This window comes from Macaca fascicularis, chromosome 13 (genome assembly GCF_037993035.2).
Source record: "Macaca fascicularis isolate 582-1 chromosome 13, T2T-MFA8v1.1".
In the NCBI taxonomy this organism is placed as follows: domain Eukaryota; kingdom Metazoa; phylum Chordata; class Mammalia; order Primates; family Cercopithecidae; genus Macaca; species Macaca fascicularis.
Genome location: NC_088387.1, coordinates 107133282 through 107277460, shown reverse-complemented (window position 1 = coordinate 107277460; position 144179 = coordinate 107133282). Strand labels below are relative to the sequence as shown.

At 40.3% G+C, this 144179-nt stretch overlaps 1 long non-coding RNA gene across 1 annotated transcript; it reads right to left on the bottom strand.

Moving 5' to 3' along the window:
• Positions 1–59949: 59949 nt before the first annotated feature.
• Positions 59950–143315, bottom strand: LOC107127168 (uncharacterized). Its single transcript, XR_001484651.4, has 4 exons — positions 143121–143315; positions 121081–121261; positions 115874–115998; positions 59950–60570 (listed from the first exon to the last, which is right to left on the bottom strand). It is a non-coding gene; the product is annotated as an uncharacterized lncRNA (long non-coding RNA).
• Positions 143316–144179: the final 864 nt, after the last annotated feature.

Genomic DNA, 144179 nt, shown 5'->3' with positions numbered 1-144179 from the left:
TCCTCAATGGGCTTCATGGAAAATGCACTCGGTGAACTTTCTTGCAGACGTTTCATTGTTTGAGGATATATGTGCATTTTCCTGGCAACAACTTCTATGAAACTTTAAAATCATCCAAAAATGTCCAAATATTAAGAATAACTTTTAGAGATTATGTCAAAGGTTGCAAGCAGCCCTAAAATTCTGTAAATCAATGCAAAATGCTAACACCATCTAGTTTAAAGTTAGCTTTATCATGGGTCATAGAAATTGAAAGGAAACTTGCTGACGTCTGGCTCATTCATTTAAAATTAGAAAACTCTTTGGCCCAGATGAAATCTTACACGCCCCTAATACACACTGGAGCACGGGAGTAAGGCCTGCCTTTCAGCCATGAGTTTACCCCCTGCAGTAGCCACACAGCACCCCAGGGGCACACAGAGAACTCAACTTGGAATCTCTGATCTAGCTTCATCTTCTTAAGCACACGAGTTTCTTCTACCACATCTCCTCTCGCTGCTGCTCAAGCCTCCATGAGAAACAAACTCCTTGCCTTAGAGACCTGACTGCTGGAAAGTTCTCATTTATACTGAGGTACTGTCTTTATGATAATGAGTTCTCATGAGATCTGTTTAAAACATATGTAGCACCTCCCTACTCACGCTTTTCCTCCTGCTCCAGCCACGTGACATGTCTGTTCCCCCTTCCTCTTCTGTCATGATTATAAGTTTCCTGAGGCTTCCTCAGATCAACATCATACTTCCTGTATAGCCTGTGGTACTGTGAGCCAATTCAACTTCTTTTCATTATATATACTGAAAGGAAATTTGTTTTTCTGATGCCTCCAGCAATTGTTCCTGGTTCTGTCTACTAAAGAGAGCCACACAGGAGAATCGTAAACTCTCCTCTGCCTGACAACTCGCCAGGCTTGGTGTGGCTCTCGCTTCTACCTAAATCTCTTCTTCTCAATCTCCAACAACACAATGCCTCCCTCTACCTCCCAGAAATGGAGACCCCTTTTAGTCTCTTCCCTAAGAACTTGCTCTGCTTTGCCAGGGCTGCTCCTAATTCATGGTGCCCAGAATTCAACACAACACTCTGGGAAAGCTGGAAGAATCCAGGAAAGACTAGAATCTTCACCTCTTTTATATACATATCTCCATTCTACAACTCACCACATTGTAATAAATACCTGCCTGTAGGCTAACTCCCTTACTGTACTGCAAGCTCCTCAAGAGATGGTAAATCCTCTTTTTATCTTACTGTCTAAAGCCCCTAGCCCAGTTCTTCTAAATATAAAAGTCTACTATGTGCCAGACATACCTAAAACCACTTGATACTTATTTGTGAACAAAACTGACAAAATATTTGCTGTCCTGGAATTTACATTCTAAAAGGGATGAGAGCAGGAGAGGGAGGGGAGTAGTAAGTGTTATGTAGTAAGTGTCTGACAAAACTTCCATTCATGAATTAGGCCCATGGTCAAGTGAAAAGTAAGGAAAGGCTCATAACCACCCACTTAGTAGGTGACTACACTCTTTCCATAACAGTCCAGGCATCTATGGAGATTCCAAATGACCTAAGTTTATATGACTGCCTCTGTAGGCTCTTGGAGGAAGACAAGCCTCTTTTCCACCCAGAGCAATGCTGGGAGGGTGTATGTGTAGCTCATTTGGACAGAGCATCTACATGTGGGCCTCTGAAAGCTTCAAAAAGCATTTACTCCTACTCCCAGAAAGAACAGGGAGCTCTTTTCAGAAATCGCTGACCTCATCTAAGTGGAAAGGAATCCTGGAAGCTTCAAACGCATCCGTTCTGGCCTCCAGCCCTGGACTTTCTTGCAGATGCACTTTTCAGGAAGGAGGAAGGCAGAGCAGATGGATGGTCTGCTGACGGGCTCAAAATACTTCCCAGAGCACTGAAAACAGGGTGACTGCTGTTCATGCTGCTGCTGTATGTCACCCACTCCCACAGAGAACTACACTCAATTAGGAGATTTTTAAACCCAATTGTCATATAGCCACAATTTATCTGATTGTTGAGATTTTCTGCTGATTTTGTCTTAGGAATTGGTCTCCTATTTTCAGCTACAGATTGTTATCAGACTGCAGATTAGCATCTTCATTTCCTTCCACATCCTTGATTATTCTGGTCTCTGCTTTCTTGACTGACTTCAATATGCAAACATAATACTCACAGAGAAAGAGGGGGAGGCTCTCTATAGGTTGGAGAATGAGTTACCATGGTCATTGCCTCTTTTCTCCAATGCATACGTTTACCTTTTCTCAGGCTAGTTGGGAACATATTCAGCAGCTTCTCAGGTATTCCCAACACAAACCATTGAGTACCAAAATGAGACGCAATGGTTCCAGAACTTCTCTTCCAAACCCCCTATTTTACAATATAGAAACAGATCTAGAAAGAAGAGGTGGTTTTCCAAAAGTTTCTCAGCCAGTTGAAGCTAAAGTCAAAATAACTATGCTGCCTCATTCAGGATAACTTTTTATTGGTATTCAAGAGCTGCCAGTTATCTAGAAGGGACCCTCATATGGTTTGGGTCTGTGTCCCCACCAAACCTCATGTCAAATAGTAATTCCCAATGTTGGAGTTAGGGCCTGGTGGGAAGTGATTGGATCATGGGAGTAGATTTCTCATGAGTAGGTTAGTACTACCCCTCTTGATACTGTCCTCATGATAGTGAGCTCTCATGAGATCTGTTTAAAAATTATGCAGCACCTCCCCCCTCACTCTTTTCCTCCTGCTCCAGCCATGTGACATGTCTGTTCCCCCTTCCACCATGATTGTAAGTTTCCTGAGGCCTCCTCAGAAGCCAAGCAGATGTCAACATCATACTTCCTGTACAACCTGTGAAACTGTGAGCCAATTCAACTTCTTTTCATTATAAATTACTCAATTGCAGGTATTCCTTTATAGAAATGAGAGAATGGACTAATACAGACTCCAACTCCAAAGGTGGAGTATCACAGCTAAAGTCCAAACCCCCTACTGACACAAGGAGAAGCCAAGGACCACAGAAAGGAAAGAATTACACAGTCTAGTCAGGCCTGGCCCAAGCACATAGTAGGGGCTCAACTCATCACGGCTGAGTCTGAATCCGTAGAGAAAAATGACTTTCACTTACGCTTAAAGTATGGTTAGAAATGTAGTCCTTTTCTTTGGACTCTCAAGCCCCATAATAAAAGGTAAGACCTGGTTTCTACTGTTTCAAAAGGAGAGCCAGGGAACTCTCTGCAGATCTGCCTTCTTCTCTGAATATACCTCCCTCAGCAAAGGAACATAAAGGTGGGTCTCCTTATGGTTTCATTATGGCTAATGAACAGCATGTTCTCCCTTTCCTCATTCTCAGCATGAGGCTATTAGCATATTCCCCAGGCTTTTGCCCTCCAAATTTGGAAGCACATGCATACATTATCAAATGAACTGTTCTAATGCAAAGCTTCTAGTCATGTTCCTAATCAGAGACTCTCAATGACTCACCAAAACCTTCAGAATGAGAGGCCACCAGATACACTTGTAGCAAGTTTTACTACATCTGCATCAAAGAACCAATTTATCCCCTTAATCCCATGCATGAGCAGAACTAACAGGGCCATTAGTAATTTTATTTCTTACCAGTTTCATGTATATTTTCATGTTACAGCCTAACTTTAACCCAGAGGCTGGAAACATTCTTCTTTACTGGCAAATAAAAAAGTGTGTCTGCTGTAAAATTGCCTGCTGACTGTTAATTCCTAAAAGCTACCTAATTGCATTGCAGTGTCAACCTAGAAAATTCATAGAATCACAGAATATAATATTTGAAAAAAAGCATTCAGGGTAATTTACATTATTAATGCATCACCTTCCAGTAATTAGCACAGTTCTTTGTATATAAATGTTCAAGACTGCTTTATTATTAATTAATAATCCTTACCCTTGTTTTACATCTATGAAAACAGTCTCAGATATAAGTAGTGATTTGCCTGAGCTCACAAATGTTGGAGTCAGAATTGAAACCTAGGTGTTCAGATTATTAGAAACTTTGTTTCTTTTATTATATCTCTGATAGAATTGCTTCTATTTTTATTAATTTTTTAAACTTCACAAGAGTAACCTCAAAATAAATTATTTTCCAATAGGGTTTGAGAAAGCACCATGATTACTTTTTTGCAAGCACAGTAAACAAGCAGTAGGCACCATCTCACCAAGTCCCAAAGAAGCAACCACATTGGTCCACAAAGTTCCCCCTACTTCTCCAGGAAGCTATGAGGATGATTGGCCCATTCGTTCAACCAAACAAAAAAACTACTAATCCCCTGCTATGAATCCTGCACAGTGTAAAGTACTTCATTTCAAGTATGTCATTTATTTTTCACCCCAACTCTACAAGGTCGATACTCTTCTCCCCAACATGTCCTTGACACAACTGGTAAGAAGCATACACAGGATCACACAGCCCATCATTGATATAGCTTTGACTTGAACCTTGGTGACTTTCAGTGATATGAGTTCACTTTCCATGAAGGTATTAGAAGAAGAGTGAGACTTCTGGTTCCAAAATGGTGGCATACAAGAAAACTGACATCACGACCCCTTACAGAAAATAAAAAAAAAATGAACATATAGCACAAGATTATCACCAGCAATCTTTCAAAACTCAAATATGAAGATGAGACAGTCCTCAGGGACACAGAAAAGTGAAAGAAAAAAAAGAAAGAAAAAACTCCAAGCAGATGGTAAGAGAATCAGGTTTCCACATTCACAATGTCTCTCCCCCAATTTTTTTTTTTTTTCAGTTTAAAGTAAAAGTAAGTTTATTAAGAAAGTAATGAAAGTACAGCTACTTCATGGATAGAGTAGAGCGTTCCTGAACATAAGAGGAGAAACGCGACCACTCTAGGTACAATGCTTATATATATATATATATATATATATATATATGATTAAAAAAAGATTTTCAGGAGATGTGCTCTGCTGCAAGGGTTTGTCATAAAGCATTAATTTTCTTAATTACTATATTTTGCAAGAATTAATATTATTATTTCTTTTTTGAGACAGTCTTGCACTGTCACCCAGGCTGGAGTGCAGTTGTGCCAACTTGGCTCACTGCAAGCTCCGCCTCCTGGGTTCACGCCATTCTTCTGCCTCAGCCCCCCAAGTAGTTGGGACTACAAGCTCCCGCCACCATGCCCAGCTAATTTTTTGTATTTTTTTTAATTATTTTTTATTATTATACTTTAAGTTCTAGGGTACATGTGCATAACGTGCAGGTTTGTTACATATGTATACTTGTGCCATGTTGCTGTGCTGCACCCATCAACTCGTCGGCACCCATCAACTCGTAATTTACATCAGGTATAACTCCCCATGCAATCCCTCCCCTCTCCCCACTCCCCATGATAGGCCCCGGTGTGTGATGTTCCCCTTCCCAAGTCCAAGTGATCTCATTGTTCAGTTCCCACCTATGAGTGAGAACATGCAGTGTTTGGTTTTCTGTTCTTGTGATAGTTTGCTAAGAATGATGGTTTCCAGCTGCATCCATGTCCCTACAAAGGACACAAACTCATCCTTTTTATGGCTGCATAGTATTCCATGGTGTATATGTGCCACATTTTCTTAATCCAGTCTGTCACTGATGGACATTTGGGTTGATTCCAAGTCTTTGCTACTGTGAACAGTGCCGCAATAAACATACGTGTGCATGTGTCTTTATAGCAGTATGATTTATAATCCTTTGGGTATATACCCAGTAATGGGATGGCTGGGTCATACGGTACATCTAGTTCTAGATCCTTGAGGAATCGCCATACTGTTTTCCATAATGGTTGAACTAGTTTACAATCCCACCAACAGTGTAAAAGTGTTCCTATTTCTCCACATCCTCTCCAGCACCTGATGTTTCCTGACTTTTTAATGATTGCCATTCTAACTGGTGTGAGATGGTATCTCATTGTGGTTTTGATTTGCATTTCTCTGATGGCCAGTGATGATGAGCATTTTTTCATGTGTCTGTTGGCTGTATGAATGTCTTCTTTTGAGAAATGTCTGTTCATATCCTTTGCCCACTTTTTGATGGGGCTGTTTGTTTTTTTCTTGTAAATTTGTTTGAGTTCTTTGTAGGTTCTGCATATTAGCCCTTTGTCAGATGAGTAGATTGCAAAAATTTTCTCCCATTCTGTAGGTTGCCTGTTCACTCTGATGGTAGTTTCTTTTACAGTGCAGAAGCTCTTTAGTTTAATGAGATCCCATTTGTCAATTTTGGCTTTTGCTGCCGTTGCTTTTGGTGTTTTAGACATGAAGTCTTTGCCCATGCCTATGTCCTGAATGGTACTACCTAGATTTTCCTCTAGGGTTTTTATGGTATTAGGTCTAACATTTAAGTCTCTAATCCATCTTGAATTAATTTTCATATAAGGAGTAAGGAAAGGATCCAGTTTCAGCTTTCTACTTATGGCTAGCCAATTTTCCCAGCACCATTTATTAAATAGGGAATCCTTTCCCCATTTCTTGTTTCTCTCAGGTTTGTCAAAGATCAGATGGCTGTAGATGTGTGGTATTATTTCTGAGGACTCTGTTCTGGTCCATTGGTCTATATCTCTGTTTTGGTACCAGTACCATGCTGTTTTGGTTACTGTAGCCTTGTAGTATAGTTTGAAGTCAGGTAGCGTGATGCCTCCAGCTTTGTTCTTTTGACTTAGGATTGTCTTGCAGATGCCGGCTCTTTTTTGGTTCCATATGAACTTTAAAGCAGTTTTTTCCAATTCTGTGAAGAAACTCGTTGGTAGCTTGATGGGGATGGCATTGAATCTATAAATAACCTTGGGCAGTATGGCCATTTTCATGATATTGATTCTTCCTATCCATGAGCATGGTATGTTCTTCCATTTGTTTGTGTCCTCTTTTATTTCACTGAGCAGTGGTTTGTAGTTCTCCTTGAAGAGGTCCTTTACATCCCTTGTAAGTTGGATTCCTAGGTATTTTATTCTCTTTGAAGCAATTGTGAATGTCCCTCCCCCAATTCTGCCCAGCACCAAGTGAGCAGAAAATTTTTACCCAATTCACAGTTTCTATACTGGAAATGATGATTGTACACCTGAATCTCACTTTCCCCACTATCTTGGGTGTCCTGCCAGGACACTTGTCTCTGCCATAATACAGGAGAAGCACATGAGTGCCTGAAGGGAAAAATGTCCCTGCGAACAGGCAGAGACAAAGTGAAAAAGAAGGACGACCATCCCCATCCCTGGAAACTCTGCTGTGTAACTTAGCCAAAGGAGATGCCAAATCAGAGTGGCTGTTCAGCAGCACCAAGCTGCAAGAGGTTTATTTACAGGATCCCTGGACAGGATCCCCTAGGCAAGTTTCTAGTAATGCAAGAATATCCCCTTTGGGACTTCCCCGATTCAGGAACAGCTGCACTCCCATCCTTTACTGAAGTTGAGGCGAACCCGGGCTTATGGTGCCACCTAGAGCCAAACAGGGGGCAGCAACCTAGCAGTAAAGAACCACTAAGCAAATATATCCAGGAAAAAAAACAAGCCATGTAGAGAGGACTGGAATAAATAATCCTTCAGTGCACAGACACAGATGTACATCACAGAAAACAACAGCAAACAAAGAATCATGATCTCCCAAAGAAACAAAACAAGGAAACAGTGACTCAAATTAACAAGATGGCAATATATGAGCTCTCTGATCAAGAATTCAAAACTTTAGTTTTAAAGAAAATCAGTGATCTCCAAGACAACACAGAAAACCAATTCAGGAATTTATCATAAAAATTTAATGAGATTAAAATCATTTTTAAAAAATCAAACAAAAATATAGGAACTGAGAAATGTACATGTTGAACTATAAAAATTAATTAGAGGCTCTTAACTACAGAGTGAATCAAACAAAAAAAAGAATCAGTGAGCCTGAAGACAGGCTACTTGAAAATATACAGTCAGAGGAGAAAAAAGAAAAGGAATTAAAAGAAATAAAAGTCACCAACAAGATATAGAAAATAAGCAGGACATGGTGGCTCACACCTGTAATATTAGCACTTTGGGAGGCCAAGGTGGGCAGATCACTTGAGGCCAGGAGTTCAAGACCAGCCTGGCCAACATGGTGAAACCCCGTCTCTACTAAAAATACAAAAAATTAGCCAGGCGTGGTGACACGTGCCTGTAATCCCAGCTACTGGGGAGGCTGAGGCAGGAGAGTCATTTGAATCCAGGAGGCAGAGGTTGCAGTGAGCTGAGACCATGCCACTGCACTCCAGCCTAGGTGACAGAGCAAGACTCTATCTCAAAATATATATATTACTTCAAAAGACCAAATCTAACAATTACTGGTGTTGAAGAGAGGGTATCGAGCAAGAGCAAGGAGTAGAAAGTTTATCAAGGGGATAATAACAGAAAACTTTCAAAACCTTGAGAAAGAGATAAATATCCAGGTACAGGAAGATCTGAGAATACCAAACAGATTCAACCCAAACAAGACTATTCTAAGGCATATAAAAATCAAACTTGCAAAGACCAAGTACAAAGAGATGATCCTAAAAGCCGCAAGAGAAAAGAGGCAAAAACATATAAAAGACCTCCAATTTAGACTTCTCAAAGGAAACCATACAGGCCAGGAGTGGGATGGCTACAAATCAAAGACTGTAAAAAGAGACAAAGAAGGTCACTATATAATGATAAAAAGGTCAATTCAGAAAGAAGATATGACAATTATGAATATCTATATACCCAACACCAGAATTCCCAAGTGTATAAAGCAAATACTAATAAAATCTAAAGGGAAAAGTATACTGCAAAACAGTAAGAGCAAAGGACTTCAATACCCCACTCTCAGTAATGGACAGATCATCCAGACAGAAACAAAGAAGCATGAGCGTTAAACTATACTAGAACTAATAGACCTAACTGACATTTACAGAACATTTACCCAACTATTGTAGAATAAACCTTTTCATCGGTGCATGGAATATTCTCTAGAATAGATCATATCTTAGGCCACAAAACAAGTCTGAACAAATTCAAAAAAGTAGAAATCATATCAAGTATCTTTTCTGACTAAAGTGGAAAAAAATTAAAAATCACTAACAAGAGAAACCTCAGAAACTGCACATACACATGGAAGTTAAACATGTTCCAGACCTACCAATGAGTCAATTAAAAATTAGAAGAAAATTTTAAAATTTCTTGAAACAAATAAAAATGAAAATATAACATATCAAAATCTATGAAATACAACAAAAGAAGTATTAATAGGAATTTTATAGCAATAAATGTCTATATCAAAAAAGTAGAAAGATTTCAAATCAACAACCTAATAATACAGCCCAAGGTACCAGAAAAGCAAAAACAAAACAAACCCAAAGTTAGCAGAAGGAAACAAATACAAAGATTGGAGCAGAAATTAATGAAATTGAGACTAAAAAACAATACAGAAGATCAACAAAACAAAAAGTTGATTTTCTTAAAAAGATAAACAAAATTGACAAAGCTTAAACTAAACTAGCCAAGAAAAAAGAGGGAAGACCCAAATACATAAAAATGGAAAAGGAAAAATAACAACTGAGAACAAAAAATACAAAGAATCATCAGAGGCTATCAGGAGTAACCTTATGCCAAAAAGTGGAAAATCTAAAAGAAATGAATAAATTACTGGAAATATACAACTTACCAAGATTGAACTATGAAGAAATTTTTTTAAAAACAGACATTAAACCAATAACAAGTAAAAAGATCAGTTGTAACAGTTTTTTGGTAGAGTCTTTAGATTTTTCTAAGTATAAAAGCATGTCACCTGTACACAAGGCTGGTTTGAATTCTTCCTTTTTAATTTGGATGCCCTTTATTTCTCTTGCCTAATTGCTCTGGCTAGGGCTTCCAGTACTATGTTGAATACAAGTTGTGGAAGTTGGCATCCTTCTCTTATTCCCATTTTTAGAGAAATAAACTTCAATTTTTACCTGTTCAGGGTTTGTCAGATATGATCTTTATTATTTTGAGGTATGTTCTTTTATAACCCATTTCATGAGGTTTTATTTAATCATAAAATGATGTTTAATTTTATTAAATGCCTTTTCCATGTCTATTGAGAAGATCATATGGTTTTTGTTCTTGGTTCTGTTAATGTGATATATCATGATGATTGATTTGCATATGTTGAACCATCCTTGCATCCCTGGGATGAGTCCAGCTTGATCATGGTGAGTGTTCTTTTCAGTGTATTGTTGAATTTGGTTTGCTAGTCAAATGTGGTTTGATGGAACATATGGTTTGATAGAAGAAGTAAGACCTAGTGTTTGATAGATCAATGGGGTTAACTATAGTCTACATTTTTGCATCTATGTTCATCAGATGATGAATATCAGCTGTGATATTGGCCTGTGGTTTTCTTTTTTGTTGTGTTCTTGTCTGGGTTTGGTATCACTAATGCTGGTATCACACAACGTGTTTGGAAGTATTACCTTCTTTTCCATCTTTTTGTGGAGTTTTAGTAGAATTGGTTTTGGTTATTCTTTAAATGTTTGGTAGAAGTTAGCAGTGAACCCATCAGGTCCTGGGCATTTTTTTAATAAAATACATTTTTTTATGGCTTGATCTCTTTACTGATAAATCCAGTAAAGTTGCAAGATACAAAATCAACATACAAAAATCAGTAGCATTTATTTATGTCAACAGTGTAAAATGTGAAAAATTAATCAAGAAACCAATCCCATTTACAATAGCTACAAAGAATATAAAATACCTAGGAATCAATTTAACCAAAAAAGTAAAAGATCTATACAAGGAAAACCATGAAACAACAATGAAGAGGATACAAAAAAAAATTGAAAAGATATTCTATGCTTATGGACTGAAAGAACTAATATTTTAGGATGACAATACTACCTAAAACAATACATAGATTCAATGCAATCCTTGTCAAAATAACAATCACATTCCTCACAGAAATAGAAAAAAATCTTAAAACGTATACAGAACCACAGGACTCAGAATAGTCAAGTAATCCTTAGGAAAAAGATATATTTTTTGCGAAGGACAAAGGTGGAGGCATCACATCTTTACTGCAAAGTGGCTTCAAAATTTACTACAAAGCCAGTAACCAAATTACCATAGTATTGGCATAAAAACAGATACATAGATCAATGGAACAGAATAAAGAACCCAAATATAAATCCACACATAGCCAATTTATCTTCAACAAAAGCACCAGAAACATACAATGGTAAAAGAACAGTCTCTTCAACAAATGATACCAAGAAAACTGAATAACCATTTCAGAAGAATGAAACTAGACCTCTATAACTTGCCACACACAAAAATCAAATCAAATTGGATTAAAGACTTAAACTAAGACTTGAAACTACAAAACGACTAGAAACAACAATAGGGAAAACACTCCAAGACGCTGGTTTTGGTGAATAATTTTTGTGTAAGATCTCAAAAGCACAGGTAACCAGAGTAAAAGTAGACAAATTGGATTTAATCAAGCTAAAAAGCTTCTGCACAGCAAAGGAAACAATCAAAGTGAAAAGACAATTCACAGAATGGGAGAAAAATTTGCAAACTACCCATGTGATAAGCGATTGATAACCAGAATATATAAGAAGCCCTTTTTTTAATATATAACAAACTCAACAGCAAAAAACAAATAACATAATTTTAAAATGGGCAAAAGATCTCAATAGACATTTCTCAAAAGAAGACATACATATGGCCAACAGGTATATGAAACAATGCTCAACATCACCAATCATCAGAGAAATGAAAATCAAAACTACGGTATATTGAATAGATATCCACCCTACCATGTTTATTGCAGCACTATTCAAAATAGTCAAAATATGGAGTCAACCTAAGTGTCCATCAATGAATGAATGGGTAAATAAAATGTGATATGTATGCATATAATAGCTATATAATGGAATATTATTCATACATAAAATAGGATGAAATCCCATCATTTGCAGCCACATGGATGGAACTGGAGGTCATTATGTTAAGAGAAATAAGCCAAGTACAGAAAGACAAATATCACATGTTCTCACTCATATGTAAAGCTAAAAATGTAGACCTCATGAAGATAGAAAGCAGATTGGTGGCTACCAGAGTCTTGAAAGGGTAGGCAGGAGGTGAAAAGGAAGAGATGTTGATTATTGTGTACAAACATATGGTTTGATGGAAGAAGGAAGACCTAGTGTTTGATAGATCAATGGAGTAACTATAGTCTACAGTAATCTATTGTACATATTTTTGCATAAGTTATTGGGGTACAGATGGTATCTAGTTATATGAGTAAGTTCTTTAGTGGTGATTTGTGAGATCCTGGTGCACCCATCACCCGAGCAGTATACACTGCACCGTATATGTTGCCTTTTATCCCTCACCTCCCTTCCACTCTTCCCACCGAGTCCCCAAAGTCCATTGTATTATTCTTATGCCTTTGCATCCTCATAGCTTAGCTCCCACATATCAGTGAGAACATACAATGTTTGTTTTTTCCATTCCTGAGTTACTTCACTTAGAATAATAGTCTCCAATCTCACCCAGGTCATTGCAAATGCTATTAATTTGTTCCTTTTTGTGGCTGAGTAGTATTCCATCATATTGTTCATTTCAAAGTAGCTAGTAGAGAATAATTTGAATGTTTCTAACATAAAAATACAAATATTTAAGGTGATGGATATCTCAAGTACACTAATTTATCCTCACAAATTATATGAATGTATTATCACATGTACCCCAAAACTATGTACACGTATTATGCATCAACATAAAGAATGTTTTTTTAAAACAAGACTGAAATTGTGCACTGTATGGGAGAACTCTCACTCCAGTAGGGATGATGGCAGGTAACAGATGATGACAATACAGCATGATAGGCCCAAGATAAAGGTAAGTAGAAGCAGGTGCTATTTGGAAAACAGCCAGGGTACACCAAGCTGAGGCTGGGTGGTGGAGAGTGAGGGGCACAGGATCACAGAAGATCTTCCTAGAGAAACAACATTTGAATAAAAAAAAGAAAGCATTGCTTCTTAATTACTGTCCTGGTAAATAACCAAATATATTTCTGAAATACAGTGCCTTTCAGTTGTCATTAGCTTTATTAAGCATGGAGAATTTTAGAAGCTTTGTCTCTGTAGTTCTTGAAGAAACAGCTCCTCCTCCATCCTCCTCCATAAAGTCCCTGAGGGCTTGGGGAAAGGACATTTGTCTTTTATTAGTGTTCTGTGTAGCCAAAAGTACTCACCCTCAACCTACTCTCCATATGAGCTGAAAAAGAACACAGCATCTACCCTCCAGAGTCAGTATCTTGATTTCAATTCTATTTCAGACTTAGATTTATACCACTTTGCATCCATCAGTGAGCTTGAGTTTCACCCTCCAGTTTACCTAGTATACAGAAGAAAGGATGGGAAATAGGTTGAAAAATATTTTCTATTTAACTGTAGCATAGGGTGCAGCTATGCAAATGGGGAAGAGAGTGATCCAGAAACAGAACAAATCTGCTCGACCCCCCTCCCATCTTAAAGCTAGTACACCAGTCTTGGCATGACCAAAGTCCTGTTCTATCCCTACCCTTCCCATCAACACCAACCTCCATGGACTTTGTGGCTGGAGCAGTGCATCTGCTGGACGTCCCTTGGGAAGTCATGATAGATCAATTACCCATGTCTGGATTATACCTGGAGAGCCAACCTGAGTATGGCCTTGGCACAAGGAGACAAGTGTTACTCACTCTGCGGATCACATCAGCCAAGTGCAAGCAATCTTGGCTTTTTCGCCTACCCAGCTCACTCACCCATGCATTTAATTTTCCCCAAAGTTTGATGTTTCTGTTTCATAAAAGAACTCTGCTATCCTCATTAGAAAGGAATAAAAGCTCCCTTTTATTGAATAATGCCTCTACGTTAGACACTGTAGTTAGTGCTTGACATTATTTATTACATTTCACTTCCAAAGCACCCTGTGAGGTAGTTCTTATTCATTCCAGGTTACAGAGGAAGTTAAGTAAGTGGGTAATTGACATGGGAGCAGGCAGAAAGGTGCATGTGTGTCAGATTTCTCTTAGGGCTGCTCTTGAGTCCATACTGTCTGACCACAAAGCCCTTGCTCTTTTTCTACAACCCGGCTGTCTTCCTCCGATTTTCACATATTCTACACGTCCATGGAATCCAGCTGGCTGGAAACTGTCTTCATTTCATTGGTGGGGGAGGTGCAAAGCTGATTAAATATTTTCACTCTCTGGTACTCTAGGACTCCAGATGGTACAGCCACTTCCTTCTGCACTCTCTCTACCTCTCAGAAAGGACCCTGCCTCCCCTTGGCCATCCCCACTAAGTTCAGCTCAGGGGATCCTCTGACTTCCTGCCTGCTCCAGGAAGCTGGTGCCCCAGTAGCAGCAGCACCTTAGTAGAGCCACAGAATCCCTGCATGGAAAGTCCTATAAATGGCACTGTCATGCCCAGGTGCTTACAGAGTAGATAACACAAAGTCAGGAGAGAGGCTGTAGAAGAGCTCCAAAGGCTTTCCTCTTCCTCCTGTCTTTTTTCTTTCTGGTGGCAGATATGAAAAGGACAAAGATCATTCTTCCCCTTTACTTCTCCTCTGGCCCTTTGGAAATTTGCTCATGCAAAACACTTGTTTAACACCCACTCAGTTCCAGGCCCTATGCAAAGCAAGAAGAACCCAGGGATAACTTGAGATCTGGTCAGAGAAAGAACAGAAAACAGAAGATCAGAGGCTAATGAGGTGAAAGCTGTGAGAAAGCTGCCTGACAGGCTCCTGACGCCCAGAGGAGGGCACGTTCATTCGGCCAGCCTGTTTGGGGCATTTTTCATGTCACATTGGCCTCAATTGTGCCAGTCATGCATGCTTTTAAGCAGAGAAACGACCTGATTAATGTGTTTTAGGATAATCTTCCCAGCAAGGAGCCTTTTCAAGGTCAGAAACACCCAGCACCCAGCAGAGCGCCTGACAGGGCATTCACTGATTCCAGTAATATTTGCAGAATTCCTGTTATATCCCAGGCTCTCTGGACACATAATGTGCAGCCATGAATCCCTGGTCTAAGAGAGTAAAACAGTCAAGTAAGCAGACTGCTAAGTGCATGATATGGTCACACGCAGGAGAAGCAACTCAGGGAATCTGGAGCATGTCAGCCCTGGCTGCCCAGACATGCTGTTTAAGGTAGAGGATGAAGGTAGATGGAGAGGTAGCAGTTCACCAGAAACACGGGGCAAAAGTTGGAGGGACTGAGCAGAGAAGGATGTTCTGGGTGGAGGAAATAGCACAAACAAATGCCTGAAGGCAAGAGGGAGTGCGACTCAGTCAGTGACTGGCCCTGGTTAGAGTGGCTGGAGCTGTGAGATGGAGCTGGAGGGCTGGATGGGCCACACTTCTTCTGCTGAACTGAAATGGCTGCAGTGAGGACAAAACTGGAGAGAGAGACAGAGCGCCATTTGGACCACAGCACAGTGAACTGGATCAGGGAGGATGATGAGAGGCAGGGCCAAAGCAGTAAGACAGGGAGAAAAGGAATCAGATGAGAACAAGTGTTTGAAGATGAGGTTATCAGAAGACATCAGGAAAGGATCCACATTCATTTCCTTTAAGTAAAAGAGATAAAAATAACCTTAAGAGCATTGCACAAAGCAAACATCTCAGCAGCAGTCTTCACAATGAAGGGTGCAGTCACCCAAGGTGTCAACTGGCAACAGGACTGCCTGATCAGGTCGAGGATCCCTAGCCCCATGGAGCGGCAGATGTGGGTATGTGTGTCTGGTCATCCCCTTTCCTAGAGACCCTGGCTATCCTTCCTACCTGCCCAAGCACACAGAACCAGTAAGAGCTTCATCCAGTTTTCTAAGGGCTCCATGTCCAGACTTTCAACCAGCCTAAAATCAAATTCCACAGGGGATGAGGAAAAAAGAAGAGTAGTACTGGAGTGACTCCAAGAATGGATTGGGCTGTGAAAGGAAGAGGAGCAGGTTTTGTTAGAGTTGGTGGCACTAGGCAGGGTGAGCTACAGATAAATGGATAAAAAGTTATAAAAAGGCAGATGCCTCCGAAGACATAACCATGGGAGGTGATGCTTCATGGAAAGGGATGTGGTGCTCTGGATAGGACAGGCATGGAAGGTATCCGGGGGTCAGGGGTCAAACACAAGGACAGGATATTTTGCCTCCCTGAATCTCAGAGTCCACAGTAATAAAATGGGCCAATAAGCCCTACCCTGCTTCATTCTTAAGATTTTCAGAAGAAACCAAAATGGTCTGATGAATATAAAAAGTGTTTTGTGCATGCCAGACCCTCTGTTGATTGATATAAAGGCAGAAATTATCTCATAAATCTGTAATGACTATGGAAATGGCTACTGAAAAAGTCCAAACTGAATGTTAAGAGTGGAAGTGCCATGTTCCAGGTGTTTTCCTAGGATGTGCTAAAATGAATTAATTGAGGTCTGCTATGTGGAAAGTGTATGGGTGCATACATGAGTGTTAGGTATGGGAAAGGAAAGACGTAGGATGCATGCACAGGGGAATCAAGGCATTAATGTTTCCCATGTATCTGGAGATGAGTAAACATCCTCACCTGCCCTGGGCACAGTGGTGACCAGCGGGAAGGACATATGCTGACCACCTGTCTGCTGCAGTCTCTTAGGCTATGTTTCTTTCTCTGGAAACCCTTTGTTAGCGAGAAATGGAATCTTGATAAGTGTTATGGGTTGGATTAGTCCCTTCTCATGCTGCTCTAAGGACATACCCAAGACTGGGTGACTTATAAAGAAAAGAGGCTTAATTGACTCACAGTTCTGTATGGCCGGGAAGACCTCAGGAAATTTACAATCATGGCAAAGGGGAAGAAAATGCATCCTTCTTCACATGATGGCAGGAGAGAGAAGGAGTGTCAAGCAAAAGGGGAAGCCCCTTATAAAACCATCGGATTTCATGAGAACTCACTCACTATCACGAGAACGGCATGGGGAAAACTGCCCCCATGATTCAGTTATCTCCATCTGGTCCTACCCTTAACATGTGGGGATTATGGGAACTACAATATAAGATGAGATTTGGGTAGGGACACAGCCAAACCATATAATTGCACTCCTGACCTCTTCCAAATCTCATATCCTCACATGTCAAAACACAATCATGCTTTTCCAGCAGTCCCCAAAACTATTCCAGCATTAACCCTAAAGTTCAAAAGTCTCATCAGAGACAAGGAGAGTCCCTTCCACCTATGAACCTGTAAAATCAAAATCAAGTTAGTTACTTCCTAGATACAATGGAAGTATAGGCATTCGGTAAATACACCTATTCCAAATGGGAGAAATTGGCCAAAACAAAGGGCCCACATGCCCCATGGAAATCCAAAATCCAATAGGGCAGTCATTAAACCTTAAAGTTCCAAAATGATCTCCTTTGACTCTATGTCTCGCATCCAGATCACGTTGAGGCAAGAGGTAGGCTCCCACAGCCTTGGGCAACTCCAATCCTGTGGCTTTCCAGCATACAGCCCACCTCCCAGCTGGTTTCATGAGCTGAGGTTGACTGTCTGTGGCTTTTGCAGGCTCACGGTGCAAGCTGCCAGTGGATCTACCATTCTGGGGTCTGGAGGATGGTGACTCTCTTCTCATAGCTCCAGCAGGCAGTGTCCCAGTGGGGAATCTGTATGGATGCTCTGACTCCACATTTCCCTTCCACACTGCCCTAGTAGAGGTTCTCCACGAGGTCTCTGCCCCTGCAGGAAACTTCTGTCTGAACATTCAGGCATTTTCATACATCCTCTAAAATCTAGGCAGAGGTTCCCCAACCTCAATTCTTGACTCACATGTACCCAAAGGCCCAATGCCATGTGAAAGCTGCCAAGGCTTGGGGCTTGCACCCTCTGAAGCAACGGCCTGAGCTGTACTTTGGCCCCTTTTAGCCACAGCCTGAGCTAAAGTAGCTGGGACACAGGGAACCATGCCCCAAAGCTGCAAAGAGCAAGGGTCTCCAGGCCCCACTCACAAAACCATTTTTCCCTCCTGTGATGAGAGGGGCTGCCATGAAGGTCTCTGACATACCCTGGAGACATTTTCCCCATTGTCTTGGCGATTAACCTTTGGCTTCTTGTTACTTATGCAAATTTCTGCAGCTGGCTTGAATTTGTCCTCAGAAAATGGGTTTTCTTGTCTATTGCATTGTCAGCCTGCAAATTTTCCAAACTTTTGTGCTCTGCTTCCTCTTGAACACTTTGCTGCTTAGAAATTTCTTCCACCAGATGCACAAAATCATCTCTCTCAAGTTCAAAGTTCCACAGATCTCTAGGGCAGGGGCAAAATGCCACCAGTCTCTTTGCAAAAGAAAAGCGAGAGTCACTTTTATTCCAGTTCCCAACAAGTTTCTCATCTCCATCTGAGACCACCTCAGCCTCGACTTCATAGTCCATATCACTACCAACATTTTGGCCAAAGCCATTCATCAAGTCCCTGGGAAGTTCCAAACTTTCCCGTATCTTCCTGTCTTCTGAGCCCTCCAAGTCTCTAGGAAGTTCCAAACTTCCCCACATTTTTTTGTCTGTCTTTTTCTGAGCCCTCCAAACTGTTCCAACTTCTGCCTGTTACCCAGTTCTAAAGTTACTACCAAATTTTATGGAATCCTTATAGCACCCCACTCTCTGTGGTACCAATTTACTGTACTAGTCCCTTCTCATGATGCTATAAGGACATACCCAAGACTGGGAACTTATAAAGAAAAGAGGTGTAATTGACTCACAGTTCTGCATGGCTGAGAAGGCCTCAAGAAACTTACAATCATGGCAGAAAAGGAAGCAAACATGTCCTTCTTCACATGGTGGCCGGGGAGACAAGGAGTGTCGAGCAAAGGGGGAAGCCCCTTATAAAACCATCAGATCTCATGAGAACTCACAGTATCATGATAACAGCATAGGGAAAACCACCCCCAAGATTCTATTATCTCTACCTGGTCCTGCCCTTGACACGTGGGGATTATGGGAACTACAATTCAAGATGAGATTTGGGTATGGACACAGCCAAACCGTATCATGGGTTGAGGTATGCTCCCCCAAAATTCATATGTTGAAGTCCTAACTCCCAGTACCTCAAAATGTGATCCTATTTGCAGATAGGATCTTTATAAAGGTAATTAAGTTAAAGTGACATCATCAGGGTAGTCCCTCATCCAACATGACTGGTGGTGTCCTTATACAAAGGGGCAAATTTGGACATAGAGATGCTCCTAGAGGGAAGACAGTATGAGACACAAGGAGAAAACAGCCATCTCTATGCCAAGGAGAGGGGCCTGGAACATATTCTCCATCAGAGCCCTCAGAAAGAACGCACCCTGCTGACACTTTGATGTCAGACTTCTCTCCAGAACCGGCCAAAAGAAAAGGGAGCTATCTGGGAGGCACTAGCCCCGTTTCTCTGGATAACAGACAAAATCTTACTGGAGTTTAGTTTATACATATACGTGTGTGTGTGTGTGTGTGTGTGTGTGTGTAAAGTTCTGTGATGAAATAAGTGAAATGCAATGTTATTTTTTTCATGACAAGGTACAACAGAATTACCTTTTCAAAAGTTCTGAGGAAAGAAACTTATTTAGCTTTGTTTAACGTAGAATTTCCCAAGCACATTTGATCAAGTCATACCCACTAACGATGCATCAAATTCCAGTGTGACACAAAGATCAGTCTGAGGGTGAAGACACTAGGTTGTTTCTTGGGGTCCTCCAATTTTAACATTACATAAATTGCTGAATCTAATTTCAAACTCTTCTTGGGGAAGGTTCCTAACCACCTTTCCAGTCATTCTTCCCGACTCTGCTTCTCAAACCTCCTCTCCAGCCAGGTGGCCTCCTCCTTGGTTCCTCACTATACACACACTTCCTTGCTCCTTGACTCCAGCCCTCAGCCCTGCCTGAGTGTCCCAACTCTCTTTTCCATGTAGCTACAGTTAAGTCAGCCCCCCTGCACCTCTCTCATCCTTCCCACCAGGGAAACCTTCCCAGCTGCCATTTGCTGAGTGCCCACTCAGTCTGAGAATACCTGTTACTTCATTTCTTCACCACCTTGAGCAACCTGAAGCACAGCAACATTTGGGGACATGCTAAGTTTACTCATCTAGGAAATGGCAGATTTGGAGTGGAAACCCACAGTGGGTTGATTCTGGATGATTCTTGAGATGAGCCTCTGAACCCATCTAGCCTTCCCACCTGCATCTACTCTCTGGCCCTCTGACAGATATGTGCATATGGTAAGTTTGCCTCGTCCTTTAACTTGCCATGTGTTTTAAACTTGTCACCCAGCCAGGCTGTGAAGTCAGAAACTATACTTTTCTCTTCTTGTGATTGCTCCAGAGTCCCATTTAATTGAAATTAATATTTTGCCAGTAGAGACAGAAGGCAGAGTGAACCAGTGGGAGAAACCCAGGTAAGAGTAGCAGACCCGGGTCCTGGCCTCTCCCGCAACCAGCTGCCTTGTGTCCTTGGAGAGTCACTTTCACTCATGGAGTCTTTGTTTTCTCATCTGTGCAGGGTTGGATTTAATGATCTCTAACTTTCCCTTTGACATTCAACAACTCAATCAGCAGAACTCTGAGAGAAAATGCTAAGGGGCACTGGAGCCAAGCTGCCCACAGACGGTCTCCAAGGAACCAGCTGAGTAGCATCAAACAGGAGGGAAGAAGCCAAGGGGGCCAACTAGCAATAATGGAGCAAATGAACTACTCAGTGACTGAGATTTACATTAGAGGGATGAGAAATGAGGGGTGGGAACCTGTAAGAGGAAAGGATATGGTAAGAGCAATGGAATGTGGGCATCTGTTATAAATCTTCCACCTTTAATTTCTCTTAAAGATGGTTATTAACAAAATGCTTCATGTGGCTTTGCTTTTGAGAAAGTAAGCAACTGTGGAAACAAAAGTTGATGATATGTAAAGAGTGACTTGAAAAGTAATCAGAGCAATACACAGGCTGCCTGCCTTATCCTTAAAAGTAAAGGTGGAACCTCACATCAAGAAAAAAATGGGGATCTACCAGGTCCGTAAAAATAGGGGCTCTATAATCACAAACCAGAGGATCTGGGGCATTAGAAATCAAAAAGTAAATCCCGAGGATTATAAAAGGGATCAGGAAGGAAGACTGGGGATTGCAGCAGGAAAGGAGGAAGGGTGGACTAACACTGAAGAGGCTTGGGTGGTCCACATTTAGGATTGAAGCTCAAGTCTTTGAGGATGACGAAGGAAGGAGTTGTGAAGAACTCTCCATGGACATATGGCAACAAGCACTGGGGTGGGACTCAAGACACCTGTCTTCTTGTCCTTACTCCACTACCACCAGTTAGTTTGGTGATCTTGCACAAGTCACTTCAGCTCAATGAAACTGTTCCCTCATCTGAAAAGAGATGCAATTCCTATCTGCTCACACTGAGCTTTACCAGGTGCAGGTAATGCCCATAATGTGCCAGGTACATTGAGACATGCTATACACATGCACTACCTTAAAACAGAAGAATCATCATATTAACCCTCTGGAGGCATCAGGCCTGACAATGTACCACCAGTCTCCACGGCATCTGACTTCTCTAGGTTTCATCATCCCTTACCTCAGCCATTGCGCAACTGCTTAATATTTTGCAATTTTGATCCATTGTGGACCAGAGCGATCTTTCCAAATTGCAATTGCTATCAAGGCTCTCTCTTCCTTACAGTCCTTCCCAACATATCTAGAATACCTTTTATGCTCCTTAAGAACACACATAAGACCCTCCATTAGCTGCCCTCCATCCACCATTTCTAAACATTAGTTAACCACTTGCTGTGACAATTCTTATACAGCAATCACATTGAACTATTCGAAATTCTGTCAAGATACTTTGATCTTCCACGATTCCAGGACTTTATACATGCTTGCTCCTTCTCCTGAAGTGCCTGTTCCTATATGACATGTTCCATCTTATTCCTCAAACCCAGTTCAAATACAATCAAGACCTACTTCAAATACAATATTCCCTGAGAAGCATTCCCCATCTCCCCCAGGCAGTTAATATTTCTGTTACCTTCGATTTTTATCAAAACCCTACTTTTTCACACTGGAATTTCTATCATTTCCTTTAGGTAAAAAAATATTTCAAAAACTACTTTTTCAGTTGGATTCTCTACTCTTTCCTTGGTAGCCCTGAAAATTCTACTGTATTGACAGCTCCAAGATCAGTGTTTTGGAAATGATGTTTCTTTTACCTTACAGTACTTGCTAGAACTAAACTGCACTTGGAAAAAAAAATGGATATGATTTTTAGGTCATCATCTGCCATATGGAACATTTCTGTAAATGTGAGAGACAGGGCTGTGCAGAGACTCAATCACTTTTGTTAATTCTAGAGACTCTTAACATCTGATTGAGAATTCCCTCCTGTGCCTTCACAGTGCTCTGTGCACAGCTGTAGCACAACCTTTTGTCCATACTCCTCACTGCTATCTACTTCTCAACTTCCCATAGAAGGCCCTAAATGCTTTATGGCTTGAAACTATGTATTTATCTCCATATTCCCTAGCACCCAGCCTAGTTTATGAGACACAGTGCACTCAATTCAGAAATGTTCATTGAATAATAGCTTCATTTGTAGAGTGTGTTCTATGAGCCAGGCATTATCCTAAACACCTTCTGTACATTAAGTCTTCTAATTCTCACAATATCGCTGTGAGACAGGTTTTATAATTACCCCCACTTTGATGATGAGAAATGTAATGCCCAGAGTGTGTGTAGAAGTCTGCTTTAAAACAAAGACACTCTGGCAAGAGAGCCCAAGCCTCCACACTACATTATTCAACATGAGAGTCAAGGTAATGTTGACTCTCATGTTGAATAAATAAAGCATTTATGAGTCCAATTCTAATTGAGCTCTTTAGCCTTTTGTCAGTTTTGAGGAAAAAAATAAGGTAGATAGGTTTAAATGCTGAGTTTATTCAATATATATTCACCACATGACCACTTTGTACCAAATGTCTGTCCTATGTTCTTAGGGATCCAAGATGAGTTACCACTGTTTCTTAGTCAATGAACAAGATACGGCCTTCCTTCTAATCCATTGCCAAAAACAGCATTTCCTGCTGTATATTGTTGTGTTTGAGAGAAAAGGAAGTTACCACCTAGAGGCTAATCTCTCAAACGCAGCAAGTCATCCTGACAGCAGCAGACTTAAGGAAGGGCTCAAAGATCTCTGTGAGGCAGCCATCAATACCCAGAGCAAGATGGAGAAGATACTCGCCCAACAGCTGACCTGGAATTCCTCTTAGGGACAGTTTTCTTTGGAGGGGTTGACTCCCTGTGGTATGACTGTCAGCTGCCCCCTAGTTTCCATAAAGGAGAACTGAAGAGGAGAATAAACTTGCAGCTCTCAGGAGAGCAACCTTAGAGAAATGCGAGTGAGAAGGAAAGGTGGGAAGGGAAAACCAAAACTCAGATAATGTAGCTTGAACATTTGTCTTCTCCAACTCTCATGTTAAAATTTGACCTGCAATATTGGAGGTGGGGCCTAGTCAGAGGTGTCTGGGTCATGGCAGCAGATCCTTCATGAATGGCTTGGTGCCATCCTGGAAGTAAAGAGTGAGTTACTGCTCTATTAGTTCCTGCAAGAGCTGATTTTTTTTAAAGCTGGGCCCCCTTTCTGCCCATGTGATCAGCACACACTGGCTCCCCTTCACCTTCTGCCATGAGTGGAAGCAGCTGAGACCCTCACCAGATGCAGATGCCAATGCCGTGCCTCTTGTACAGCCTGCAGAACAATAGGAAAAACAAACTTGCTTTATTTATCAATTAGCCTCATGTCTTCCTTTATACCAACACAAATAGACTGACATGGGATAAAAATAATAATTTTGTCCTTATAGTAAACCTATTTATTCCTACTTTAAAATTTAGGAAACTGAGGCACAGAAAGGCTAAGTAGGGAAATGTGTGCGTGCCATAACCCTTCTCTGTGAATTTCTGTTTTTTAGTCTCACACTGTCATCCAGGCTGGAATGCAATGGCGCAATGTCGGCTCACTGCAACCTCCAGTTCAAGTAATTCTCTCAGGTTCAAGTAATTCTCCTGCCTCAGCCTCCTGAGAAGCTGGGATTACAGGTGCCTGCCACCAAGCCCGGCTAATGTTTTTGTATTTTTAGGGGAGATGGGGTTTCACCATGTTGGCCAGGCTGGTCTCAAACTCCTGACCTCAAGTGGTCCACCCGCCTGTCTCCCAAAGTGCTGGGATTACAGGCGTGAGCCACTGCACCCTGCTCTTCCCTGTGATTTTCTATATCTTCCCAAAACTTTACCAAAACGTATTAGAATTATGGGTGAGTTTGATACTGTGGATATTTTTCTTCAAAGTGTCAGTCCTGAGCTCCCTGTGTGAGCTGATTTAGGGCAGAAAGAGGGCTGGAGCATATGTAGGCACACGTCTGTTTGGGACATGGGAAATTTGAGATGACAGCATATGTTAAACAGCAAGAATAACCACCACCGTGGACAGCTCAGAGGGAGGGTTACGTGCATGAACTGTAATTGGTTCAATTGCTGGGAAACAGAAAGAAATTTCTTAAATTTTTCAGAAACCCAAACTAAAGTATCCCTGGAGTCCCTGGAAGAAATTTCAATGGGTAAGAGAGCTTCAAAAGCTGTAAAGAATCTACCCAGATTCTCTTTCACCTTCCACTGGGGTTCACTAAAGCAATCTGCTTGAGACCAGGGCTGTCATGGAGGGATAGATTCTTTTGTTCTTCCCCTTTTCACAGTTGTTCTCACACTTCATCAAAAAAAAAAAAAAAAAAAAAAAAAAAGTATATTTCCCATCCCTTTTCCGGATTTAAGATGGTGCATTGCTCAGGGTGTAAAAGTCTCCTGGAACAAAAGGCACTATTCAAAATACAGTGAACCATCTCTATCACAATGAAAATTGAGGTACAAGGTCATTAGCCATTGACACTCCACCTCGGCAGCAGACTTACCCCTACTTTTCATTGATGTCACAACAGGCCTGCATTTTAGGACATTGAAATTTTTGGATTTCATAAAACGTTTGTAGTAAATTAATGTCGCTTTTGCAAAAGAGGATTATTCCTAATAATTGTGTGGCATCAGGGCTGGCAAAGCACAGCGTGCAGGCAACCCCTCCCACAAAACAAAGGAGAAAAAAGACTGATTTTTAAAAAAATAAAGTTCCAGGCCAGGTGCGGTGGCTTACACCTGTAATCCCAGCTCTTTGGGAAGCTGAGGTGGGTGGATTACCTGAGGCCAGGAGTTTGAGACAAGCCTGGCCAACATGGTGAAACCCCATCTCTACTAAAAATATAAAAGTAGCCTGGCATGGTGGTATGTGCCTATAATCCCAGCTACTCAGGAGGCTGAGGCAGGAGAATTACTTGAACCTGGGAGGCGGAGGTTGCAGTGAACCAAGATTGCGCCCTTGCACTCCAGCCTGGGTGACAGAGTGAGACAGCATCTCAAAAATAAATAAATAAAAATCAAAAATAAAGTTCCTGTGGGAATACAACCACACTCAATCGTTTAAATATTATCTAGCTGTATTCACGCTGTAACAGCAGTACTGAGTGGTTAAGACACAGACCATCTAAAACATGCACATGAAGCCTATATTTACTATCAGGCCCCTTACAGAAATCGTTTGCCAACCCTTGGTATAACACAGACTTTTTCAAGTCAGCTGGTTTCAAATTATTTTCTTTCAACTAAAAGGAAAGAAAACTGCAAGGTGTGTGTTTAACATCTACTTTCCTTCTGGGAACCTGGAATTTTGGTGCATGCTAGGCACAGGATGCTCACATGACCAGCACCCATTTAAAACCTTAGGTGCTAAATGACTAAGGAGCTTCCCGAGTATATATTTCACACTTCTTGTCACAACTCCTTGCTGAGGGACTGAGTGCACCTGTGCAATTCCACTGAGACAGCACTCCTGGAAGCTTGAGCCCAATTTTCTCTGGACTTCACCACGTGTGCTTTCTCCTTGATGATTTTGCTTTGTGTACTTTCGCTATAACAAATCCTAGTTGTGAGTAGGACACTATGCTGATTCCGCAAGTTTTCCTAACCCATTCCCACCAGCCAGACTGGAACATCTCATAATTCATGAAATACTCAAAAGGGTCTTCCTCAGGAATGTGGAATAATTAGCCTAAGGCTAAACACTACTGTAGCCTAGCAAACAACTCTTAAAAGCAAAAACTAAAAAAAAAAAAAAAAAAAAAAAATCAAATTGTTTCTAAGCAACTTAGCTTATTCTAACAGAAAAAATAAAACAAGAATATTTATAAGTATACAATGTCAAACACTGAACAAGGTAAAATTTACAATGCCTGACATCCAATCAAAAGTTACCAGGCATGCAAAGAAGCAGAAAAATAGTACCCACAAGATAAGTTAAATCAATGAATAGAAACCATCCAGAACCGACGCAGATGTTGGGATTAGAAAAGACATTACAACAATTATTATTATAACTCCATTCTATGTATTTAAAAAGTTAGAGACATGAACAATACTAGTAAGATTCATATCAAATTTTTGAGTTGAAAACTATAATGTCTGGGATAAAAAAATACACCAGATGGGATGAATGGCAGATTAGACATTACAGAAGAAATTGCAATGGCATAGCAGTTACAACTATTCAAAACAAAACACAGAGCAAAAAAGATCAATTCATCCAGAGGACATAACAATCCTAAAAGTTTACACACTTAATAACAAATAATCAAGATACATGAGGGAAAATTGATTGATAGAACTAAAGGACAAATAGACAAATCCAGTTTTAGTTGGATGTTTTGATACTCTTCTGTTAATAATGGATAAAACAAGTAAGCAGGAAAGGATATAGAATATAGGAAGAATATAGATGACTTGAAAATAACACCACACAACCTGATTAATTGACATTTATGGACAATGGCACAATATGCACATTTTAAGTACACAGGACACACTGGTCAGGATAGAGCACATTTTGAACCATAAAAACATCTCAATAAAATTAAAAAGATTTAAGTCACTAAAAGTATGTTGTTTAACCAAATGAAATTAAATTAGAAATTAGCAACTGAAGAATCTCTTTCAATATTGCCACATATTTGGAAAGCTAAACAACACACTTCTGAATACCCTATAATCAAAGAATAAATCAAAAGGGAAGTGAGAAAGTATTCAGAATGAAATGAAATAACACATAATATAAAAATATGTGGTATATTGATAAAGCAGTACTTAAAAGGAAATTTTTAATACTAGATATCTGCATTAGAAAAGAATACACTCTCAAATCAATGACTTCAGCTTCTGTTTTAAGAAACTAGAAAATGATGAACAAATTAAGTGCAAAGAAAGCAGAGGAAGAGAAATAGTAAAGATCACAATGGAAATTGATAAAATAGAAAACAGAAAAATAGTAAGTAAAGCCAATCAATGTAACTAAAATCTAGTACCTTGACAGATCAATAAAATTGAGACCCCCCTACCCAGACTGGTTAGTTAGAAACAAAAACAAGGCATACATTACAAATATTAAGAATTATTATAGATTCTACAGATATTAAAAGGATAATAGGAAAATGTTAAGAACAATGTTATGCAAATAAATTATACAATTATGGGTAATGAACAAAGACCTTGAAAGACACACACTACCAAAGTTCACTCAGGAAGAAATAGATAAATTAAATGGCTCAATATCTACTACAGAAAGTGAATTTGCAGTTAAAACTCTTTGCAAGAAGATAACTTCATAGCCAAATGGCTACACTGGAGAATTCATTCAAACATTTAAGGAAGAAAATGTGACTAATTCTACACAATTTATTCCAGCAAATAGCAGAGGAGGAAATACTTCACAATTCATCCTGTGAGTCTAACATTGTCCCTAGAGCAAAACCAAAACAAGACAGTATTTTCTAAAACTAGGAAAACCATCTCTCATGAATATAAATGCAAAATTCTAAAAAAAATCTAACAAATTGATTCCAACAACGTATTTTTTAAAATAATACTTCATGATTGTAGAGGGTAGAATTGGGTCTCTCAGAAAAATATGTTAAGTTGTGACCCTTGGTACCTGTGAATGTGACCTCATTTAGAAATCAGATCTTTGCACAAATAACCAAGTTGAAATGAGGTTAAAGTGGATTAGGGGAGGTCTGGTGTCCTTACAAGAATATAGAAATTTGAACACAGAGATAAAGAGACACAAGAAAGACAGCAAGTGGCAATGGAGGCAGAGGTTGGAGCAATGTGACAACAAACCCCAGAACACCAAGGCTTGCTGGCAACCACAGCAGCTAGGAGGAGACAAGGAAGGATAAGCCCAAGAACCTTCAGGGAGAGCATGACCCTGGAAATCTTGTTGTCAGACTTGAAGCCTCCAGAACTGTGAAAGAATAAATTTCTGTTATTTCAAACCACCCAGTTTGTGGTACTTTGTAACGGCAGCCTGAGGAAACTAGTGCAATGACTAAGAGGAGCCTATCCTATGAATGCAAGTCTAGGTTAACATTTGAAAATCAATTAATGTAATCTACCATATTAACACACTTGTTAAAAGTAACATATGATCTTCTCATCTATTCATCCTTCAGTATATGCAGAGGATTGGCTCCAGGACCCCCTGAATATACCAAATCACACACGATCAAGTCCTTCAATCCCCCGGTACACCTACTGATACCAAAAGTCGCCCTCCATATACACAAGTTTCCCATCCTGCAACTACCGTATTCTCCATCTGTTTGATTGGGAAAAAATCCACATGTAAGTGAACCCACATAGTCCAAACCTGTGTTACTCAAAGGTGAACTGCACTGATAAAAACCCTGAGCAAAGTAGAAATAGAAGGGAGTATCTTCAGCCCCATCTTCAAAAATTTACAAGTAATATATAATGATGAAAGACTGTTTTCTCCCCGAGACCAGTAGCAAGACAGCGCTGTCCACTCTCGCCATTTCTATTCAGTATCACATCAGAAGTCCTCTTTAGTGCAATAACTTAAGAAAAAGAAGTCATCCATATTGAAATAAAAAAGTAAAACTCTTCGTTCACATATAACCTGATCATCTATGCAGAACATCTGATAGAATCCACAATAAATTTCCTAGACTAATAAGTGAGTTTAGCAAGGTTTTGTTATACAAGATCAATATACAAATATATATATGTATATACACTAATAAAAAAATAATGTATACTAATAAACAATTAGAAATTAAAACAAAAATACCATTTACAATAGCATAGAAATTATAAACTACTTAGTGATAAATCTGCCACAAATGAGAAAGACTTATACAATGAAAACTATAAAACACCACTGAGATATATTTAAGAAGACTTAAATAAGTGGAGAAACATATTGTGTATATGAACTGGAATACTGAATGTTACTAAGGTATCAGTTCTCTCCCAAACTGATATATAGATTCAATGCAATTTCAACCAAACTACTAGCAGAATTTTTTTTTTTTTATAGAAAGCCAGTTTCAAAATTCACATGGAAATTCTAAGGATCTAGAATAGACTAAACTTTGAAAAAGAGCAAAGTTGTAAGACTGATACGACCCGATTGCAAGACTTTTTATAAAGCTACAGTAATCACAACGAGCCTCCCCCGGTATAAAGATAGACAAATAGATCAAGAAAACAGCATAGAAAAGTTAGAAAAGGAATATACATAGATGACCAATTATTGACAAATGTACAATAGCACCTCAGCAAAAACTATCCATATGCAAAAATTAACTTAAAATGGAGCATATACCTAACAGTAAAAGTTAAAACTCTAATCTCTTAGAAGAAAGGATAGGAATCAATCTCTGTGGCCTCGGGTTAGGGAAAGGTCTCTTAGCTACAATATCAAAAGTACAAACAGCAAAGGAACAAAAGATAAATTGGACTTAATAAAACTCAAAACTTTCATGCTATAAGCAGTATCATCAAAACAGATAATCCACAGAATAGAAAAAAATCTATTTGCAAATCATGTATGGAATAAGGGACTTGTATCCAGACAGAGAGAGAGAGGAACTCCATTCTGATGTTTTCCTCTAGGCAGCTCTCAAGCCTCACCACTCTTCCTCCACATCTGGGCAAACCAATAAGAAAGGCTGTGTACTCCCTCCTTTGGCATTGGCAAGAGTTAAAACCACAAAAGCCTTGGCATGTGTGTGAGAACCACCGCCCCCCCACCCCCAGCTCCAGCCCCTAGCCACAATAAAGGACAAGCCAATCTTCTTTCCTTCTCTCGTGAGCCATTTTTGTACTTACTTGAAAGGTTGCCCTGCTCTCTGCAAAAAGCCTGATTATGTAGGTAACAAAGCTAAGCTTTTCATACCCTCTTGGTGCACGTATGGTGTTATCAGTATTGACACTCAATCCAAATTTTGGGTAGGGAGGCCCCATTCCACTTCCATGGGATGACCATGACACAGAATATATAAAGAACGCTTACAACTCAATAATCAAAAGACAAAGTACCTAATTTAAAAGTTGGCAAAGTCTCTAAATAGTCATGGTCTCCAAAGAATATATACAAATAGCAATAAGGGTATGAAGAGATGTTCAACAACTTCATATGCCCCTGAGGTTTAGAATTCTTTTTTTGTTTGGTTGGCTTTGGGTTTTGTTCCTTTTTAGAAATGTGGTTTTGCTATGTTGTCCCAGCTGGAATGTAGTAGCTACTCACAGGTGTGACCACCATGTGCTGTAACATCAAACTCCTGGCTTCAAGAAATCCTCCTGCCCTAGTCTCTTGAATAGCTGCGTTTACAGGGGTGCACTACTGTGCCTGGCCGAACATCTTTAGTCATTAGGGAAATTCAAAACAAAACCAAAATAAGATACCACTTTACACTCTCTAGGATGACTATAATCAAATAGACAAACAATAAGTCTTCCAAGAATGAGGAGAAATTGGAACTCTCACACATCACTATGAGAATGTAAAATTGTAAAGCTGCTTTGGAAACGGTTTGGCAGTTCCTCAAATTATTTAAATGTAGAGTTTTAAATAATTCCAGCAATTCCACTCCTAGGTATATATCAAAGAAAAACAAAAATGGATACCCACATAAAAATTTGTATTAAAATATTCATAGCAGTATATTTACAATAGCCAAAAAGTTGAAACTCAAATGTCTATCAGCTGACAAGTGGATCAATAAAATATCATATATTCACACAATGGAATATTATATGGCCATAAGGAACAATGAGGTACTGACAAACATGGTACAACATGGATGAACCTTGAAAACATTACGCTAAGTGATAGAAACTAGTCACACAAGCCCACAAATTACATGATTCTATTTCTATGACATGTCTAGAATAGTCCATTCTATAGAGACAGAAAGTGTACGAGGGGTTGCTTAGGGCTGGAGAAAATTGGCACTGTGAGGTGAGTGCTTGTTAGGTATGGGGTTTCTTTTTAGAGTAAGAAAAATGTTCAAAAGTTGACTGTGGTGATGGTTGCGCAAATCTGAATATTTGTGCAACTAAAACCATTGATCATATACTTTACCTAGGTGAGCTGTACTGTATGAAAATAATATCTCAAAGTTATTAATACTTTTTTCTGAGATGGAGTCTCATACCTGTCGCCCAGGCTGGAGTGGAATAGCGCAGCCTTGGCTCACTGCTACCTCCACCTCCCGGGTTCAAGCGATTCGCCTGCCTCAGCCTCCTGAGTAGCTGGGATTATAGGCACACACCACCACGCCTGGCTGATTTTTGTATTTTTAGTAGAGACAAGGTTTCATCATGTTGGCCAAGCTGGTCTCGAACTTCTGACCTCAGGTGATCCGCCTGTCTTGGCCTCCCAAAGTGCTGGGATTACAGGCGTGAGCCACCACACCCGGCCTCAAAGTTATTTTTTAAAATGCAGTGGAGAAAGGTTAGTCTTGTTAGTAAACGGTGCTGGAAAAAATGGATATCCATAAACCAAAACAAATGAAGTTCAATCCACACATCCTTATACTGTATACAAAAAATAGGTCCCAGTGATAAAGGCTTGGCATTGCGGGGGTGGGAGTCAAACTGGGGAAGGAGGCAACAGCTGCTGAGACTATGAAGACATCAGAAGGGCTCCTAATGCAATAACAACCACGGACTCCCGTCAGGAGAATATCTGAAACTTGCCCAAAGGTAAGAGTCAAACTTAAATAAACTTTTAGAAATAAACTTTTAGAAAATAAACTTTCAAATTTAAATAAACTTTTAGAAAAATACACTTTAGAAAAATCTATTATCTAAATCTAACTTCAGAAAAATCTATTAGTGTATTTTCTAATATAAACTTTTAGAAAAATCAGTACTTCAGGCCTCTATTGAATCAGATTCTCCATGGGGAAGATTTGGTAGTCTTGCAATTCCATATGCATCCCATGTGAGCTTTGTCATTGGAGAAGTTTAGGAAATACTGCATATATATTTCATATAAAACACAACTAAAACTTCTAATGATGTATCTGGATCTTTAATGATTCCAACATGCTTTATGAAACTCATTTATATATGATAAGATGACACCACTTAGTGTTTAAGAAACTAGGCTCTAGAGCTGGGCTGCTGAAATTCATACTCCATCACTGAACAAGAAAAATAATCTGTACTCATCTGCATAATGGGAATAATAACAGCACCTAACATATTTGAGGGTAGAAATGAGGGTCTCCCTGAGGGAAACAGCCTGTCTGATTTAAAACATCAAGAAAGAAACAGGAACTCTAATAGAAAACAGGAGCAGGCAGACCTCAGGCAGGCAGAGCAGAGATTCTCTCTGGATTTCGGTCTCTTGGATCTGCATTAGAGGACCCTAACACCCTCGGAACATTCTAAGCAGAAGTGGAAAGAACTGGAACTGGGCCAAAGGAAGGTACCCTAGGACCAGGTGTGAAGATCTCTGGTAGGAGGCCCCAAATCAAAGGACAAGGCAACTATACCCTTTTCTGACCAGGTACAGAGCCAGGCAGCATTCATTTCCAGTTTGGTATAATCGACCCTTTAGTAAAGCCTTGTCCAGCCTCAGTCCCACTGGCCTATAGGGTATTAAAGCAAGGATTTGTTGTTCCCTGCTTGGTATCATCACATAAGCGGAGCAGTGCCTCCTGGAAGCCAGCAGAGTGGTAACAGTAACTGGTACGGAATTCTAAGAAGTGAATCTCTGGGAAGAATTATGGCAGAAAGACCAGCGAGCCCCTCCCCCACGTGAACTTTCTCTCTTCATTGCCAAGAACGACAAGTTTAAATTTTATTCATTTTTCTCATAACTACAAATTTTAGCCCTCTTGAACCAATTTCTTGAACTGTTTTATTTCTACATAAAATGAACATTTGGTTCAACCCATTCATACAATAGGTTTAAGCTATCACCAAATTAATTACTAGATAATTTATTGATCTAAAAACTGCCGGCCGGATACAGTGGCTCATGCCTGTAATCCCAGCACTTTGGGAGGCTGAGGCAGGCAGATCACAAAGTCAGGAGTCTGAGACCAGCCTGACTAACATGGTGAAACCCTGTCTCTACCAAAAATACAAAAATTAGCTGGGTGTGGTGGCACGCACCTGTCATCACAGCTACTTAGGAGGCTGAGGCAGGAGAATCACTTGAACTCAAGAGGTGGAGGTTGCAGTGAGCCGAGATTGCGCCACTGCACTCGAGGTTGGGCGATAGAGCAAGACTCCGTCTCAAAAAAACAAAAACAAACAAACAAAAACAAAAACAAACAAACAAAAAACTGCCAATGAGCCATTATTTTCTTAAATCCCTTCATTTTCCCTTTCCTTCTACCACCACCATCAACCTGTTGGCCTTCTTTCTGGCACCATGCCACAAAGAACCTTTTTGCCCCATCACTAATTTGACTACTTACTAACAATGACTAAGAAACAGCAAGGCCACACTGAGATGTGGATGTTGGGCAGTCCGCCATGGTGACTCACCACGCTTGTGTAGTCATGAACTTCACATTTGAGTCTCAGCTAAATTTTAAATGGCTACATACAGGTCAAGGGATTTGTGTGTGCCATGAATTGTTAAAACCATAAATACTAAATTTTCAAATACCAAGACTACCAGATACAACCTCACTGCAACAAGCTGTATCCATTATTGGTGGTTCTTGTATCTCCATCAACCACAGTCACCAGTGCATAACATGATGCCAGAGATGAAGTATCTGAAGAAGCCTAAGGACCTGTCTATTTCAACTTTACATTTCTCACCATGCATAACACAGAGATATGTACAGAGAAAAAAAAATGTCAATCCTCAATAAACAAAATGTGGTACATATATACCATGGAATACTACAGAGCCATAAAAAGGAATGAGATCATGTCCTTTGCAGGGACACGAATGAAACTAGAAGCCATCATCCTCAGCAAACTAACACGGGAACAGAAAACCAAACACTGTATGTTCTTACTTGTAAGTGAGAGTTGAACATTGAGAATACACAGACACAGGGAGGGGAATAACACATATCAGGGCCTGTTGGGGGTGGAGGGTGAGGGGAGGGGACCTAGAGGATGAGACAAGAGGTGTAGCAAACCACCATGGCACACAAATACCTACGTAACAAACCTAAATGTTCTGCACATGTATCCCGGAACTTAAAGTAAAATAATAATAATAATAATAATAATGTCCATCAATGTTTGTCAAATGGTACACTCTGTTATAGCATGCAGATCATACACAAAGATTTCTAAAATTAAAATTCATTTGCCACACATATGAAATTAACCCAAACACTGTGAATATCTAATCATTTTCACATGTGACATTGAATTTATTCTCACAGGCTAGAAGAAGTTAGGTGACTTTCTAAGGTCACCCAGTCAATAAGCTGTGGAACCAGATGTAAGTCCAGATCTCTATAATTCTAAAAGCAGTGTTGACTCTCAAAGAAACCATCTGAAAATAGCCTTCAAACAAGAGAGACAGAGCGTGTAGGCTGGATGGCAGTGTGGGACCATATTTCCCGTAACCTAGTTTTATAAGAGGCCTAAGTACAAGATCACTACAACTGTCACTTAAGCCCCTGGCTGTGTTCAGGGATGGTATCTTCAGAGTCACCTAGTGTTTCCAAAACCAAGAGTAATAAATGACAAGTGACCATTTTGGAAAACACTTGGCTAGAACCATCAAACACACAATGGAGAAAGGTCACTGTGTCCTTGGAGCCCCTTCCCTGTGACACTGCCTTTTCCCACACCCTTCAATGGCGCTCACGCTACCCTGATCCTCTTTTCTAACTCTCACCACAGGTATTCTGCTAACACTGAGATGTCAGTGACTGATCGCAACATAAAGGCATTAGTTATAACGCATTTCAGCCCTGATGGGGAATTTCAGAAGCCCCAGTAACCCTGAAGTCTGCACGTGAAGATCAGGTATGGGCTAGAACCTTCCTAAGGGTCCTGAAGTGACCACCTATTGATAGACACCTAGTCCTAAAAAGTTATAAACCCTACTGTATCAAATAGACCTTTGGATGTGACCACTTTTGTGCAACTGCTTTTGAATTATGGTTTATAAAACTCTTATATAAAATAAACCTCTACAAAGGAATGACAATCCAGGAATACTTTAAGTAGTAAAATTGATTTAATTTTTTAAAAGAATTTTAAAACTGGCTTTGAATGTATGCATTCCACCTGACTCAAAATATGCTTTTGATGGACATAAGTAAATCAGCCAAGGGAAAAAAGAGAGAGAATTTTAAAGTATATCCAGGGCTTTCACAGCATTGCGCAGGCTTCACTGACACACACAAAGAAGCAGCTTCAAGCTACAGAACAGGAACAATGAAAATCAAAGGCAAAGGAAAATGAACAAACAGGATAAAGCTAGGTGTTATTTCTTCCCCAGGAATATTTTTAGTTTATTACTTTTTGTTAAAGTTTACTGTGTGCCACTATCATCCTGTATATATGTTCTTTATGATATTTGAATTGCCCTATTTCTATAAAGTTTGTCAGGAGGAGATTATTGTCATTATTATATGCATTTAGCAGAATGCTTTCTGTTGCCTACTGAATCAAGCTAAAGTCCTCAATCTCGTTCAAGGCCTGACAAAGTAACTCCAACCTATTTCTCCAGCTTTGTCTCCAAAACCCTCTCTGCCTGAAATGCCATTCCCCACCTGTACCTGCCCAAATCATTCTCATTCCTCAAGACCCAGGTCTAAGGCCAACTCTCGCCAAGAATATTTCTCAGATTCCTCCAAGAGAAAAGGACAATCTCCTCACTCCTTTTAATTCCCAGGCATGTTATCTATACACTCCCACAATTGATTTATTTAAAACACCACAACTGGTCTTATTTAACAGTTATTTACGCACATCTTGTTTCCACTACTGCGCATTAAGCTCCTTGAGGGAAGATCCCATGTCTTCCCTGTCTTTGGAAACTTTGAATTATCTAGGAAAGAAGAGGTCACATAGAAGGAGGTCAAAAATAAAAACAACCAACCCCAATGAATAAACGAAAGCTTTACTCCTAAAAACATTCTTGATGCAGAGAAAGGTGGAGAAGGTGTAGAGTGGGATCTTTGGAGCGAACATGGCATGGGGCCAGAGGAAATGACTTTGCTGGTGGGTGAGGCAAGAGAAATATATAGACCTGACATTGTAACCAAAAATATTTGCTGCTGTGCAAGTTGATCAGCCAGTGTTAGAACAGAGATGAGCTATAGGTCGACAGTTTCTGTCAACAGGTTCCTATTTGCAGTCCCTGTTTCTTGTAAATATCAGTTATAAATCCGGTTAAAATGCTCATAAAACTTCAGGACTAAAAAGGACCTTAAAGTTCATCTAGTCTAAGGGCCCACTCTATGTTTGAGAAGCCTAGGTGACATTCCTGTTGAGCGGTCATCACTTCTCCGCTGGGGTATATCCTATAGTAGGCAGTTCTAAAATTAACCAGTAGATTCATACACCCTAATCCCTGGAACCTGTGAATATGGGGAGATATCACTCCCATGATTGTGTTGTGTTATATGACACAGTTCATCCTAAAAAGGGGCAATTGTCTGGATGGATCTAACCTAATCCCCTGAGCCCTTTAAAGCAGAGAACTTTATCCAGCTAGTGGCAGAAGGAAGGGTCAGAGAGATTCAAAGCACAAGAAGAATTCAACATTCCATTTCTGGCTTTGAAGATGGAGGGGACAGAGCAAGGAATTCAGCTGGGTTGGCCCCTAGTAGCTAAGAATGACCCCTGGCCAGCAAGGAACCAGGATGTCGGTCCTCCAATCTCACAGAACTGAACCTGCCAACAACCTGAATTAATCTAGAAGCAGATTTTCCCCCCAGAGCCTCCAGATAAGAGCTTAGGCCAGCCATCATTTTGATTTCAGCCTTATGAGACGCTAAGCAGGGTAACCTGCTGAGCCTACCTGGACTTCTGACCCACATAAATGTAAGATAATAAAGGATATTGTTTTAAGCTGCTAAGTTCAAATTGTGGGTATTTGGCACCAATCAAAAGCCTGTATGCCTCCATTAATATGAAGTCACTGCCTCTTCCATCTTTGGAGAGCTTTGGTTAGTAGAAAGTTCTTGTTTCAGTTCAATGAATTATTCCTTCCTGCAACACCCATTGATACTACTTCTATCAGTTGATGTACTCAGAGCAAATACAATCCTTCTTCACATGACAGCCCATCAAGAATTAAAATCAGTTTTCTGCAGCTTTCTCTATACTGCATGGCTTTAAGAGCTTTTGCCACCCTGTTCACCAACATATGAGCATGGCCTCATTTCTTCAGGTGACTAATATAGTGAGGCACTCACAAAAACACTGTGTCAATGCACCCCTTGCATTTCTGAATATCATCGGCCAGCTCCACCAGCTTCCTGCAGCTTGAAGCCTCAGTCCCACGCACATTGATAATTTGTACTGCAAGATGGATTACATTCCAGTGTCCAGAGAGAAACTGTCTTGAAATCTCTGGGTCAGCCATTGTTTCATCATGACTGGTAGAAAAAAAAATAACCCAAAAGAAGGCTAATTTTTCAATTCCAGACACGAACTTGACATCCACCTCAACATATGTGTGGTTTATGAAGTTTATGAAGGAACATGCCCTCTCACAATGATGGAATAACTGGTACTGAACTAGCCCTCCCACTGCAAACAGATACAAAACTGGGGAAAAAAACTGAATGAAAAAACTCTTTTCAGACATTGAACAATAAACAGCACTACACTATGATCCTTAAAAGAATACAGAGTGGAGCAGTCAGGGCCCTAGGAATAAAGGGGGCAGATGTGGAGCTAAGAAGCAATGAAGTAATCACTGGAACACAGCATGAGCTTCTCAGCTGCCTCACTTTCTATCTGGAGGCACTTTTCAGCCTTTAGTGCAGGAAGATGGACTCTAAGCCGAGTATAGTCGTCTGGCTGAACCGAGGAGACTAAGGTAAGAGTTTACGGCTGACTAGCTAGCCAGCATTTGCAGGCCATGGTACCATAGTGGATGGAGCAGCACAGGGAAAGAGCTCCACAAATCTGCATAAAGGATTTCTGTGCGTCTTTGTCTGGCTATTAAGTTGTGCATGTGCACAAGGTCTACCAGAGAATAGTTCTGAGAGACATAGGAGCGCCTGCTGACCAAAGTAGATGGAGCTCACTGAAAATTCCAGGTATTCAGTTGAGATCCCAGAACGTTTATACCCTGGGAGTAGTACCACTCTATCTTTCCAAGTTAAGTGCATTCTAGGTCCACCTGTAATGAGTTGAAAAGTGGTCTTGCCAAAAATACATCCATGTTCAAATCTTCAACACTTGTGAATGTGACTTTATTCGAAAAAAGTTTTTTCTACAATGTAATCAAGTCTGGGACCTCATCATCCTGGAATAGCTGGGTGGGCCCTAAATCCAATGACAAGTATGCTTGCAAGAGACAGAAAAAGAGGACAGACACAGAGGAGAAAACTATGTGAAGATGAAGGCAGTGATTGAAGTTATGCATCCACAAGCCAACGGGTGTCTACAGCCACCAGAAAATGGAAGAGGCAAGTAAGGATTCTTCCCTAGAGTCTTCCAATGGAGTGCAGCCCTGCTAACAGCATGATTTGGCCTCCAGAATAGTAATAAAATAAATTTCTGTTGGTTCAAGTCACAAAGTTTGTGACAATTTATTAAGACAGTCCTAGGAAATGAATACATCATCCTAACAAAACTGGAAAATCAAACATCAAGAGGGTCCAGCTGACCTTCTAGTAAATATGCTACCTGCCAAAATGAAGCTCAATCTTTAACAGAAGACAGTAAAATCCAAACTCTCATACAATTAAAATATAAAATATTTTCTATTAAAAATTTTAAAATGCTTAGATATGCAAAGGAGCAAGAAAATGTGAACTGTAGCCAAAGAGAGAGAGAGATCTAGAGCTGAGACATATGTTGAACTTTACAGACAAGACTATGTTTAAGAATTTAAAGAAAATGAAACATACAGTGGATGAACAAAGAATCTTAGCACAAAAAAGGTAATAGAATGAAATGAAAATTCATGACTGAAAATTACATAATCTGAAATGAGGTCTGCAAACATCTGAAATTTACATACAATTTTCATTTAAGAAACAAGGCACATTAGAAATATCGTAAGGCTTGGCATTCAACTTTTAGTTTCACAACTCACGAGTCATGGAATTTGGGGCAAGTTATGGTGGTAGATTAATTTTTTTCTGAACTATACAGCATCATACTTCCCAAGCCATTTCTTCTGGCTTTGCTTTTTGTCCCTGCCATATCCAAGGGTTCAAATGAAAGTAGCCATCTTAGAAATCTCATATTGCATTCCAGAGTATTTGGTCCAAGGTATGGTGGCACCTGACCTAAGCTTGGACAATTAGAGTCTTTCCCTCATCATTTTTAAATAGAACTAAAAGAGAATAGGGTCAAGTTTCTTTAAGTCAGAGATTCCTCTGTGCCTAATTAAATGATGCTCTCCTCTCAGGACACCTGATTGGCCTTACTCCAATTCTTCAATAGGGATTGTTTTTTCAAGTTGACCTACTCTTTATTAAAAAAAAGAAAACCATCAAGTTGCATAGTTTGAAGAGGACTTGGTGTAAATGTTTTTATGTTACCTTTTCTTGCAGCTGAGGATAGTGAAGCACTCAAAAAACAAGTGGTTCTCTTCAACTGTCTCCTATTGCTACCTTATACTCCCACTCATTATTGCCCCAAATGTCCATATCCTGTCTTGGCTTATGCTAACTCTCCAGCTAGAACTCCTTTCCTTCTTTTCTCTTCTTATAAAAATTCCATGTATTCCTTTAATGCTTAGTCTAGAGATCATCTCCTCTGTGCAACTTTCCCTGGTTCCTCCAACAGAGTAATTCTCTTCCTCATATATCTACTGTGGAATTTTTTAAACCTCCTTCAGAGTAGGTAGTATCATATTACTTGCATTAAAGCTCATTCTGTTGATGTCTATCTTTCCCCAAAGTGTAAGTTTTGTAGGAACAAGAATTGCATCTTTATTCCTCTTTGAAGCCCTCACTGATCCTGCCTAGTGAAGCTTTGCACATATAATGATTAATCAATATTGCATTAGTAGAGACTAACTAATCTCAAAATTTTAATTTATAAACATATTAGAACTATAAAATGTATTAGAAGAACTGGAATTTCTTTCTGGGTGAAGAGAAAAATCAATAGAGGTCTGGCTTTGAGTGCAGCTAGCACATAACAGATAGACAACTAACACTTGTTACATTGAATGACATGATCAGGTACACAGCTGCTAATCAGAAGAATCCTTATAGATAAGGCAACGGAAGTCCAGAGAGGTTGGGCAAATTTCCTGAAGTCACAGAGCAAGTGGTGGCAGAACTATCTTTCTATTAGATAAACTCCCTCCCATTCATACCTTTTCCATTGCATTGCTATAAAACACAGCCTTTGCAACATTACATTTTAATGATTCTCTGTCCATCTCCCTTCTCCATTTTCCCCCCATTTCAACCCCAATAAATACCTTGTATCTTTATGGAAAGGATCCTCTTTAATCTCAACTTTTCACAAGACTCTCAAGGTGCTGAGGGGGTATCCAGATTGCAAAACTTGAATATAAGGTTCACTGGAGGTACATGGAGAGCTATTTTCTGCTGAATTTCATTAGTCATAGCCAAGGTTGGGGGAGAAAGTTTTCATTTTTGTGAGTCACTGTTTATCTGCCTATAAATTTAGTAATGAAATGCCTATGCCACAGGGATGTGAAGAAATTTCATTTTTGCTTATAAAATCCTCAGGGCATGTTTGGATACAAAATGCAATAACACTATAAAATATTGCCCTGATGTTGCTATCTCCAAGCCTGGAACTCATTTCTGCATTATGAGAAGCAAAGAAGATTTATGGGAAAGATAAGGAGATAGCTGTTCTCAAGTATTTAAATGAGGTTTTTCTTTAAATAGTCATTGTCTGCTAGTGTCCTCTTAGGAGCTGACAAAGAATATTTGTCAGTGGCTCTAGAAATGTTCTATTTATCAGTGGTCAGGGTAATACTTTAGTAATAGTAAAAACAACTACAATTTGTTAAACCTTATACAAGACCACTTTCAACCATCATTACCTTAAATCCTCACAATATCTTTGCAGAATACTTGTTAATAGTACTTTACAGATATGGAAATGGAGGTTCAGAGAAGTTGAGCAAATTTCCTCAAGTCACAGAGGAGCAGAGCTGGGATTCCCAACCAGATCTTTATGACTCCAGATGCTTTTGCTTTTTCTACTACTAGTCTACCTAAGACCAAGTAACATAGCTCCATAATCTACTATTCACAGTCAGACTCTCCATTTTTATCTTCATTGTTATGGAAACATCTGGCAACTCCTCATTATCTTTAGGAAAAAAAAAAGTTTTACAATAACTACAGATAGGGAAAGGATGCTGCCAGTACACGGAATAGATGCTGTTGGAAGCCTCTCCTGGTTAGTGCTTTAGGAAACAGTGTAGGCCTGTAATTGTAACAAAAAGAGACAAATTTAGAAGCTAAATGTGGGCCCCTTGATGGTATAAAACGCTGAAGGTAATGGAATCACCCTCTCTCTTGTCCCTCTTAAAACTCTGATAAATGTGAATAAAGGTGTGAAAAGCTAAAACTTCACAAGGTCAAGTTGAATAGGACAGAAGACATCAATATGTGAAATCTTACAAAAAATGTAAAGGCACAAAGCAGACAGAGGAGGGGCAATTGGCTTAGCAGTGAAGTAATGCTGCAGAAGAGAATGCTAACGGGAAAGAAGCCTTTGAAGAAATAACTGGAGGAAGCCAGGGAAAAGCACATGGATGTACACAGAGACCCAATGATGCCTGGTCAGGACACCAGCTGCCTCTTCTCAACCCTGAGCAGCCAGGCAAAGACTAACTCGCTCCATGCAACTCCCATGAGAAATCTTGAAGTTGGTCCTCTGAAGGAATTAAACCATAAAGCCTTTGGAAAAAACAAGCAGAGTTCAGGCAAGGCTGAAGCACAAGGGCTGAAAATATAAATATTAAGAGATAGCCATTACCCCAGACATCTTGCCCTACCATGCTCCAAAAACACCAGCAGCCTGGCAGACAAGCAAGGGGATTATGGTTGCAAGGAAACTGAATAACCTCAGGTAAAAGACTTCTAATTTCCGGCTGTGGGAGATTTCCCAACAAAAGGGGCAACTTGCTGCCAGACCACCCTATAGGGAGACTTATCAGAAGAAAAGCTGTGCCCACCCAGAGGTCCTGATTGGGCATTTAATCATTGAATTCTTATTAGTTAATGCTAAATGTGAATAGGCAGGAAAAAACATCACTAGATATGTAAAAAATGGACTCTCACATGAAATGGAGAGATCAAAATAAGACAGCAGAACTCTGGAAGACATAGAAGAACAATCAATTTAAAAATAGCTTTTTAAAAATATGATTAATATCTTCAGAAAGATAAGAGAACATATTGTGTCCATACTATGAACAAGAACAAGATGCTATGGGAAGGTAAAATCTAGAAAATAAGAAAGAATGTTTGTCGAAACTTAATAGCTATACATTTTGATTCAGTACAACTGTTGAAAGGTAAAGTTGGGGGAATCATCTAGAAAGCAGATCTAAAAGACAAAGAGGAGAGAAAGATAAAATCAGTTAACTCAAGACATACAACATCTAATAGCTCCTGTAAAAAAGAAAAAAATGAGAGAAAAAAAAACAGAAGAAAAATTTATCAAATAAATAATGCTGGAAATTTTCCCATAAATGAAGCATACGAGTTTCAAGATTGTAAGGGCCCACCAAGTGACCCAGCACAATAAATGAAAACACCATGTTAAATTATAGCAAACTGGTTTCCCAAAGCCCAGGGATTAGTGGATGATCTTCCAATCTGCAGAGAGAAAAAAGCAAGTCACGTTCAAAGAACAAGAATCAAATTGGCATCACACAGTAAAGCAAGCCTTCAAAAGTAAAAGAAAATGATTTTAACAGACAATTCTCTATCCAGTCAACCTATTAATCAAATGGAAGGCCAGACTAAGTCTATTTTTTTGACCTACAATAATCAAAATATGTTTCTCCCAACCACTTTTGTCAAGAAGCTATTGGGAGTTGTGCTCTTGCAAATAAGCATGACAGAGATAACTAGCTATTCATCAGAAATTATAATCTGCCTTCCATCCACAAAGCTGTCCTTGGGTACCTGCTACTCAGCCAGGGAATACTCTTCCTAGCCCTCTTTTTGTCTGGGTTTGGCCATATAACTTGGTGTAGCCGTATTCCACAATAGGATGGAGCAAACGTGATTTGTGTTATTTCTGGGCCAAAGTGATTAAGAAGCAGAAGTGTCTCCATATTTGCTCTTTCTCCATCCTCCAGCTAAAAGCAGAGAACTCCAATGCTCTAGGGGGGTTTGGCCATACAACTGGGTGTAGCCATATTCCACAATAGGATGGGGCAGACGTGATTTGTGTTATTTCTGGGCCAAAGTGATTAAGAAGCAGAGGTGTCTCCTATATTTGCTCTTTCTACATCCTCCAGCTAAAAGCAGAGAACTCCAATGCTCTAGTGAAAGAGCCATAAAATAGAAGGAGAGAGAAGATAAACATAAGCAGGAGTAAAATATTATTGTGTTATGTCACCTGAATGCTGGAGTTTATGACAGCAGTATTACCCTAACATGGTAGCTAGTCTCAAAGGTAGCTGCCAACTAGTTCTTCCCTCCCTCTGTCCACATACTGCTCCTCACATCAAAATATGTCTAATTTCCTCTCTGGAATCCATGCTTGCCATAGTGATTTTCTTCAACAAATATGGCAAAAGTGGTGTTATAGGTCTTCCAAAATCAGATAATAAGAAACCTTACAGATTTCCTCAGGGCATTTTAAAAAGCTCACTCTTGAGATGCTCCACCACAAAACCAAGGACTTTTCTGCGCTGTGAAAAGTCCAAGCCACATGGAGAGGCCATGCACAGTTATTCTGGTTGACTGATCAAGTTTTGCTCCCAGCCAACAACCAGCACTATCCCCCAGCTGTGGGAGGGAGCTGCCATCACTGTGCAGAACACTCAAGCCCCATGATGACTACAGACATGCCAGCACCCCAGTCACTAGCACACGGCACAGAAGAACAACACAGTTAGCCCACTGAATGGTGGAAATCAGAAATTGCTTCATGCCATCGAGTTTTAGGGTGATTTGTTATGCAGCAATAAGTAACTAGGACACTTACATAACATGGCAAGGGAATAAATTAAGAAAAAGAAGACATGGTGTCCAGGAATTTAAAAAAAAAAAAAAAATTTATGGAGAGTCCTAGGATAAGAGCCATGCAGCAGACCCAGAGAATGACTGGTCACTTCTGGAATGGAAGAGAGGGTATCTAGAGAGAAAGAGCTTTAGGAAAAACATGAGTTTCATGAGTTATCCAATATATGTGAACATTTAGAACAAAAAAATCAAGAGATATGTGACATTGGATGGAATGCCTGAGAAAAATAAGGATAGAGACAATCATGAAAATGAAAAACAAGGCAAGTATTTGTCCCAGGAAAATAAAAATTAATTTAAAAACACAATAATTATAAACGACTTGATTCATAAATAATCAAAAATAACATGGTTACAAAAAGGTAAATGCTGATGAATTAGAAAGTGTGAGACAATAAGATTAAGAGGTTGGGGCAGGAAATAAGAAGGGAAAGGATATGCCAGAGCTAAATAGAAACAGAGGTAAATATCCGGAAAAATATCAAAAAGAATGCATGATTACATCTGGAAAGAGGAACGAGGTACGGGAGGAACGGGAGGAGTAGGTCCCAGTGCTACCACTTCCATTGTAAGCAGGACAGGGACATAGAATCGTTAGGCTACACCACTTGCTTAACTGTCAGCTGCACCACTTATTAGGTCTTTGAACTCAGGCAACTAAATAAACCTCTTCATGTTCCAGTGTCCCATCTGTAAGACAGAGACAATAATAGTAAGTCGCTGTGATTAAATGAGTTCAGATGTATAAAACATTTAGCACTGTCTGACACATGTGAGTACATACCATGTGTTTTCTATTAGTACATCCAGCCTTTTAGTCCCATTTGATTCTAATCTAGGTGCAAGAACTACTTTGAGAAAGGCAAAAGTTAACTTAAAACATTAAAAATTCTAAAATTAATCCAGAAATTAGAGACTTGTTTGCAAGCCTTTCTCACCTTCTAGACTGTGAGTGTAGATTCACAGAAAAAGTTTGATGCAATTTCTTTATGTTTAAAGCGAGCATGATACCCTATCTCATAGGGCAGCAAGGAGAATTAAATCCATTAAGACATTTGCAATAACTAAAACAACTCCAGGCACGTAATAAGGGCCCAAATATAAGTCTCCAACCCACTATCCAAATTACAGAACATTGTATCAACAAAAAATACAATCAATAAAGAAAAGTTAAAGCATTAGGATTACTTGACAAGGGTAAGAAAAGTTCGAGGGAGAGAATTAATAACAGTCAAGTTATCTGCATAGAGGAGGTGTTTGACTGCTGTCCGTCTTTAGGGAAAGGGATAGAAGAAAGTACTCCAGGGTTGAGATGAAGGAAGACTCTGGTCTTGGGAAGGAACATTAAACACACAAATGAATTATGAAAGGAGGCATTAAAAACCCCTTTGTGGGAGTTTTAGAAGCAGAACTTGATTCTGTGGTTTGGGATGACTTTCCGGTGCTCCCAGGAACACAGGAGTCATGGCCAACAAGACCTCTGGTGTCAGAATCCATGATTCACTGAACATACACATTTGCCCACGTATGTAAGGCTTCTGAGAGGACGTGCCAACCCTGGTTCTTTACTGAGGCAGAACCTCATTTTAAAAATGCAATTTCAGAACATTTTGTCAACAAAACAATATATAACCAATGAAGAAAAGTTAAAAGTATTGGGATTATTTGACAAGGGTAAGAAAGCGGCTGACACCATAGTCAGCCATTCAGCGCCCTCTGCCCAAGCCCCACGATGTGCCTGGTTTTCCTTCACTCCTCATCTTCTCTCTAATTTCATCCTTTAACCCCATGCCCTGACTTTAGTCTCTGCCCCTTACCCTTCCTAGACTCAGCTCTGTTCACTAGCTCCTTATGGGCACTGAGACCTTGGCAATTCTCCATGACTCCCATGCCTTCAAGGTGAGACTTTTGCACTTTGGCTAGTAGACCAGATCATTAGAAGGTGAAACGAGGGAAATTTTCAAGTCAGCGTAAAACAAATGAATACATTAAAGGCTGTGTGTGAGCATTGACTTAGCTGGGAAATAAGTGAGCTGAAGCAGAATTTGGAAGTCCCTCTAAGTAAACTACTTTAGAGGTATAGAATGCATCTCTAGATACAGTAAATACAACTGGCTGCATGTCAGACTCCAGTTCTATTTCTAGCTCAGCACTAATTCTGTCTCTCGCCCTATACTTCCCTCCATGTTCCCCATCTCACCCCTTTCTCCACCCCCAGAAGAGTTGATCTGATCACAGAAGAGTTGATTTGAGTCTGGTCATTTTCCATCCAGAACACTGATTAGTCATGAGCATCATGTAAAACGCCATATGCCTGAACATAGGCAGGTCTTCTCCTGCCTGCTTTCAAGTGGCTGGATGTGTAGGCTGAGTGGGGACCTGAAAGCCCCAGACTGTGAGATGCCTCCGAGTGGTGGTGGGTGAGTTGTTAGACCCTATGAGCAGACAGGCAGCAGAAGAGCAACATGAGCAAGTCCCTGTACGATTAGGAGCGTGTCATCTTTTGGAACTCAGGACGGTGGCCTGAGTTCATGAAAACTTCGCGGAACTATTGTAAATAAATGCATAAGTGTGAAATATAAAAACCCATGTTTGGAATACTATTGTTCAAAGGGCAGCTGTCGGAGCAGAGGTAAATGTACAGTGATGGGCTGGGAAGGCTTCAGAATTGGTACATTTACAGAACACTATTGTTTACACAGGGAATGTCAGAAACAGAAGAAATAGATTCAGTTTTAAAAACAGGTTTGGGTCCTATAATGAAAAGAGGGATTTAAAAAAAAAAAAAAAAGGAAAGAGAAAACACTGTCATCCAGGAAACACTATCAGTCCTGCCCAGTTTAAAGGAAAAATTGGAACAACTTCAGGAACAAGTCAAAAATTTTAAACATACTTGGGCCAACCTCAAAAAAAAAAAAAAAAAAAAAGGTACCGAGAGAAAACTAGAGAGCTGGAAACATATCCCGGCAGCTGCAAATAGCAGAGGCGATAGAAAGTCAAGCTTCTAGTGACAGTAAAGTAGAATAAGATAAAGTTAGACAGCTAAATAGCTGAGAAAAGGCAAGATTTTGGACAAGAGTGTATAAGAAATATAAATTGTTGCCCCTGAGTCCCTGAGATCTCAGACAATGAAGCAACAACTGCTGTTTCAATGCAGAAATCTATTGAGGACAGGAGTTCTTTCCATACATTTGTATTAGAGGAGTTAAAATTGTAATTGTTGGTTTAAATGTCTAGAAGCTAGAGGGGTACCCAATAAAGATATTCAATGAATTTTAAAATATTACATAAATGACTTCCACTTTGAACTTCTGAATCCTTTATACTTGATTTCGAGACTGCTTTAATCTAAAAAAAATCAAATGCAGTTAAAACTGCATTATTAATTCTGAAATGGTATGTGAAAATTAGGGTGTTTATGTATCATATAGCAGGGTATACTTAGGAATCTCAAGTGTACTGATGATCTAAAACCAGTTTCTGACATTAACCACACAATCTTCCGTGACATTCTCTAGGTAGAGATCAGGAAAACTATGGCCAGAGCCACATGAGTAGTTGAAATAATTAAAGCTCCTTTTAAGTACGATGCATTAGGGTAGAATTCACATGTAAATTGTGGATGTTAATCATGTTATTAACAAGAAACTGTTTTGAGTATGTGTTCTAGCCAGGAATTATCTTACAAATATCCCAGAGCCAAATACAATTGCACATTTTCAGAGGTTTAAATCCCTTACAGATATATCTTGGGGCAGCATAAATGGAAAAAAAAAAAAACTATTTTCAACTAAAATGATATGGATTGAAATGTTCCATTATAATTCCCATACTAGTATATCCTGCCAACATACAGAATGGCCCGTTAAATTCACAACAGTTCAGATAAAGAATACACTTAACACTACCGAGTATAAGGTTGTTAGAAAATTAATCTAATACACTGAGTCCTCCTCCCCTAAGAATGGAAACTCTGGCTTGCGGTGCACCTTCAACCAATGGAGAGAAAAGGAGGTTTTCATATATAATACATTTCATTAGTCTCTTCAATTCTCCATCATTTCCTGATTTTTTAAGGAAACCTAACTGAATTATTTCATATAAAGACTCTACTTATATTTCCCAGTACCAGTTTTCATGCACACTTAAAGGAACTGATAATAACCTGCTTCATTTGCAGAATATACACCATAGCTTATAACTTCAAGTTTATTTACTTGAACTTTGCAATGAGACAACTTCAGTGTTCAGACAGTCAAGAATTCTTCCTCTAGAGCCATCTGTAAGAAAGGTGGCTATTCTAATACTTGGAAAATCAAATATGAAGTTTGCTTAATAAAGTAAGACTCTTCAAATTTACCCACAAAAAAAAAAAAATGTACTCTAGAAATGCCATCATTTGATCAATACAGGAGTCCTCAAATTTCATAGGAAAAAATTTAATAGGCAGTAGGTGAGAGATTTCTATTTTTTTACTTCTAAATTCTGAAATACCTAAAATAAGCACTGAAAAGACAAAGTCCATTAATTTATTTCCTTGATTCCTAGTGGAATTGATGTCCTAATTCTTTTTTTTATTATACTTTAAGTTCTAGGGTACATTGCACAACGTGCAGGTTTGTTACATATGTATACATGTGCCATGTTGGTGTGCTGCACCCATTAACTCATCATTTACATTAGGTATATCTCCTAATGTTATCCCTCCCCCTCCCCCTACCCCACAACAGGCCCCAGTGTGTGATGTTCCCCTTCCTGTGCCCAAGTGTTCTCATTGTTCAATTCCCACCTATGAGTGAGAACATGCGGTGTTTGATGTTCTAACTATTGTATAAATATAGATCTAAAAATGGGTATGACATGATTTCAGGTCATCAGTTATTTTTTTAGTCCTAGCCTTTAGATTTTAAAAATAATGCTATATCCTTTAAAAAAGCACATGTACTTTAAACAAAATGTTACCAAGAAGGAATATTCTGATTATTTAGAACAAATGTACCTGACAAACATCAATTTCTGGTTGTCTTATAAGTGCCTGAAATTATTAAAGCACCAGTTTCAAATAATAATAGTCATGTTCACAAAATAGTATTGCTGACTTCTCTTGGTGAGTTCTACAGGACATTAGATTTCCTTCTTTTTTAATTAAAAATAAATATTTTGCTTTGTGTGCTGAACTACTAGATTGAGTGGTGTTTGCTAAGCATTGCATTTTACCGACATAGCCTGGCTTGATACTGACAGGTATGTCTTTTTATGACACATATATACATATGTCATAAAATCACAGACTACAGGGTTGGAAGGTACCACCTTAGACATTATATCCATATCTTTTGGGAAGTATACTATGCAGAGAAACATGAATGTAGAAATTTATTGTGGTACAATGCTTTGTGAAATCATCAAACAAAAAAGGAAGCACTAGTACTCATAGCATTAACATAACATTTTTTACTTGCTATTTAAAGTAAGATGGGTTAATTATAAAAACTCAGGAAGCATGAAGGGAATAAAGCTGTACTACCCGTAATGTTACCTCACAAAGATTTTCTCTTATGCCTAGAGCAAAAAGTCCAATTCATCCAAATACTCAACAGTAGGGAAATGTTTAAATACATTTCGGCACATTTTCTTTTGCTCTATTTTCTATGTATTTTTTGCACAGTTGATATCTTACCCCAGTATTCAAATCTTGGTAAATTTTGAAGTGGTTTCCAAGTCTCTTCTCCCTTTCCCCTCCTGCCAGCTTTCTCTCCCATTCTCTATTCCCATTAGAATGTGACAGCTCAATCCATATGATAAAGTATCCACATTTGTCCAGCCTTGTCTACTATTGCTCTGAAGAAAAGTGCGAGCCAGCGGTGCTGGTGCACATCACCCTGAAAACACTGTTATGGAAACAACTGTCTCCCAGTCCTCAGCTCGTCTCCAAAATAAAGCGAAAAAACAGGGAACTTTACCCCAAATATTTTACCAATTCTTTTCTTGAATTTGTCCCTATTATACTAATTTTGGTGGTATCACTGAGGTTTATGTCCATTTGTAAGAAAAGAGTACCCTTAATTGGAGAAACTATAGCTGCTTATCCATATAATTTTATTTTAAAGTGTAAGATACAATATAAACAGACCCAGATACGATATAAACAGACCCGTCTACTAAAAGTGCCAGGACAACGTATTATAAATGGAAAACAGTTTTAAGTCAAATCTACTTTTCAAAATGGTTTAACGACATTTCTCTTAATTCAAGAAGGATCTGTGACAAAAAATAATTCAGGTTGCTTCAGTTCCCTCCCTCACGAGGGAAGTTCGTTGTGTCATAGTTCCAATGACAACCAAGAAAATTATAAGAAATACCAGGAGGATTAAGATACCAGTTAGGTAAACAAGCCAGAAATATCCAAAAACAAAACCGAAGAGCTAATTCACAAAAGAATAAATACAATTGGTAAACAGATATTTTTCTTTAATACTCAGACTAATTGGTCATAAAATAAATACAAATTTAAAACACAAAATGCAAGTTTCTGCCTATTAAGTAAAAATTCTAAACTTTTTAGCTGACAATTTCCATGACATTGCTAAAACCGATAAATTCCTAATACTTGTGAAATCTGCAAATTTGTAAGACTAGGAAAAATGTTAGGCATGTGACATAAAACATTTTGCCTACTTGATCAAGTGAGGTTAGAAGTAACCTCAGTTCTATGAGTTTAAGAAATAATCTCAAAAAAGGAATAAGGTCACATGCACCAAAACAATCAAGTAAAATCAGAATTAGTATAAATGTTCAGCAATAAAAGAATGAAGTTAAAACATTGCACATCTTCAATGGAACACTCAGCATCCCTTGAAAGAATCATTGTAAATACCACCAAATAGTATGTATTTTAGAAAAAACACAGACAATAAGATCATAGGTGTAACATGACTTTAAGTATCCAAAAGATAACTCTATAGTCATGTTTGTGTTTACTGAATTGTAATATATCATTTTCAAAAGGAAACCATTACATATATGGTTCCCGCTACATATAGTGTGTATATGTGCATATATATATTAGATATATATGTGTGTGTATATATATTTATATATATATATATATATATATATATATAAAATTATATATATCTTGAGGTCAGAAGTTCGAGACCAGCCTGGCCAATATGGTGAAACCCCATCTCTACTAAAAATACAAAAATTAGCCAGGCGGGGTGGCACGTGCCTATAATACCAGCTACTCAGGAGCTGAGGCAGGAGAATCTCCTGAACCCAGGAGGTGGAGGTTGCAGTGAACTGAGATCGCGCCACTGCACTCCAGCCTGGGTGACAGAGTGAGACTCTGTCTGAAAAAAATTAAAATTAAAAAAAAAAAAAAAAGACAATGCAATGGTCAGTCTCACACATTGCTGGTGGTAGAATGAATGGCATAAATTTTAGGGATTACTCCTCAGAAGATATTGACATTGACCCAAAGAGACAAACTTAAATTTAGAAAAAAGCCTTCAGAATAGAACATCACTGCAGCATCATTTGACATGTAGAAAAACTGAATAGCACCTAAATGTCCAACAGCTGGGTAATACATATGCAAACTGTGATGTGTATACTTACTTAGAACAGTATTACATGGCCACTAAAAAAGATGCTTACAAAAGTAATAACACAAGGGAACGAGTTAGCTATAATTGTAAATGAAAAAGAAGGGCATAAAATGGTACACAAACAGCATCATTACAATTCTTTTTTTAAAACACTGTGTGCATAAAACAAAGAAATATATCAAAATTTTACTCATTTATATTTGGGTAACAAGATTATGGTTAACTTTTCTTTTTCTCTTTTTTTAAATTTTATTCCTTATCTTCTGATGAATTTTAAATGACCCCATTTCTCACTGTAATCCTTAAATTGTTAAAACAGGCCAGGTGCAGTGGCTCACACCTGTAATCCTAGCGCTTTGGGAGGCGGAGGAGGGTGGATCACCTGAGGTCAGGAGTTTGTGACCAGCCCGGCCGACATGGTGAAACCGCGTCCCTACCAAAAATCCAAAAAAAAAAAAAAAAAAAAAAAAGCTGGGCATTGTGGCGAGCGCCTGTAGTCCCAGCTACTCGGGAGGCTGAGGCAGAAGCTTGAACCTGGGAGGCAGAGGTTGCAGGGAGCCGAGATCATGCCACTGCACTCCAGCCTGGGCAGCAGAGTGAGACTCCATTTCCAAAAAAAAAAAAAAAAAATTGTTAAAACAGCAAGAAGACTTGTTATGCCATTGAAAATTTCTGGCACAAAATGCATAAGTAGGTTTACATCTTGGTTAAAAATAATAATAACATCTTGCAGTAAGTATTATGCTTTTAACATTCCAAAGTATCTTTTTATCTTCTCATAGTCTTAAAACATCTCTCCAATGCAGATAAAGGCATTTTTGTCATACTTTTTAATTTTTATTTTTAGAGATAGGGCCTCACTATGTTGTCCAGGTTGCACTCTACCTCCTGGCTCAGGGGATCTTCCTGCCTCAGCCCCCAGAGTAGCTGGGACTGTAGGTGCACTCCACCACAGCCAGCTATTTTGTCATCTTTTTAAATTCAACATACATACTGAGGACATCTTGCAATAGATGCTGTAGTGTGTATAGAGAATACAAGATAATAAGCCATGGTCCCTGAAGCTGAATTGCTCACAGCCTAGAGAAAGCAAATGAAGAAATAGACACTGGTAACAACAACCACAGACGAGAGACATGGGAAGGACTAAAGCTGCCCCAGGGAGCAGGGACAGCGGAGCCTGGGCTTGAAGTGGGAGTGGGAGTTTGACAGCTGGAGAAGAGGAGGAAGACCGAAGATGTGGTGTCTTTATCCATCCACAATCTAGAGCTTGAGAAAGAAGAGTTAGCAGGGCAGATGGCCTGCAGGGAGGGCCAACCCTGGTGTGTACACGGGAGAAAATGGGGACATAGAAGACATGCAGGATCCAAAAATCAAATGATACCCAGCTCTAGTCAGGGCTAGGACTAGAACCCAGATCTAACCAACAACCCTTTCTCCATCAACGGCAGGAAAAAATAATTAAATTATATATATATATTTTAAAAACCCACCTGGATTAATGTCTCAGCTCTGTAAGGAGCATCTCGCTGAGCCTGCTTCTTATCTGACGGAAGCCCTCCTCCCACGTTGGAGGTAACTAAGAAATAATGGATGTAATCATAAAGTCCTTTTCAAACTCCAGAAACATAAGGTGCCATTGACACTCTTCTTCCCAGTATTACAGGGAACCACAGCCTTTTTTTGAAGGTTGTATAGCCCACGGCAAATTTCTCTGCAGTATCATGGTTCTCAAACTTTGCAGGACATTGGAAACACCAGGAGAGCTTTTACAACGCTCTGCTTCCCAGGTGCATTACCCATTAAATCAGAAACTCTGGAGGTGTGGTCCACGCAGGGAGCAATTTGAAACTTCCCCAGATGATTCCAATGTTCAACCAAGTTAAGTGCTAGTACTTGAGTACCTTCCTACCCAAAGTATGGTCCAAGGGCCATCAGCATCACCTGGGTCTTGATAGCATCTTAGGCCTCGCCCAGACCTGCTGTATGAGAATCTTCAATTTAACAAGCTTTCCAGGTGGTTGGCGTATAGATTAAAGTTTGAGGAGCACTGTTCTATACAGATTCAGCATTCCCCAAGTTCCTACTCTGAACTGTCTTTCAGGATGCAGTGGGAAATTAATCCCAGCCTCATCCTCAGTAACTCACTCTCTACTAAGCTGGGCATGCCGGTGCACAGTACTCTGGAGGTTATCGAGGAGGGACACCTTTGGCTGAGAGGGTGGAGACAATGAGTGGAGATCAGGTTTCTGAAGGTGGAGAAGTGGGAATGGAACAGAGCTCAGTGTGGGCAATGCTACATTTTAGAAGCAGCAAGCTTGCTTTGGAGGTTTCATGTTTCAGGAGGAGGTCCAGATTGGTGACATAAGATGTGTGAAAATGCTCTAAAAACTGTAAATCATTATGCAAATGAGTATTTGCATTATCCCTCACAAGTCCTAGTGAGTCTTTCTTACAACAGAGTCTTCAGGGAATTAAACTCTTAATTGTAGCTAAAGGAAGTCATCAAATCCAGATGGGTGTTCAGCTAGGTGCCCAAATCCTTGCAAATGATGAAAATAATTCCACACAGCACAATCCAATTTATACCCTCCTCTGCTCAGGGTATTTGACAAGGGGCACCACACATCCTGTTGTGCCTAAGACCATCATAGTTATGCCCATCATCTGTGCACAATTTGTAATGATGCCTCTACTCATTCTCAAAAGCTTGGATGATTAAAATATACAGTACCTTATGTTGCACACAATAGTGCTTTAAAAAATGCAAATGGCATTTCTCCATTTTCAGGAGATGGTTCAGGGCTGCCCCTAGCAAGAAGTATCCAGGCTTGTGTGGAGTCAGTCCCGAATCTGTGTATTTTCTTTGCTTTTTGGAGACACTCTTAGGAGTGTCTTTCTGCATGTTCACACCAGTGTCCTTCATCCAGATATGCTGCATGTCCCACACCAGCGTCCTTCATCACTTATCCATGCAGGCATGAGTGAGGAGCTGTAGAGGCTTCCGGGTGTGCAATTTGCAGGTAACAACAAACACTCTCCTCCACCACCACTTAAAACCACCATCTAAACTGGTCAGAGGACCTTCCCTGGCCATGAAGTTTCATGCAGTAAGGAAGGGGAAGGCACAAACCATGGTAATGCACCATTCTAGACAAGCCTCAAGCTGCCATTTGTGACCCTTCACCAGAGACCACAGCCGCCAATACCCAGCACATTACTGGCTCCACATTCATTTCTCCAAACAATTTTATAATGTTTGTGAGAATCTGTTCCTGATTTCTGAGCTCCCACTAAGCTCCCTGTAGTTATCTCAGGGAAGGGAACCTTTGAATGGAGTGGCCATTTATTGAGTGCCTACTATGAGCAAATTATCCTGCAGGGCATATTACATATAGCAACCCACTGGATTCTCACTCACAGCAGCCCTGGGAAGAACCCGCCACGCTCCCCATTTTACACATAAAAAAACAGACACTGGGAGAGATTAAATTGACAAAAGTCACCATTTACAACACTGTAGACCTATGCTTTAACTGATAACTGCCCCGTTTATTTATTATTTTTTTTCATTTCTACCACATCCAAGACAAATTGTTTCAGGTTGACATGAGGAGGGGACAGAGGAGCAAAACCTGCTGATTTGCCTTTTTTCTGTCTTATTCTCCTGCTCTCCCAAACCTCTCTTCTTTGCTGAGATGATCTCCAGCCATTCCATTCTTATTGGGCATTTGGAGACATTAATTCTTTCTTCTAGAACAACACTATACATTCATGACAATCATTCCATTCGATTTTATCGATCCTCTAATTGGTCCAAATAATTTTGAATCACAAAATTTCCTATTTCAAAGTGTTGGCAAATTCTTCTAATTTAGGGTTGTCTAAAAATGTTCAAACTATATTTTATCTTTACTCCTTGCAGCCAGCATGTTTATTAAAAACCCAGTCACTGCCAGAAATAAAACTAAATCCAACTCAAATGCTCCTAAATTTGTCTTTCCAATAGTGTGATATTATATAATGTATTCCCAATTGACTTTTAAATGAAATCAAATAATTACATTTATTAAAAACATATCATTATATAGAATTTGGCTTAAGCCAAACCAATAAATATCTGTTGAACACCAACACAGTTCTATTCACTGTTTCAGAGGGTGGGAGTACAAAAATGACAGAGACATGTCCCCAGTTATGAAGACAGAAGAGATAAAGTCAGATAGAGGAGGTAAAGCATGCACAGAAATAGCTATTACACAGGACTTTTTTAAAATTAGAATTTATCTCTATCATGTACCTAGCACACTGAAGGATGTTTGTTTACCCGCATTTTTCTTCCCCTGCACCAAGTTTCCTGAGAACTGGGAACTTGTCCTAATTTTTCTTTTACATTCCAGCACCACAGTCAGGAATTCGTTCATAATATGTACTCAGTAAGTATATGTTTAAAAGAACCGAATTGCCTTAAGCTTAAAACTGATTGCCATAAACAAATGGAAAGCCATTTCAGATGTACCTTGAAAGAAAGTAGAGGCTTCAACTATTGAGAAATGGTGAAGGGATTGTTTCAGTAGTGGGAATAGAAAGATGAGAGAGGAGGAGGTAGAATTATATTTATTGCTAGGACCCAGTCCTGCTGAATTTCTCGAAACCCTCAAAGCCCAGCAGGTGCCTACGGCCTGAAGCAGCTCAAAGATCGAGAGCCCATCCTGCGTGTTCCACGGTGGGCTATGATGATAACGGAGCCTAGGATATATGGGATTCCAGATGCACCCTCCTAGAGCAAGGGGTCTTGGATGTGGCTGATGCTCCTCAATTCTCTTCTAACAAGGTTCCTGAGAGTCATACCCTGGGAGTAGCTATTCCCCTCACTCTGAGAGGTCCACCTTCCAGGCATGCCAGAGCCTCTAGCACCTGTAGTCCTGGGGCTGATTGCTATTCCTTGTCCTATCTTCTTTTCCCAACCTTAACCCATTACCTGTCCCACGTGGATTCTGGGCTCTGCCAGGAACAAGGCTGTCTTCCTCATTTCTCTTAACCTGCCCTCAGCACAGGCTGAAGTGCCTTCAGCCCGAAAAGCCTAGCCTCACTATAGGTATCAACTCACTTCCCAACAGGGAACTGCTTTATTGCTCATTGCTCAATGGGCTACACCAGTGATGCCCAAACCCCCATCCTTGAGGCCCATGGCTGACTGCTGCACATGAATCACCTGGTGAGTATGTCAAAAATGTTTTGTTCCAGTTTCCACCTCTCAGAGATTCTGAATAAGTGGATTGGATGTGTGGCAGAAAAATCTGCATTTTAAACAGCTCACCTGGTGATTGTGAGAAGCAACCACGTGTGGAACCCTCCATTCCTGCCATGAGCTGTTGCGCCTGTTCTAAGCCCTTGGGCTGCGTCAGAAACACTCATCTTTGTGACTGCTCAGCATCCTACAACATCATATGGAATAGACTTCCCCATTCCGTCCTACCCCACCCCACCTCAGCATACTCCACCCACACTCTGTGCTTTGTTCAGCAAATGCAGACCACAGGCCTCAGCCTGACCTGACACTAGCCTGGACACGTCATTATCTGATGTTCTTCGGTTGCTCAGGGCTGAGCTGTGTCTCCCCAAAGAACTTCCCCCTTTTTTGAGACAGGATCTTGCTATGTTGCCCAGGCTGGAGTGCAGTGGCTACTCACAGGCATGATTATAGCTCATGGTAACCTCGAACTCCCAGGATCACACACTCCTTGACCTCAGCCTCCCAAGTTGCTAGGTCCACATCACCACGCCCAGCCTATTATCTTCTAATGCCCAGCCTGGCAGCCCATGTCTCCAAGGTTATAACCCATATCATGCTCACCTCCTCCCCTGCACACAAGTACAAACTCTGTCTTAGGTGTCCCCCGTGTGCCCCCCACCTCCATCATCACCAGGCCTGTTCAGAAGCCAATGAGTCGGTGACGTCCCTATTGTCCTCTGAGGTTAAAAACAGATAACATTTATAAGTCTCTGTGACAGTGCTTGGCACACAGATCTTCAATAGTGTCTTTTGGGTCTGAATCCAGAGAAGACAGAAGAGACCCCATTGGGTCTATCTGATAGCCAGATTCACTGGGACACTAATAAGGACAATAGCCACTAATACTTATGTTTGTCTTAAGTGCCAGGAGTATTTTAAGACTTTTCATATCTATTGGCTTGTTTCATCCTGATGACCCTCAGCTAACTAAGTACTATTTATGATTTCAATTTACAAATGAAGAAATGGAAGCCCAGAGGGGTGACAGAACTTATCAAGAGGCACAGTGCGAATGAGTGGTGGAGTCCCAATTTCAGTCCAGATAGTCTCCACGGCAGACAGCATGCAGCACCAGGCTGTCCTTCAAGGTCAAATCCCCCTTCCAAATCAGGGGACATCTGCTCCTGCCTTGCCCACCTGCCCATGTTTCAGCCCAGGGGGAAACACTTCCGACATAATTGCTCTGGGCTGTCGGAAGATATTGTTGTCTCTTTGCGATGACAGATGCCCTCAGATGCCAGGAACAACACTGAAAATCTTGACTTGACAGGGCTGAATTTAATATTATGGGAAGAAGCAGTCTACTGGGGACCCCAGAGCTCTTTCTGCTTTCCAAAGGGCAGAAAAGCAGATGCTGATATTGTAAGAGAATTGTTCCTTAGACAAACCAAGTACAAAATGTTTCAAGGACTCAGAAGGAAAAAAGCTGCCACCACCCCCTCAATTTTCTCTCTAGCAAAGCTGTGTGCAAAAGTTAAAATCCCTCTTCTCCATCCCAAGGAACTCAAGGGAGACACACTGAAATTTTCAGAAAGATCCTTATCCAAACAAAAGGAAAATTAACAATACAGATTCTAAGACAAACAGCAACAACAGCAACAACAAAAACAAGACTGTGCTTGAATTTAGAAAGCCCAAGTTTCTGACCCTATAATAGCAATTTTATGCTTTTCTTTTATAAAAAAAATGTGGTGCCAAATATCTTACTAAATTATGGGAGCTGCATGATGAGAACTTATGGATAAAGGAGAAAACAACAGATACTGGGATGTACTTGAGGGTGGAGGGAGAGGAGCAGAAAAGAGAGGGGCAGGAAACGAGCAGAAAAGAGAAAAGTATTGGGTACTGGGCTTAATCCCTGGGTGATGAAATAATCTGTACAACGAATCCCCAAGACATGAGTTTATCTATGTAAAAAACCTTCACACGTACCCCCGAACCTAAAATAAAAGTTAAAATAAATAAACTATACATTGCTTCCCTTTCTACTCTGGCGCATGAACTTAGTCTTCTGCAATGAACTAGTTCAGCTCAACATTTGCCCAGCACTGACCCAATGCCAGGCCCTGTGCTTTTTTGTTGTTGTTGTTGTTTGTTTGTTTAATTTTCCCCCAGCTTTACTGAGGTATAAAACTGACAAATAAAACTGTATAAATTTAAGATGTACAACATGGTGATTCGATGTATGCTTATACTGTGAAATGGTTATCACAATCAAGTTTGTTAACACAGCCATTACCTCACATAAATACCTTTTTTTTTTTTTTTTTTGGTGGAAACATTTATCACGCACACTCTTAGCAAATTTCAAGTAAACAATACAGTATTGTTAACTGTCATCACCATGCTGTATATCAGAGCCCCAGAGCTCATTCATCTTATAACTGGAGTCTGTATTCCTTGACCAACATCTCCTCATTTCCCTCAATCCCAGAGAGTAGAAACCAGCCTTTACTCTCTGCTTCCATAAGTTTGATTTTGGTCTTGGGGCTATGAGACGAGTTAGACATTGCTGGCTCCCAAGCAACCACAGAAAAGAGACATGAACAGAGGGGCAACCTCTGTTAAGGGGGATAAACAGAGGTGCAGTCCTAATTTATTTTGGACTTGCTCATCTGTTCATTTCTCCTCACTTTTTCCCATTCAGAAAGTCTCCTCTCTGGTTGATGATCTATTCTTTACACCCTACCTGTCTCAGCAAACAGTATGTCTTACCTTCCAGGTCATGGTGGCCTCCAACTGAACAGCGTAAATCCAACCAGTTGGACTTCTGACTTTCCTGCAGGACTCTGGGAAAGAAAAGAAGTCTTGAGCCTATTCCTTTTCTTCTTTCTCCCAAACATGATACTGTACTAGGTGGTTGCTTTCTTCTTCCTTTGATAGATTTTCAAAACATAAAAAAAAAGAAAACAGAGAAAATGGATTAGTTAAGAGATGTGCCCACATTTCAGAACTAGTAAGTGAAAGTTGGCCAGCCAGCTAAGCCCATCGGTCTCCTGCTCTCACAGGTTGTGTGCTCAACAATCTCTAGAGGCAAAGGCCCACACAATGGAGACCTAGGACAAGACCCTGTCTCCTAGGAGTCAGCTGCTTTGTCCTCAGGGTGTCCTTGGGCGAGGTGGCACCTTACCTATGTGAAGAGAAAAAAGAAAAAAGAAGAGAAAAGAGGGTGCAGAAAGAAAAAAGAAGAGACAAAAGGGTGCAGCTTGCTACTGCAATGGTGAGGAGAAAATGTACAAACTGGGGGAAACATTAAATCCAGTATCAGGCTACTCTGACGGATTCATATCCCATTCCTTTCCCTTCACAGTTCCACATTCTAGACTTGTATGTGAAGATAAGCTGCTTTTTCTCCTCGAATGCATACGTTAAATGTATCTCACACACACACACACACACACACACACACACACACACACACACACACACTGCAGTTGCTATGGGAACCATCCTGGAGAATTTCCTGTCTTTTATGCAATTAAAATTTTACCCTCACATCTTCTTGAAGTGGAATACACTTTCATTCACAAGAGGACAGTAAGAAAAAGGTCTCCTGATGAGCTTCATTTCCAAGGAGCAGGCTGAATTTCTCCAAATCGGATCATCTTTCAAGAGACTCCCAGCACGCTGGCAATCATCGAATTAGTTCTAATTAGTGTTCAGGCGAGCATACAATGCTCAGGCACTGACTGAGCCTCTCTCTCCTCTTGGCTCTGCAAACCACAGCTCCCCCAATTCCACTCAGAGATCCTCTAAAAGTCTCTTCCCCTTCCTGGGTCTCTACCAGCCATCTTTGGCAGACCAGGAAGAAGAGGCAGCAAATGCCCATTGATTCAAGGCTGCAGGAATTCTGCCATTGTGACAGTTCTCACAGGGCTCTAGTTCAGTAAACCTTCCCTCTCTCAGCGGAGAAGCAGGCTTGCAAACGACTCTTGTTAATACATCATTGTAAGATAGCCAACTATTCTGAAGCACCGCGGAGGAGTCCATTTATAAACCTAACCTGGGAATTGCCAAGTCCGCAAATAGCAGGACCGCTTGAGCCTATGTACGGATAAAAATCAGTTTTATCTGATATGGTTTGGCTCTGTGTCCTCACCCAAACCTCCATGTCGAATTATAATCCTAATGTGTTGGAAGAGAGGCCTGGTAGGAGGTGACTGGGTCCAGGGGGCGGATTTCCCCCTTGCTGTTCCGGTGATAGTGAACGAGTTCTCAGGAGATCTAGTTGTTTAAAAGCGTGTAGCGCTTCCTCATTCGCACGCTCTTTCCCGCTCCGCCATGGTGAGACTAGCTTGCTTCTTCTTCGCCTTCCACCATGATTATAAGTTTCCTGAGATCTCCCCAGCCATGCCTCCTGAACAGTCTGTGGAACTGAGAGTCAATTAAACCTCTTTGCTTTATAAACTACCCAGTCTTAGGTAGTTCTTCATAGCTTCAATGTGAGAATGGACTAATACATTATCTATTAATCAATTCATTGGGTTGGAAGCAGAAGACCTAGATTTATATCTCATTTCCAATATTTACTGCCTATATGCTCCACAAATGTTCAAAATTCCTTGAGCCACACATTTCTCATCTGGAAAACAGGGCTAACAATGCATAGGGTAGTGTACACCAGATGATGTGGTAAATGATAAATGACAGTGTGAACTTTGCAAATTGCAGAATGTACATGTAATTTGGTTTTATTGAAGTTATTGCCAATAAGGCCAAGTTCATATACACTTGCTTGCCAAACTGTGAGTGAAAAATCACAGCTCACTTTATTATTTTATTACTTAAAAATGTTTTTAGTGAGTGAGTAATATCAGGGCACATGTACATGTGGGCGGTGAGATTGGCATGAAAGTAGGCACCGTGGTGGCTTAATCTCACTGGGCTGGGATCATACCTTTCTTATCAATTCCTTAAAGCAGGATAACTGCCCTGTGTCTGAAAGTAAAGTGCTTAGGCTTCACTGAAAAAAAAAAAAAAAGCCAACCACTTAGAATGAGATATTCCTGAGTAACTCTGGACTAGTCAGTTTTCAATACATAAAACCACTCTCTGCTACTTAACCCAGTTTTGCAAATAGGCTTAAAAATGAGCTAATGTCTTAGAGAAGATGGGAGTCTGACTTTGCTCCTCAGAACGCAGGAACACAAGTCTGCTGAGGACAGAAAATATACATGAAAGCCCTAGTGCAGCACCCGAGAGTTTAGTCATAGATGATTGAAGTTGTTATGACCTAAACTGAAACGGATTATTTTCCAGAGTTTATGTCCTGCCTACCTCCTGTGAACTCAGCTGCTCTCAGGTAATATGACCGTAACAAATGCTTCCAAGAAATTGTGATGGAGCTGGTGACGAATATTTAATACAGAGAGGTGAAGGATGATAAACTGCATTTCTACTTTTCTGTCTGATGAGGACGTTCTACAAAGGCAAGCGATGTGCAAAGCATTTGGGGTGGCTCAAGCCCAATGACAATAGTGATCAGGTCCCTGCTTGAGAGAGCCCACTATGTGCCAGACACACCCGGGCACTTGGCAGTCATGTTCTCACAGCACCTTCAGAAGGGCCTGGCAAGCTAAGAATTCCTCTCGCCATTTTATAGACAAAGTAACTAAGGTGCAGAGAGGGTGAACGACACATCACACAGCCAGTGCATGATGGGAACAGACATGGGCACGAGCGTGTCTGAGTCCAGGACAGGACAGCACCCCTCCCACAGGCACGGCTGGGAAGAAGGTATTCCAGCAGCCATTGTCCTAACAATGTTCAAATAGCATAGGCTTGATGACATGTTATGAATTTCCAGAGCAATTTAATGTCCTTATGAGGAACACAAGGTTGATGGAAGAATCATTGAGTGATCTCTCTACTATTGAACTATCTACTTCCCAGACCTTTCCTTCACCAGGATTTTCACATATATACATACATACATATAGATAGATAGATGTTATGTACATATGTATGTCATATACATGTATATATGTTATACACACACAGCTATTCCAGTGCTACATGTGATTATATATATATAACAGCCACACATTGGCTGGCTATTCCAAAATCATTTGTTGAATATCTCCAATATATGATGTAAGATATTAGACTTACTAGGTGATAAAAATATGATTACAACTCAGTTCTTATCTTCATGGATTTCAGACACCAGCAGGAGAAAACCTACATAGTTAGATTGCAAATATAGTTATATTACAATAGTTATAATGCTATAACATATTAAATATCAAATCAAATTATAATTTGACAAATCATATATATATAATACTCTAACATAGTATCAAGTATTTTAAAATGCTTAAGACGTTCAGAGGAGGGAGAAATTAATTTCCAGAGCATAAGTCAAGGCGGGCATTTGGGGATGCATCATTTCCTCTGGGCTTTTAGGATATGAATGTTGGTAAGGGGAAGGAGATAGTGTAGGTGGAAGATGCCGATTCTGTATTCCGTGTGTTCTGAATGATCAAAGAGTGTCTGGACTGGTGAAGATGGTCTGGGAGTTGCTTATATTTTTGTATTTGTTTGCCCACTCATGCTTTTGATAAATACACAGGGAGCGCTTATCAAGTGTCAGGTGTGGTTCTAGGTACTGTGAACACAGCAACAAACCAACCCACTCATAAAACTTACATCCCAACACCAAGAAGACAGAAGAACAAATTCATTCTGCATCTCCCAGTTATCAAAGCTGTGAAGAAGAATAAACAGGCAAAGGGAAGAGAGGAAGAATTGTACTATTTTATGTAAACGGGCTGGGGGAGGTCTCTCATTCTCTCTTTAAAGGTGAGCAACTGTGTAGCTCCTTGAGAGTGAGGGAGGAAAGGGTCTCGAGCCTGCTCCTCTGAGCCTGAGCCCAGCCAAGAGATCTCTGAGCTCTTCTCACAGAACAGCTTCCCAGAAGTCATTACCACTTTGTCACTTTTTTGAATTAGGCTCTAACCAACCAGGGGCAAAATATTTATGGCAAGATGGTCTTGGCTGTTAAAAAGCAAATCACATTAAAGCACCTGATATTTCAAGTTCTCCACTGGATTAGTTCTAATTAGAATGCGCTCTCACTCCTGAAAGATAAATGCAGGACACAGTGTCAGAAAATCGGCTTTACTCTTGTGACTTGTGCAAGATAAATCAAGTTGAGAAATTCTCAGTTGTTTTCAGACATCTATTTTTTAAATGCCATAAAAAATTGGACATACTTTAAAATATTTTTAGGCCACTGGAATCTATAACATTTAAGAGCGTGTCTCAGAGCCAAGGATTCAAATGCATAATCTCGCGTTATCTTCACGAATTGGATTCCTGGCCTCTGGTCACTAATAAACTTAGTTTCCTTCGACGCAGAAAATCGTTTTATCAGTATCCAGTTAATTTAGCACAGCATCGGTGTTTGTCCCTTTTTTATTTGTATTTTCTGATTTGATGCCAAATGTTTAAAATAAATGATATGTAGACCTACAAATCTATGCAAATGATGCACAGTTTTGGGGAAATTTTAAAAATTAGCATTCAATTAGAAATAAGGAAAAGTTTCTGCATATAAATCATGTTTTCAATATTTTTATCATTACATTTTCCTGATTTTTATATTTGTTTCAACATTGTACACAAGAATCCTTGATAGTTTCCCCCAAACTGGCATGTGATGATAAATTACCTGCCAAACGGTGAGTAAGGAAACAGTTACTCTTTGTTTTTAAGACAGAGTCTCACCCTCTGTCAGACTGCGGTGCGGTGGCACAATCATGGCTCAGCGCAGCCTCAACCACCAGACTCAGGTCATCCTCCCACTTCAGCCTTCCGAATAGCTGAGACAACAGGCACGCACCACCACTCCCAGCTGATGTGTTTGTGTGTGTGCGCGCGCGCGGAGAGACAGGGTTTTGCCCGGTTGCTCAGGCTAGCCTCGAACTTCTGAACTCAAGCAATCCAACCCCCGCACACTGGCTTCCCTAAGTGCTGGGATTATAGGTGTGAGGTACCAGATCCAGCAATAGTTACTTTCAAGACTTTAAAAAGTGTTTTCAGGGATAAGTGAGTGACAGATATCATACATTGTATTACATGGCAAAGTTTACATTTTCAATAGGAAAATTATATTAATGAGGTTATCAGGATCTGGATTCCTTAGGAAAAGCTGGGAGAACTTCCTGCCAGTTAAGGAGTGAACTTGGCCAGGCGCAGTAGCTCACGCCTGTAATCCCAGCACTTTGGGAGGCCCGGGCGGGCGGATCACGAGATCAGGAGCTCGAAACCATCCTGGCTAACACGGAGAAACCCTGTCTCTAGTAAAAATAAAAATAAAAAAATTAGCCAGGCGTGGTGGCAAGCATCTGTAGTCCAGCTACTTGGGAGGCTGAGGCAGGAGAATGACGAGAACCCAGGAGGCAGAGTTTGCAGTGAGCCAAGATCAAGCCATTGCACTCCAGCCTGGGCGACAGAGCAAGGCTCCGTCTCAAAAAAAAAAAAGGAGTGAACTTAACACCCAAACTGACAACAATTAAACATTGTTTCACTCAGACATGTTGGAACCTGTATTATGAATTTTTGGAAAGTCTAAGTTACTTGTGCTTCTAAAATAAAATCCTTAGAACCAAATTTTTTAAACTGTTTATTTTATTGTGGTAAGAATACTTAACGTAAAACATACCACCTTAACAGATTTTTTAAATGCGCACTTTGGTATTGTTCTCTATAGGCACGATATTGCACAACAGATCTCCAGAATGTATTCATCTTGCATAACTGAAATTGTACACCTGTTGGTTAGCAACTCCCCTTACTCGCTCCCCAACATCCCTGGCAGACACCATTCTGTTCTGTTCCTTCTATGAGTTTGACTATTTTGCATATTCATATTTTGAAGGGGTAGGATTATTTATTTAGAAGAGCGATTCGTTTAGTTATTCATTTACACAATGCACTAGTACTTTTCATCATTTTACTTTATCCTCAGAATAACTCTGGAAGATGGGCATTATTTCAAAGGTTAAGTGACTGCCCCAGGCCAAGGCCACATGAGTGGCCAAGGCCAGACTAGAGCCCAGGAGGTTCTGACTCAAAGGCAGAGGGGGCTTGTCCCCGCACTGCTGTTCCACTGGGAATGTAAAAGCAAAGCATGGAACAGAGTTCCAGCGGCATTTCTTTCATCCAGATTATCTTATCGAAGAAAGCTTGCCTGCCTACCTGCTAGAATTTAAGAAAATGTGTGACCCTAAACAAGTCTCAACAAGAGTTGAGAGAATACTGCACAATTCTCAGGAGACTATTTACTTCCATATTGCAGCTACCCGGTACCAGGCAGTGTGATAGCTTGAACCATATTGTGGTAGCTTTTCACAGAGGGTAAGGAATTTACTATACTTCTGTAGACATGGAAATCCTTTGAAATATTTGAGTGAGCAGTAATGTGATGAGGGTATTGCTTTTAGGAGTAATTCTAGCAACATGTGAAGGATGGTTAGACCAGAGGTGAGGGAGACCAGTTTGAAGCCAATCCAAGATGAAAAGGCAAAGAACATGAAAAATACAAGTAACATCAAGAAACATATGGTAACAAACTTGGTAAAATATTTTGTTTTAATAGTGACTCAATAAGTTTACAAGAATTGAACATGGAGTTTTTAATTTAAATTAGCAGAGCTCAAAAATAAGAATACCTAGAGCTAATGAGCACGTATTATAATAGAAAAAAATCACACAGTCCTTCCAAGAAACAAATAGCCTTTATCAAGGACTTATCATATGTTTGATCCAGAAATTCTACCTTTGGAAATTAATTCAAAGGAATTCTCTGGAAGCCAGAAAAGAGGTTTTCTGCACAATGATGTTCATTATGGTATTTTTTAATGAGAGTGAAAAAATGGAAAACACCTAGGTAATAATAGGGTATGTTTACTATGTCACCTCTATTTAAGGCATTATTATAAAGCTATTACAATATATAATTATGAAGATGACTTTACTAAATAATAACTGAAAAATATTGCATACACAATATGATTACAGCTATGCTTTAAAAATGAAATCTATGCTAGCGTAAAATATGAAGGATTCCCACGAAAAGGTCAAAGGTGATTTCTGTTTGGTGATAAGATTAAAGTCAATACTTTATTCTTCTTTCTATGTTCTTATATAAAAATAAACTTTATTTAAAAGTTTATTTAAAAGTTAATACATAACTATTCATTTACAATTACAAATACGATATTTAAAATGTCTCTCCCAACTTTTCAAGCACCTGCTTTGCAAACTCAGATGTCCAAAGAAGCCAACTGGTTAGTCATGTCCAGCCATCAGCAGTACTTGGGACAGGCCAGCAGGTACTTTCAGGTTTGGACATGCTAGCTTGTCCCCCTGAGCTCTCTGAGTTTATTAATCCTCACTGCTGCAGGAAGCGGTTTGTGGTTATTGTTCTGTTTCTGACTTTCATTTGTATTTCCTCTACTCCTTGATGTTGGTCATGAGCCTGCACTTCAGATCTACTTAAAATATCATTAAACACTATTTAGTACTTCTTTGTCATCATTAAGGTAGACATTAAGCCAGTCAGGAATTCTTAACCACCCCAGGGGACCTCGGACATGATGCCAAGCAAGGACACAGGACCATCCATCATTTCACTTTGCTTTTCACCAAGGGCATTTTTAATACATGTGCTGATATTCATCTTCGTAGAATCTGAACTAATTTTAAAACTAAATTATCCAGATACACTAGGTGAGGCAATTATCTAAGGCCAGCCACTGAGTGCCACCACGGTCTTTTTTTCCCACATAATGGGTAATTCCCGTTAGAAACCAGCAGTGGCTGCTGAGACCCATTCAGTCACATGCTGTTTGATAGGTAGGAAGCCAATTCTATCAATGTTTTTGATTTTCCATCTTAAAGTTTGTTTTATTTATTCATGATTTTTAAATTCAAGCATATCTTAGAATTTTCCATCCTTTGCTGTCTTGATTTTTAAACTTATGCTGTTTATTTGAAGGAATGAAGATTTTTTTTTATTGCAGTCCTTCTTTTTGCAAAGGTTTTTTCTTTCCTTGTGAACTACATATTTTACCAGAAATCAGTATGTAGACTTAGTGTAAAGGTCCCTGTTAATAGCTTGAGCTCTATCCCAGATTGTCTGAGCTTCTAATCTCATCAGATTGTCCTCTGGGAAACTGTGATTCTTTCTTTTTAGTGGAGAGTGCATTGAACAAAAAAGATCTCCATCCAACTCCAGATATCAAGCATGGCATTCACCTGGATGATAGTAAAGGCTAAAGACCATTAAGTAACAAAATGTGTTGAAAATGAAAAGAGCTTGGATTTTGTCATTTGATCTAAGTTCAAATCCCAGCTCCACAATTTAGTCTACTGCATGATTTTAACAGTCACTTAAGCTTCCCAAAGTTCAGTCCTTAGCTCTGTAAAATGCAGACAATAATACCTAACTTATAGAGCTATCATGAAGATTTACAAAATAATGTTTTGAAAGTGACAAAAACAAAATAACATGACATAATTTGGTCCCTCCATCTCAGGAAGATGTTTGCTATGCAACAGATGTTCCAACCTGGACTCCCACTGACAATTTCCCTATTAGCCACGGCAACACCTTCCAACAGTTATGGCTCCAAAGTGTCACTCTCAACAGCAGTGACAATCCACAGAGGTGACTACACCCAGAAACAGCCTTCAGCAGTGGCAATGCCAAACAACTATTGCCATTGAAGAGTCTACATAGGGCCTCATCATCTACTCCCTGGGTTCCTTAGTCTCAGAGACCCTGCTAAGTTCTGTCTCTCTAGAGCCCAGAGTACACAACTGCTGCGTGCTACAGGATGCTACCAAGGACTCATTCCTCTTGGAGCTAATTCACTAGATTAGTCTTGATGCATCTTCAGTTCTCTCCCATGGTTCCCTGATGCCAGTCCAAGTCTGTGACATAACCTCTCACTCCAAGTGGCCTCTCCAAGGTCCATTCACTTCTGCACTTAGGTAACCAGGGCCTTGACCAGAACCTACAATCCCCTTTCTCATGTCCCTTCCACAAGGCACTATCTAATTGACATACTTGGTGCCTCAGGAATCACTCTGGATAGCCCCTCATTCCTCAAGGTATAGACGCCTCTGATGGTGTCTTACCTGTGTACCATGATTTTACTTTCTATCATGATAATTAAATGCCGCTCTCCTTAAACTTATAAAAAAAATAGGTGAAATCAGGGACACATTGTTTTATTTTCACTTCTTGCCCTGAAGAATAGCAGGAAAGCACACACAGCCAGATTGGGCATTTAAATCTTTCTAGTAGCAAAAATAAATAAATTTAAATGTTAAAAGCATTTATATGGGCCTAGGTATTTCCGCCTCATAGTTGTAAAAATATATCTCATTTATTGGTCCCTTTGATCCTCATAAAATTCCTGCTAATCAGTTCAGGCATTTTAATTTAATAAGTGAAAAAACTGAGGATTAGCAAATTAAAGTGCTTTTCCTAAGGCCATCTAACCAGTGACAATCAGAATCAGCCTCTGGTTCTCATTCAGGTTTGAGTCTGAGTCCAATGCTCTCCTCGATGCACTAATAGCTGTGAGAATGTTGAACTACCATCAAGAATGACCTCTGGTAAACGACAAATGTCATAAATTCTGATAAGTAAAAATCTTGCCTCTTTTTTCACAAAGGTTTGTGGACTGAGATGAGAAAAAGGAATAACCTCTCTCTTAACCAGTCTCCAGCAATCCCAGGCACAAATGGTAATCTATTCCCGAAGCAATTCTACAATGGCAATGTCAAGGACTCACTCACACACTGACAAATAATAAGTACACCATCATCCTCAAGTTATTCCCTTAATGTTGTAAATACCCATTAGAAAAAGATTTGTCTGTTTCCTTTTAAAGGCTGATAAAAAAAAAAAAAAGTTTTCAATTCTCAAAGATTCTTAAACTAGACCTACTAAAAATACTATTTTCAGAGCCCAAAATGAAGCTCTATGTGGTTGTTACCTCAAGTGGGCTCAGTAAATAATGCAGAAAGTAATTGTTAAGGCTAAAGCTATTAAGGATATAAGATGTTGCCACAACCACAAGCTAGCAAGGTAACCCGAAACATCATATACGCACACACACACATACACATATATATGTAGGAATGCACATATATATACATATATATGTAGGAATGCATATATATATATCTATATATAGTGCATATGTATGTGCGTGCATGCGTGTGTGTACACAGAGAAAGAGAAGAAGCAGCCTGTGTCAGTTTCCCATAGAGTGATTCCCCACAGGACCATGCAATGTGGACCTAATATCTACACACGCAGGAGTTTGCAACACACAACTAGAACCCCAAAATTATGAAACTCAGAGCTTACATAACAAACTACAGACACATCTTTCCAAATTCTCTTCTGGAGAGCGGGAGATTTTACGTTTTGCTCTGGAATACAAACAAATCCCCTCATGGGAGAAAGGGGAAATTCTTCAATCTGATACATAAGCAATGTCTCTAGAGAGATGAAAAGATGTTTTTAGACTTTCTTTATTACCCTTACAATGAGAACAAATGGCTCTGGAAGAGAGGAAACGTTCTCTTTTTATAGTGAGTCCATTTCCACTGCTCAGAAGGCCTGACCCATACAGGAACACCAAGAAAACAGGAAGAATTGTCTTCTAACACTAATTAGCCCAGCGAGGAATTATAAACCCAGGAAGCACATTTTCAGACCAGATGATATGAAAGAACATATACATATTCTACAGCCTAAAAAAATTAAAAATTAACATGAAGAATAAAAGACCCTTGATTTGGGGATGTTCTGTCCCAAAGGAGTCTCTGGGAGCAGAGGCAGCATTATGTTAGTGTGAGAGAAACACACACATCGTTGAGAGAAAAAGGAGGCAGCAGGGAACCCTCCCACCCCCCACCTTATACCCCTTAGGTGTCAGGGATATCCTTTGCCTTACCTGACGGCTGAAATGAGGTAAACCAATGTGAAAGTGAACCCAACCAAGTTCAAGTAGTTAGTCACATTGGTCCTCAAAGTGAAACCACCTTTGAGCACTCATTTCACACAGCCCAATTTCCCAGTAACCATGTCCATCCCCAGGGTCTTAACGGTAAATAAACTGTTTTACAAGAAATATTCATATCTTATATCAAATATCTTATTTGTTATTCATAAAAAATCTTATGAAATTGGTGGAGTGGGAGCTATGATTTTCCCTATTACATATATTAAAACAAAATGCGGCTCCAGAAAAGAAAACAACCAACAAGATTACACATAGTTGATTAATGGCAGAAATAAGATTCAAGCCCACTTTCCATGTGCAGATTCTGTGAATTCACACTAACATAACACTGCCTTCCCATAACTGCACTAGGCTGATACAACCAGGAGACATTCAAATCTAATAGATAATGTCAGCTTTTTTCTTGGAACTTTCAAACCATTTAAATGACAAGTATGATAATTTTCAAGCCATTGACTTGTTTTATTGTCATTGCTGTTGTTTTAAGAGTATTTTTAAAAGTCATCCAATTGTTGTGGTATTGTAGGGCCTAAGCATTAGTCTTGACGCATCTTGATGTATATCACCTTGATATATGAATGAAAGGGTTGAGTTACATTATCTCTTCCTTTCTTAATCATTAATTATTCAATTTTTAAAATTCCTGACATGGTTTAGGATAGATAGCATGGGAAAGAGACAGGAAAGGATTTGTGTTCTCTGAGCCTGTGGTCAGGTTGACGTGCTGGGGCTTTGAACTCCAAGGGAAAGTGACTCAGAACTCTTGTAACAAATGCCAGTCACTCTCCACCCCTCAGTATAAAAGAACTTCTATGGATCAATTTGCTAAGTACATGCAAAATTTGAAGAGCTAAAAAAATGTATTAAACTTGTTTTAAAAATCAGACATGGCCCCCCAAACCAGGTGAGCAGTTCTGTGCCTGTGTTCCAGACCTGAGAAACAGACCCATGGGCCATCCTGGTAGACATGTCCCTAGGCCAGCTAAGCAGCTGTGCACCTATATCCTTGGCCTGAGAACTAGCCCTGACAACTTACCCTAGCAGGCACACCTCCAGGCTGACTTAGCAACTGTGCACCCATGCCCCCAGCCAGCAAAAGAGCCCCATGTCCCCAACTTGAGCAATCCAGACCCCATATTGGCCAATCCACCAACCCACACATGCCCCTAACCTAAGAAACACTTGGAAAACCCACCCCCAGCAAAGTCATGTCACCACTACCACAATCTCAGCCTAGGTTACTGAGACACTCACAAACATCACTAGCATGGATTATTGCTGAAGCAACTACACAGAGACTACACTACTGTGTCCATCTACAACCAAAGCCAATGCACCCCATAAAACTAACACCCCAAGACCCATCTATATGAATGAGTATTTTTCTACAAAATCTACTCCATACAGTTGGAAGAGGCAACTGTTCCATCAGATTCATAGAAGTCAACAGAGGAACACATCAAATATGAAAAAGCAAGGAAACATGACACCTCCAAAGGAACATAATAATTCTCCAGTAATAGACCCCAATCATAAGGAAATATACTAAATGCCAGGAAACATTTTCAAAATAATAATCTTAAGGACTCTCAGGAAAATATTGAAGAATACAGATAGATAATTCAATGAAATAAGAAAAACAATCCATTATGTAAAAGAGAAATCCAAGAAATAAACAGACATGTTTTTAAATCAAAAATCCCAGAGTTGAAGAATTAAATAACTGAAATAAAAAATACTGTATTTTTTAGTCAACAATAGACTAGTATTTTTTACTCAACAGTAGACTGTATTTTTTAGTCAGCAATAGACTAGACCAAGCAAAATAAAAGGCCTCTTGAAATAACACAGGTAGAAAATAATAACAACAATGAAAAGAATAAAAAAGAAAAGAAAGCTTACAGGAGTTATGGGACACTATTAAGTGAAAAAATATTTGCACTACAGATGTTCCAGAAAGAGAAGAAAAGGGGAAAGCTGCAGAAAATATATTTAATGGAACGACAGCTAAAAACATTCTAAGTCTTGGGAGAGAGATGGACATCCAGATCTAGAAAGCTCAAAGAACTCAAAAAAGATTTAACCCAAACAGCTTTTCTCCAAGGCACATGATAGTCAAATTGTCAAAAATCAAAGACAAAACATTCTAAAAACAGCAAGAGAAGTGTCAAGTTACATATAAGGAAATCCATATTAGACTAACAGTGAATTTCTCAGTAGAAATCTTACAAGCCAAGAGATAATGGAATGATACGTTAAATGTGCTGAAAGAAAAAAAAAAGCCTGTCAACCAAGAATATTACCACCAAAACTACCCTTTAGAAATGAAGGAGCAGTAAAATATTTCACAGACAAGCAAAAAGTATGGGTTTTTTTGGTTTTTTTTTTTTTTTTTTTTTTTTAAGACGGAGCCTTGCTCTATCGCCCAGGCTGGAGTACAATGGTGTGATCTCAGCCCACTGCAACTTCCACCTCCCAGGTTCAAGTGATTCTCCCACCTCAGCCACCCAAGTAGCTGTGATTACTGGCACCCGCCATCATGCCCGGCTATTTTTGTGTTTTTTTGCAGAGATGGGGTTTCACCATGTTGGCCAGGTTGGTCTTGAACCCCTGACCTCAGGTGATCCACCCACCTTGGCCTCCCAAAGTGCTGGGATTACAGGCAGAGCCACCACACCTGGCCAGACTGAGGAAATTTATCACAAATAGTCTGGCCTTACAAGAAATGCTCGAAGGACTCTTACATATGGAAATGAAAAGATGATAACCACCATCAGGAAAACAAGTAAACTATAAAACTCACTGGTATGTCCAATAAACAAAAATTAAAGATAAATGAATCAAAACTTATTACTACAGAAAACCACCCAACCACAAAAATAATAATAGAAGAAATAAAGGAAAGAGAATATATAAAACAATCAGATACAATCAATACAATCACAGGAGTAAGTCCTCCCTTAATAATAATAACTTTGAATGTAAAAGATTAAAATTTGTTTAAAAGATATAGACAACTGAGGCTGGGCATGGTGGCTCATGCCTGTAATCCCAATACTTTGGAAGGCCAAGGCAGGGGATCATTTGAGGTCAGGAGTTCAAGACCAGTCTAGCCAACATGATGGACCCTGTCTCTACTAAAAAATAAAAAATAAAAAAGTTAGCTGGATGTGGTGGCGCACACCTGTAATCCCAGCTACTCAGGAGGCTGAGGCAGGAGAATTGCTTGAACCTGGAAGACAGAGGCTGCAGTGAGCCGAGATCACACCACTGTGCACCCTGCCTGGGTGACAAAGCCAGACTCTGCCTCAAAAATAAATAAATTAATTAATTAAATAAAATAAAAATAAAAGATATAGACAACTGCATGAATAAAAATTCAAAACTCAACTATATGCTGTCTATAGGAAAGTTGCTTCCCCTGTGAAGACACACATCAACTGAAAATGAAGGGATATAAAAAGATATTCTGTGCAAAAGGAAACCAAAAGCAAACAAAAGTAGCTATACTTAAATCAGACAAAACAGACTTCAAGTCAAAAAATAAAAGGAGACAAAGAATGACATCATATAGGAATAGAGGGATCAATTCAGCAAGAGAATATAATAATTGTAAATATATATCCACCCAACACTGAACCACACAGATATATAAATCAAATATTATTACATCTAAAAGGAGAGATAGACACTTGTGAAATAATATTTGGGGATTTCCCATTCTCAGGATTGAACATATTACCTGGACAGAAAATCAACAAAGAAACATCAGATTTATACTGCACCATATACCAAATGGAACTAACAGACACTTGCAGAATATTGCACCCACCAGCTGCATAATACACATTCTTTTCAGATTCTCCAGAATAAAACATATTTTAGGACACATAACAAGTCTCAAAAGGTTTTTTAAATCAAAATTGTATCAAATATCTTATCTAACCACAATGGGATAAAATTAGAAATCAATAACAAGAGGAACCTTGGAAACTACACAAACACATGGAAATTAAACATGTTCCTGACTGAGCAATGGGTAAAGGAAGAAATTTAATATGAAAACTTAAAATTCCTTGAAACAAATGAAAATAGAAACAAATGAAAATAGAAACACATCATACAAAAACCTATGGGACATAGCAAAAGCAGTCTTAAGAGGTAAGTTTATAACAATAAATGCCTATATCAAAAAAAACTATATAAAAAACCAGAAATATTTTAAATAAACAACTTAATGATACATCTGAGGGAACTAGAGAAGCGAGAACAAACCAAACTCAAAATTATTAGAAGGAAAGAGATAATAAAGGTCAGAGCAGAAATAAATAAAATCTAGACCAGAAAATATAGATCAGTGAAACAAAAAGTTGGCTTTTTGAAAAGATAAATAAAATTGACAAAACATTAGCTAAACTAAGAAAAAATAGAGAATACCCAAATAATAAAATCAGAAGCAACAAAGAGACATTACAATTGATACCACAGAAATACAAAGGACATTAGAGACTACTATGAGCCAATATATACCAATAAATTTGAAAATCTAAAACAAATGAATAAATTTCTAAATACATATATTCTACCAAGATTAAACCAAGAAGAAATAGAAAACTTGAAAAGATCAATAACAGGTAACAAGATCAAAATAGTAATAAAAAGTTTCCCAAAAACAAAAAAAAAAGTCCAGTCCTGGATGACTTCACCCCTGAATTCTACCAATGACTTTAAAGAAAAATTAATACTAATTATTCTCAAACTATTCCAAAAAATGAAGCAGAGGGACTCCTTTTCATTTACAAAGCCAGCAAAACTCTAATACCAAAACCAAAAAAGAACACACACATACACAAGAGAACTATAGCCCTATATGCCTGATGAACAAAGATGCAAAAATCCTCAACAAAATACTAGCAACCTGAATCCAACAATACATTAAAATGGTCATTCATCATGACCAAGTGGAGTTTATCCCAGGCATGCAAAGATGGTTCAACATATGCAAATCAATAAATATGATACATCGCATAATCAGAACAAAGGATAAAAACCTTATGATTATCTCAATAGATAGAGAAAAAGCATTTGATAAAATTCAACACAGCTTCATGATAAAACTCTCTCAATAAATAAGGTATAGAAGGAAAGTACCTCAACACGATAAAGGCCATACATGACAAACTCACAGCTAACATCACGCTTGACAGGGAAAAGCTGAAAGCTTTTTCTCTAAGAATTAGAACAAGACAAGGAAACCAATGCTCACCACTCTTATTCAACATAGTACTGGAAGTTCTAGCCAGAGGAATTAGACAACAAAAGAAAGAAAGGGCATCCAAATTGGAAAGGAGGAAGTCAAATTGTCCCAGTTTGCAGATGACATAGAAAAACCTAAAGACTCTACCAAAAAGCTTTTAGAACGGATAAACAAATTCAGTAAAGTTGCAGGATACAAAATCAACATACAAAACTTAGTAGCATTTCTACATACTAATAATGAATCATCCGGAAAAGAAATCAAGAAGGCAATCCCATTTACAATAGCTACAAAAAAAAAAAAAAAAAAAAAAAAAAAAACCTGTGTATTAGTTTGTTTTCACACTGCTGATAAAGACATAGCCAAGACTGGGTAATTTATAAAGAAAAAGAGGTTTAATGGACTCACAGTTCCATGTAGCTGGGGAGGCCTCATAATCATGGCAGAAGGTGAAAGTCATGTCTTACATGGCAGCAGGCAAGAAAGAATGAGAGCCAAGCAAAAGGAGAAGCCATATATCAGATCCCATGAGACTTTTTCGCTATCACAAGAACAGAATGGAAGAAACCACCCCCATGATCCAATTATCTCCCACTAGGTCCTTCCTACAACACGTGGGAATTATGGGAGCTACAGTTTAGGTGGGGACACAGCCAAACTATATCATCTTATAATAAATATAACCAAAGAAGTGGAAAACTTCTGAGGGAAAACTACAAAACACTGATGAAATAAATTACAGAGACTATAAAAGAATTGAAAGATATGCCATGCTCATGGATTGGAAGAATTAATATTGTTAAAATAACCATATTACCCAAAATAACATACAGATTCAATACAATCCTTGTCAAAATACCACCGACATTCTTCACAAAAATAGGGGAAAAAAATCTTAGAATTTATGTGGAACCACAAAAGACCCTAAATAGCCAAAGCAATCCTGAACAAAAAGAACAAAACTGGAGGCATCATACCACCAGACTCCAAAAGATACTAAAAAGTTGTAGTAACCAAGACAGCATGGTATTGGCATAAAAATAGACTCATAGACCAACAGAACAGAATAGAGAACCCAGAAATCAACCCATGTATATACAGTCAACTGATTTTTTTATTTTAATTTCTGTACATAGTAGGTGTATATACTTATGGGGTACATGAGATGGTTTGATATAAGCATGTGATGCATAATAATCACATCATGTAAAATGGAGTATCTATCCCCTCAACTATTTATCTTTTGTGTTACAAACAATCCAATTATACACTTTTAGTTATTTTTAAATGCACTGATTTTTGACAAAGGAATGAAAGATACTCACTGGGGAAAGGACAGTGTCTTCAATAAATAATGCTGGGAAAACTGAATATCCCATAGGTAGAAGAATGAAACTAGGCCCCCACCTCTCACCCTATACAAAAATCATCTCCAAATGTATCAAAGACCTACATGTAAGACCCCAAACTATAAAACCACTAGAAGAAAACAGAGGAAATAGGTCAGGACATTGATCTGGAAAAAACGATTTTATGATTAAGATCTCAAAAGCACAGGCAATGGAAGCAAAAATAAATGGGATAATATCAAATAAAAAAAGCTTCTTCACAGCAAAGAAAACAACAGAGCGAAAAGACAACCCACAGAATGGTAGAAAATATTTACAAACTATTCATCCAACAGGAAGTTAATATCCAGAATATACATGGAACTCAAATATCTCAACAACAAAAAATTTCAAATAAAAATCAGCAAATGATCTGAACAGGTGCTGCTCAAAAAAAGACATACAAATGGCCAACAAATATATTTTATAATGCTTAAGAAACATCACTAATTATCAGGGAAATGCAAATCAAAACCACAATGAAGTATATCATCTCACCCTATTTAGAATGACTAATATCAAAAAGACAAAAAAAAAAAAGTGCTGGTGAAGATATGGAGATTAGGGAATGTGAACTAGTACAGCTACTATGGAAAACAGTAGAGAGGTTCCTCAAAAAAATTACAAATAGAACTACCATACGATCTTGTAGTCCCACTACTGGGCATTTATCCAAAGGAAGTGAAATCAGTATATCAAAGAGACCCCTGCATCCCCACTTTTATGGTAGCACTATTCATAAGATATGGAATCCACCAAGGTGTCCAATAACAGATGAATGGATAAAGAAAATGTGGTATATATACACAATGAAATATTATTTAGCCATTAAAAAGAATGAAATTCTTTCGTTCATAACATAGATGGAACTGGAAGACATTATGTTAGGCAAAATAAGCCAGGAACAGAAATTTGAACATGCATGTTTTCACTCATATGTAGAAACTTTAAAAAAGTGGATCTCATAGAAGTAAAATGTAGAACAGAGGATACCAAAGACTGGGAAGGGTAGGGGGAAGAGGATGATAGGGAGATACTTGTTAAAGAATACAAAATTACAGCTAGAAAGGAGAAATAAGTTCTAGTGTTCTATACTACTATAGGATGAGTATAGTTAATAACAATATATTATATAGTTTTAAATACCTCGAAGGAGGATATTGAGCATTCACAACACAAAGAAATGATAAATGTTTAAGATGATGGATCTGCTAATTATCCTGATCTGATCACTGTACCTTATATGTGTTGAAACATCACTCTTTACCCCAAAAATACATATGATTATTATATGTCAGTGGTTAAATAAAATAATATATAATCAATTAATTAATAATGTTCATTGCTATTGAAGCATATTCCTAAACTTTACTCAAATGGGTGAAGTTTGAAACCATTTATACACATAATAATTTCTGCACACATCTAAATAAATTAACCTTAGTTTCTGAGAATCAGATAAAAACTCACTTTTTTTTTAAATAAAAAGTTGTTTTGCATAGATTCTTTTTCCTCTTTATTCAAATCCACCTGACTATTAATCATTTTGTGAAGAATTACATGCATGTAGAGGAAGGTAGTTTGAAAACCATTTCTACATGTAATAATTTGAAGTTCAAAAACCATTTATACACATAATAATTTCTACACACATCTAAATAAATTAACCTTGGTTTCTGAGAATCAGATAAAAATGGTCTTCTTTTTCTAAAATAAAGAGTTGTTTTACATAGATTCTTTTTCCTCTTTATATCCCACTGACTTTTAATCATTTTATGGAGAATTTCATGCATGTAGAGGAAGGTATTTCATGAAACAAACTGCAGCCTTTGAGTGCTATAAGTTTGTCCATCTACTGTGATTATGCACATAAGAGAATGCACTTTTTGCATTTCTCTAAGCCACAGAATAGTCCAGTTCAAAACATGCAGTTTAATGAAATGGTAATGATTTCATTAATATATCAAGCCGTCTCTAATTCCTTTCAAGGGACATGAGACAATTTACATTCACTCTGAATGCATAATAATAAGTAGTTCAATTGGCAATAGTTAAATGGGTCTCTACAATCAGAGCCTTGATATAGACATTGCGGCAAAATCATTAGAAATTGTTGTAAAGGAGCATGAATTGAGGTATAATGCTGAAAATGTAGAAATTTATTCTGGTTATAATTATACATGAGGTAAATAATTAAACCAAAATTGAAGGGCTTATTCATCAAAAGTTTGGAATTCTCAACTGCCTATCTGATTCTTGTTAAATAGTCAAAGAACTTTTTAATATCCCTTTATACATTGTTCCTTAGAGACCTCTCTGTTAGCAGGTGGAAAGAGGAAGAGAGGCTGCAGACAGAAAGAAAGAGAACCAGATTTGTGCCTAGATATGGAAGTCAGGAGGAATTTATAAGGTAATCATGTGGTTTGAGGGACTCTGTGTCAGGCAAATAATCAATATATCACCTTAGTTTCACCGCATGACTATCTGTTATGAACTAAATTTTTGTGTTCCTCCAAAATTGATATGTTAAAATCTAATCACCAATGTTGTAATATTTTGGAAACGGGAGTTTTGGGAGTTAATTCGTTCATGAGGGTGGAGCCTCATGATGCAAAGATGCAACAAGAGCTGGAGCAGGCAGAGGGTTGAAAGAAGCTTGCTTCAGGAGGGATGTGTGAAGGCTGAAGGAGGGATTCACAACGGAGGCAAAGGCAGAGATCCTGAATGGCGCAAGATCACAAAGGAAGAACAAAGGCCCCTGTGGAGAGATTGACCCGGAAGACAAAAGGGGGAGGGAAGAGGAGCAAAGTGGACCAAGACGCAGAGGAAATTTCATATGGGGTGTGGGCAGCGAGAGAACTCCACTCCTGAGAGCAAAAGTGAAAGAGGAAGATTGGAAACAAAAAGAGACTGTCCTCACAGCTAAGATATGAGAGTGGCTTTTATGGGTAAAATCTCTCCTAGGTGGTGTCTGCTTTATTTTGAGACATCCAAACCAAAACTTGTCAATGTGGGTGCAGGAGAGATCATTACAACTCTGCTAACAATGGATTCTGAAACTATGGAACTCTGAAGGAGAAACTGAGTTTAAAGTCTTTAGCAGATTAAAATTGACCACCACTTACTCAGTGCTTACTCTGCACTGGGTGCTGTACAAAAAGCTGACCTGGCCAGACATGGTGACTCACACCTATAATCCCAGCATTTTGGTAGGCCAAGGCTGGTGGATCACTTGAGGTTAGGAGTTTGAGATCAGCCTGACCAACATGGTGAAATCCTGTCTCTACTAAAAATACAAAACTTAGCCAGGCATGTTGGTGGGCGCCTGTAAACCCAGCTACTCAGGAGGCTGAGGCAGGAGAATAGCTTGAACCCGGGAGGTGGAAGTTGCAGTGAGCCAAGATCTTGCCACTGCACCCCAGCCTGGGTGACAGACTGAGACCTTGTCTGAAAAAAAAAAGAAAACAAAAATGTTGACCATGCAGAGATAAGTAAGACAGTGACTCTGAAGGAATGCAGAGTCCAGTAGAAGAAACCAAGGTATAAATAATTATAACCTGTGATAAGTGCTCTAGAAGAGGCACGCTAAAGGAGGAATGAACATGGAGGAGTATATAATCACTACTAGAACCCACCACCTAGGAGGAGGTGCATTTTCATGTGTTGTTGATTGAATTAATTAATTCTGCCTATGAGAAGGCTTTAGAGAGGAAATGACAAGTGACCTAGACCTTGAAAGATACATAGCATACATCCAGGCAAGAGGTGGAGGTGTGGGCACCAACTGTCTCCAGTCTGGTCAGGAAGGCCTTTGGGAGCTCATCCTAGAGCTAAGCATTCACCCACTTTAGCCCTGACTGACGGGGCATGACGACTTCTTGGAAAAAGCAGATCTGGGCTCACAGGCCTAGAGAGCCACATAGTGGCTCAGCTCCTGACTGTTGGCACCCACTCTAAGGCTTCTGGACAGCACATAGCAGGTTGGAAACACCAAATTCCCAAGAACCATAGGTTTGCCTTCCAACAGAGATTATCATAAAGCTCTCTTAGGTCATATAGAAAGAGAAAACATTCTTTATTCAGGGAAACAAGGCCTAAGTCCCAGTTTAGTCACTGGTTATCTCTGATCTTGAGGGTTCAGGTTCCCCAGAACATAGACTCTGAAATGGAGAATTGTAGGCAGAAGGGATATTCTTGGGAACATCGTCTGCAACTGCTCGTAGGAACTACTCTTGAAACATCCCTTGATGGAGTGAAAGAAGCAAGCCTGGGCAGGGGAAGAAGTGAGCTACCATGCAGTGGCCTCAGCTATGGGTTGTCAACAGCTAAGACATCTGGTTGTTGGCCGGGCGCGGTGGCTCACGCCTGTAATCCCAGCACTTTGGGAGGCCGAGGCGGGCGGATCACAAGGTCAGGAGATCGAGACTATCCTGGCTAACACGGTGAAACCCCGTCTCTACTAAAAATGCAAAAAATTAGCCGGGCGATGAGGCGGGCGCCTGTAGTCCCAGCTACTCAGGAGGCTGAGGCAGGAGAATGGCGTGAACCCAGGAGGCGGAGCTTGCAGTGAGCCGAGATCGCGCCATTGCACTCCAGCCTGGGCGACTAAGCGAGACTCTGTCTCAAAAAAAAAAAAAAAAAAAAAAAAAAAGACATCTGGTTGCCAGAGAAGGGGTGTCCTGGTCCTCAAGAGGCAGATAAGCGTGAGGCACCCCAACACCCACCTTAAGGGGGACAACAATAGCTTCCCCATTCAGGTGCTGTGAGGATTCGATGAACTAATTTTTGTGAATGGACTACTTTACAGTCAGTGCTCAACAAATATTAAGTTGTCTTTGTCTTCCTCTCAATGACTGACTCCTCACACTTTACTGCTATTTAAGACGTTGATGTCATGTCAACAATCTCACTACCCAAAATGTGTCAACAATCTCACTACCCAAAATGAGAGAGAGTCATTGTCAACTCATTTAGGAGTAAGAGTCTAGGTCTTTCTACTTACTTGACCTTTTCAACTAGATTTATAATAGGGATCTCAAACTTTTAACGTACCTCCCAAGGAGAACCCTTTATTTCTTCCCTCAACCAAGCCATTCATCACTCAGTCTTTTCTATCAGTAAAATGAATCCATTATCCACCCATTTTTACCTTTCAGTTCTCTCCATATCCAATCTATCAGAAAATCTGTAACTTCCAAGACGTATCTGTCTATTTCTCTCATCTCTACAATTAACCCTGAGTTGCAGCCCCCATCATCTTTTACCTGGATTATTGGATGGCCTTGTAACTGCCCGTCCTGCTTCTATTTGCATACTATATCCATTCTTCCATTCTTCTCATATTGTCTAGAGTGATCTTTTAAATATTTTTAGAATGTTTGATTTTTAAAAATCATTTTTATTATTTGTATATATATATATATAGGTATATACTTTTATATGAATGATATTACATGTATAATTTTCCCATTTAGGTTTTTTTTTATTTTTTTGTTTGGTTTCCAATCTTCCCCCTTCACCTACATCAACCTCCCCACTCCCCAAATACTGTAGCCCATCTTGATAAGCTATATTTCTCCTCATCTGCACCCATTATTATTTTTCTATGTTATTTCAATTCTATAGAGATATATATGTGCATATACATATCTATATCTGTATGCATATAAGAGGCATTTTGTCAGTTTGATTTATAAAAATGGAATCCTAATATATATATTTTATGGCATAATGCTTTTTCTCACTCAATCATAGTGATAAGACCAATCAACTAAGTAGCTAACTCATTTTTAAGGACTTTATAGTATTCTATGGTATGTGTTCAACCACAATTTTTTCATTTATTCAATTATTGATAGGTACTCACTTCGCTCACTTTGTTAGGTTTTTCTTTGCTTTCCCACCATGACTAATACCACATGAATCATCCTTACTTCTGAGTTCTTAAATCATGGGAATTTCATATTTACGTTATGTAAGAAAGATCAGCAGGAGTAGATCTGCTGGGATGAAGTATATATTTAGTTTTTATTTTAATAGATGTTGCCCGTTGCTTTATAAAAAGATTGTAACTTTTGACATTTCTCCAAGCTAAAACTGAAAGTACCATTCTCCTCTCATCCTTGCCAGCTATCAGTTTTATGTTTCTCTTTAAATTTTGCCAATCAACGGGTATAAGATTACATCTTACAGTGATTTTAATCTATTTCCTTAATTGAGAGTTAATTTAAACATCACTTAGTAAGTTTACTGGGCACTGGTATTTGCTTTTCTCTGAGTTGAAAATGTACAACTTTTGCTCATTTTCTTAATGGTTGTTTGACTTCTTGTCAACTTGTTAAGAGATCTTTGAATATTAAAAATATTCACACTGTGTTCATTTTTATCACTAATATTTTCAAAGCATTATCTTTGGTATTTAACTTATTTGTGGGATTTTTATGTGCACAAAATTTTTATTTTTACATATTCAAATATATCCTCACTTTCTTTTCTGGAAAATTATTTTATTTTATTTTAAGATTTTAACTTTTATTTTAGGTTCAAGGTTCAAGGATACATGTGCAGATTTGTTATGTAAGTAAACTTGTAACTCAGGGGTTTGGCATACAGATTATTTCATCACTCGGGTAATCATAGTACCCAAGGGTTTTGTTTTTTTTTTCTGATCCTCTCCCTCCTCCCACCCTCCTTTCTCCAGTAAGCCTCAGTACCTGTCGTTCCCCTCTTTCTATCCATGTGTCCTCATTATTTAGCTCCCACTTATAAGTGAGAACATGCAGTATATGGTTTTCTGTTTCTCCATTAGTTTGCTAAGGATAATGGCCTCCAGCTCCATCCATGTTCTTGCAAAAAAAAAAAAAAAAAAAAAAAAAGATCTTGTTCTTTTTTATGGCTGCATAGTATTCCATGGTTTATATGTACCACATTTTCTTTATCCAGTCTACTGTTGATGGGCATTTAGGTTCATTCCACGTCTTTGTGAATAGTGCTGCAAGGAACTTAGGCATGAGTGTGTCTTTATGGTAGAGTAATTTATATTCCTTTGGGTATATACCCCGTAATGGGATTGCTGGGTTGAATGGTAGTTCTGTTTTTAGTTCTTTGAGGAATCACCACATTGCTTTCCACAAAAGCTGAAGTAATTCACACTCCCTCCAACTGTGTATAAGTGTTCCCTTTTCTCTGTAACCTCACTAACAACTGTTTTTTGACTTTTTGAAAATAGTCATATTCCGACTGGTGTGAGATGGTATCTCATTGTGTTTGATTTGCATTTCTCCAGTGATTAGTGATACTAAGCATTTTTAAAATGCTTTTTGGCTGCATGTATGTCTTCTTTTGAAAAGTGTCTGTTCATATATCCTTTGCCCACTTTGTGATGAGCAATGCTTTTTGCTTGAACATTCATTTAAGTTCCTCGTAGATTCTGGATATTGGACCTTTATCAAATGTACAGTTTGCAAATATTTTTGCCCATTATGTAGATTGCCTGTTTACCCTGTTCATAGTTTCCTTTTCTGTGCAGAAGCACTTTAGTTTAATTAGGTTCCATTTGTCAATGCTTGCTTCTGTTGCAATTGCTTTTTGTGTTTTTATCATAAAATCTTTGCTACTTCCAGTGTCCAAAATGGTATTTCCTAGGTTATCTTCCAAGATTTTATAGTTTTAGGTTTTACATTTGGTATATTTTATCCATCTTGAATTGATTTTTGTATATGGTGTAATAAAGAGGTCCAGTTTCAATCTTCTGCATATAGCTAGCCAGTTATCCCAACACCATTTATTGAATGAGTCCTTTCCCCATTGCTTGTGTTTGTCAGCTTTATCAAAGATCAGATGGTTGTAGGTATGTGGCTTTATTTCTGGGCTCTCTATTCTGTTCCATTGGTCTATGTGTCTGTTTTTGTACCATTACCATTCTGTTCGGGTTACCATCGCCTTGAAGTACAGTTTGAAGTCGGGCAATGTGATTCTTTCAGCTTTGTTTATTTTGCTTAGGATTGCTTTGGCTATTTGGACTTTTCTTTGTTCCGTATGAATGTTAAAATAGCTTTTTCTAGTTCTGTGAAGAATGCCATTGGTAGTTTGATAGGAATAGCATTGAATCTGTAAATTGCTTTAGGTAGTATGACCATTTTAACTGTATTGATTCTTCCTATCCATGAGCATGGAATGTTTTTCCATTCGTTTGTGTCATCTCTGATTTTTTTGAGCAGTGGTTTGTAATTCTCCTGGTAAAGATCTTTCACCTCCCTGATTATCTATATTCCCAGGTTATTTTACTCATTTTGTGACAATTCTGAATGAGATTGCATTTCTGATTCGGCTCTCTGCTTGGGCGCTGGCCGTGTATAGGATTGCTTTTTATTTTTGCACATTGATTTTGTATCCTGAAACTTCAATAAAGTTGCTTATCAGCTCAAGTAGTTTTTGAGCAAATACTATGGGATTTTCTAGATACAGAATCATGTCATCTGCAAACAGAGATGGTTTGGCTTCCTCTCTTTCTATCTGGGTGCATTTTGTTTCCTTCTCTTGCCTGATTGCTCTGGCCAGGACTTGTAATACCACGTTGAATAGGAGTGTTAAGAGTGGACATCCCTGTCTTGTGACAGTTTTCAGTATGATGTTGGCTGTGTATTTCTCATAGAGGGCTCCTATTATTTTGAAGTATGTTCCTTTGATGCCTAGTTTATTGAGAGTTTTTAACATGAAGGGATGTTGAATTTTATCAAAAGCCTTTACTGCATCTATTGGGATAATCATGTGGTTTTTGTCTTTAGTTCCGTTTACATGATGAATCACATTTGTTGATTTGTGTACGTTGAACCAACCTTGCATCCCAGGGAGAAAACCTACTTGATCGTGTTGGGTTAGCTTTTTGATGTGCTTCTGGATTCATTTTGTTAATGTTTTGTCATATGCTCATATTCTTTTTTTTTTTTTTTTTTTTTTATTTTTTATTTTTTCCAGACATTATTTGAAGCCAATAAAGAATGTTAGCAGAAAGGATGATCAAGTCAGTTAAATGATGCTGGGAGGACATTTTCAAGGTTTGGTTTTGTGTTACTACTTAGCATATAGATAAAGCCAGCAGAGCAGAAATATAATACTTATCTAGGAACCTAAACTATAGGTCTTGAGAGAAGATGATAAAAACGTTAAAGTTCTCTAATTTTCAGTTACAAAGATTCATTCCCACGTAGGGAAATTTCCCTGCAACATTACCCGCAGCATGGCAGTTTTATTGGGATTGGAATACAGTCCATATGGTGTGCTTGCTGACACTCTGGAGTTGAGGGGAGCGGGCTCCTCCTGAACATATTTTACTTCTGTGAATAACCACTTGTCATTTCAAGTCACCACCCCCATGAGAACTGCGACCTCAGAGTCCTCTAGGGAAGCTGCATTTGTTCCCTTGCTATTATAAGCATTTGCGCAAGATGACTCCAGGACAAAGTTTAATTCCGCTGCTTGTTTTTTTTTTGTTTGTTTTTTGTTTTTTCTCTTTCCATTTGTCTTCATGTAACATAGACTCCACAACCACAACTTCCACCTGAATTACATTTTTAGGGACGTGCAAAGACCTTGGGGCAGGAGAGGCAGAAGTCAGTGAAGCAAGAGTTCACATTTTCAATCACTTAAATAATGATATTAGAAATTCAAGTACCTTTTCCCCATTACTGGGGAAAGTGTTATTCCTTGATAGGCCTTATTTCAGAATTAGATTGTATGATCCAGCTAGCTAGGCTGACTCAAATTATAGAGCAGGCTGGCAGAAAAGAAACAACTTACAGAAGCAAAGCAAGTGTAGGAAAAAAGAATTTGAGCTATCTCTGCATGATGATCTTCTGAGTTCACTCCTAAGGGATGCTCTATAGCAAGGGAATAAATAGTCATCGACACTTAACTCTTAAAACTTGCAGAGATAAATATTACCTTTAGGAATAAATATGTCACAGCTGGGCTAGAATGATGACCCATACTTGCTATGTGCACATATTTAGGGAGTCCCTGCACATCAACACAGTCATTTCCCCCCCCCCTTTTTGGCATTTGAGAATTGGGCTTCTACTTTCTGAGTTGGAACAGCTCTTCTGAAACTTTAATGTACAAACAAAACATCTGGGGATCTAGGTTAAAATAAAGACTCTGATGCGGGAGGTCTAGGAGAGGCTTGAGACTCTGCATTTCCTACCAGCGCAGACAGGATACTGATGCTGCTAGTCACTGACCACACTTCGAATAGCATGGAGGCAATATAATACTGAGGCCAGTCCTGGACTCTGAATTTTCTTGGGTTCTTCCATTACTAGTATTTCTTCTGAACCAATGCTAGGGGTTGAATTATGTTCCTCAGGAAAGATATGTTGAAGCCCTAACTCCCAGTATCTCAGAATGTGGTCATATTTGGAAATAGACTCTTTTTTTTTTTTTTTTTTTTTTTTTTTTTATACTTTAAGTTGTAGGGTACATGTGCATAACGTGCAGGTTTGTTACATATGTATACTTGTGCCATGTTGGTGTGCTGCACCCATCAACTCATCGTTTACATCAGGTATAACTCCCAATGCAATCCCACCCCCCTCCCCCCTCCCCATGATAGGCCCCGGTGTGTGATGTTCCCCTTCCTGAGTCCATGTGATCTCATTGTTCAGTTCCCACCTATGAGTGAGAACATGCAGTGTTTGGTTTTCTGTTCTTGTGATAGTTTGCTAAGAATGATGGTTTCCAGCTGCATCCATGTCCCTACAAAGGATGCAAACTCATCCTTTTTGATGGCTGCATAGTATTCCATGGTGTATATGTGCCACATTTTCTTAATCCAATCTGTCACTGATGGACATTTGGGTTGATTCCAAGTCTTTGCTATTGTGAAGAGTGCTGCAATAAACATACGTGTGCATGTGTCTTTATAGCCGCATAATTTATAATCCTTTGGGTATATACCCAGTAATGGGATGGCTGGGTCATATGGTACATCTAGTTCTAGATCCTTGAGGAATCGCCATACTGTTTTCCATAATGGTTGAACTAGTTTACAATCCCACCAACAGTGTAAAAGTGTTCCTATTTCTCCACATCCTCTCCAGCACCTGTTGTCTCCTGACTTTTTAATGATCGCCATTCTAACTGGTGTGAGATGGTATCTCATTGTGGTTTTGATTTGCATTTCTCTGATGGCCAGTGATGATGAGCATTTTTTCATGTGTCTGTTGGCTGTATGAATGTCTTCTTTTGAGAAATGTCTGTTCATATCCTTTGCCCACTTTTTGATGGGGTTGTTTGTTTTTTTCTTGTAAATTTGTTTGAGTTCCTTGTAGGTTCTGGATATTAGCCCTTTGTCAGATGAGTAGATTGCAAAAATTTTCTCCCATTCTGTAGGTTGCCTGTTCACTCTGGTGGTAGTTTCTTTTGCTGTGCAGAAGCTCTTTAATTTAATGAGATCCCATTTGTCAATTTTGGCTTTTGCTGCCGTTGCTTTTGGTGTTTTAGACATGAAGTCTTTGCCCATGCCTATGTCCTGAATGGTACTACCTAGGTTTTCCTCTAGGATTTTTATGGTATTAGGTCTAACATTTAAGTCTCTAATCCATCTTGAATTAATTTTTGTATAAGGAGTAAGGAAAGGATCCAGTTTCAGCTTTCTACTTATGGCTAGCCAATTTTCCCAGCACCATTTATTAAATAGGGAATCCTTTCCCCATTTCTTGTTTCTCTCAGGTTTGTCAAAGATCAGATGGCTGTAGATGTGTGGTATTATTTCTGAGGGCTCTGTTCTGTTCCATTGGTCTATATCTCTGTTTTGGTACCAGTACCATGCTGTTTTGGTTACTGTAGCCTTGTAGTATAGTTTGAAGTCAGGTAGCGTGATGCCTCCAGCTTTGTTCTTTTGACTTAGGATTGTCTTGGAGATGCGGGCTCTTTTTTGGTTCCATATGAACTTTAAAGCAGTTTTTTCCAATTCTGTGAAGAAACTCATTGGTAGCTTGATGGGGATGGCATTGAATCTATAAATTACCTTGGGCAATATGGCCATTTTCACGATATTGATTCTTCCTATCCATGAGCATGGTATGTTCTTCCATTTGTTTGTGTCCTCTTTGATTTCACTGAGCAGTGGTTTGTAGTTCTCCTTGAAGAGGTCCTTTACATCCCTTGTAAGTTGGATTCCTAGGTATTTGATTCTCTTTGAAGCAATTGTGAATGGAAGTTCATTCCTGATTTGGCTCTCTGTTTGTCTGTTACTGGTGTATAAGAATGCTTGTGATTTTTGCACATTAATTTTGTATCCTGAGACTTTGCTGAAGTTGCTTATCAGCTTAAGGAGATTTTGGGCTGAGACAATGGGGTTTTCTAAATATACAATCATGTCATCTGCAAACAGGGACAGTTTGACTTCTTCTTTTCCTAACTGAATACCCTTGATTTCTTTCTCTTGCCTAATTGCCCTAGCCAGAACTTCCAATACTATGTTGAATAGGAGTGGTGAGAGAGGGCATCCCTGTCTTGTGCCAGTTTTCAAAGGGAATTTTTCCAGTTTTTGCCCATTCAGTATGATATTGGCTGTGGGTTTGTCATAAATAGCTGTTATTATTTTGAGGTACGTTCCATCAATACCGAATTTATTGAGCGTTTTTAGCATGAAGGGCTGTTGAATTTTGTCAAAAGCCTTTTCTGCATCAATTGAGATAATCATGTGGTTCTTGTCTTTGGTTCTGTTTATATGCTGGATTATGTTTATTGATTTGCGAATGTTGAACCAGCCTTGCATCCCAGGGATGAAGCCCACTTGATCATGGTGGATAAGCTTTTTGATGTGTTGCTGAATCCGGTTTGCCAGTATTTTATTGAGGATTTTTGCATCGATGTTCATCAGGGATATTGGTCTAAAATTCTCTTTTTTAGTTGTGTCTCTGCCAGGCTTTGGTATCAGGATGATGTTGGCCTCATAAAATGAGTTAGGGAGGATTCCCTCTTTTTCTATTGATTGGAATAGTTTCAGAAGGAATGGTACCAACTCCTCCTTGTACCTCTGGTAGAATTCAGCTGTGAATCCATCTGGTCCTGGACTTTTTTTGGTTGGTAGGCTATTAATTATTGCCTCAATTTCAGAGCCTGCTATTGGTCTATTCAGGGATTCAACTTCTTCCTGGTTTAGTCTTGGAAGAGTGTAAGTGTCCAGGAAATTATCCATTTCTTCTAGATTTTCCAGATTATTTGCGTAGAGGTGTTTATAGTATTCTCTGATGGTAGTTTGTATTTCTGTGGGGTCGGTGGTGATATCCCCTTTATCATTTTTAATTGCGTCGATTTGATTCCTCTCTCTTTTCTTCTTTATTAGTCTTGCTAGTGGTCTGTCAATTTTGTTGATCTTTTCAAAAAACCAACTCCTGGATTCATTGATTTTTTGGAGAGTTTTTTGTGTCTCTATCTCCTTCAGTTCTGCTCTGATCTTAGTTATTTCTAGCCTTCTGCTAGCTTTCGAATGTGTTTGCTCTTGCTTCTCTAGTTCTTTTAATTGTGATGTTAGAGTGTCAATTTTAGATCTTTCCTGCTTTCTCTTGTGGGCATTTAGTGCTATAAATTTCCCTCTACACACTGCTTTAAATGTGTCCCAGAGATTCTGGTATGTTGTATCTTTGTTCTCATTGGTTTCAAAGAACATCTTTATTTCTGCCTTCATTTCGTTATGTACCCAGTAGTCATTCAGGAGCAGGTTGTTCAGTTTCCATGTAGTTGAGCGGTTTTGATTGAGTTTCTTAGTCCTGAGTTCTAGTTTGATTGCACTGTGGTCTGAGAGACAGTTTGTTATAATTTCTGTTCTTGTACATTTGCTGAGGAGTGCTTTACTTCCAATTACGTGGTCGATTTTGGAGTAAGTACGATGTGGTGCTGAGAAGAATGTATATTCTGTTGATTTGGGGTGGAGAGTTCTATAGATGTCTATTAGGTCTGCTTGCTGCAGAGATGAGTTCAATTCCTGGATATCCTTGTTAACTTTCTGTCTCGTTGATCTGTCTAATGTTGACAGTGGAGTGTTGAAGTCTCCCATTATTATTGTATGGGAGTCTAAGTCTCTTTGTAAGTCTCTAAGGACTTGCTTTATGAATCTGGGTGCTCCTGTATTGGGTGCATATATATTTAGGATAGTTAGCTCTTCCTGTTGAATTGATCCCTTTACCATTATGTAATGGCCTTCTTTGTCTCTTTTGATCTTTGATGGTTTAAAGTCTGTTTTATCAGAGACTAGTATTGCAACCCCCGCTTTTTTTTGTTCTCCATTTGCTTGGTAAATCTTCCTCCATCCCTTTATTTTGAGCCTATGTATGTCTCTGCGTGTGAGATGGGTCTCCTGAATACAGCAGACTGATGGGTCTTGACTCTTTATCCAGTTTGCCAGTCTGTGTCTTTTAATTGGAGCATTTAGTCCATTTACATTTAAGGTTAAGATTGTTATGTGTGAACTTGATCCTGCCATTATGATATTAACTGGTTATTTTGCTCGTTAGTTGATGCAGTTTCTTCCTAGCCTCGATGGTCTTTACATTTTGGCATGTTTTTGCAATGGCTGGTACCAGTTGTTCCTTTCCATGTTTAGTGCTTCCTTCAGGGTCTCTTGTAAGGCAGGCCTAGTGGTGACAAAATCTCTAAGCATTTGCTTATCTGTAAAGGATTTTATTTCTCCTTCACTTATGAAACTTAGTTTGGCTGGATATGAAATTCTGGGTTTAAAATTCTTTTCTTTAAGAATGTTGAATATTGGCCCCCACTCTCTTCTGGCTTGGAGAGTTTCTGCTGAGAGATCTGCTGTTAGTCTTATGGGCTTCCCTTTGTGGGTAACCCGACCTTTCTCTCTGGCTGCCCTTAAGATTTTTTCCTTCATTTCAACTTTGGTGAATCTGGCAATTATGTGTCTTGGAGTTGCTCTTCTCGAGGAGTATCTTTGTGGCGTTCTCTGTATTTCCTGGATTTGAATGTTGGCCTGCCCTACTAGGTTGGGGAAGTTCTCCTGGATGATATCCTGAAGAGTGTTTTCCAACTTGGTTCCATTTTCCCCCTCACTTTCAGGCACCCCAATCAGACGTAAATTTGGTCTTTTTACATAATCCCATACTTCTTGCAGGCTTTGTTCATTTCTTTTTCTTCTTTTTTCTTTTGGTTTCTCTTCTCGCTTCATTTCATTCATTTGATCCTCAATCGCAGATACTCTTTCTTCCAGTTGATCGAGTCGGTTACTGAAGCTTGTGCATTTGTCACGTATTTCTCGTGTCATGGTTTTCATCTCTTTCATTTCGTTTATGACCTTCTCTGCATTAATTACTCTAGCCATCAATTCTTCCACTTTTTTTTCAAGATTTTTAGTTTCTTTGCGCTGGGTACGTAATTCCTCCTTTAGCTCTGAGAAATTTGATGGACTGAAGCCTTCTTCTCTCATCTCGTCAAAGTCATTCTCCGTCCAGCTTTGATCCGTTGCTGGCGATGAGCTGCGCTCCTTTGCCGGGGGAGATGCACTCTTATTTTTGGAATTTCCAGCTTTTCTGCCCTGCTTTTTCCCCATCTTTGTGGTTTTATCTGCCTCTGGTCTTTGATGATGGTGATGTGCTGATGGGGTTTTGGTGTAGGTGTCCTTCCTGTTTGATAGTTTTCCTTCTAACAGTCAGGACCCTCAGCTGTAGGTCTGTTGGAGATTACTTGAGGTCCACTCCAGACCCTGTTTGCCTGGGTATCAGCAGCAGAGGCTGCAGAAGATAGAATATTTCTGAACAGCGAGTGTACCTGTCTGATTCTTGCTTTGGAAGCTTCCTCTCAGGGGTGTACTCCACCCTGTGAGGTGTGGGGTGTCAGACTGCCCCTAGTGGGGGATGTCTCCCAGTTAGGCTACTCAGGGGTCAGGGACCCACTTGAGCAGGAAGTCTGTCCCTTCTCAGATCTCAACCTCCGTGTTGGGAGATCCACTGCTCTCTTCAAAGCTGTCAGACAGAGTCGTTTGCGTCTGCAGAGGTTTCGGCTATGTTTGTTATTGCCCTGTCCCCAGAAGTGGAGTCTACAGAGACAGGCAGGTTTCCTTGAGCTGCTGTGAGCTCCACCCAGTTCGAGCTTCTCAGCAGCTTTGTTTACCTACTTAAGCCTCAGCAATGGCGGGCGCCCCTCCCCCAGCCTCGCTGCTGCCTTGCCGGTAGATCACAGACTGCTGTGCTAGCAATGAGGGAGGCTCCGTGGGTGTGGGACCCTCCCGGCCAGGTGTGGGATATGATCTCCTGGTGTGCCTGTTGGCTTAAAGCGCAGTATTGGGGTGGGAGTTACCCGATTTTCCAGGTGTTGTGTGTCTCAGTTCCCCTGGCTAGGAAAAGGGATTCCCTTCCCCCTTGCGCTTCCCAGGTGAGGCAATGCCTCGCCCTGCTTCAGCTCTCGCTGGTCGGGCTGCAGCAGCTGACCAGCACCGATCGTCCGGCACTCCCCAGTGAGATGAACCCAGTACCTCAGTTGAAAATGCAGAAATCACAGGTCTTCTGTGTCGCTCGCGCTGGGAGTTGGAGACTGGAGCTGTTCCTATTCGGCCATCTTGCTCCGCCCCCAGGAAATAGACCCTCATATTCTTATATAGCTTTTGGGTTTGCAGTTTTAGTTAAGAAGATATTCCTAACTCCCATATTGTACATGTAGTTTTCTAGATTTTGCTGTATTTAACTCTTTAATTTATCTGAAATATATTTTATATATGATGTAGAATAAAATATGGCTTAAGATGTTTGTCTACTTTTTTTTTTTTTTTTTTTTGAGACGGAGTCTCGCTCTGTCACCCAGGCTGGAGTGCAGTGGCCGGATCTCAGCTCACTGCAAGCTCTGCCTCCCGGGTTCACGCCATTCTCCTGCCTCAGCCTCCCGAGTAGCTGGGACTACAGGCGCCTGCCACCTCACCCGGCTAAGTTTTTGTATTTTTAGTAGAGACGGGGTTTCACTGTGTTACCCAGGATGGTCTCGATCTCCTGACCTCGTGATCCGCCCGTCTCGGCCTCCCAAAGTGCTGGGATTACAGGCTTGAGCCACCGCGCCCGGCCAGATGTTTGTCTACTTTTATCTTCTTTCAGATGAATAGCTGGTTGTGCCAGCTTCGTTTCTTAAATATTAGTCTCACATGTATTAGGACATATTTATGAGTTTTCTATTTTGTGTCTTATTAACTTATTTGTCCATTCATAAACTAATTCCATATTCACTTGATTACAGTGACTTTAGGATATAATAATACCTGGTCTCTACTCCCTGCTCATTATCATACTTCTCATAAATATTTTCTCTCAGGCTTTTATTATTTCATATAAACTTTAGGATCATTGTCTAAATTCCCTCTCCCCAGAAAAAGGGGGATTCTATTTGGCATGGCATTAACTTTTAATATTAATTTAGAGTGACAGATAAGTGTGTAACAAAAGTTCTTTCACTTGTGGAGATTCTTGTTCCACACATCCAAGAACAATGCATATTTTTGGCTCAGGCTGATTTTATGTCTTTAAATGAGATTGTCATAGTTTTTTTGTGTACATAGTTTTCTTTGTGCCTTTATTATTTTATTTACTCTTAAGTACTTTATATTTTTCTTTTTCTTGTTGTTATCTGTCACTGTGTATACTTTAGACTTCAATATTGTAAATAAATTTTTTCCATATCAAATTAGAGAAAAGTCATTAATTTTTGTAGATAGCTCCTATATCTAGTCGCTTCACCATATTCTCTTAATAATTATAGTAGTTTTAGTAGACTCTCTTGGGTTTTTTTAGTGTAAAATCTATTATAAGCTAAAAAATATAGTTTTACTTCTTCTTTCCAAATGTTTTCAGCAGTTATTTTATTTTATTTTGCTGTGTTCTTGCATTCACTAAAAACTTCCTAACCATATTAAATAATGAAGGGAATAGGAGGCTTCCTCTACAGATCCTAATTTTAATTAATATTTTTCCATTCAGAATAACATTTACCACTGATTTTTAGTTGTTCATATTCCTGTCATTGCTGTATTTAGTCTTTATCATATTTATGTAGTTTTATTTGATCCCTGTTTTTTTGAGTTGGCATAGGGACTGGTGCTGAATTTTATCACATGCCTTAGCATTTGTTACTATGGCCATGCAGGTTTTCTCCTTCAGTTTGTTAATATAATAGATATATCTACATGTTTCATTGATGTTGAAACTTCGTTTCCTGGAAAGCAACTCTGCCTCATGATCACACTTTATTCTTTTGATACATTGCTGGTACTTATTGACTAATATTTAGAAATTTTTGCATTTATATTCATATAGGCAGTTGTTTTATAGTTTTCTTAAATAGATAAATTGCCACAGAAAAAACCTGAAAGATAATTAAAGGTCTAGCATTGAAAAAGTCACTAGGAACTGATGTGCTTATAGCTGCATTTTAACTGACTTTTAAACAACAGATAATTGCATTGCTTTCTAACCCAGCGGTTTTTGAACACTGGTATGAGTAAGAATTATCTAGGTAAGTTAGTGGAAAAACCCGAAGGGCTAGCGTCTGCTAAACTTCAACAAGTTTGGGTCTCTGTATTCTTTATTAGCGTTCCAGGTGATTCTGACACATAACAAAATTGGAGAACTATTATCTAATGTGTTTAGAAAGTGCCCAATTCATTTTTGAAGCAAAAACAACTTTAATTGCAAAATCAGATAAAGCTAGGGCATTATTATCTTTTTTAAACATAAATCAGATTGTGTCATTTCCCTGCTTAAAACTTTTGAATAATTTTATTTCATTGTACTGGAATAAAATCCAAATTCCATCCCTTGGCCTATAAGGCCCTGCATAATTGAGCAAGCTGTGTTTCTCTGATGTCATCTTGCTCTCTAGGCTACAGTGTCTCTGTCCTCAAACCCAAAAAGCTCCAGCTACTTTGAATCTTTGAGATTTTCCTCTCCTGGAACACCCTGCCTCCAGATGTTGACATTCTCCTGCCTTCCTGACATTGCAGTATCAGACTAAGGACCAGTAAGTCCCCAACCTCAGTTTTAAAGAAGGTCCCAGCCTCTATCACATTATTCAGTTTTATTTTTTCAAAGCATTATCACTACATAATGTTTTCTTTTTTATGTGCTTCCCCATTTGTTAATTCTCTCTCTCTCCCCAGTCTAGAATGTGACTGGCATAACAGCAAGGAACTCATTGATCTCATTCAGCACGAAATTCTCAACACCTGGAATCACACCTGGAACATAGAGTGAATGAGTTTATTCCCTTATTAGTTTGTAGGCTTCTAAAAGATACAACTTAGTCTGGTTCATATCTGTAGCCCCAGAACCTGATGTACAGTGTATGTTCAGGGCACATTTGCTGAATGAAGAAATGAATGCTTGTCGATTTTTACTCAGCTCCAAAAGGATTCATAATAAAAAATTGTTGATTTTAAAATATAGCTTTTAAAGCTCATAGAGAACTCTCTAAAAAATAGAAGGTAAGACTGACATCAGGAAGAAGGTCCCACTAGGAGGATCCAGCTACAAATTCTAATCAAAGCACCTTCTCTCAAAGGTGAGACTATTCTCAGAACCATAATTGCATTATAAATCTTATCCTGAAATGAGCTGGTACAGACTCGCTGCCTTCAGGCTGGTTCACCACCGTTACACTGACTTTATAGATGAAGCTTGTTAGTAACAAAAAAAAGAAAAGAGGAACTTTGAGATCAGAAAGGGGGGAAAAATGAAGTAAAATACAGAAGTCAAACTAGAGTAATTTCAGCAAACTCTTGGGAGAGATAAAGGAATCAGAAGAAACCCATTACGGGGCCTCAGAAGAACACGCCTGCGTATATCACAGTGAGAAGTATATGAGCAGGGCTGATGGTGACTGATCAAAACATTCCGATAGGTTTTCACGTTCTCGTGTGTTCTAGTAAGGTATAATCAGGTGATGTACCAGATGAGGAAGCCCAGAGAGGGCAAATGACCCCATCAAAGTCACAGAGCTAAGGACAGAGAGGAGGTGGCAGAGTGTAGGCCTGTCTTCCATTCCAACTTTGCCACTGACTGCCTGGGAGGCATTGTCTGGTGCCCTTCCCAATGTTACCTGTTAAATACAGGCAAGGTCAGGAGGCAGGGGACGGGGAGAAGGAGATTCTAGGTGCTTTCAACACAGACTCTCAAATCTAATATTTGCAGTGTTTTCTCAAATAAGAGTTGAGACTTTAAGAAAGAGCCAAAAGGATTCATTTTTCAAAAAAGGTTAGTAATTTTGTTTTCTGAAAGGCAAACTTTTTAGCACGAAAAAAAAAAATTCAGTCTCACAGCCTCCACAGCTCACCAGGGAGGAAACTCTTCATCGTGTTGTTTCTGCTCTTAATTAATTTAAGCAGCTGTCTGTTGTCTTCAGAAAATCATCTTCTGGGAAAGTGGGGAAGGTGATATTTTTAAGCACAATTTTTCCCACACAAAAAATACACAGGAGGTCCTAGCAATGAAAAAGCAGGACACATTCTGGAACAGATAGAAGCTCAGGGTGCTGGAGTATGTGCTAGTCAGAGGAGAGTGCAAGGAAAGGAAAGGTAGAGGTGGGTTGAAGCTTGATTCTGTAGATCACAGCAATGTACGGTTAAATTATTGGAGCTTTGTTAGCAGGAGAATGACTGGTACAGGTCTGAGCAGGGTAAATTCAACAATGTAACATGCTGTTCATACTGATGAGTTTCCCAGGCACAAGAGTTTCTTTACCCAACCTGGCCTTGATGGTAGACTCCACTCCCGATGCCAATGCAAAGGAGGAAGGATAGAGCAGGTGTGGGCACCTCTCTCTTCCCAGGATGGCAGGGAAGGGGAGAGTGGCAGTGCTGTGTGTGTGAGGCTTGTAGATCTTGCTCTAGTCCATGCCCCAAATTGCTCCACCTCTGAATTGCTGATGTGCAATCATTAATACAGCTTTTGGCAGTTCATGCTCTACAGCTGGGTTTCTCAGCACTATTGACATTGAAGTCAGACATTCTTTGTTGTGGGGACTATCTTGTGCATGGTAGGATATTGAGCAGCATCCCTGGCCTCTGCCCACTAGATACCAATATCACTAGTTATGACAACCAAAAATGTCTCCAGACATTGCTGATGTCCTCTCATTGAGAACCACTGCAAGAGATTGTGTGTGGCCAACTGGCCTCTCCATGTGCGATGCCAGGGCCCTAGGAACCTCAGGATGTTCTCCTCTGTCCCCAGCACTGCCTCAGAAGCCTAGTTATGAATTGCAGATCTGGTGCTATGCCCCACTCCATCATTCGATTATAAATATAAAAAGAGAAAGTATAATCTAAATGTTTTCATAGAATGTATAGATCTTATAACAATATGCCAATCATTGGCTGTCAAATATAAAGCATCTCATGGTCATAAAGCAATTTACGATAATTGACATAGAGTTGGGAGCTACAAGGGTTATCAGCAACCAACAGTCTCATGTTAAGTGCCAGCTCTATCACTAAATAACTGTGTGAGCTTGGACAAGTGGTTTAGCATATCTAGACCTCAGTAGTCTCATTTTTAAAGTAAAGGACTTCAGAACCATAATCTCAGCATGTCCACAGTCTTGATCCAAGTCCCGGTCAAACTTCACTACATTCTTTGTGGCAGTTACACAGAGCTCTTTCAAATTTTGTTTGGTTGAGGTCTCAAGACAATGAATGGCAACTAATCCCATGGTCCACAGTGAGGCAGAGGACCCCTAGCAAACTACCCACCTCTGGTCTATAGCTAAGGTTGGATAAAAGACAAGAGAGAGAAAAAGCTGGAGAAAGGATATGGGGAGGCAGTTGGAATGCAATCTCACCTCCTCCCTCAACTCCAGCCTAGTAAGAGGGACTTCAGGACCACGGAGAGAGCTTTTTCCCACATTCCCAAAGCTGGGAAAACCCAACTTTTTCATGCCTGTGCAATCTGAAAGGCCTGTGGCTGACTAGCTGCGCAGGCAACACTGTTATATGAAGCCAGGCTGCTGCACCAGACCAGCATGTGTATGCTGAAATCCTCATGGCAAATGATGTGGGGTCAGATGGGGCCCTGTGAGAGAGAACTGGCTAGAGATTGTCCTAGATCCTGTCAGGGAGGGCCTCCTGAAAGCCCAAGAGACCTCAGCTGGAAGAATGTAAAAGTGTAGAAATGTACCTCTGGGTGGCCAGAGGTGCCAGCACAAGTCTTGAGTAACCAGCCAGAGAAGGAAGAGAGGGCAGGGCTGGCTAGTGCCACAGTGCAGATCTGAACCAGCTGCAGAGGAATGGAGTTGAGTTGTTTCCTGACCACACTCTAAAATCCCCAGGGGTTAAACTAATACTGTGTGCTCAGTCATTACGCCTCTCCTGAACTCCAGCCTTGCTATGGACTAGATGTTTGTGACTGAGACAGAAATTGGTACCAAGAAGTGGGGTGCCACTGTAACGGTGCCTAAAAATGTGTAAGTGACTTTGAAATGAGGTAATCTATTGAGAATGGAAAAGTTTTGAGGTGCATGCTAGAAGAGGCTGAGACTGTTATGAAGAAACGTTTAAAGGCCGTTCTGATAAGGTCTCTAATGGAAATCAGGATTATATAACTCAACAATAGAGAACAGGAAATTATTGTTGTAACATGGCAAATAACTTTGCCAAATTGCATTTATGTTCCAGTGCCTTGTGAAAAGTAGAACTTGTGAGTGATGAAATTAGATAGTTAGTTGAGTAGGTTTCTAAACTAGGTGTTGAAGGAGTAACTTAATTCCTCCTGATAGCTTGTAGTAAAATGCAAAGAGAGGGAAATAACGTGAAGACAGAGTTATTAAGCAACAAGGAACTAGAACTTAAATATTTAGAAAATTCTCAGCCTATCTATATTGCAAAAAATGAGAAAACATGTTCAAAGAGAGCATCAAGGATATGGTGAAGAAATCATTTAATAAGGAGATTCGTATGGGTGTGAATCATGGACTTAACCAGCTCCCCAGTAGGAAAATTGCCAGTTTGAACTGAAGCACAAGGATCTGGGAAGGAATGAAGGAAGGTTATCATATGGGGCAGCACAGATGCGACAACAGAGCTATTTGGCTGAAAACATGCTCTATTTTTCAGGACAAGGGGAAAATGACCCTAAAGGCAATTCAGAGATCATCATGGCTATCTATTTGATTTCAAAGGGGAAGGAGGTCACCCAGCTTTCCACAGACCAGCCAACCTCTGCCCAAAGCCATGAGCTACCCAAAGTCTTAAGAACTTGACTACCATCCAGCAGAACCCTGGGGGCAGGATCCCTGCCTGGCAGAGCTCTGAGGAAAGGGCCACCACCACAGTGGGTCTGGAAAGTGGAACGGCCACTCCAGTGAGCATAGAGGGCAGAGCATCAGGCCAAAGAAGACTATTCTGAAGATGTCAGGTTTAATGCTGCTTGCCTTGTTAGGTTTCAGACTTACTTGGGACCCTTTACTCCTTTCTTTTTCCTATTTCTCCCTTTTGAACTGGGAATAACTATCCTATGCCTGTTCTACCACTGTATTTTGGAAGCAAATTACTTGTTTTGTTTCACACATTCACAGCCAGAGAGAAATTTTGTCTCCAGGTTAACCACACCTTGAGTCTCGCCTATAACTTACTTGGATGATATTTAAATAAGGTTTCAAAGTTTAGACTTAGAATTGATGCCAGAATAAGTTAAGACTTTTAGCATTGTTGGGATGGAATAATTATATTTTGGATGTGAGAAGGACATAAATTTGGGGGCCAGGGGTGGAATATTACGAACTCATTGTCATTTCCCAAAAGAATGCATATGTTGAACTCTAATTCCCAGTGTGATGGTATTCGGGGGTGGGGCCTTTGAGAGCTAACTAGTTCATAAGGGTGAATTCCTCATGAATGTGATTAAGTCCCTTATAAGAAGAGGAGGCCAGGCACAGTAGCTCACATCTGTAATCCTAGCACTTTGGGAGTTGGGAAGATTGCTTGAGCCAGGACCAGAATGGGCAACATGGCAAAACCCCATCTTCCAAAAAAATAACAAAAATTAGCCAGGCATGGTGGCTTGCTCCTGTAGTTCCAGCTACTCGGGAGGCTGAGGTGGGAGGATGGCTTGAACCTGGGGGGCAGATGTTGCAGTAAACTGAGATCACACCACACACCACCACTGTTGTCCACCTTGGACAACAGTGCAAAACCTTGTCAAAAAATGAAGAAGAAGAAGAGGAGGAAGAGGAAGAGGAGGAGGAGGGGAGAGGAGGAGGAGGAGGGAGAGGAGGAAGAGGAGGAGAAGGAGAAGGAGGAGAGGGAGAAGGAGAGGGAGAGGGAGGAGGAGGGAGGAGGAAGAAGAAGAAAGAAAAAAGAAAGAGAAAGAAAGAAAGAAAGAGAGAGAGAAAGAAAGAAAGAAAGAAAGAGAAAGAAAGAAAGAAAGAAAGAAAAGAAAAGAAAAGAAAAGAAAAGAAAAGAAAAGAAAAGAGGAGAAGGAAGGAAGGAGGGAGGCAGGGAGGGAGGGAAGATGGAGGGAAGAGGGAGGGAGGGAGGGAAAGAAAGAAAGAAAGAAAGAAAGAAAGAAAGAAAGAAAGAAAGAAAGAAAGAAAGAAAGAAAGAAAGAAAGAAAGAAAGAAAGGAAAGAAAGAAAGAAAGAAAGAAAGAGAAAAAGAAAGAAAGAAAGAAAGAAAGAAAGAAAGAAAGAAAGAAAGAAAGAAAGAAAGGAAGGAGAAGAGAAGAGAAGAGAAGAGAAGAGAAGAGAAGAGAAAGGAGGGAGGGAGGGAGGGAGGGAGGGAGGGAGGGAGGGAGGGAAGGAAGGAAGGAAGGAAGGCAAGCAAGCAAGCGAGCAGAAAGCTTCCTGCCATGTGAGGATACAAAAAGATGTCAACACTCTGCAACTGGAAGAGGGCCCTCACCAAAACTGAAACATGCTGGCACCCTGATCTTGGACTTCCAGCTTTCAGAACTGTGAAAAATAAATTTCTGTTGTTTATAAGCAAACCAGCCTGTGGTGCTTTGTTGTAGAAGCCTGGACTAAGACAAGCCTTGACAAAAATCAAAGAAAAATATCCAACTATGGAGGATGTCCTGTACACTTAAAAATAACTTCCAGATTTGAACCTATACCCTGCTCATCTCAATAATCAGAGTATGAATTCTTAAGTGCCGGTGGACTACTCCCTAGTATTTTTTTTTCTTTTAATTCATGTAAAGCATGAATGCATATACTTTTTAATAGTTGAGACAGTATTCATTAAGCAGAATACTATGGGACCTTTTCAACCACCTCTGTAACACCAGCCCTTCCTCAGGGGAAAATGCTATCAGTAATTTTTGACTATTCCAATCCAGTTTTCTCCCTGTATGTGTCATAGACACATACAAACACTTTGTTGGGCGGTAGAGGAGAGGGTTGTTAGCATAAATGATACATTGTTCTATACTTTACTTTTTCACTTAATAACATTACACCAAGATATTTCCATGTCAGTATGTATAGACTTCATTCATTCTCTTTTTTAAAATTGATATACGGTATTTCATAGTATGTTGCACCATAGATTGCAATCCTCTGCTGATGAGTATTTAAGGGAGTGTGGGGTTTTTTTTTCCAGTTTTCACTCTTACAAACAATGCTGCTGCAGTAAAAACCTTTGTAAATGTTTCATAATTTACACATGTAAATGTTTCACTAGAGTAAATACTGAGAAGTGGGATTGTTGGGTTAAAAGTGTGTGCATATAAATCAAAACCACAATGAGATACCATCTCATGCCAGTCAGAATGGCGATTATTAAAAAGTCAAGAAACAACAGATGCTGGCGAGGCTGCAGAGAGATAGAAATGCTTTTACATTTTTCTTCTTACTGTTGGTGGGAACGTAAGTTAGTTCAACCATTGTGGAAGACAGTGTGGCGATTCCTCAGAGGCTTAGAACCAGAAATGCCATTTGACCCAGCAATCCCATTACTGGGCATATACCCAAAAGAATATGTCATTCTGTTATAAAGATACATGCACGCGTATGTTGATTGCAGCACTATTCACAATAGTAAAGACATAGACCCAATCCAAATGCCTATCAATGAGAGACTGGATAAAGAAAATGTAGTACATATATACCATGGAATACTATGCAGCCATAAAAAGGAACAAGATCATGTCCTTTGCAGGGACATGGATGGAGTTGGAAGCCATCACCCTCAGCAAACTAACAGGAACAGAAAATCAAACACCACATGTTCTCACTCATAAGTGGGAGAGGAACAATGAGAACACATGGACATAGGGAGGGAAACATCACACAATGGGGCCTGTCAGGGGTGGGAATGCATCAAGAAAAATAGCTAATACATGCTGAGTATTAGGTGCAGCAAATCACCATGGCACACGTTTACCTATGTAACAAACCTGCACATCCTGCACAGGTACCCCAGAACTTAAAATAAAATAAAGTATTTTAAATGTAAGTGAAAATTGTGAAATTGCCCTTTAAAAATCCAATTTATTCTCGCACCAACAGAAAGAAGAATTGCCCTTTCGTACCCCTTCTAATACTTGATAGTATCAATAATTTAGATTTTTCTAATATGTTGTATTTTTAAAACGGTATCTCATCTTCATTTGCATTTTCCTCATTATTAGTGACCTTGAATCCTATTCATGCTCGCATCCCTAGTGCCTAGCAGAGTCACTGGTATAAAACAAATACTAGTAAGTATTTTTATAATGTCTACCAAACACAGTTGCAAGGTGCTGTGCTAGAAGGTGTACTAGACATTTTATATGCATGACCTCATTAATTCCTTCAACTGGTCTTTTAAGTATTTCTTTTTCCTTCCCATTTTACAGTAGAAAGACAAAAGCCCTGAAAGGTTAAGTAAAGTCTTCATGATCGCATCAGTAATACAACAATATAAAATTACAGCCCAGGTCTGACTCCAGAAACAGTCACTTTCCACCTTAGCACTCCCAACTTCTGATTGAGCATGTTCTTTGTACAAGGAGCTATAGAAGGCCTCAAGATCATGAATGCTGTACCCTCATTCCAGCTATAACTTGGGGGATCTGACATAAGTACAGAGAATCAGCAGAGTGACTTTACTACTGGAGCTTGTAACTTACAGCTCGGTAAATGCTTTCTCCCCCAGTGCACATCTGGAACTCACACAGCTCCTCCAGTAGACAGGGCAAGTTGCTTAAACATGACTCACTCCCAGCTTGCAGTTGCAGACCCTGCCTCTCAGAGAGGTTATTGGCTGCCCAAGAGCACACAACTGGCAGATGTAGAGGACACAAAGTATCCAAGGAGGGGCCTGGGCAGGATGGAAATTAGACTCCCTAGAGGATACCCTGCAGCCTAGGCAGGCCAGAAAGGTTCTAGAAAAGGCAGGACTTGACTGGGACTTTGGATATGGGCAGGCAATGGGTGGAGGCGTGGGACAGAAACAGTGTTTTTTAGAGCTTAGATTCACACGGTAAAGGCTAATCTGATGACCCACAGCAGAACTTTGTACTTTGTCTTCTCTGTGGCAAGCATAGTGATCCTGCTCCTTCCTTTAGGACGCCTAAAGTTTCTGGGGCCCTGCTGTGATCTTTCACTCAGGACCCTGCATTCTAAAAGGTTGGCCTGGGAATGCAAGGCCAAAGTGGGGCAGGCCACTAGGAGACACCCCGACTTCTCACTTCCATGGGAGTTTCCAGGAACCTCCCCAACACATCCTCGCCCTGTCCCCACCTGCAAGGCAGGGGCACTACCACTGCGACATGCTCAGAGCACGCCACAGTTTACAGAATTGCTCTCTGCTCAGCGGTGGGTGTATTTTATCGAAACCTGAAACTTTTACAATTCCAGGGACCCATGATTAGAAAAAGAATACAAAATAACAAAATTAAAATTACGTTAAATGAATAATTATTTGGAATTAGAAATAAAATGTTTGTAAATAACAAAATGTCAAAAGCAGACCAATACAGTACCATGAAATCTAGAAAACAAGCCTTTTTATTTCTAATTATCTGCCTGATAACACCTTTACAATCTTCCTTTCTACAGTTTGTGTCTGCACACTCTGTGATCCTCTTTTCATATGATTTCAATGATTTGCTACACTTATTTACATAGAAACAGTAAAACATTAATTCAGTCTTTCTTCTAGCATGATGGATTAAAACTCAGGTTTCAGTCACAGTATTTGGGATGCATAAAGCATGACTTTGCACACAGACATACTTGCTAATTGTGGTTCTGTGGTACCAATAGCCCCCTCCGTCTGACTGTGGCCTGATCCCAGCCTCAAATTGGATACACTTCACAAAATACAAGTATTTTCAGAAATTCCATTTCACGTGACTCCCATCAAACAACCAAAAAAATGTGGTTTTATAATTATATATATGTGTATATGTGTGTGTATATATATGTTACTGACTATATTCTTTTCTCTTTTTTTTTTCTTTTTTTTTTTTTTTTTTTTTTTTTTTTGAGACAGAGTCTTGTTCTGTTGCCCAAGCTAGAGTGCAGTGGTACAATCTTGGCTCACTGCAACTCCCGCCTGCTGGGTTCAAGCAATTCTCCTGCCTCAGCCTCCTGAGTAGCTGGGACTACGGCACGCACCACAATGCCCAGCTAATTTTTTGTATTTTTAGTTCCACCATGGGGTTTCACCATGTTGGCCAGGCTGGTCTTGAACTCCTGACCTTGTGATCCACCCACCTCAGCCTCCCAAAATGCTGGAATTACAGGCATGAGCCTCCATGCCTGGCCAACTGACTATATTCTTAACAAGAAAGAACTTCCATTTGATTATTAGATAAGAACTAAACATCTCACTTCAGTCTGCACGTCTCATGATGAGGAGCTCCCGCAGACTAGCTCTGGCTGTGTACTTTTCACACTTCGTTTCTCCTGAACCAGCCACAGACATCTGCTGCCTGGTGCCCTCAGACATGTCATATTGTTTTACAACCTCTGACCTTACACTTCTGTGTGTGATGCCAGGTGGGTCTGCACAGTGAACAGTAAGAGGATTTCTGGAAGCCCTTCCTCCCCTAGGACAAACAGCAGTAACCTATTTCCAAAAGTGACTGTGACCATGTGAATATCTCCCACTGAATTCATGGGAACATGTTCCCAAAGCGAATTTGGCCCGCAGCCACTCCATGCCCCCCTGCCGGAGGGGAAGTGGGATGGGAAAGAAGTCAGAACAGAAAGAGACAATTACTTTAACCAATTACAGATACAATATCTTCTGTAAATTTTACCGAAAGATGTAATCACGGGAATTTAGACCCTGAGGCATCATCTTTGTTGGCCTAGTTGTAAATTCATCTCTGCTCTGGCTCCTGACATGGTCTTAGTTCCATCAAAACCCTATGAATAATATTTGTAATGGTGACTCTCCGCCTGTGAACATAGACGTAATGGACATAAATTTGAATACACACTCTGACTCTGACTAGCCCCCTGTCTTTGGGCAAGTGGCTTATCTGCCATTGAAACTTAGTTTCCTAATCTGTAAAATGGAAACAATGACGCCCATTGCCTGAGGCTGCACTGAGGATTAAACAAGATGTCATAAGTGAAAGCCAAGTACAAAGCTATTGGTGCTGCTGCGGCTGCACACTGAATGAACAAGTGGAAAATTGGGATGTCTGGAAGCCAGCCCCCAGCTTCCTGTGCTAACAACTTCTAAGGCGCCTTCAGCTCAGAAACACCCTATGATTCAAAATCCTCAAAGAAAAAAGTCAGGGAAGAATTTAAGGAAATTGTTACATATGATTTTTCACAGGCTCATCTGTGACTCTGTGTGGGTCAAAGAAGATTAAGGGCTCCTGGAAATTCAAAGGCTGATTATGTCAAATCCTATCCCAGGAGCCAAGAGAGGAGTGTGCACCACAGCTCAATATTCTGTGCACGAGCCAGGAGCTTTTAGATAAGCATTTCGGGGGGAGGTAACAGAAGGTGAGGGGTTTCCATAAAGCCACGACTTTAAAACAAATCCTCTGAAGTACAAAGAGCTGAGCTCTGCTCACAGCCTCCAAACCCAGCGATTCCCTCCCTGAGGCTATGGCCTGGCTCCGTCTCAGCTCGGACACCCCAGTCACTGATCGAATCCAATTCCTTCCTGCAGCCCCTGAGGGCCAGAAGAACTCAGACAGGACAGCCTGGGAGGCTGATCATCTCCTGACTGTTGTCTTCCTTCCTAGCACCTCCTCCAAGCTCTGCTAAAGGTGAGGGGGTGGGGATGTCTCTGCACTAAATGGGGAACAAATTAAGTGACAGCTTAAGTCTTGTAATAGGTCAGGCGGGTGGTGATGCGAGTGATGCATCTTCAAGACGGTGATCCATCTTCCCTGTCTCCAGGGAGAATGACAGCTCAGCAGAGAGAGAGGAGCACTCTGTGAGGATGGAATCGGGAAGGCTGTCCCTGCAGCCGAACCCTGCTCAAGGCCTTCAGAAGGTCCCCTGGAGCTTGAAGTACCTGCAAAGAGAAGGATCCTAGGCACCAAAGGAGGCCTCAAGAGCCTGGACTGATTTTCTCCATTGCACAGTCATAGTCATTGTGTTCCTATTGTGTGTCAGACACATACTCATTTAACCTCGCCACAGCCCAACAAGGTAAGGCTTATTACAGGTGGGAAAACTGAGGCTCCAAGAGGTTACAATGACTTTCCCAGGGTCTCATAGAGCCTGAATTCACAAACAGGTAGGGATCTCTGATTACCACAAAATTGTTGGTTTATTTGTTCTGATCAAAGAAGTTTTGGCTGAGTCTTAAGCACATGCGTATGGACCTGCCCAGGCACGACCACCTTGTGTTCCCTAAGACAGCAAACATTCAGGGCTCCAGAAGAAAAAAATCAAAGGAAAAGCTCCTCAGAAAATTGGTCAAAAACAGCAAATAACAACCAAGGGTGAACTTATACTTTCTAGACCCAGCAAACAGATGCGAGGCTCAGCAGTTGGCCTGCACCAAGCTCATGGCAACCTGCCAGTTACAAACGGGCAAGCTAAGGGTTTTGTTGAAACCCACCACCGCTCATGCCTCTGTGTCAGACTCTGGGGTTTTTGTCTTTCTAAGCCCCACCCTTGCCCTTGGTCCAGGAGGTGGCCTTCCTAGGGGCTGCTCTCTTTCACACTTTGCTACCCATAAATTCCAGTGCTCACACTTGTCCCTAAGTCGTTCCGTGACAGTTCATCCAAAGGCCCCATCGCATATTGCCTAATCCCCGATGGTTGAGGTTGTCTCTGCCCTCCTGTGCAGTAAATTCAGTTTACCTTTTTCCTCTTTCATCAGTGTGTTTGCATGGAACTACTGCCTAATTAAACTTTCCCCTCCAGCTTCATACCCTCAAACCTAACCTACACATCACTGGCAGATTAAATTCACCAAGCTCAACTTTGATCTCACCAGCCCCTAACCACAATCCTTCAGTAGGAGCTCCCCTTTGCACAAGGTTACTCCCTATTCCAATAGTCACATCACTTTTCGTTCAAGCCAGACGAAGCTACCTTGCGTCCCCTGAGGAGAAAGCACATCTCACCATCGGGACTTTTGGTCTACATTTCTGGAGGCAGGGAGAGATGAGTCCTGTAGGGGAGGCTTAAGGACCACCTCAGGAATAGAAGAAGTGAGCCAGTATCCATGAGAACATCTGAGGTCTCTCTCCCAAGGGAGTCAGTAGCCACAGACCAGGGCCAACGACTGCAAATTCTGAGATTCTGGAGCATTTTGTTCTCCCACATCTGTTCTCTACATTTGTGTCTTCTTCCAGAAAAACCACTACAACAGAAACAGCTGCAGGGTGGGAGTGCCAGAAGGATGAAGTGGCAGGATCCCATTCTGTAGCACGTGGAGGAGTCCCCAAGGGAGAGAGTGGCAAATGAAAGGGAAACAAACCAGGCCAAATGCCTGGGGTGGGCAGGCAGGAAAAATCAGCCAGGGACAGACAAATGGTCCTGTGGCTCAGATGTGGGGCAGGCTATCCAGTGCTGGGAATTATATCAGGACAGCAGTAAGCACTCTTTGCACACCAGTTGAAAAAGCAAACAGATCCTGAACAAGTGAAGAACTTTTCCACCGCCCCACCCGGCAGCTATCCAGTGCTGGTTTCCATAGCATCTGGGCCTCTACACCATCTGCACTGTGAGAAACATTGGCCACCTTGCTTCCAAGGGCTCTGGCGGCTCTGGTGTTCTATTTTTTTCTTTTCTTTTTTTCCCTTTTCTCTACTCCATGGAAATAAGGCCTGGGAGGGTGGGGCCATTTTCAGGCTTGAGAGCACACGTTCCCAACTAGGCTTTGGAGCAGACTTCATCTTAGCGAGTCAAAGTGAAGTGAGAAATGCAGGTGATACGTGTTTGCGCTTCACATGTTCCTCTATTTGCTTTCAACATAGACAATATTTAATAGCACATGCAGCTTCTAAATTCTCCTGATATTTCTAGAGCTGAGGATTGCTGGAGGCCTCATGTAAAAACAAAGCCCAAATTGGTTTCTTTTGTAAGAAAGGCAATGGCAAGGAAGGAGGCAAACCTGGGTGGCCAGTGGCCTTTTCCCTCCGTTCTTCTCTGTCTATAAATGCGTAATTGCCATCCTCAGAGCCAGAAATGCAAAGGGATGTCAAGGGTAGTTTGAATCCCAAAAGTGACAACCTCAAGTGCTGGCTTGGAGCTGAGCATTGGGCAATAATGAGCATAATTTAGTCTGGTTTCTATTTATTGTTACACAGGCTGTTAATTGAAACAGAAGAATAAAAATTGCTGGGAGAAGGAAGCAAAAACAAAATCGCTCCAGGAAATTGGAAAATTAGTGAAATGAACAACAGTCAGGCTAAAATAACTACCAGGAAAGGATAGAGAAGAAAGGGCGCACCAAGGTCTTAGGTAGGAATTCACAGGAAGCCCATTGGCGAGGTCTTCTTTGCATCTCTTCTGAGGGATGACCCAGACTGAAACTAGCATATTCCCTGTGTGTTCTCAATGAGAGAGGAGGATGGCAGGGCTGTGAAGACACTCAGCCCCCTTTCTTAGAGGAGAAATCATTCCCTGCCAGGTCCAAGGGAAGATAGACGCCCAAAAGAGTCCTGGCTGACTGCCTAACAGGACTCAAATCCATAAATGGAGAGATTCAGGAATCTTCATACACCAATTAATAACTAAATCTGGCAAAACCATAGCCCATGACTTAAACCAGAAAGCAGCAGTCTTTTGCAGTAAAAGGCCAGCTGGTAAAGATTTCAGACTTTGGTCTGATGCAATGACTTTGCATGGTTCCTGATGCAATGACTTGACTCTGCCTTGTAGTAAGAAGGCAGCCATACACAGTAACATTAACAACTGGCTGTGGCTGCCATCCAGTAAAACTTGCTTTACAAAAATAGGCAGCAGGCCACATTTGGTTCATGAGCCATAGTTCTCCAACCCCTGATTTACATAATAATAGCAAATCCTACTTAACAGCACTTTACAATTTACACAGCACCCTTCCTTGCTTAGTCACTGGGTCATCTCTGTAATCTGTGAGGAGGCAGAGTAGGAGTGACTAGACTCATTTGACAGATGAGGAATTGGAGGTTGCACAAGGTCACACAGCCTGTGGGCAGCAAAAACCGGGACACTGCCTCCCTGTGCATCTTGGACTCTGCACATTTAGCTCGGCTCCTAGTCCTGCTGCCTCCACTTTCCAAGGATCTGAAGGTGAGCTGTGCCACCTCCATTATCCCTGTCTCTGTCCTGGCCCATCTTGTCTTTTATAGGAAGCATCTTCTCCCTCCCTCTGCCTCTGTCTCTGCACTACTGACCAAACGAAATTTCTAAAAGTCAGGTTTGAGCACGTCGCGTTTCTGCTAAAAGCCCTTCCATATCCATCCATGACCTGCAACCTTAGGTCCAACCATCTTGGCCAGGACACAGGACTGTGCTGGCTCTGGCGTCTGCCTGACTCTTCACCCCTTGCTGCGATTCACTAAGCCTCAGCAATTTTAAACAGTATCACATGCCTCCAAGTGCTATGGCAAGCCTGAGCCTTTGCCTTCACTTGCTGTGCCAGAAAGCCTAATCCTGCCCTCTCCCCCTTATTCACACCAGGATTTCTTTGCTAAGGAGGCCTTGAAGGCTTAAGGGATTAAAATTTTCCCAGCAATTAGAAAACCTGGGTTCTAAGTCTAGCTCTGCCAGGAACTAGTGGGCCTCTACTGGTGAGCCTGCCCTCAGCACTCAGCTCAGCATCTCACCTTGGAGGATGCCTTCTGACTCATCCCCACACTAGGCTGCCAGGGCTCCCGGGGATTATAGAAAGCTCTGCTCTGTCTGTTACCTGCAAACTTGATGCATTTGGGCAGATATCCTCTTAGTAACCTTTCTATTCCCAAGCACATGGGCCCGTACCTGGTACAGAGCAGATGAACAATGAATGCTGATTGACTGGATGGATAAATGAATGAATCAATGAATGAAGTTCATAGAAGAGAAAACAAATTTTCACACAGACTTTTACTAATAAAGGGTTAGGCTGAACAGAGAGAAAACTTACCAACTTTTTTTTTTGCTTAAATGTACAATTTAGACAATTCCCCAGTTGTGCTTCCAATTACTTAGACTCTAAATGACAGAATTTGCATTCTGTAAGACTGCCTGCTAATATGCTGATGCTGCATGATTTGCAGGTAAGTGGGCGGGGGGGCAAGGTCTTTGCATGGCTGAGTTCTCTCACACTGATAAAGAATCGAGGGCGACAGCTGACTTGACAATGAACTCTCAGCTCAGAAACCCCCCAGTCCAATTATTTCAGCTATACTCAAGCCTATTGACATCACACATACAGAAGAACGAACAGCAAAACCTACTAATGAGGTTTTTCATAAGATAGAAAAATAAACACAATCTGCAGCAAAGCATACTGACAAGAGGCTCAGCAGAGTATAGAATTAAGATTTCACAAAACAACTAGAATGTCAGGGTTCTTTCCTAGAGCGGCCATGGAACATGGGGAGAGTCTATGAGTCGAAATTCCAAAGTCTTTGACCTGACTCAGATCTCTGCAAGTCACTTAGATAAGACTCAGTTTTCTCCTCTGCACAATGGGAGTTATAATCTGTGCTCTGCTCACCTCACAGAGTGGTTGTGAGGGTTAAAAGAGATGATAGTTGTGGCCTCATTTTCTAAACTGTAAATAACTATAAAGAGGTGAGGAGTTACCCTAGGTTTCCTGTCTCTGACCAATCTGGCCATTATTTTTCACTAAAAGGCATCAGGATGTTTCCCATAAAAAGACAGTGCTGTGAACATTTAGCCTCCTGTTTGAAGTAAAACATAAATGCATTTGCTAGTACCAAAACGTAATTGGGGTAAGGCTAGCACACAACAACGAAATGTCACATGCTAATAGAAACTCCCTAAGGAATGGTGTTTTGAAATCAGATTTCAAAGGCAAGGGCCCATGCTGACCAATTAGCAAAGACTGATCAATTTCTAAATATGATTTCTTCCCAAAATAAATATAAAAATCTCTGTCATATATTTCCCAACATTTCTGAAGCCTGCAAATTAGACACATCAATCCAGGGAGCCCTTGTTGACCACCAGTGCCATGTGAGGCTGTGTGCTGGGATCTAAAAATATAATGTGACATGATCCTGAGCTCACAGTCCAACAGGGTGACAGTGGAGAGAATAAGTATTCCAGAACAGTGGGAGAGGAGCTGACGCTGAGATATGAGCAATATGCTGAGGAAACACAGAGATAGACGCCATTCTTTGCATATGCGTGGGCAGTAATTTTCCAAACCACCAGTCACATGGCTGCCCGTGGTGCAGCTGGAGTGGCCTTGTAGTGTTTCATTCTGTTATTCGAGAGCATGCAGAAGTGCTTCCCACTTTGCCACTCAAAAATGTCTTTCCCAACTTTGTTTTGTTTTCTTTTAATTTAAAAGTGTGATGTGTATGTGTGTGTGTATCTATATGTGTGTGTGTGTATGTGTATGTGTGTGTGTGTGTGTGTGTATATGTATACACATCCAATCTTATTGTATATATACACCACGTTTTTTTAAAACATTCATCTGTCAACACACACTTAGGTTGTTTCCATACCTTGGCTATTTGTGAATAACGCTACAATGAACATAGAAGTGCAGATATCTCTATGAGGTACTGATTTCATTTCCTTCAGGTATATCCCTGGAAATGGGAGCTATATCACAAAGCAGTTCTATGCTAAATTTTTTGAGGAACCTCCATATTGATTTCCATATGGCTATACTAGTTTGCATTCCCACTAACAGTGTACAAGAGTTCCTTTTTCTCTCCCTCCTTGCCAACACTTACTGCTTTTCTTTTTGATAGCAGCCATACCAACAGGTATGAAGTTGTAACTCACCATGGCCTTTTATTTTAGGAACTGATTTTTTTAAACTTGCCTTAAATTTTTTAATTGACATATAATTATTGTACATATTTATGGAGTACATACTGATGTATAGTGATCAGTTCAGGGTAATCGCATATCTTTCATCTCACTTATTATTTCTTACTGTTGAGAACATTCAATATCCTTCTTCTAGCTATTTGAAAGTATGTAGCATTGCGGTTTTGATTTGCGTTTCCCTGATTAGTGATGGTGAGCACCTTTCATATACCTATTGGCGGTTTGTTTGTCTTCTTTTGAGAAATGTCTATTCAGGATCTTTGCCTACATTAAATCAAATTATTAGGGCTTTTGTCCACTATTAAGTTGCATGGAGTTTCTAATATATGTTGGATATTAACCCCTTATCAGATACGTGGTTTGCAAATACTTTCTCCCATTGCGTAGGTTGCTTTTTCGTTTTGTTCATTGTTTCCTTTCCTATGAATAAGTGTTTTACTTTCATGTAGGTTTTGTTGAAGAGAAAGAGAAGGAAGTCCTTAGGATTCAAGACAGCAACTTGAGCTGACAATCCCCAAGGAAGATTTTGGGTGAGGGAGGAAGAAGGGAACAAAAACAGGCTCCTTGACTGGTGTAGTGCTTCCACTGGCCTGTTACCGCAACCTCACAAGTACAAAGCTCCAGCATAGGGTGGACACTCACCCAGCAGTAGCGCTTTACTCTTTACCATCCCATAAAAGTGTTCACTCAGCTGAGTGTGTCACCAGGGCCTCCAGGGCTACCCAAATCTCCTTGATGTGATTGCCCTAAACTGTACTAGAGCTGTGCCTCCTAAGCCCCCATCTCACTGCAGGGAACCTGAGGTCAGGACAGTAATCTCAGTTACTGAGATCTAAAACCCAGAGGTCCTTGTATGTCTGGTATACTGGGAGAAAACACTGACAATTCCGGAGAATTCTGGGCTCAGCTCTGCATCCACCTTACTAAGGGACTTTGTAAATGTCTTTTAAGACCTATTCGGCCTTACCTATAAAATGGGGGTTCTCCTTGTTCAATCATTTTCCATATAAGGTAAAAATAATAAAATAACATAATTATTATGGGTATTAAAGCATATTAATCAACTAAACAATTTTTGGTACTAACCTACTGTGTGTCAGTGTTCACTCTGGGAAGGGCAACAGCTGCAGCCCTGAGTGAGGCACGCTGCAGTCAGCAGGCTCCCTTAAGAGAGGGCACGAAAGGCCGTTGAAAAGATACACAGCTTCAGCCTGGGAGATAATCACAAGACAGTTATACATGCTATATCATCTTGGCCTCTTACATTTGAATCTAACCTTTGAATCTAATCCAGCAGTTGAGTCTAATCTTACTGATAGCCCTCTGCATGTGAATTTTATTATTCTCTGAGCAAACTGAAGCTCAGAGGCATTGGGGTCACGGGCTCAGGAAAAGAAAACAGTAAAGGGTGGAGGTAAGGGGCTTGAACCCTTGTCTTCTGACTCTGAAGCGTGCACTCTGCTCCAGAAACATCCCTGGCCTGTTGCCTGTATCCTTTGTTCATAATCTCCCCTCTTTACCCCCTATAGGACTCCAATATCTGTTTTTGAAGTTTTTATTCAGAAATAGTTTTAGATCTGCCCATGATTCACAATGAGAGTCCAGAGTTGTTCATATATAGTTCATCCAGCTTCCTCTAATGTTATGAAACCTTAGTACATTTATTAAAACTAAAAAATTCATATTAATACAATACTATTAACTACAGATTTTTTTAGAATTTCTCCAGTCTTTCTGCTGATCTCCTTTTTCTTGTTCCAGAATCCAATCTAGAATAACATGTTACATTGAATCATTTTGTCTCCTTAGCTTCCCCCCATCCATGACAGCCTCACTGTTTTCTCTTGTGTTTCATAACCTTGAGATCTTTGAAAAGTAGTGATGGGGAATTTTATCCAATATCCCTCAATTTGAGCCTTTGGAATGCTGTCTCATTATTTGACTGAGGTTATAGATTTGGAATACAATGATGTAATCTGTCCCTATCACATCATATCTGGGGCACATTATATCAACATGACTTATTACTTGTGTTGTTAACCTTAGTCATTTGATCAAGGTAGTGTCTGATTTTCCTTTGCCATACTCTATTTGTTAAAATCACATCACTAAGTCCAGCCCACATTCAAGGGGAAAAGTATTAAGCTCTGTTTCCTGGGGGAAGGAATATCAAAGAATTTGTGGACATATGTTAAAAGAACTACCACAATACTCAGTAAATTTGAGAGGAGATATTTGGGACCTATGCAAATGTCCTGTTTCTCCTTAAAGTTTTACCCACTCATTTTAGAATTTGTCAATTGATCTTGACTGCAACTATTGTAATTGTGTTGTCCTAATCACAATTTTTAAATTGCTAATATTTCTTTTACATTTATTAACTAGAAGAAAGATCTGCACCTTCTCCTTTATGTATTTATTCAATCATTTTTATATCATTGTATTAGTTTCTTATTTTTTGCTTGTCCCAGACCTAGAATCAGCCATTTCTCCAAGGAGCCCTGGTTCCTTTTATTGTAGAGTGGTATTTAGAAATCAAGATCTGGGTGCTAGTTGTGCTCATTGCTGCTGGGGTGTCACTGCCTCTAGACTGTGTCAGCATACAGAACTGGGAGATACATGTATGTATAGTAGTCTATGTATACTGACACAGACTTTCTCTTTGACCAAACTTTAATCAGGCTTCTCTGAGCCCTCTTCTAGAAGAAGCCCCTGTACTGTCTTTGGCCCGCCCAGCCCAGTCTTAGGAAAGAATCCTGCTAGGTCATCTCTCCACTCATACCCTTAATATTTGATTATCCATGATATCTGATCAAGTTCCTCATCCCTCCCCTCTGATGTATAAGTCCTTGACCTTCCTTTGGTAAGAATTCTGCTGGGTCAGTTTAACAAGAATCCCCTATCCTTGATGTCTCCTATAGTGGTTTTCCATCCACTGACCCCCTCACTTTGCTTATTGACTGTAAATTCCTAGCTGTCTTTGCTGTATTCTCAGTTGAACCCAATCTCTTTTTCCTATTCCAATAGTCTTAAATAAAGTCTCCATGACCATTTTAACAAGCTTCAGACCAATTTTTCTTTAATAGTAAACACATACTATACTTGTATGTATTTTTGTATCTGTCTAACTGCACATACACATATATGCACACATCAAAATAAACATACATCCAATCGATATATCCAAATCGAACCTAGCAACACAGTGTTTATTGTAACCTCCTTCCATTTTGCTTCTTGGCATCTTCTTTCTCTGACAGTGAGAAAGAAGATTTCCCTCACAATCTACTGTTTATTACATACTTGCTAACTTTGAGGTATTTACTTGCTAAAATTGTTGAGATTCAAATTTACCAATTACAGCACAAATGAGCAGTTGTTGTTTTGTCTTTAACCTTATAATAACAGGGAAAACACTGTTTCCAAAGTTTCTTAGGTCAGCTACTTTATTTCTCACCCTCTTCATTGATGTTGTGTCATAAATACATAATACAGTTAGATCCTTTTGTTACCATCTGCATTTGATCCTGCAACCACCTGACACTTTTTATTAGGTAAAGGAAGTTTCTTTATATTCCTGAGCACTAAAGTTTATATGATGAATTGGTGTTAAATTTTGCCAAATGCTTTTTATATCTCTCTTCATTTTTCTTCTTTAGTCTGTTAAGTGAATTACATTGATCAAATGTCAAATGTTAAACCAACCTTGCATTCTTGAGATTAGCCCCCACTTGATCATGATGTATTATCCTTTTATATATTAATGAATTTGATTTACTAATATTTTCTTGAGAGTCATTGCATCTGTATTTATGAAGAATGTTGATGTGTAACTCTATTTTCTTGTAACGTCTTTGGTGTTGGTATGAGGGTGATGCTAACCTTGTAAAATGGGTTTTGAAGTGTTTCATTTTCTATTCTAGAAGAATTTACGTAGAATTGATCTTAGTTTTTCCTTAAATATTTGGCATTCACCAGTGAAACCATCTGGGTCTTTAACATATTAATCATAGTTACTTTAAATTCCATGACCGACAGTTTCTACATCTTTGTCGTATCAGTGTTGAGTTCTGATGATTGCTCTGTTTCTTGGGAGTATGTTGCTTTTTATTGCCTTTTCATATATCTTCATGATTTTTTGTTAAAGGAAGACATGATGTATAGGACAGTAGAGACTGAGATAATAGTTTTTATGTCTAGAAATGGACACAGCTTTTCTTTTGCTAGATCCCTAGTGTGGGGGCTCACATTAATCTAATCAGGTGTTGAGCTGGGTTTGAGATTTATTGTCACTGTAGTTATCCTCAGTGTATAACAGTCCTTCAAAATCCTATATAGACAGCTTGTGTCCAGGGTATACTAAAGTAATATCTGTTTGATTCTGAGCTTTGGTCTTCCCTTTTATTCTATGCCTCAGAGAGGGTTCCTTTCCACATTTTCATACTCTCCTGTCCTTCACTCAATAGTATTCTCCTATTATTTGTTAGTGAAATCTTAGGTTGGTTGTGGAGATAAAGGTGGATAAGTACCATCTCTGTGTTTCTGATAAAGGCTTCACCTCAAGCCTGGACCTTGTCCCTGGGTCCTTGGAGTATGGTCTTTTAACTTCTGCCTCCTTTCTGTCTGTAATAGCGGAATCAGCACTTGATCCTTCCCATTCCCCAGGAGTAGTGGCCAACCCCCATCCCCCCACCAACCTCCCTTCCTCCAGCAGCTGCAGGGAGTATTCAGCACTGCTAGGGACAGCAGACTAATGCCATAGCCCTGCCTATTAGGGTTATCCTTCTGCAGTGGAGATGAGAGAGAATGATGGGGCAGTTTCTGGTCACTCCCACATCGCTGCTCTTCCCTTTTCCAGCTCTGTACTCATATCTTTTATTTAAGTGCCCTCACAAAAAATATGGGGTTCATAAGGCTTGTAGACGAAGCCTGTAGGAAAGTGTGTACCCCCTAATTTCAGCAGCCCCCAGTCTTCCCTGTGTCCCATCAGTCCACGTTCAGCTTTCACCAGTTAGTGAGCTCTTCCAGGTGAACTATTCCTACTCGTGTTTCTATCTCAGGTGAATGTATGTTCACATTTTCTCTCCCATAGGAACTGTCTCTCCTTAGACTCCTCACAAATCATTACCTTCATGACCTCAGCTCTCCAATGGTTTCAAAAGCAGTCATGCATTTGAAATAAGCCCAGTTCTTTTTCATTGCAAAAGTGGTAGCAATACTCCTTCCATCTCTCTACATCCTGGGGTGGAAGCTGGATTCAGTATGCTTTCATAGCTAATTTTTATTTTAATTCTTAAGGCTTAATTTGAATGAGCTACAAATCTATTCTAACTGGAATGTCTTATTCCAATTCATATAATCTTAAACCTTTTTTAAGAATGTAAAAACTCTCATTATATATCAACCTCCAAGAAATGTTTTTAATCATTGTACACACATAATTATAGAATTTGGGAGGATTATCACTTAGACCCAACAAACACAAACTTTGAACACTACTCTTCAGGTTCCTGAAGCAATTATAATGAGAATAATTTTAAGAAGGACAGAAAACTCCCTTTCTGGAATAACAAGAAGTGGCTGTTACTGTGAGGAAGTGGGGAAGTCACTCTGTTTTTATTTTATTTATTTATTTTTTGCCACTTTAATACTGAGAGTGGTTTTAATTTTAGTTCACTTTTAATTCATTGTGCAGAAGAAGAAATATGAGTCAGTTGCAGGCAGAGGGGGAAAAGAATTATTCTAGCCAACTGCATACTAACTAGAGTCTGGAACCTGGTAAACGGACATGAATTTAACTAATGACTAAGATGGGGGCCTGGCCTTAGTAAATGTTCCCCAGGTGCATGCTATGCCTTCAAGGGTCAGTTTCAGAGAGGCAGCATGGAGAAGAGGGGCAGAGCCACAGAATCACAGCAAAAGGGCTCCAGGAAGACCTACAACTGGTCCAGTCAGCATCGTCAGGGGAGCAGCAAGACACCACAGGCCTGCTGGTGGGACTTCCGACTGCTAGGCCAGGCAGATGGGGAGTAGACACTCTAGGTTTCTGAGCAGCAGAGATGTTTCCTAAGGATGAGTCTTTCGAGCAAGATGGACTGAAGCAGGGAGCCTGAGTCATGCAGTAGAGCCTAGATTAAGTGATGAGGGTCTTGCCTAACCTGCTGGCAATAGGACTGAGAAGAGATTTGCAACACATGATGAAGGTAAAGGAGAATGAATTGCTTTATTGCTTGAATATAGTGAACAACAGAGAAGGAAGCACAGATGGCTCATGTTCTGTGCCTCAGCCTTACCTCTGCAAAGAAGTGGTGCTGACGGAGAGGCCCATTGACTGAGTCAAACCAAGTGGTAGATGAAGTCTAGGCCCATGAAGGTGAAGGCTGGACCTGTGCAGGTAAAGGCTGGACCCATGCAGATGAAGACTGGGCCTGTGTAGGTGAAGAGGCCTGTGCACCATAGGAGAGAACACGTGCTCTGCAAGAAAGCAGATCTAGGTTACCGACCCATCTCTGCTAATTACTTGCTGTGTGACATCTGGCAAGTGCCTAACTTCTCTGCCTTGGGTTCCTCACCTGTAAAATGGGGATTCTGACCTCAAAGCATTTTGTAAAGTCTAAATGCGAAAACGTCATCGGTTGCTTTGGATGGTGCCTGGCTCACAGTATGGAGCCAATAACTGAGTCATAATTCCTGAAGCTTGCATTCAGCAAGTGGCTAGTGGAATCTTCTACGTGCTGAGTACTCCTGCCCAGCAGTGGGGAAACAGCAGGGAGAAAAACAGACATTGTCCCTGCTGCCCTCCTGGAGCTATAAAGTACCAAGCACTACTGATGGCAAGAGCGGCCCTAGAGGCAGGGACAGGAATGAGCGGGCACATGGAATAAAATGATCCTGCAGTGGGGACAGCAAGGCTGGGGAGGCAAAAAAGCAAAGCAGGCCCTGCATGCAGTTCCACTTCCAGTCCATCCGTGCCAGATGCTCTCTCTCTGCTTGCGAAGTCCCTTGTGCAGGGGACACACCCAGGCCCAGGTGGGAAACAGCCGCATCTTTTCTTTCTATCCATTTCAAAGAATGCCATGCCCCCTTCTCCATCAGCCCAGCCCCCAGGCCTCCTCTCCAAGGACAGAAGTGCTCAATGGTGGCCTTGTTTCCAGTCCCAGGAAATGGGGTGGCATCAGGCTCTGCCTGGGAAGACACTGGGTCCCTCTTCTCCTTGCACTGAGAACCACCTGTGCCTCAATCCCAAGTCAAGTGCGTACTCTTGCTCCATCCAAGGCCAGACTGGCGGGGACTGGGCTCAATAACCAGAGACCACCACTGGGTCGCCAGGCTGTAGCCACTGTCCTGACCTGGGACTGGGCTCTTCCTTCTTGCTGAGACTACGCTCCCTGCAAGCAACTCCTTCAGTCCTGATTCCTGGCCCTGCATCTGTCTCTTCATTCAACACATATCTGCAAGTCCTGCACTGACCAGGTACTGTCCTGCACATGTGGGCTCAGTCAAACAAGACACTGTCCCTCCCTCAACAAGCTGGCTGTCTAGGCCAATCACTGGGAGTGAGGCACTGTGGTCAGGGCGTGGCAGAGAGAAGGGAGCACTGGTGGACCCAGGAGAGGCTCCCAGCCCAGCCCAGAGCAGAGGCCAGGGCGAGAAGCCATCTTAAAGGAAGTACCACCTACTCTGAATCTCCAAGCAAGACCAGGAGTCAGCCAGGTGAAGAGGCTTTGCAGCCAGGTGGAGAGAGGAGGCGATATTTAAGGAATTGTGAACTGTTCGTTGCTGCTGAAAAGCTTTTTCCAAATCTGGGGTGATGCCTCATACACCAGTTTGGTCCAGGACTCAAGGCCAGCAGCTGCGACCCTGCCACCTGCACCCCCGGCTCCCTGAAGCCAGTCACCCGCCTGCCAAGAGCTCCGGTGGCACCTGGTTCCCAGACTCCCTGCGCCAGGCTTTGGCCACCTGCAAGGCCACCACTGCTGGCTCCTGCCAGGCCTCCCACATGCCACCACCTGCTGGGCTGCCTCCTCTCATTTGTCACTGCCTCTCCGGGGCCTTGCCTTCTGGGCTTGTGCCCACCTCCTAGCAGCCTGGAGGTCCCTGCTGCTTGGTCACAGCTCAGTGACTCGTCACCTGTGGGGCCCGAGGCCTCCTGATGTGGCCCTTCCGAGCTCTTGACAGGGAGAGGAGGGGTTTGCTGGGCAGTGGAGGCTCCTGAGGGGCTGTTAAACAACACTCCTCCCAGGATGTCAGCGACAGGCTAGTGAATCTAAAACAGGAACCTCAAGGCCATTTTCTTTTGGAAATGGTGCTGAATTCCCAGCCCAGAGGGGCAGGGGAGCAGCCAGAAAGAGGGCCTGAGAGATCCACGTGCTCCTTCGGGGGCTGCTGTCAGACGACGGAGACAAGTGCCCACTGTGTCCCAGCATGGCGACCACGAGACCGGCCACGCACCCTGCCCTCAGCCGCTGAGCCAGGGGAGCTTCCACGGGGCCTTGTAAACAAGCTGGTGACAGGACCAGGAAGCCAGGCAAGAGCCTGGGGAGCGACCGAGGCAGACAAAAGCCGGAACACAGCTTTGTTCAGGTGCACGTGTCAAGCCAGGACACGCTATAGCCGCAGGTATCTGCTGGCTGCCCTTGGCCGTGCAGCTGGGGACTTGGGGACCTGAGAGCCCTAAAGACCTGGATTTTAGCCCAACTGTAATTTGAACAGGATATGTGGCCTCGGACAAGTTCTCTTTCCTCTCTGAACCTCAGTTGTGTCATCTGTGAGTTAGAAATCTAGCTTTCTTCGACCACTTGAGGTCTCTGACTTCCCTCCCATTTCAGCTCAGCAACGTCATCCTGAAGCCATCCCAGCACACCCAAAACCAAAAGAAGCTCCCCTCCCATGCCCCACTACATGGTATATACCCTTTTAGAAATTTTTTTCTTTCTTTTCTTTTTCTTTCTTTCTCTTTTTTTCTTTTTCTTTCCTTCTTCCTTTCCGTTTTTTTTAGTTGCCAGATCCAATCTCTGCTATGGGTTCACAGTCCTTTAACCAAAACCCTTGGGGCTTCAAAGTTAAACATTTTCCTAATTTAGAAGGGAATGGAGTGCCTATACTGTATATGAAACCACACCCAGCAAGGTCTCAGGCAGCATCCCACCATCAAGCACAGCAATTCTGCTGCGAATATTTGAATATGACACACACGCGAAATGGGATAGAGATGACTCAGCTCCGATAAAAGAACTGGGATTGCAATCAGGGGTTGTGATGCCACAGCAGACAGTGATGGTCTCAGCAGCATCTTAGGGAGCATACTCCCCTCTGGAGCCCTAGAGCTGGGCTACAGGCCAGCGTGGATGGGAAGGGTTTGTGCAAATACAGCTGACAGCAGCATGACAGACTGACAGGCCCCAGCCCTGGGTGCCTGGAACCCGGGTTCCATCTGGGCTTCCACCTCTAATCCGCACGCTTGGGCAAGTTCCGTAACCTGAGCCTGAGTTCTTGTGTCTGTAAACAGAAATCACGATGCCTACCACAGAGTTGTAGGGATGAAATGAGACCAGGTTGAAGGAAGGATGGGGAGAATGATAGAAATGCAAGGAAAGGGGACTCGGGGGTGACTGCCCAGCCCTGGTTTTCCTCCACACAGTAGTGCCAAGAGTCTGCTTGTTGGAGTTCTCCCCTACCCAGTAACTGTTCAGCATATTACTGGTCCTATTCTCTCCATTTCTCAGTACCTAGCAGAGAGTCTTGCAAATTAACGGGGTCTCAATAAACATTTGTTCAATAAGTGAATGAGAGAATCAATTGTGGGGGATGCACTCAACGATTATTTGGTGGCTGCACAACGAAGACATCCCACATCTGCCTGTTCCTGAGACGGTGGCCTCTTGTTCGGCTGTCTGTTCTCCAAGCAGCCGCCTCAACCCGTCATAACCACTGTGAATAACAGCGGCAGAGCCAGTACACCTCAATCAGCGACCTGAACAGAATTGTGTGCAGGGGAGCTGGCCAGGTGAAATGTGTGTGGAATTTATAGCTACACTGGTATTTCATGACGGTGCCAGAGAAGAGAAGGAGGCAAGCTGCAGGTGACTGGCAGAAGCACAGGATTTTAAGGTGGACACACCTGTTTGTACATTCTAGCTCTGCCATTCACCAGCTATAACCTTGGAGTAGGAGACCTAACCCTCCAAGGGCCTCAGTCTCCACTTTTCTATGGACACAATAATAAAATCTGCCTGCCAGAGTTGTTGAATTAAAATCAAGAAGTAAGCAGCCAGAAGGAAGCTGTTATTATTTTACATTGCAAACCATTCCTCTTTAGAGCAAGACACAGTATACCATCACCATAACTAGGTTAATGGCTTTAATATGTATTGCAATTAAAGCACCCATATTTGTCTCAGGCATTTTATCACATATCATTTGATTCCATCCTGACTGTCACCGTGGGACTTCCATCAAGTCAGTGATTGACAGATGGCGGGGACCAATTAAGGAACAACCCAGACTTTTGTGGCCTTTTTGCCTCTTGCTATAAATGTTCTTTCTCTACTCTCAGAATGTTCAACCCCTACCTATTTTTTTTTCAAGAGCCAGTTAAAATGAGCTCTTCCCCATGGAAACTTTCTTTCTTTTCCCCACTTGCAAGTGTTCTCTCTTCCTTCTATGCTGCCTGTAAAGCCCTGATCACTTCTTATAGTGACAATGGACTTATCTCATCTCCCTTCTTGACTATGAGTATCTTGAGGGCAGAGGCCAGACTTTACTCATCTTTGTCTCTTTAGTGTTCAACATAGACAGTGGCACTTAAACTAGCCCCAGCAACTAAGCAATCCCATGATATAAAATTACAATAAAGGGAAAACTGCTTCACAATGCATTGGGAAAAGCACACAATGAACACAGGTCGTGCGGCATCCCAACAGCAGCTCTCTTTTCAGTGGGACATTTATGTACTAAGACCATATCCATGTACTTTCCTTGACTCCAGTGGTTTTCAAACTCAGGTGTGATGCTTCTGGAAATACCAGAAGACTTTTCCAGGAATCTCCAAGCATAGAGAATGTTGATGGAATTGGCTTCTCACTCATGGATTTCTGAATACCCTTTCCTCAATTTGTACCCAAGAACACGCCACAGTATAGGCTGGCACGGTGACATGGTGGCTGTCATCTCCCACCTCCCCTTTCACAGCCATCCTTTCCCCACCCTATAAAAGAAAGACATGCCCATAACTCACCACAAATCTTTCCATGTGGCTTTGCCTCCGCAACATGCAACAAGAAACTACATGTGTCCCAAGGCCTCATCGACTCATAACACTATAAAGCACCTAATCCAGCTAAGACATCACTTCCAATGACATTTACATTTTATATTTAGTTAATAGGTATAAAAATTAGCAATATGTGTATTTTGCTCTGGTAAGTTGCATGTTAAAAATAATTGTAATAGCAATTTAACACAGAAAACAATGTTAACACTTAATAGCCTTAATAGATAAGGGAATTTAAAAATTTACATTTCAAATTATATGCATATTTTTGATGCAGGAATCCTCAAAGTATGATAGGCTGATTAACAAAAAGATTTTTAAGTGTAAAAATATATTAATTTAAAATTCTGAAGGGGAAGAGAAGTAGAAATTCAAAGTACAGGAGAACAAGGAAAAACAAATTTGTAACTGTTAAAAATAGCTTATGTATTGTATTTTTTAAAGGATGATGGTGCATATAAAATAACTGTTATATTCCTTTGTATGCATTAAAAGAAGAGATGGAGCATTTTTATTATAAAATGTCAATAGTTTACAGTAAGCCAGAAATTATGTCATTTGCAGCTCTTTATAAGCATGATTAAAATGTTTAGATATTAAAGAAGAAGACACATTGATTTTAAAATTATTTCAGAGGTATGCCATGTTCCTGTTATCTAGACAACAAACAAATGATCTGAAAAAATCTGAGACAGCAAAGATAACAAGGAAAATACTAACCATGAAATCGAAAGTCAAAGAAATTAGTATCACATGCACGCAGGGCAAGGCAGGAAGGAACTTAGGGGCCCCAGATTCTAGCCCTAGCTCTATCTCCAAGTGTGACCTTGAACCAGGTCTAAGCCTCGGTTCACCCACAAAATGAGGGAGGTGGACAGGAAGTTCTGTAAGGCTCTTGTTTGGTTCAAAATACTCCATTGCCTAATTTCGAGAAAGCAGCAACAACTCAGAGAGGTAGAATAAACCCCAAATTGGCACAGTCTGAGTTAAACTTCTCAGACAAAACTCTCTCCAGACCTGAGTCCTCTGGAGAAAGGGAGATGAAAGAAGCCTAGTGTCCTTTCCCCCACAGACCCGGGGGGATCTTGGGGTCCAGTTATCAAAAAGAAGCCTAAGGCACGTCCATGTGGAAAAAAAAACTGTTCCATGGGAAAAAGATTCAAGAAACACGACTGGTAGATGTACCATGTGACTCTGAACATCCAGTTATCAAAACAAGCCTAGGGCAGCCTGCACACTTACCTCAAACACGTTAGAGAGGGAAGGAAGGAAAAGGAACAGAAAGAGTAGACATCTCTTCTTTCTGAAATCCTGGAAGCAACAAATGAGGCAGCTATACTTCCCTCCTTGTAATAAAAAAAAAAAAAAAAGAAGAAGAGGAAGAGGGGTCTAGCCACTAGATTTTTGAAGCATTATGGTGGGGTGAGGGAGTGATGTTTCCAAAACCATTGCTTTGTCAGGGAGGTCAACAATCCCCTCCAAACAGGACTCTTCAGTTCAATGCATGCATGCTTTAGAAGCACTCCATGCTATATTTGCTAATTTCTCAACATTGTGCAGCCACTCTGTGCTAAGCTCTTCACACACTCTCTTTCCATCATTTCAGCAACTTGAGATAGGTATTATCACCCATTTCATAGGTGAGGAAAGCTATGTGCAGACAGGTTAGGTAAGAAACCAAAGGCTAATCAGCTAGTATTACAGAGTCAATGCTGAGGCCACATCTGCTAGTTTCTGAAACCTAAGAGGCGGTAGACTTGAGTTTAAGCAAAGTTCCACCACTATCTACTAGTGTGGCTTGGGAGGGCACTGAAGAAGGAGAAGGTGATCACAACTGCCAACTTTATACAGCTTTCATTCTCACAGCCGCCATTTTGTGTAGGATTTTTCTCATGTCTGCTTTCCAGTTGAGGAAACTGAGACTCTGAGCACATAAATAACTTGTATATGCAGAACAAGCGTTGTAACCTGGACTCAGATTCCATAAAGTTATGGTTTATGTGCACTGTACCCAATTGAAGGGGACAGATGTTGAGAATGTTCACCATCAGCATCTCTGTATCCTTCAGACCAACATAGAAACACACTTGCACTCCTCCTTCTAAAGAACCTCCAAATTGGGTCAACTGATCGGATGTGTCACATGCTCTCCTCTTTGGAAGGCGGCCCATGATGAGGGCCTCCTGGATATGTTTCCAGGGCATCTTTTAAGCATCATTTCCAAGCATCACTTTCCACTCTGTGCTCTACCAAACACCAGTTTTGTTGCAAGATGTTAATAGAGAGTCCAAAAAACAGAAACATTGTTTTCTGGACAAATAAATTTGGGACTGAGATTATCACCCTCCTGAAGATTCAGAATGTCCATTAATATGTTAAAAGGCATTTTGAAGTCTTGCGGCAAAGAAAGTTGTGTAACTGTTTAACTGAGATACAGCGTCTGACTTTGGGATATGTCATCTACTATGTCTAGCACTAGAAGAAAGACATTCATCCACAGCTCCCCCTGTGATGTTGAACTGGATACATTAACTCAAAGCAATGGTGTAGAATGAAAAGAGAAGGAAAGCAAAGGGAAATCACAAGCAAGCGTCAATATTTTAGGGATGGGTAAAGGAAAATAACAGTAAAAAGCCAAGGGAACAGAAGGTTTCAAGAAAAAAAGACATGATCAACTGTGTTTGCTGCTGAAGGATCTGGAAGAGGAAGACTGAGATAAGAACACCAGTGACCTCCCAGAGAGAGTACTTTGCAATACAGTGGGTGACGTGCAACCTGATTGCAAACAAAAGTAATCGTGAGCCCTTCTTCTACCTTCTCCTGCTCATACTCCCCTCCTCTTCCCTTCCTGAATAATCCAGTCCTAAAGCCATTGGGTGAGGCTGACCAAGCTGGACATCTTCTCCAGCTGGGTGAGGGGAGGGCTGGAAGAGTTGCAGTGTCCATATGAGGGGTATAGGAGTCAGAGAATGGTGAGGAAAGCATCCACACAGACAGGATAGGTGAGGATATCAAGGAACGGCCAATAACAGGAAGTAAGAGCCTGAGCCTGGAGTAGCAGAGCAGCCCAGCGTGGAGTGAGGAGGTGTGTGTATGGTCTATGGCAAGGATGGGAGGTTATTTACACATAGGAAAAGGAACAAGTTAGAAAATACAGCATGGCAATGGGAGTCAGGTTTCTCCCTTTTAGAGAGTCGCAAATATGGAAAGGGAGAGAGCTAGACTGGACTTCTTTGTGTTGGATTGGAGCTATATATATTATGAAAATTTATGGTTTTCAATATACAGCAGATCCCAAAATGCAATTGTAGTTTTAAGCTTTGATACCTCCATAATATAAATGCTGCAAACTTGTACACTATTTGAAAAATGATTTACATTCCTTTTACTTGTATTTAATTTTGTAAGTTTTGAACTACACAATTTTAAGTTTTCAGTCCCTCTGAAGATAATAAACATTGACTAAGAAAATAAAAATGGATTCAATTATATTATGTCTTTCAGAGTGTCCTGGAAATCAAAAAAAAAAAAAAAAAAAAAAAAAAACCTGAGAAACTGTTCCATGTGGGAAACGATTTAAGAAACATGACTGGTAGATGTACCATGTGACTCTGAACTGCATCTGTTTGCTCTAAAGGCTGCTACTGGACATTTGGCAAAACTTAAATGGGATAGAGGATTAGATGATAGGAAAGAATCAATGTTAATTGGATGTTTTTGCGTGTATACTGTGATTATGTGGAAGATTGGCCTTGTCCATAGGAAATACGCTCTGAAGTATTTGGGTATGATGGGGTATCAGGACAACAGCCTACTGTCAAATGCTTCAAGAAAAGTTTTTATACTGCATTTGTAACTTTTCTAAAATTTGAGACTGATTTACAATAGTTTTTAGTTAAAGAGGAAATGTGGACTCATACGAAACTCCATTTTTTCATCTGTCAAATGGGAGTGTTTGTGTCTGTGTAGGTCTACTAAGAAAATAATCATGTGCATTTTAGCTGAGAAAATGCTTTGCACACATGAGACACTCATTACAGAACTTCTGGAGAAACACTGAACTAGAGCTAAGCTATTGGCAAAGGCTGGCTGCGTCAAAGGCAGGAAGAAACTCGTTGGCTCTAAGGAAGCGTGCGCAGGGTTGAGTGAGGGGTAAGTTTTATGTCAGGTTGCTTTCTTGTGTTCTTCAAAGCAGGTTAGACATTACATTATTCAAAGGCGGGGACCAAAGGCCCAGTCCTAATTTCCCTTTCTTTCTTTTTTTTTTTTGACGGAGTCTCACTCTGTTTCCCGGGCTAGAGTGCAGTGGCATGATCTCAGCTCACTGCAACTTCCACCTCCCAGGTTCCAGTGATTCTCCCACCTCAGCCTCCAGAGTAGCTGGGATTACAGGCGCTTGCCACGCTGCCCAGCTAATTTTTTATGTTTTTAGTAGAAACGCGGTTTCACCATGTTGGCCAGGCTGGACTTGAACTCCTGACCTCAGGTGATCTGCCAGCCTCAGCCTCCCACAGTGCTGGGATTACAGGCGTAAACCACCGTGCCCAACCCTAATTTCTAATGTTTGCCAACATTTGCAAAGCCAGCCTGGAGCAGTGGCCTCAGTGGCTGTCAGGCCCCTCAGGCAGCCTCACAGAAATGGCTCACCTTTCCATATGCAAGGCCTCAGTGTTCCCAGCAATGACAAGTGTGGCTTCATTGCAAAAATACAAAACACCAAATACAGCAATTTGGGGAAAAAAAAAACAACTGTGGCAGGATAGCTGAGTGGTTTGGCAGAAGAGAGAAAGACTGCTCTTGGACCTTTGGTATCTTTTCTTTTTAAGTTCCAAGTTTACTCTAGGCAATTTTCAAAGATTTATTTTTCCATAAGTTATTAAGGAACAGGTGGTGTTTGGTTATACGAGTAAGTTCTTTAGCGGAGATCTGTGAGATCCTGGTGCACCCATCACCTGAGCAGTATGCACTGCACCATATTTGTAGTCTTTTATCCCTGGCCCCCCTCCCACTCTTCCCTTAAGTCCCCAAAGTCCATTGATCATTCTTACGCCTTTGCGTCCTCATAGCTTAGCTCCCACATATCAGTGAGAACATACAATGTTTGGTTTTCCATTCCTGAGTAACTTCACTTAGAATAATAGTCTCCAATCTCATTCAGGTCATTGCAAATGCTATTAATTATCCCTTTTTATGGCTGAGTAGTATTCTATCTCATAGATACGAGAGTTTCTTTATCCACTCATTGATTGATGGGCATTTGAATTGGTTCCACGATTTTGCTATTGTGAAATGTGCTGCTATAAACATGCGTGTGAAATATCTTGTTACTCCTGTAAGAATGGCCATAATCAAATTATCAAAAATCAGTAGATGTTGGCATGGATGCGGCGATCAGGGAACACTTCCACACTGCTGGTGGGAATGTAAACTAATATCGCCGCTATGGAAAATAGTATGGCAATTCCTTAAATAACTAAAAGTAGAGCTACTATTTGATCCAGCAGTCCCACTACTGGGTATCTTCCCGGAGGAAAAGAAGTCATTATTCGAAAAAGATACTTGCACACCTTTGGTATCTTTTGAGTTTAAATTTGTATGAACAGATCAGTGGTTCTCAATGCAGAGCACGGGAAGAAATTGTGCCCCCTAGAGGACATTTGGCAATATCTGGAGACATTTTTGGTAGTTACAACTGGGGAGAGGAGTGTTACCAGCACCTAGTGGGTAGAGACCAAGGATGCTGCTCAATATCCTACAATGCCCAGGACAGTTCCCACAACAAAGAATTGTCCAGTCCAAAGTGTCAACAGTGCAAAGGTTAAGAAACCCTATAATTTATTATCTAACAAGAAATATCCACAAATAAATCTTTGGCTGCTGCTTTGAATCAAAAAGTATATTTCTACCACAAGATTGAGCAGGCAGCTGCTGACATTTTAATGGACTGAAACATGTGTACAACATAGGGTTGAAGTTCCCAGTTCTCTAGCCCAGCGTGACAATACAGAGCACTTAACACTCACCCAGCTTATTCTAACCTGGGTTATTGTAGTTACTGGGGGAAAGATAGCGTCCTTGAGGCAGAAATGGCAGGGGGTAATAGAAAGCGGCTGGGATTAGGGGGTCAGGAGGCTAGAATTTAATTTTGGTTCTATTGCTTACAACTTTCACAACTGGCCGGGAATCTCCACTTTTCCTCCTCTGTAATGTGGTGAATGTCCTCGAATTGTTATCTGTTCCACTCTTTAGCTGATTATTTGTTGACCTGCACACCACATGCCAGGAGATAGATTAAAGCCGACCTCCAAGGCCAAATCCCTTAGATTTCCTTCTGACCTTCTTGCTCTTTAAAATCTCTTTTCCCAGAGGCCTTGCTGCAAACACCAGCTTCAGTATCCGATTCTAGCCCATCTGTTTGAGCAATGTTCTGTCTTCCCCACTGGCCTTTGAACCTCCATGTCTCAAACACTCTCTGTTCAGCCCCTGTTTGGAGATTCCCTCTATTTTTCTGATCCCTGGTCCTTGCAGAATCTGTCTCCAGACTGAGGTCAATGCAGATTTCACTTCTATATCCTGCAGAGGGACGAAGATTCTTGTGAGATGATCGGTATAGAGATAATCTGTAAACTCCAATGGTCTCCACAAATGTAGAGAAATTGTTTTTATGAGAACAGCACCTTACTGTTCATAGCCTTAGGGCCTGGCACCAAACCTTGTACATAACTGATGTGCAGTAAATGTTCCTTGTTGATGAAGCAGCTCATTATTTGTGGAATTGGTTTTTTTTTTTTTTTTTAGATAATGAATTATAAGGTTTCTTAACCTTTGCACTGTTGACACTTTGGACTGGACCATGCCCATTCTCATAGAACCAGCCCATACTGGGGAAGATAAGCAGATGCCTCCAGAAGGCACAGTGAGGCCTATCAGGAAATAAGCTCATGCCTGAGTGATGGACAGGGCCCCTTCAGAGACCACTTCGTCTAGAGCCTTGGGAGCCCAACACAGCCGGCAGAGACCGCTCTCTGCACTGACCTGATTAGATCCCATGTGGGGAGTTGAACTTTCATTTTTCATGGCATGTGCATCCAGAGAAAGGCAATCAGGATGGAGAGAGGCCTAGATTCTGTCTCTCATGAGAACAGGCTGAAGAAATCAGAGATATTGGGACAAGAGAAGACTTGAGCTGAATACTTCTTCTGTGAAGCTCTGGAGGCCTGAATTACAATGAAAGAGGCGATTTCAGCTCAGCATAAAGAAAACCTTTCCAGCAATCAGAGTCAGGCGACAGCAAAAAGGCCAAACCACAGAGAAGCATGTATTTGTGGTCATGAACTAATGATGGTCGGGAAGGATAGCAGTGCCACTAAAAAGAAACACTCCACGTAGAAGTGTCGTCATTTAACACAGCAAGCAAATGCCTTGTCAAGAGTAAGCTCACCTGGATCCTAGCTCTGCACCAGCATGCTGAGTGACGCTGAGTCACCTCATGTTGCTAGGCCTCTGCTCAGTCATCTATAAAAGGGGGATCATTGAACCCATACGCATCAAAATGGAATAAGATTTGTAAGTTACTTTGGAAAAGCATAAAATGAGACGTGGATGTGGATTTGTGTCTCAAATCTCCGTCCCCCCCTGCCATGTCCGGGGAGCACATTCCCAGCTCGGCAGCAGCTCCTCCCCACTGGCGTCCCTATGCAGCTCGAGTCTCGGGACCACCACCTGTGCATAAGTGAAAGTGTCTTTTAGTGAGAGCAGCATGGAGAAAGCTCTTGATTTAACGAACTCCGTGGACTGCATTGGGCTGTCTGCAGGAAGATCATATTTTATTGAAACAAGGCAGAACACAAACACAGGGCCTGCTGAGCCCCCGTTTATTCCTCCCTTGATCCTGGCAGGCATTGGTGACAAGCTGGGTGCACACAGGGCAAGCCTCCTGCTCAGGACCCAGGGGGTGGGGGGGTCCCAGGAGGCAGATGAGGGAGCACACACAGCCCTGCTGGGTCAGTGCAGGGAGGATGGGACTTCAAGTCAGGGAGGAGGACGAAGGGGAAACTGAGGATCCCAGATCTGCTACTTTCTCATGGGTGATTTAAAACTAATATTGTAAGCTCTTTGAGCCTCAATGTTTTCAGCCGTAAAATTGGAGTGATTATCATAATCCTCTCCTCAGAGGTTGCTGGGAGGATTAAATGAGATAATGATGGACATGGCCTTAATCACAAGAGAAATAAGGGAAGCACAGGCCTCATTCCCCCGACTTCCCAGTAAACAAAATTGGTATAGCTGTCAGACACAACACAGGTGGCTCGAAAGTATGAGAAATCAGCCACATAATTTATGACATGAAAATGGGCTCAATTATTCTGTAACACATGTAAAAAAAATTACCATGTTTTCACTTACACAGAAAAGAAAAACAAAGAGAAGCCGTAAGTACTTGCTTCTGAGAGAGGCTGGAAAGGATCATTCCGGGCTCAGGATGAGATGATAAAACCTGTGTCCCAGGGAATGTGGAACCAAAGACACAAGACTCACGCTCTCGGTGTAAACGTAAGTCTTTTCCATACATGCACGTGCTCACCTATGTGTGTGCACACACATATATTTGGACTCAACTGCATCTAAGGTATTGACTGAGATGCAGCCTGGTATGGGGAAAAGAACAAGGCTCTGGAGTTCAACCCGCACCCCAGGTTTGGGGTTTTCTTATTAGCTTCATGACTCTGGGCAAGCTGCATAATAACTAATTTTCAAAGCTATCATGAAGATTAAATTAAATCATATATGTAAATTTCCTAATCTAATGCTTGGCACATAGTGACTATCTGATAAACGGTAGTTTTAAATGGTAGCTGTTATCTGCATAAATGTATGTGATTGCATTAAAATGTTCCTGTGTGTTGGCAGAAATGAAGCCCATTTGAGCTGACGTCATCAAGGTCACTGGGCACATACATGGTGGTTGGGGTACTAATCCACAATTTCTGCATTCCAGTCCTGATCCAGAGAGAAATTCATCAAGCGGGAGTAACATTGCAGACAACTGGCTTCACCCAGGACCCCAATCAGCATACTCAGGAAGGCTGTTCTCTGGCTCCCTTCCAGCTCTGTGGATGGTGACAATCCAGAAAGAAACAATGTCAGTGTGTGTTCATGGGAACCATTTGATTGCCAAATCCCTTCTTGAATACACGGCTAAAACCCTTAGTTTACAATTCTTCACCTGTGGTTTCACAGGCGAGGATAAGCAAACCTTAAAGAAAAGCATTATATCATTGAAGCAGCAAGAGTATGTACAGGTAAGGAGGGCCGGGAAGAGGAAGAAAGCCAGAGGTCCAGCATGAAGCAAGACAGTGATCCTCAGCCCCTCCAAGATGTGCAGCCGAGACCCCAAGAAGCACCTTCCAGATTGTTAAAAGGAGAGCAGCCACAGCAAGGTGCCATCTGCTGGAATTCAGTTGGGCCATCCCCAGTACCAAGAAACACTGCGGTCATCCCACATTAGTAAGATATAGGTCCTTCTGGGATTCTCTTTCGAAAAAGGAAGCTGTGTTACTGCCGCCTGGTTTCCGGTACCCTGTAGCATTTCTCCAAGACTCGGGCTTTACAATCTCACCTGCTGCAACTTTGGATCAGAAAGCATGTCTCAGTCATTGAGCTTGAAGGTTACCTCTCTGAGCACCATCTATTATCCTGTGTTATCGCTAAACAGAAAATGTAGTCGGTCAAGCTGCACAGAGCGATGAGATGCATGCCTGAGCTGCCAATTGGGCTATTTAAACTAGAGGAAGGATATTTTAAAACCCCATGTCAGTATCTAACCCAGCATGATCCTTTTATGTGTAATTATCCCCCAGTTTGGCATGAAATCCAAATAAATGTTTAGAAATTCTCGAACCTCCAGATGAAAGCTGTAATTAATGTATCAATGATTTTCTTCTAAAGGGCATGCAATCAAAAAGAGGAACCAGCATATTAGAGCAATTAATGGAAATTATAGAGAGTGGTGAGGACAATGGTTTTGCATTCTGGTTTCAAACGTTTTTAGGATTTAGACATTGTCAGCTCAAAATTTGTTGTGGCTGACACCTAAACTCTGATTAACATTCATGGTTTACAAAGGACATCACACATGTAGACTGAACATTGCAAATAGTAAAATACAAAAGACAAGAACCTGCCACATGGAACTTGAAATGTGAACAATATGTGAGCTAAATGGCAGAGGGGAACTAAGCAGTCAATCAAAACAATGTGATAGGGAGAGGGATGCTAGTCTTAGGCAAGGAGGAGAGATTCAGGAATCCTGGGAATAAGCCCAAGGTTATAAGCCTACGCAATGCCCTCTGTAGCCAACTCTGTGCCTGAGAGATGTATCTAGGTATGGCTTGTTGGGGATTCAGCTGTTCCCCACAAGCAACTTTAAATGGCTTGTCTATGCTGCAAACTTCCCTGTCTAATCCGTTGTCAATCCTTGACTCTAAGATCATCCTTCTTGTGGAGTGTGGGAAACTCCAGTACAAATCCTTGTCTTTGTATTCTCATCCTTCAGTTCAGTGCCTGGCAGAGAATAGATGCCCAGGAAAGGCTTATGCTTATACAATTGTGTACAGTTAAGAATGGACTTCTCATATCTATTTAATTTTTAGGCAGGACCTCCCTTTTGAATTTCTAGAGATGTGTGTGCATCTTTCAAGGTTCCCTGTTCATTGGCTCACCCCAGAAGCCTTCCTTAAGCAGTGTAGCTCATGGTAGTCTGACCCACCTCTGAGCTCCAAAATCACTTATGGCCCCATCTTTCTTTAGGTATTTCTATCTAGACAGTAAGCTCCTGGAGGATGGATAGAATGTCTTTTTGATCATCACATTTTTCACAACTTATTTTTCAATATATAATGTTTTATGGACCGAATTGTTTCCCCTTTCCCAAAATCAAATGTTGAAGCCCTAACCCCAGTATACCTCAAAATGGGAGTGTATTTATAGATAGGGACTTTAAGGAGGTAAAGTTAAATGAAGTCTTAAAAGTGGGGCTGTAATCCAATAGGACTAGTGTCATTATAAGGAAAGAAAGAGGCATCAAGAAGGTGCACACACAGAGAAAAGGCCATGTGAGGACTTCTTACAACATATGCAAGAAGGTGGCCATCTGCAAGCCAAGGAGAGAGGCCTCAGGAGGAACCACATGAGCGGTACCTTGATCTCCAACTTTTACCCTCCAGAACTGTGAGAAAATAAACTTCTGTTGCTTAAGCCACTCAGTCTGTGATGTTTTGTTATGACAGCCCTAGGAAACTCCCATATAAGATATAGAGTGTGGAACCATCTTTTATTTGTTCTATCTCCCATAAGTAGTAGAAGAGGAAGCTGGGACATAGAAGAAAGAGGGTAGTAGAATGTTCTGTATATGTCTTGCTAGGCCCATTTATTTGGTCTATAATGTTGTGAAAGTTTGATGTTTCCTTACTGATTATCTGTCTTCATTGTCGAAAATGGGGTATTGAAGTCTCCTACAAACTAAGCTCAAAGTTAGCAGAAGGAAGAAAATAATAAAGATTAGAACAGAAATAAATAGAAAATAGAAAAACAATAGAAAAAATCAACAAACTGTGTTGATTTTCGAAAAGATAAACAAAATTGGCAAATCGTTAGCTAGACTAAGAAAAAAAGAGAAAAGACTCAAAAAAAAAAAATCGGAAATGAAGAGGAGATACTACAACTGATACAACTAAAATAAAGAGATCACAGGACTACTATGAACAACTAAACATCAACAAATTAGATAACCTGGGTGAAATGCATAAATTCTTAGAAACATATAATCTACCAAGACTGAATTATAAAGAAATAAACTGACCAAAGTAGTTTGGCATGCAAAAATAAATAAATAAAATAAAGAAACAGAAAAATCTGGACAGACCAATAAAAGTAAGAAGATTGAATCAGTAATCAAAAACTGACCAACAAAGAAAAGTCCAAGACCATATGGTTTCATTTATGAATTCTACCAAATATTTAAAGAATAATTAACATCAATTCTTCTTAAATTCTTCCAAAATATCAAAGAAGAGGGAACACCTCCTACACTCATTTTATAAGGTCAGCATTACCCCGATATCAAAGTCAGACAAAGATACTACCAAAAAATAAAACAGAACAAAACAAAACAAAAACTCTACAGGTAAATGTCTCTGATGAACACAGATGCAAAAACCCTTGATAAAATACTACCAAATCAAATTCAACAGCACATTAAAAGGATTGTATACCAAGATTAAGTGGGAGTTGTCCCTGGGATGCAAGGATGGCTCAACATATGCAAATCAATTAATGTAATAGAACCCATTTAGAGGATACAGCATAAATATTACATGTTCATCTCAAGAGATGCAAAAAAAAGCATTTGACAAAATTCCACACCCTTCATAATAAAAACTCTCAACAAATAGGTATAGAAAAAATTTACCTCAGCAAAAGAAAAGTTATGTAAGATATGTTAATTAGTTCAAATATGTTGATTATTTCACAATATATACATATATTAAAACATCAAGTTGTACACCTTAAATATACAAAATTTTATGTTAATGATACCTCAATAAAGTGAGATATACCAATTATATCAAACCAAAAATAAACAAAAGTCACATATGAAAATCCCAGAGTTAACATTATACTCATTGATGAAAAACAAAAACCTTTTTCTCTAAGACCAGAAACAAAACAAGGATGTCCTCTCTCAGCACTTCTACTCAACATAGTTCTAGAAGTCCTAGACAGAACGATTAGGCAAGAAAAGGAAATAAAAGGCAGCCTATTGAAGAAGTAAGATTATCTGTTTGGAGATGACATGACCTTATACGTAGAAAACCATAAAAACTCCACACACAAAATATTGTTAGAACTAATAAATTCACTAAAGCTGCAGAATACAATATCATCATAGAAAATCAGTTGTGTTTCTAACAACAAACTATCCAAAAAGGAAATTAGGAAAACAATCTTATTTATAGTAACAACAAATAGAATAAAACACTTAGAAATAAACTTAACCAAGGAGGCAAAAGCCTCCTTGTATAAGGAAAACTACAACACATTGATAAAAAAAAAAATTAAAATATACAAATAAATGAAAAGATGTTGCATGTTTATGGATTGGAAGACTTATTACTGCTACACTGCCTGTACTAAATAAAGCAATCTACAAATTCAACACTATCTCTATCAAAATCCCAATGACATTTTTTACAGACATAGAAAATCCTAAAATTCATATGGAACCACAAAGTCCCTAAATAGCCAAAGCAATCAAAGAAGAACAAAGTTGAAGGCCTCATACTTCCTGATTTCAAAATATATTACAAAGTTATAGTAAACAAAATTGTATGCTACTGACATGCAGACAGAAATAAAGACCAATGGTACAGAATAAATAGCCCAGAAATAAACACACACATGTACAGTCAATTGATCTTTGACAAGGGTGCCAAGACTACACAATGAGGAAAGGATAGTCTCTTCAACAAATAGTCTGGGAAAACTAGATACCTACATGCAAAAAAAAAAAAAAAATGAAATTGTTCCTTATCTTATACTATACATAAAAGTAAAGTCAAAATGGATTAATGACTTAGACTTAAGACCTGAAATTATTTTACTAGGAAAAACCTTCATGACATTGATCTCGGCAACTATTTCTTGGATTTGACACCAAATGTATAGTCAACAAAAACAAAACCAAGCAAGTGGGACTATATCAAACCAAAAAGGATCTACACAGCCAAGAAAAACCATCACACAGTGAAAAGGCAACCTATGAAATGGGAGAAAATATTCGCAAACCATACGTTTGTTAAGGGGTTAATATCCAAAACACGCAGGGAAATCATATGACGCAAGAGCAAGAAAACAAATAATCCAATTTAAAAATAAATAAATGATTGAACAGACATTTCTCCACAGAAGACATACATATGAACCACAAGTACATTTTTTTAAAATCGACATCACTAATCATCAGGGAAATGCAAATCAAAACCACAATAAGAACCTCACATCTATTACGATGGCTATTATTAAAAAACAAAAGGTAGGTGTTGCAAATATGTGGAGAAAAGAGAACACTTGTATACTGTTCATTTTTGGTGGGAATGTAAAATGGTGCAACCACTAGGGAAAACAATACAGAGCTTTTTCAAAAAATTAATAATAGAATTACCATATGATCCAGCAATCCCACTTATGGGTATATCATCAAAGGAAATAAAATCAGTATGTGGAAGAAGCACTCCCAAGTTCATTGCAGCAATGTTCACAATAGCCAAGATAAGGAATCAACCTAAGTCTCCATCAATAGATAAATCAATAAAGAAAATGTAATAATGCATACAACAGAATATTATTCAGCCTTAAAAAAAAAAGAAATCCTGGTCAGACATGCAGGTTTATGTCTGTAATCCCAACACTTTGGGAGGCCAACGCGGGTGGATTACTTGAGTCCAGGAGTTCGAGACCAGCCTGAGCAAAATAGTGAGACCTCATCTCTACAAAAAAAAATATATATATATATCAAAAAATTAGCCAGGTATAGTGGTGCACACGTTTAGTCTCAACTACTCAGGAGGCTGAGAGGGGAGGATCACTTGAGCCTGGGAGGTCGATGCTGCAGCAAGCTGTGATCATGCCACTGCACTCCAGCCTGGGTGACAGAGTGAAACCCTGTCTCAAGAAAAGAAAAGGAAAAAAAGAAAAAAGAGGAGAGGAGAGGAGAAGAGAGGAGAAGAGAAGAGAGGAGAAGAGAAAAGAAAGAAAGAGACAAAGAAAGGAATCCTACCATGTGAAACAACATGGATGAGCCTGAAGGACATTATATTAAGTGATATGTTAGTCGCAGAAGAACAAACACTGCATGATCCCACTTATATAAGGTATCTAAAATGGTCAGACTCAGAAACAGAGAATAGAATGGTGACTTTTAGGGGCTGTGGGGGAGGGGGAAACGTGAAGTTGTTGTTCATTAGGTATAAAGTTAAACAACATGAGTAGTTTTAGAGATCTGCTGTTCAACACTGTGCCTATAGTTAACATACTGTGTTATGCAATCACAATTTGTTAAGGGAGTTTACCTCATGTCAAGTGTTCTTACCACAATAAAAATATAAATATGTAAGTAAAAGTAAAATGGAGAAAAATAAAACATTCTTGAGACCCAAATTAATTAATTGAAATTAATTGAGAACAATACATAACTAAAAGAGTTTGAAGGTCAAAGGAAAAAGAAAAAAGAAAAAGGAAAGTGGACTTAGCCTCTAAGTTTTAGAGTTTAACAAACACTTTGATAATTTCTACAATTACTCCTGGAATTGTTCTAATTATGAATATAGATTTAGAACAAAGAATGATCTAAAGTTGAGGAACTTTGGGATTAAGTGAAACCTGGATTTGATTTATAGCTCTGCCACTTGCTGGCTATATAGCCTCAGGCAGGCCCCCTAAATCCCCTGACTTTAGTTCTCTAATGTATTTTCTCAAACTTGAAACATCTACTTACCTAGTCCTACCCTAGTCTGTTGTGAGCGTTAATGAGTTTATGTGGGGGAAACATCTGTCATGATCCATACATTCATAGATGCCGAATTCAATGGCAGCCACAATTAAGAAGGCATCCAAAGTAGGAAGGAGGATATAAATTCTGGAGACACTGAGGAAGGCAAGTGCTCAAGACATGTTTTCTTGGAAGGTTCTAGGTATGAATCTCTGCTGAGAACTTTCTCTAGACTAGGATGAGAGGCAAAAGCAATGAACCCCAAACCCCACTCTGCCGCCCACTCACTATGCAGGCTTGAAGCTAGTCTCTTTACCTGGGCAGAGACAATGTCCTAATCATCTTTTGAACTCTGATGACTATTACATTGGCAGTTTTAATAAATTATATCCATGTAGCAGCAGCAGTTAATAGGGGTGGTAGCAATGGTAGTCATAGCGACACTGATTTGCTTTTCTAAGCAACACGCTGACTTGCCCTGGCAGCCTCATCCAAAATCTATACCTGAGAAACAGTGCATTGTCCTGGCTTTTAAAATTCTAAACACAATCTCTTTATCTACCTGTACTAATCTGTTTTCTGTTGCTTATGACATAATACCTGAAATTTGGTAATTTATAAGAAAAGGAATGTATTCTTTACAGTTATGGAGGCTGAGACATCCAAAGTCAAGAGCTGCATCCAGTGAGAGCCTCCTGGTTGGTGGGAACTCTGCAGAGTCCAGAGGCAGCGCAGGGCCTCACATGGCTGGGGGCGCTTAACGTGTCCCTCTGGTCTCTCTTCCTCTTCTTATAAAGCCGCCAGTCCCACTCCCATGACAACCCACTAATCCACAAAAGGATTAATGCATTCAGGAGGCCAGGGCTCTCATGACCTAATCATCTCTTAAATGTCCCGCCTTTCCATGCTACCACATTACAGATTAAATTTTTTTTTTTTTTTTTTTTTTTTTGAGAGGGAGTCTCGCTCTGTCACCCAGGCTGGAGTACAGTGGCCGGATCTCAGCTCACTGCAAGCTCCGTCTCCCAGGTTTATGCCATTCTCCTGCCTCAGCCTCCCGAGTAGCTGGGACTACAGGCGCCCGCCACCTCGCCCGGATAGTTTTTTTGTATTTTTAGTAGAGACGGGGTTTCACCGTGTTAGCCAGGATGGTCTCGATCTCCTGACCTCGTGATCCGCCCGTCTCAGCCTCCCAAAGTGCTGGGATTACAGGCTTGAGCCACCACGCCCAGCCTTACGGATTAAATTTCAACGTGACTTTGGGAGGGGACAGATATTCAAAGCGTACCACTGCCCAGTGGGAAAAGAACGTGAGAACACACACACTTCGCCTCTTTAAGTCTGACTTGTCAAAACCCCTACAGCCAGATGTTCAGGGCTACCTAGAATAGCTCCTGATGGCGAGCCCAGCAGTGAAGCAGCTTTGGAAATTGTCATGTTGCCCAGCAAAGAGATTCCTTCAGTCATGGCAAAAGCCCAGTGTTGTTCTCAACCCTTCATCTTGAAATGATTACCTTCCAAGACTCCTGAGTCATGCTAATGAGTCCTTTCTCCGAACCATCTCCGTCCTTCAGATCACTGAGCTCTGAAGTCATGCTCGCCCTGGGAACTGCGGATCTTATCATCGTTTCAGTCATGCTCAGGAAAAAAAAAAAAAAAAAAAGAACCTGAAAAAGAGATAGCAAAAATGGTAAATGACACTATTAAAACTACTTTTCACATTTCAAAGGATGAAAAGCCAGGAGATTTTTCTCACCTCCACATCTCTGTAAAATCTTTCCTCATGTTAAGAGAAAAAAAAAAAAAAACTAATAACTTTTTCAGGATGTTTTTTCTCTGGGACAGCATCTACATAAAACATTAATAACAGCATCTACTTAAAACAACGAGCAAAGACAGACCGATGTTTGGCTTTGTCTGTGAACATGTGTTTAAAAATGTGAGTAGATCAGCATTATGATAGAGAGGCAGGAAGGCAGACACGGATTGGGAATTGGAGTTACCTGGGTCTTGACCCAGACACACCTGAGCCCATTTTATCGAGTCAGTGACGCAAAGTACTCCTCACTCAGGTGTGCTACCTTTGCTCAGAACCCCCACCATGAGAAGGCCAGAACTGCAGAGTCCCCTGGCAGTATACTTTATTTTAAAAATTGATTCATTTCTGAAAGTGGAGCTTGACTGTCTCCTGACCTGCTGTCTGTCATGGTCCTACTTACAGAGTGGTTGGTACTAGTTGTTTCTAAAATGCTCCCATTCTAGGGAAACAAAATGACGAGGTGGAGTGGCTCTACAGTAAGGCTCTCTGGCCCCTTAAGTCCAGCCTCCAACAGGCACAGCTGTTTCTTCAGATGTCTAATGCTGATGTGCCTAATGTGGCCTTAAGGACAGACCACAGCTCTTTTTGTATACACAGGGTCCACCCTGGTCCCTCTTGTAACAAGAATAAAACTCAAATACACCCACATTGAGGCTGCAGGACTCCACAGCTCCTGCCCCTGCTGTTGGCTGCTTGCTGCTATTCCCGGTGAAAATAAAAGTAACTGGGCTGTTGTTAGCCCCGTATCTGCCTC